We start from the raw sequence: 144,179 nt of genomic DNA on the forward strand, positions 1-144,179 counted from the left end.
CACCTGGGTGGCTCAGTCTGTTAAGTCTCCATCTTCTGCTCAAGTCATGATCCTGGGGTCCTGGAATCCAGCCCCACCTGGGGCTCCTTACTCAATGGGGAGCCTGCTTCTCTCTCTCCCTCTCCCTCTGCCCTTGTCTCCTGATTTTGTTCTCTCTTTCATTTTCTCTCTCAAATAAATAAATGGAATCTTTTTTTTAATAAGTAAAATCTTTTTTAAAACCCCAAAGTTCCTTTTGCGCCCACCCTCTATTACTTTACTGTGTTATTTTTCTTCGTGTTGCCACTTCACATTATACTAAGTATTTACCCCTTTATAAATAGGAGAAAATTAGTCCCAAGAGGATTTTGCTTTTCCACTGCCCAAAACAGCCTAGGAAAAAAGGGTAGGCACTCAGATGCTTTTGTTAAGCACTCTAAGCACTCCAAGCATTATTCTAGCATTACCTGTTGAATTACCCTAAGGTTAGATTTACTGTCCACGTGTCATCGATGTGGTAGTTGAGGCACAGCTTTGTTAGGTACCTGGCCCAAAGTCACACAGGTCATGAGCTGCTTAGCTAGTACGTAAGTGAACGAAGGAGTCTTCCTCTGGAATCCCTCAGCGCTCCTCAGCACTGGGTGCTCACGTTTGAGCTCCAAAAGCCATTGGCCGGGACGTCAGGATGACTAAGGGTGCCAGGGCGGGGGCGTTGTGGTGGGGAGTTGGCCTTTAGGTTAAGTACGGCCGGTCCACCTGGCTTTCCGGTTTCCGCAAACCAGCACTCAGCTGTCACTAGCCTCTGAGAGCGTAGACGCGGCGCGGGAGCGATGTACCTCTGCTGGGGCACCAACCGGCCAGGACCTCTGCGCCGGAGGCCGGCCGGCGGTGGCGGAGCCGAGCTGCGACAGGCGGCCTCTGGGGAGCGCCACTCCCTGCTGCTGCTGAGCAACGGCGAAGTGCACTCGTGCGGGGACAACAGTCACGGCCAGCTGGGGCGGAGGGCCGTGCAGCGCCAGGAGCAGCCAAGTGAGTGCGGGACAAAGGTGCGGGGCGGGGGGCCAGGTAGACGGGGGTGCTGGGAGCCCCGTGTACGCTGGGCCCCACGATACGGCCAAACGATGCTCTACGCTGCCTGCGCTCAACTTCGTTAGTTTCGTTTTCCAGAAGCGCAGTTTGTTTCGGTTTCCAGTTCGTCTTAAAAGCGTAACTGAGAGCGGAACCTAACGGGACAGCGTGGTCCCTCATACTGAGCCTTCCTAGACCAATCCCTGCCAGTGCGAGTCTCTTTGGACTAGAGGGACCTTCCAAACGTGGTTTCTGGGTGGCGCATCCCTAACTCTCTCAGAAATACCCCAGGGCATCTTTTTCTAAAATTAAAAAAAAAAAAAAGTATAATAGCATTTTTACCATTACTGATTATTATAGAAACACAGAGAAAGAAATTCCCTATAATTCCACTACCCAAAGACAACTATAATATTTTGATGTATTTGCTTTTTGGCTCTATTCTATATTTACTTTTTTTTTTTTTTTAAAGATTTTATTTATTTATTTATTTATTTGACAGACAGAGATCACAAGTAAGCAGAGAAGCAGGCAGAGAGAGAGGAGGAAGCAGGCTCCCTGCTGAGCAGAGAGCCTGATGTGGGGCTCGATCCCAGGGTTCTGGGATCATCAGCTGAGCCGAAGGCAGAGGCTTTAACCCACTGAGCCACCCAGGCGCCCCTCTATATTTACTTTATAAAAGCATGTCATTATGTAGTTTGTATACGCGGTATTTATACAGCTCTATAAATTGCGCTCTTACGAAACATGATATCACGAACATATTGCTTTTTTATTACGTATTTTTTGAAAACACATTTTAAGTTGTTGCAAAACATTCCAGGCTTTGACAATACAAGTTAATGCTTCTTCTTTGATGGACATTAGGTTTTCTCCTCATTAGGGACTTCTAGAAATAATACTGTGTTTGCCATTATTTGACAAAATTTATGACTACTTACTTAAAATAAATACCAAAAATTGTGTCTGGAAGGAAAAACTTCTCCTCTACCCTGTTAGTTCTTGTTCTGAAGGCCTGCAAACTAAGTAGACAAAGAGTAAGGAAAAAAATATACAGTTTTATTAATATTTTATGTGCACAGGAGTTCACAGAAAAAAAAGGAAAACTCAAAAGTGGTTAAATTCAAGGACTTATATTGCATTTTAGCAAAGAAAAGGGAGTTTGAACTTCAAAGGATAATTAGTTGTGGGGAAGTGACTGGAAATATATGGGGGAGACTAGTGCCAGCTCCTGATAGTAAGAGTTCCTCTTCTCTTTCTGGTATAGGAAAGGAAGGATACCTTTACAAGGGAAATTTATGCCCTACTTTTAGGTGTCTACAGGGAGGGCAGAGAACTCTTCCTGCATCTGTTGATTTTCAGTTGCCTTCAGCACAAAATAATCATTCTGTCAAAGTGGTATATTTGGGGGTGGCATATCCTGATCCCCTTTAGATGGAGATGAGAGACAACATGATACCTGATGCCTAATTGTTCCCCAGGAATGTGGTACCAGTCTCTACCTTCATGAGTGTATGAATCTTTGGGACATTTCTTATTATCCCATAGTTTGAAAATAAATCATTGAAAAGGAAAGGATCACAAAGGTTTAAAAAAAGAAAACTGAAGTATTAGCAAAAACTTCTCTAGTAGTGATATATTTAACTCAAAACTTCTAATAATTCAGAGATAAACACATTGGGAAAGCAGTTTAGATTAACTTGTAAGAATCATGCTGTAATGACCAGGTTTTCATTTGTGGGCACCTTTGACCCATTAAGGGCATATTACTGCATTCTTCTTTGTGAAAGCATCTGGATTCTGCCTCTCACAGTCATGGGGAGGGCTCCCTGCTCACTTCTTCCTGAGAAGGGATTCACTCTTCTTGCTGTTCAGGGCTGGGAAGTTGGAAGAGATGTCTATTCTTGGTCTCCCTTTGTTTTGCTACCATCATCATAGAGAAATCTTAGGCCAAGCATCATAGTCCCTACAAGTTCCCCTCCTCCATGAAACTCATCCTTTTGAATGGGAAACATATTCCCACACAGTGTAACACACATTGAGCTTTTTTCCTTCACACCTTAAGTGTGATTATCAGGTCTTGATTTAAAAGTCCATTGGGAAGGATGAGAAATCTGAGTGACCCTTCTTTTTGAAGAAAGTAAACTTGTTATCTTAAATGTCTTGTTAAATTAATAATCTTCTGAGGTGTTTTGTTTGTTTTGTTTCTGTTCCTGAAGAACCAATCCAGGCATTGAAAACTCTACGTGTTGATCTTGTGAGCTGCGGAAAGGAACACTCTCTTGCTGTCTGTTACAAAGGAAGGGTCTTTGCATGGGGGGCTGGTTCTGAAGGGCAGCTGGGAATTGGAGAATTTAAGGAAATAAATCTTATACCTAGGTAAGTATTTCCATTCACTCATTCATTCATCTGTTATTTTTCAGTTTCATGCGCGAGGCACTATGCAAGATGTCAGGGTACAAAGATGACTATGACAAACACAGTCCCTAGCCTCAATGATTATAGTATAGTGAGAGAATGAGGCAGAAAAAAACCTCTAACACCAATTATTGCTTAAATAAAGTCCTATGAAGGAGAAGGGCAGGGCATTTGAAATGAGAACCTGTGACCCTTTGATCTACATCTTATGTATTGGAAATAACTGTGGGGACCCTCCCAGTAAATAAATAAATAAATAAATAAGTAAGTAAAATATATAAAATATCAATAAAATAAAATAAATATTATTTTAAAGTAAAAGCATTACATAGAAGATACAGAAAGAAATCTTATCTGAACTTCCTTTCTGACTAAAGCAAGATCTCCTTGAAAAAAAAAGCTGCCATTAACAGCTTGGAGTGAGTTTCTTTTGAATTCAGTTGCTGTGAAGACAGATTGCCCAATCAAGATTAAAAAAACCTATGGAACCTTCCATACTCTCCTACTGAAGTCCTAAATCCCCTCTTTGTCTGTTGATATATTTAAAGTGATTCCACAAATTTTCCATTACTGGGAGCTCCTCTGTGTACATGTAAATACGCCTTGTTTTTTTCTCCTGTTAATCTGTCTATTGTCAGTTAATTTGCATTGCCCCCCCCCCCCCCCCCCCCGCCCCGTTCCCTATAGACTGGATCCAACCTGGAAGAGGAAGAGTTTTCCTCCCAACATAACCTTTTTGTTCTGTCTTAAGCCACTGGATCCTAATATTTTGTGTAGTAAGATGGAGGGAGAATCATTTCCTCACAAACACCTTTCTAGGACAAATGATATGACAAGCAGTCTGAATTGTGTGTTCATGAATTACATGTTTAAGAATTTTTAAAAGCGGGGCGCCTGGGTGGCTCAATGGGTTAAAACCTCTGCCTTTGGCTCAGGTCATGATCCCAGGGTTCTGGGATGAAGCCCCGCATCGCATCAGGCTCTCTGCTCAGCAGGGAGCCTGCTTCCTCCTCTCTCTCTGCCTGCCTCTCTGCCTGCTTGTGATCTCTGTCTGTCAAATAAATAAATAAAATCTTAAAAAAAAAGAATTTTTTTTTTTAATTTTTTATTTTAATAAACATATAATGTATTTTTATCCCCAGGGGTACAGGTCTGTGAATCATCTGGTTTACACATTTCACAGCACTCATCATAGCCCATACCCTCCCCAATGTCCATTTCCCCACCACCCTCTCCCGTCCCCCTTCCCCCCCGCAACCCTCAGTCTGTTTCTTGAGATTGAGTCTTTTATGGTTTGTCTCCCTCCCAATCCCATCTTTTCATTTTTTCTTTTCCTACCTCCCCCCAAACCCCCCCACCTTGCATCTCCCCTTCCTCATATCAAAGAGATCATATGATAGTTATATTTCTCCGATTGACTTATTTCGCTAAGCATGATACCCTCTAGTTCCATCCACGTCGTCGCAAATGGCAAGATTTCATGTCTTTTGATGGCTGCATAGTATTCCATTGTGTATATATACCACATCTTCTTTATCCATTCATCTGTTGATGGACATCTAGGCGCTTTCCACAGTTTGGCTATTGTGGACATTGCTGCTATAAACATTCGGGTGCACGTGCCCCTTCGGAGCACCACGTTTGTATCTTTAGGATATATACCCAGTAGTGCAATTGCTGGGTCGTAGGGTAGCTCTATTTTCAGTTTTTTGAGGAACCTCCACACTGTTTTCCAGAGTGGTTGCACCAGCTTGCATTCCCACCAACAGTGTAGGAGGGTTCCCCTCTCTCCGCATCCTCGCCAGCATCTGTCATTTCTTGACTTGTTAATTTTAGCCATTCTGACTGGTGTGAGGTGGTATCTCATTGTGGTTTTGATTTGTATTTCCCTGATGCCGAGTGATGTGGAGCATTTTTTCATGTGTCTGTTGGCCATCTGGATGTCTTCCTTGCAGAAATGTCTGTTCATGTCCTCTGCCCATTTCTTGACTGGATTATTTGTTCTTTGGGTATTGAGTTTGATAAGCTCTTTATAGATTTTGGATACGAGCCCTTTATCTGATATGTCGTTTGCAAATATCTTCTCCCATTCTGTCAGTTGTCTTTTGGTTTTGTTTACTGTTTCCTTTGCTGTGCAAAAGCTTTTAATCTTGATGAAATCCCAATAGTTCATTTTTGCCCTTGCTTCTGTTGCCTTTGGTGATGTTCCTAGGAAGAAGTTGCTGCGGTTGAGGTCAAAGAGGTTGCTGCCTGCATTGTCCTCAAGGATTTTGATAGATTCCTTTCGCACATTGAGGTCCTTCATCCACTTTGAGTCTATTTTCGTGTGTGGTGTAAGGAAATAGTCCAATTTCATTTTTCTGCATGTGGCTGTCCAATTTTCCCAGCACCATTTGTTGAAGAGGCTGTCTTTTTTCCATTGGATATTCTTTCCTGCTTTGTCGAAGATTAGTTGACCATAGAGTTGAGGGTCTATTTCTGGGCTCTCTATTCTGTTCCATTGATCTATATGTCTGTTTTTGTGCCAGTACCATACTGTCTTGATGATGACAGCTTTGTAATAGAGCTTGAAGTCTGGAATTGTGATGCCACCGACTTTGGCTTTCTTTTTCAATATTCCTTTGGCTATTCGAGGTCTTTTCCGGTTCCATATAAATTTTAGGATTATTTGTTCTATTTCTTTAAAAAAAATGGATGGGATTTTGATAGGGATTGCATTAAATGTGTAGATTGCTTTAGGTAGAATAGACATTTTCACAATATTTGTTCTTCCAATCCATGAGCATGGAATATTTTTCCATAAAAAAAGAATTTTTAAAAGCATGATTTTTAATACTTGGAAGTTACTTTTTGTAACCTCTCTGGTTTTTAATTGTATAAGAGAATGTGTGGCTTTGGGGGACAAGCATTGAACTTGGAATGAAAAGATGAAGGTTTGAGTCTAGTTCTACAATATGACATATATAATGTGATTCCCTAGACCAAACCAGAACTCTACAGTTCTGTTAGGTTCAACCATATGAAATTGCGGATAGTTATGTTTTTGATCCACAAAAAAGGCAGTTTAGTAGGATTCAACCTAATGATTTCTTTATCGCATAGGGCTTAAATCAGGTGATATAAATAACAGTGTTCTATAAATTCTAAAGCCCTGTGTCATATGTGCATGAAGAAACTTTTCTTTTAAGCCAATAAGTATAGAATGAAAGTTAGTACATTATATACTGCATTAAAAGTCTAATACATATTACTTCTGTATTGTAACTGTTTGGATTGTGCTTGTACCTTTTTTTTCAAGATTTTATTTATTTATTTGAGAGAGAGAGAGAGAGAGATACAGAGAGACAGAGAGCATAAGAAGGGGGAGGGTCAGAGAGAAAAGCAGACTCCCTGCCGAGCAGGGAACCCAATGCAGGACTCAATGTGGGACTCTATCCCATGACTCCAGGATCATGACCTGAGTGGAAGGCAGTCACTTAACCAGCTGAGCCACCCAGAAGTCCCTGCTCTGTACCTTTATATGTGCTGATGTCATGTTAAAAATAGTTTGAGGACTTTGGAATAAGGGTATTACAAAAAAAAAAAAAAAGAAAGAAAGAAACAAAAGAAAGTTATTTCTGGGGAAAATATGCCCAGATTACCAAAAATCCTGAAAATGATGGATGCGTAAATGCAGACTTGTCGGTGTGACAGCTGTTTCAGACAACTAACTCCTTAAAATTACTGAAGATTACATGCCAATCAGGAAAATATCCATTACTGTGGTGTTTCTGAATACTGCCGAACGGCCTTACATACCTGCAGTCGTCCAGAGACCCGTTTATCCTATTGTGAAAACATTAAAATAGCCCAGTTTAAAAAGAAAAGAAAGGAAGAGAAAGTTATTTCCCTAAACCAAATATCTTACCTGGGATTGTTTTAACATCTGTAGTTCATTTGGTGAGCCACTCTAAAGAAGGATTAATAAATTTTGTATCATTTTTATTACAGGAAGATAACAACTCTGACTGGTAAAAAAATTATACAAGTTTCCTGTGGACACTACCACTCCCTGGCATTATCAGAAGGTAAAAAAAAAAAGGCTTTTGGATCTTCTAAGTGTCATTACAAAGTAATTTTTTTTTAAGATTTTATTTATTTGAGAGAGGGAGACACAGTGAGAGAGGGAACACAAGCAGGGGGAGTGGGAGAGGGAGAAGCAGGCTTCCTGCCCAGAAGGGAGCCTGATGGGAGGCTGGATCCCAGGACTCTGGGATCATGACCTGAGCCAAAGGCAGACACTTAATGCTTAACGACTGAGCCACCCAGATGCCCCACAAAGTAATTTTTTTTTTTTTAATATGAATGATGCCTGTTGATTTTTAATGCACTGGGCTCATTTTAATGCATTTAGAAGTTTGGGTTTTTTTTTTTTAAGACTTTATTTATTTATTAGACAGAGATCACAAGTAGGCAGAGAATCAGGCAGAGACAGAGGGGGAAGCAGGCTCCCCGCTGAGCAGAGAGCCCGATTTGGGGCTTGATCCCAGGACCCTGAGACCATGACCTGAGCAAAAGACAGTGGCTTAACCCACTGAGCCACCCAGGTGCCCCTGGAAGTTTTTTAACTCTTTAGATTTCATAAGCTGTATTGTTCTTCATTTTTTCCCCTATTCTCTTTGTTCATATTATACTCTAAGTAGTGCCTAATTCATATAAATGCCATAAAGGGTCATCTTTGTTTACATGACCTGATCTGACTGTCACAGAATTTAGTAGTGGTTTTAGCCGGAACATTGCCCTTCATGCTGAACGGTTATATATACCAGCAAACTCAGGTAGACTAAGGTCTATTTGTCTTTTTTACTTAGATTGAAGAAAGAAAAGTCAACATATGACTTCACATGTTTTTCTACTAATATCCCCATCCTTTGTCCAGAGTCAGTAAAAATATTTCAATAGAGAGTATTGCAGAAGAAAAACTTTTCTTCTATCCTCTTTTTTTTTTTTTAAAGAAGATTATTTATTTATTTATTTGACAGACAGAGATCACAAGTAGGCAGAGAGGCAGGCAGAGAGAGAGGAGGAAGCAGGCTCCCCGCTGAGCAGAGAGCCTGACGCTGAGCTCAATTCCAGGACCCTGGGATCATGACCTGAGCCAAAGGCCGATGTTTAACCATCTGAACCACCAAGTGCCCCAGAATGCTTTTCAGTGGTAGAAATAACTTCAGAAGAGTTAAAAAAGAAAAATTAGATACAATAACATAAAAATCTGAGCTTTGTTAGCATTTTTCCAAGTAAACAATGAAGCATTAGAAGATCTTGATTTTTCAATTAGCAATAATCACACCTCGGATAAACCTCATTGGCTACGATACTGCCACTGCGCAAAGCTAGAAGATCTTGATTTTTTTACCTCATGTGAGTTATCCATCTCTGGTCAAATTCAACATAAAATGTTGATGGTCTTTTTCTTCCATAGAGTCATTCCACAAGTATTTTTTAAGTGCCTATGTCTCCAGCAAAGAGGATATAGCTGTGAACACACCTAAGACTCTGCTTTCATGGAGCTTATATTCTGGAGGGTGTGTAGGGGAAGTGAACCTTACACATATAGACAAATAATTATGTCATATAACAGCGATAAGGGTAGGAAGAAAAGTGAGGCCAGGTAAGGGGGTGGGAGAAGGTACTGGAGTGGAGGGAAGGAATCTTTCTCTTTTATAAATGATGTTAGGGAGATTATCACTTACACCATGAGCAGAGACCAAAAGAAGGGACGGAGGAAGACATGATGCTAGTGCCATGATCCAGAGGTATGATCTAGATGCAAAGGCAATGAGGTAGCAACAGACTCAGCAGTATGTTCAGGAACAGCAGGGTCTCTGGAAAGGTCTGCGCAAGGGAGAGATAAAGTCTGAGATGTGTCCTGGGGAACACTGGTGACCCGGGGCTTGTGAGCTGTGGTGAGAATTAGCCTTTTATTGAGTAAGATAGCAAATTCTTAAAGGGTTCTATCTGACTTTTTTTTTTTTTTTTAAAGGAGCACTCTGGCTGCATTGGAAAACAGACAAATATGGACATGGGGAGCCTAGTGAGGGGCTGTTGTAAACTTCCAGGAGAAATGTAACGGTGGCTTGGTGGCTAAGGTAGTTAACAGTGGAGAGGTGAGAAGTGGTCAGTTTCGACACATTTTAAAGGTAGAGACTTTAGGATTTGCTAGGGTGAAGGGTGTAAAAGCAAGAAGGGAGTCGAGGATGATTTCAAGATTTCTGGTCTGAGCAGCTGAAGGAACAGAGTTGTTCTGAACCGGAGGGAGAAGAGGAGTGGATGTTGCTGGAAGGGGCTTTTGAAGGTGTTTGTGACCATCCTCCTTGCTCTTAGTCAGAATACTCTAACCTCCTTTATCCCTGTTGTAGTTATTAAAGACTTGTAGAATGAGGGTGGCAGTTTCTACTTGAATTTGGCATTCCAGTGTTGGCCATTCTCAATTTCTCTGCTTTCTCTTTGTAGATGGCCAGCTGTTTTCCTGGGGAAGTAACAGCCACGGGCAGCTGGGCCTGGGGAAGGAGTGCCCTTCCCAAGGCAGCCCGCAGAGGGTGCGGTCCCTGGAGGGCATCCCCTTGGCTCAGGTGGCTGCAGGTGGGGCGCACAGCTTCGCCCTGTCTCTCTCGGGGGCTTCGTTTGGCTGGGGAAGCAACAGTGAAGGGCAGCTGGCCCTGTGCAAGAACCACGTCCCAGGTAACGAGATAGTCTTCCTGTGGTAAATCAGTCTTTCTTTCCAGTTGTAGGACCAGCTCCGCAAAGGGGACTCTCAAGGATGAGAGCAGTGATTCCCAAACTTTGTGATACATGAGAATCCCCTGGGGAGCCATCTTGATTTTTGATGGCCACTGTAATGTATTACCACAAACTTGTGGTTTCAAACAACACAAATGTATTATCTTACAGTTCTGGTGGTCAAAAGTTTGATTCAGGTCTCACAGGGCTAAAATCAAGGTGTCAGCAGGGCTCAGTTCCTTTCTGGAGGCTTCGGGGCAGCCGGGTAGGGGATGTGTATGGGTGTTGCACCATTTTCTCATCTTTTCCCCGTTCTAGAGTCCATCTCCATTCCTTGACTCATAGCCCCCATTTTTCAAAGCCAGCAATGGCTGTTGAAATCTTCCCCAGGTCACATTACTCTCACGGTGATTTTTCTGCATTCCCTCTTCGTCAGATAAAGGACCCTGGTGATTACACTGGGCCCACCCAGATAATCCAGGCTAACCTCCTTATTTTAAGGTCAACAGATTACAACTTTAATTCCATATTCATTAACTCCTCTTTGCCGTGTAACCTAACATAGCCACAACCTCTGGGAAAGGACACGGACGTCTTTGAAGACCCTTATTTTGTCTACCGTAGGAGCATTTTTTTTTTTTTCCCCCGTAAGAGCATTTAAAAAATCCCGGCACCCAAGTTAGACGCCATACCAAGTAAATCAGAAGGTCTGGGGATTGGTCATTATTAAAGATTCTGCCAGTTATGCCAATGTGCAGCCAAGCTTGCGAACCACTGGATTAGAAGATGCTGGCAGGACAAACAACCGACAGCCCTTAAACAAACTCACTGGGAAGTCTTCCCCACAAACCCTGTCCCTCTTTTCAGTTCTTTACATTCAGTTAATATATACTCAGCCAGGACTTAGTCTCATTTTGTTTGACTCTGTCAACATGAAGTAAGTCCTCTTCTTTTCTCAATTATTATTGCATATTTGCAGAACACCTACTAGGTGACAGAAACAAATATAACACAATGGCAATATTATTGGGAATAAAGGTCTTAAAACTTAGCTTTCTAGGAGAATAGGCTGAGGCCTTCCAGAAGATTACATCGTTTTCAGAAATAGATGCTAAAGGAGTGGTTTTCTTTCTTTTCCAAGGCAGGGCCTTCCCCCTGTTCTATAGTACTCCTGAGCACTCATTTAAAAGATTATGTTAATGAATTATAAGATGATAAAAATATTAATAGGTGTGACAGCTTATGAAATCCGAGTCTTAGCCTCTAGAGATTCTGCTTTCTTTCAGTGGTGCAAACCTCCAAGCCTCGTGCAGTTGGTGCGCTGAAGAATCTAGGTGTGGTTTATATCAGCTGTGGTTATGAGCACACTGCCGTGCTTACCCAGGTAATCTAAAAGGTTTTGCTATTTTTTTTTAATTCCTGAGAAATGTTACCCCAAGGTATGTGTCCTGTTATTGAAAGCAATCTGTGTATCAATATCTCAATGTAACCATTCAACGTACAAATATCTAAAAAGGTGAAATTAACCAAATGTAAACCATGACATTTTCAAGATCGTATAACAGAAGCTAATTTCAGCTTTAGGAAATATTTTTAGGTACCCACTAAATTAGATTAATGGGGTACCTGAATGGTTCAATTGGTAGAGCATGCGACTCTTGATCTTGGGGCTGTAAATTCGATCCCCACATTGGGTGTAGAAAATGCTTAAAAATAAAATCTTAAAAATTTTTTTAAATGATTAATATAGGAGCTAATCCTTTTAGCAGTTATTCATTCATAATATAGTTCTACAGATGGAATTATTGTAGAGGTGACAAACTAATTTTTACAGCTTTCAAGAACCCAGATTATAGACTAGAAGCTACCTTGTTCCATTTCTTGCTTGGCACAATTACCAGCCTGCTTTGTAAATGTTTGCCTCCTCTTCTTGTACTGACCAAATAGTATTCCAATGGGATGGATTCTCTCTATAGCCACAAGGAATAGACTTGAAAACTATTTGTGTGGTTGAAATGTTTATTTAAAAACTAAAAATAAATAAATAAATAAATAAATAAATAAATAAATAAAAACTAAATGAATAGGGGCATCTGGGTGGCTCAGTTGTTCAGCGACTGCCTTCAGCTCATGTCATGATCCCAGGGTCCTGGGATGGAGACCCTCATCAAGCTCCCTGCTCACCAGGGAGTCTGCTTCTCCCTCTGCTGCTCTCTCTGCTGTGTTCCCTCTCTCTCTGTCTGTCAAATAAATAAATAAATAAATTTAAATAAATAAATAAATAAAAATTAAAACTAAATCACTGGCCTCTACCTCTGAAACCTCTGGCCCCAAAGCTGGAGCAACTTATATTTACTATTAGAAATAATAATAAATATAAGACCCCTTCCCTTTATATAGAGCTTATATTTCACATAGTGCTCTCATACAATTCTTTGATAATACTTAATCTTCAAGTTTTTAGTTACTTTTTAAAATATGAAATTAGAGGTGCCTGGGTGGCTCAGTGGGTTAAAGCCTCTGCCTTCAGCTCAGGTCATGATCCCAGGGCCTTGGGATTGAGCCCCGAAACGGGCTCTCTGCTCAGTGGGGAGCCTGCTTCCTCCTCTCCCTCTGCCTGCCTCTCTGCCTACTTGTGATCTCTGTCTGTCAAATAAATAAATAATACCTTTAAAAAATAAATAAATAAAATCTGAAATTAGTCTGATTCCTTTTTTGTCAAACAGACTGGGAAAGTGTTCACATTTGGAGGCAATAGCTATGGACAGCTGGGACACAGCCCTACTGCTGAGAAGGAAGGGCCTCAGCTTGTGGAAGGAATTGATGGCCTAGTTTCACAGATAGATTGTGGAAGGTAATGGACTAGTTTTTTGTTTGTTTGTTTTTAGTGTGAGTAGAAAGTGTTACATTTTGTTACTTAGAAATGATTCCTCAGGGCACCCCTCTCGGGTCCCCTCCCTCTATGGTTCAGTAAGCTTTGCTAGTCATCCAAAAACAATGACTCCTCAGCCATGTTATCAAACCTTAAAACCCAAAATATGTGACTACTCTTTCTTTAGATCATTTTCCTTTCTGAAAATTTACTTCTTTCAAATACAGTTTGAGTTTTCTATTTTTGTCTAATTTATTCTAGGAATTTCATTTGCTTAATAAGAATTTATTGGAGGGGTGCCTGGGTGGCTCAGTGGGTTAAGCCTCTGCCTTCGGCTCAGGTCCTGATCCCAGGGTCCTGGGATTGAGCCCCACATCAGGCTCGCTGCTCGGCGGGGAGCCTGCTTCTCCCTCTTTATCTGCCTGCCTCTCTGCCTACTTTTGCCTACTTGTGATTTTTCTCTCTGTCAAATAAATAAATAATCTTTAAAAAAAAAAAAAGACTTTATTGGAAGTCTACTGTGTATAGACCACCTTACTAGGTGCTGGGGGTTGGGAGGAAAGTTAAAAGTAAAAATAGTGGTGGGGCGCCTGGGTGGCTCAGTTGTTAACCATCTGCCTTCGGCTCAGGTCATGATCCCGGTGTCCTGGGGTCTATTGAGCCTGGGATATATTGTCCTGGGATATATTGAGCCCCATATCAGTTTCCCTGACTCAGCAGGGACTTGTGCTCTCTCTCACTCTGACAAATAAGAAATAAAAAAACAGAAATGGTAGAAGCTATAGTAAAGACCCATCAATAATATTCTATCTTTAAGGTTAGTAATAAGTTAATATTCACCTACCATTTGTTTAGTCACATCATTTGATACCCTCTCACCTTGACATTATGATAAGGTTATCTGGGTACTCAGTATAAGATAAATCTGTTACTTTGTGTTAGGAGACATCGTCTTTCTCAAAAAGTGTGAGTCCCTTCATCTTCATTATATTCTGTCTCTTGCAGTTACCATACTCTTGCATATGTCTACACCACTAGAAAGGTAGTGTCTTTTGGTCGTGGACCATGTTGCAAAAGCAGCCCAACTCATCTGGAGGCTCCGACAGAAAACTTTACCTGCCTGATTTCTGCTGATGGTATGAGTGGTCCTACTAATTTGATTTTGTTTTAATTGATGCCACTGGAGGAGAAAAATTATTTACCTTCTTTTCACAGAAGTACCTAGATCTGTGGTTCTTTGTGTACTGTTATTTTTAATCCATACACTATGCATCTTTTCTTATGCAGTGATTCCTGGAGTATTTAGTAATTTTTTCCTAAAGATCAGGGTAATACAAAAAGATCCCAAGTCGATGGATCATCAGAAACACTTTTATATATTTAATCGAACCTCTTCTAGGTGTACCTCGCTGGCTCAGTGGGTAGAGCATGTGACTCTTGATCTCAGGGTTGTGAGTTTGAGCCCCATGCTGGGTGTAGAAATTGCTTAAAATAAAATCAAATACAAACAAACAAACAAAAAAGCCCCCATCTAAAGCACATCACCCTGATTTCATTATGCAAGTGCATGAAAAATTAAATTTTAAGAATATACAACATATAACCTGATCAAAATTAATCTTTTTATGGTGCTTGTAGTCCAAATTCATCTAGAAGAATATAAATTGCCAATAAATAAGTAAATTTAGATGAGTAATATATCAGATTTTGTTTTAAGGATTTTATTTATTTTAGAGAGAGCATGCACAAGAGCACAGGGCCGGGGGTGGGGGGGAAGCAGAGGGAGAGGGACAAGCAGACTCCATGCTAAGCATGACCTGAGAACATGACCTGAGCTAAAATCAAGAGTCAGATGCTTAACTGACTGAGCCACCCAGGCACCCCAATATATTGGGGTTTTTTTTAAGAGTGTTTTTTTAGAAATGAAATCTTGCCATTTGCAATGACATGAATGGAACTAGAGGGTATTATGCTAAGCAAAATAAGTCAACAGAGAGGGACAGTTATCATATGATTTCACTGATTTGAGGAACTTGAGAAACAAGACAGAGGATCGTAGGGGAAGGGAAGGAAAAATGAAACAAGATGAAACCAGAGAAGGAGACAAACCTTAAGAGACTCTTGGTCTCAGGAAACAAACTGAGGGTTGCTGGAGGGGCGGGGGTAGGAGGGATGGGATGGCTGGGTGATGGACATTGGGGAGGGTATGTGCCATGGTGAGTGCTGTGAATTGTGTAAGACTGATGATTCCCAGACCTGTACTCCTGAAACAAATAATACATTGTATGTTAATAAAAAAAATTTTTAAGGCTTTTTTTAGAGCAGTTTTAAGATTGTAACAAAGGATTTATTTTTTTACTTCTAAAAACAATAAACATGGATCTGTATTTTCTTTTAGACCTTGTGGATTTTGAAGTCAAACATATTTTTGCTGGAACACATGCCAATTTTGTGACAACTTGTCAGGTATTTATTATACTTTCTGTTTCTTTTTAAAATATATTTTAAAAAGATTTTTATTTATTTATTTGTCAGAGGCGGGGTGGAGGGGCGCATAAGCCAGGGGGCAGCAGGCAGAGAGAGGCAGGCTCCCTGTTGAGCAAGGAGCCCCCCATGCAGTACTTGATCCCAGGGCCCTGGGATCATGACTTGAGCCAAAAGCAGATGCTTAACCAACTGAGCCACCCAGGCATCCCTCAGTGTGTTAAGCCTCTGCCTTCGGCTCAGGTCATGGTCCTGGGGTCCTGGGATTGGGCCCCACATTGAGCTCCCTGCTCAGTGGGGAGCCTGCTTCCCCCTCTCCTTCTGCCTGCAGCTACCCCTGCTGGTGTGCTCTATATCTCTTTGTCAAATAAATAAATAAAATCTTTTAAAAAAAATTCAGTGATGTCTGAGAGAGGTGACGAAGCTGCAGAAGAGAAGTTGGAAGCTAGCAGAGGTTGGTTCATGAGGTTAAGGAAGGAAGCCATCTCCATAATATCAAAGAGCAAGGTGAGGCGGCAAGTGCTGATGGAGAAGCTGCAGCAAGTTATCCACAGGATCTAGCTAAGATGGGGACACCTGGGTGGCTCAGTCAGTTAAGCAACCAACTCTTGGTTTCAGCCCCAGTCATGATCTCAGGGTTGTGAGATTGAGCTCAGCTTTGAGTTTGCTTGAGATTCTCTCTCTCCCTTTGCCCCTTCCCCCACTCGCATGCCCTCCCTTCCTCTCTGTCTCTCTCATAAATAAAAATCTCAGATATAAATTTTTTAAAGATTTTATTTATTTTATTTGACAGGGAGAGATACAGCGAGAGGGAGAACACAAGCAGGGGGAGTGGGAGAGGGAGAAGCAGGCTTCCCGTTGAGCAGGGGGCCGGATGTGGGGCTCAATCCCAGGACTCTGGGATCATGACCTGAGCCAAAGGCAGACACTTTAACAACTGAGCCACCCAGGTGACCTACTAAATAAAATCTTAAAAACAACAAAAAAATGTAGCTAAGGTTATTAATGAAGGTGGCTACCCTAAACAAGAACTTTTTTTTTTTTAAAGATTTTATTCATTTATTTGACAGGCAGAGATCACAAACAGGCAGAGAGGCAGGCAGATAGAGAGAGAGGTGGAAGCAGGCTCCCTGCCAACCAAAGAGCCCGATGCAGGCAGGGCTCGATCCAGGACCCTGGGATCATGACCTGAGCCGAAGACAGGCTTTAACCCACTGAGCCACCCAGGAGCCCCCTAAACAAGAACTTTTTAATGTAGATGAAACAGCCTTCTATTGAAAGAAGATGCCATCTAGGACTTTCATAGCTAGCAAGGAGAAGTCAGTGCGTGGCTTCCGTGTTTCAATAGACAGTCTGACTATCTTGTTAGGGGCTAAAGCAGCTGACTTTAAGCTGAAGCCAGTGTCCACTTACCATCCTGAAAATCCTAGAGTCCTTAAGAATTATGCTATATCTGCTCTGCTTGTGCTCTGTAAATGTAAAAAGAAGCCTGGATGACAGTACCTGTTTATAACATGGTTTACAGAATATTTTAAGCCCCCTGCTGAGATCTGCTTAAAAAAAAGTTTCCATTCAAAATGTTATTGTTCGTTGACCATGCAGCTGGTCACCCAAGAGCTCTGATGGAGATGTATAACAAGATGAGTGTTGCTTTCATGCCTGTTAATGCAATGTCCATTCTGCAGCCCATTGATCTAGGAGTCATTTTGACTTGCAAGTTTTAGTATTTAAGAAATACATTTCCTAAGGCTATAGATGCCATAAATAATCATTCCTCTAATGGCTCTGGGCTAAGTCAGTTGAAAACCTTCTGGGAAGGATTCACCATTCTAGATGCCATTATTAAGAACATCTGTGACCCATGGGAAGAGGTTAAAGTGTCAACATGAACAGGAGTTTGGAAAAGTTGATTCCAGCCTCATAGACGATTTTGAGGAGTTCAAGACCTCCATGGAGGAAATAACTGCAGATGTGGCAGAAATTTTAAGAGAACTAGAATGAGAAGTGGAGCCTGAAGATGTGACTGGATTGCTGCAATCTCATGATAAAACTTGAATGGATGAGGGGTTGCTTCTTATGGGTGAACAAAGAAAGTACCTTCTTGAGATGGAATCTACCTGCGAAGGTACTATGAAGACTGTTGAAATGACAATAAAGGACCGAGAATATTGTATAAACTTCATTTACAGAGCAGCAGCAGAGTTGGAGAGCACTGACTCCAGTTTCGAAAGAAGTTCTGCTGTGGGTAAAGTACTTTCAAACAGCGTTGCATGATACAGAGAGATTGTGAAAGGAAGTGTCCATTGATGTGGCAAATTTAAATGTTGTCTTATTTTAAGAAATTGCCAGAGCCACCCCAGCCTTCAGCAACCCTAACCCTGACCAGCATCCTCAAGACAAGATTACAACTGTCATCAGCAGAAACACTCAGACTCTCAGACTCACTGAGAGCTTAGACTAGCAGTTTTTAGCAATAAAGTATTTTTAGAATCAAGGTACACACATTGTTTACAGATGATGCTATTGCACACGTGATAGACTATGGTATTGTGTAAACATGACTTTTATATGCACCAGGAAACCAAAAAATTCATTTGACTTACTTCATTGCAATACTCGCTTTATTGTGGTGGTTTGGAACCAGACCCTCAATATCTCCGAGGTCTGCCAGTACATAGTTAACTTCCTAATTTGTACTTTTCTTTCTTTCTTTCTTCCTCCCTTTTCCTCCTTCCCTCCCTCCTTTGCCCTCCCTCCCTCCCTTCCTTCCTTCTTTCCTTTCTTAGAGAGATAGAGTGCACATGAGTTGGGGAGGGGGGCAGAAGGAGAGGGAGAGAGAGAATCTCAACCAGACTCCGCACTGAGCATGGAAGCTGAGGAGGGGCCCCATCTCACGACTCTGAGGTCATGACCTGAGCCGGAATCAAGAGTCAGATGCTGAACTGACTGAGCCACCCAGGTGCCCCGAATTTATACTTTTTTCTATTTTCAGGAATGTTTTAAAGTTGACATCCATATAGACTCTTGCCATATTCTCTGGGACAGAAAGTGATCAGAGGCTAAGGTTTCTGTGCTGCTGGGGAGAGTGAGGAGATTGTACTTGGTTGCTCTGTCACAGCTGTGTAGTCGGCAGTTGCCTCCTGTGTCTCAGGCTCTGCTCTTGGTGCTGGGGATAAAAGTGAGTAGTACAGAAAAGGCTGGTCTCATTCTTGGCATTTGGATTCTACAGGACAGGTGATAAATATGTAAATGCAAAATAACAAGACTGTATTAAAGAGCGATAAGTTTTCTGAAGTAAACAAAGTGAGCCATGGGAGACTGATGGAGTGAACTTCTTTAGAAATGTCGGTCAGGGAGGCACCCGAGTAGTTCAGTTGGTTAAGCATCTGACTCTTGGTTTTGGCTCAGGTCATGATCTCATGGGTCATGGGATCAAACCCCATGTTGAGCTCCCCTCTCAGCATGGAATCCGCTTGAAGATTCTCTCCCTCTATCCCTCACCCCACTCACATGCACTCTCCTTCTCTAAGATAAATGAATATGTTTAAAAAAAAAGAAAAGAAATGTCAGTCAGGGAAGACATCTCAGAGGCTGGGAAGTGAGGTCTCAGAGACCTCAGCCATGCTTAGATCCAAAGAAAGAATGTTCCAGGGGCACCTAGGTGGCTCAGTTGTTTGAGCATCTGACTGTTGATTTTGGTTCAGGTCATGATCTCAGGGTTGTGAGATCGAGCCCCTCCACAGGGTCTACACTCAGTGGGGAGTCTGCTTCTCTCCTGTCTCTCCCTCTGCCCTTCCCCTGCTCATACTCTCTCTCTAAAATAAATAAGCAAATCTTAAAAAAAAAAAAAAGAGTGTTCAGGTAAGCACACATAGAGAGGCCCTGTGGCAAGGATAAGTTTAGCATGTGTGAGGGACTGAGAGAGGGCCAGAAGGGCAGAACATAGCCGGAAAAGGTGAAGAGTTATATGAGATGGAGGCAAGTAGGTGAGATGGGATCAGTGTGAGTAGTCCTTGGGGAAGGGATCTGGAGCCTTAGCTGCATGTCCTAATCTAGAGCTCAGGGAGGATGTCAGCACTGGAATATAGACATGGTAGTCATCCAAGTACAGACAGTTTTTAAAGCCAGGGTCTGGATGAAAGATCACTGAGAGAGAGAGAGTGTAAAATAAGCAGGGAAGGGGGACAGAATCCAGTCCTGAAAGGCTTCTCCATTTAGAGGCCCAGCAGTGAAGAGGTGCCAGAAGAGAAATTGAGAAGGGCCAGTTTCTGAGGTAGGGGAAAACCAGGAGAGGGAGGCTCATCAAGTTAAGAGAAGAATGTATTTCCAGAAGGAGGAAGTGGCTAATCCTGTCACATACTGCTGAGAGGTCAAGTAAAATTAGATGATTTTTGAGAATGATCCTGTTCAGGTGGAGGGAATGGTGGTACATGAGAAAGAATGAATATTTGCAGAAGCAATGTCCCACAATAGGAGAGGAAAGGAGAGGTGGGATCACATCTGTGTAGAATGTAGGGGCTTAAGCAGAAATATTTATTTTGTTCTAATAAGGAACAGTGGAAATGAGGGTGAGGCGATGGTGGAAATGTGCCTGATGGCTTCAGTTTTCACAGTGACAAAGAGGGTAAGGCTCTCATCTGGGAGTGAGTGAGACAGGAGGAGTGTTAACAGGTTTGGGAATAAAAGGAAGGTGTACGGTAGTTGTCTCAGAGAGTGAGAAGCAAATGTTGTGGGAAATTACTAAATAGTTTTGGGTGCCCATTTGTGATAGCAGGACTGCAAGTCAAATCAGTCAGCACCGTCGGGTGAATCTCTCCAGTGAATGGATTAGCTTCAGTTTTGCTTGTGTTCAAATTTGGAGTAATCCAGACTTGCTTTTAACCACAGATGGAATTTTGTTAGGTAAGTGCAATAGGACAGTGAGAGAGTAGGAAGTATTTGCAAGGGACTTATTATAGTGCTGACCATGGACTCTAAGCTGGGTAAGAATGAGGAGGTGATGAATAATGAACAAACAGTAGGGTCACTGGATTGGTGGTCCTAATGGCCTTGAAGAATGTTGGAGTGGGTTCCGCTCTAAAGTAAGGGTCTTAGTCTGCTCTGCCTGCTAACAAAACACTATAGACTAAGAGGCTTCTGAACAGCAGAAATGTACTTCTCATAGTGCTGGAGTCTGGGAAGTCCAGGATGGAGAGGCCAGCATAGTCAGTGTTTGGTAAGAACATGCTTCCTTACTTACAGACGGCTGTCTTCTTGCTGTGTCTTCACATGGCGGAAGGGGCAAGAGAGCTCTCTGGGGTCTCTTATCAGGGCACTAATCCCATTCATGAGACCTAGTCACCTCCCAAAGGCCCTCTTTATACCGTCGCACTGGGTTTAGAATTTCAACATATGAATTTGGGGGGAACACATTCAGTCCATAACATTCTCCCCCCCCAAAATATTCATGTCCTTCTTGCATGCAGAATACATTCATTCTGTTCCAACAGCCCCCAAAAGTCTTAATTCATTCCAGCACTGAAGAATGTTAGATTGGGAGTTTTAAGAGAATCAGAAAAGGTATCTCATGACCAAAGAAAAGAATGTTTCTTTTCTTTTTTTTTTTTAAGATTTTATTTATTTATTTGGTGGCGGGGAGGTGAGAAAGAGTATCAATGGGGGTGGGAGAGGGCAAAGCGGACTCCCCACTGAGCAGGGACCCCCCCACCCCCACTCCCAACCCGCCAATGATGGGCTCGATCCCAGGACCCTGAGATCATGACCTGAGCTGAAGGCCACCCAAGCACCCCTGAGAATGTTTCTAATAGAGATTTTAGAAGGTGAAACAGTTAATGATGATTATAAAGCATAGGGTATTACCTAGATCTAGGGCAGTGGTTTTCAACTAGGAATGATTTTGCTCGGGAAACATTTGGCAACTCCTGGAGACATTTTAGGTTGTAGTAACTGTAAAGAGGCAGGTGTGTCGGGGTGGCTGCCACCAGCATCTGTGGGCAGAGGCCAGGGCAGCTGCTAAACATCCTATAATGCATAAGAGCCCCACAACAAATAATTATCTGACCCAAAATGTCAATAACATCCATCTTGAAACCCTGGTCCAGGACATGGATAGTTGAGGTGGAACAGAGGAGAAGTATGGAGATGAGATCAAGACTTGAGTGATCTGGTGGGAAATAAATCATGTTTATTAGTTCTGTAGTTGCCAAGAATTTCAGGAAGGATGACAACAAGCATGGCAGTGCCAAGGGAGACAGCAAGGTACTAAAGTTTTCAGTGTTGAAGGGTAGTGACAAGGATATTGGGAGATGATTACTTCAGAGGAGCTGGGATTTTGAAGAGTAGAAGAAATGGTATATAAGTGCCAATAGGGAGCACCTCATTGTCCTAAGTTTCCAGCCATGTGGGGAGAATAAAAGCTTTCTTGTGATTGAGCTAGAGGGAACACGAGGGCTCAGATCAGGAAGCTGAAAGGAACTTCAGAAGTCACGGTTACACATCTTTTTCTGGAAGTTTTTATTTTAGCATTAAATAAAAACAGTGGAGAGTTTTATGACTCATGGAATGGCTGGCTAGCTCAGTTTGTAGAGTATGTGACTCTTGATCTCAGGGTCTTGAGTTCAAGCCCCATGCTGGGCGTAGATAGAAATTACTAAAAAAAAAAAAAAATTTTCCTGATTTATTACAAGTTCATTGGAGGCAGAGGTATAACATGGAGCAGAGCACTAATTCCTTTGGAAGACTATATTAAAACACAGGTTTTTCTTTCCATATAGTGATTTCAGATACCTCTTACCGAGCCATTTCCATTCAAGTATTGTATAGAACCATGGTTCTCAACGTGTGGGCCCTACACCAGAGCAGCAGCATCACATGGGAATTTGCTAGATGTAAATTCTTTTTTTTTTTTTTAAAGATTTATTAATTAATTTATTTGACACAGAGAGAAAGCACAAGCAGGGAGAGCAGCAGGCAGAGGGAAAGGAAGATACAGGCTCCTGCCAAGCAGGGAGCCCAACATGGGGCTCGATCCCAGGATCCTGAGACCATGACCTGAGCTGAAGGCAGCCACTTAACCGACTGAGCCACCCAGGTGACCCTAGATGCGAATTCTTGAGCTCCACCCCTAAATGAGAAAGTGTGGGGATGGGCTCAGCAGTCTATGCTTTAGCAAAATCACCAGGTAATTCTGTTGCATGCCGAAGTTTGAAAACCACTGATTTAAAAGTAAAAATCTATGGGTGATTAGAGGGGAGAAAGAAACCAGTATTTACTGAATACCAACTATAGGGGCACCTGGGTGGCTCAGTTGGTTAAGTGTCTGCCTTTGGCTGAGGTCATGATCCTGGAGTCCCTGCTCAGTGGGGTGTCTGCTTCTCCCTTTCCCTCTGCTCCACCCTCTTCCCCCACCTCTTCACCCCCCCCACCTCCACTCATGCCCACTCTCTCTCTCAAATAAATAAAATCTTTAAAAAAAAAGGAATACCAACTATAATCCAAAGGCTTTGTATACCTAATATCATTTAATCTTAACAGGGAGCCCGGAGAGGTAGGTATTATTATCTCATTTTTTTTTATTGTGGTTAATCTATATAAATATTTTTAACCACGATAAAATATATATAGTATACTTAATAAAATATATTGTATACTTAAGAGTAGTTAAAATAGAAAATTTTATGATATATACATACATACAATTTTGTGGCATTAATTGCATTCACAATATTGTGCAGTCATCACCACTATCCATCTCCAAAACTTTTTTTTTCCAAAAATTTTTTTTATCACTCCATACAGAAACTCTGTAACCATTAAATAATAAGTCTCTATTTATGACAACCCCTCTCCCTGCCCCAAGCCCTGGGTAATCTCTAATCTACTTTCTATGAAGTTGCCAATTTCATAAAAGTGGCATCATACACTATTTGTCCTTTTTTTTTTTTTTTAAGATTTTATTTATTTATTTGACAGAGATCACAAGTAGGCAGAGAGGCAGGCAGAGAGAGATAGAGGGGGAAGCAGGCTCCCCGCTGAGCAGAGAGCCCGATGCAGGGCTCAATCCCAGGACCCTGAGATCATGACCTGAGCTGAAGGCAGAGGCTTTAATCCACTGAGCCACCCAGGCGCCCCCTATTTGTCCTTTTGTATCTGGCTTATTTCACTTAGCATAATGTCTTCAAAGTTCATCCATGTTTCAGCATGTATCAGAATCTCTTTTTATGGTGTTACGGTCCGTGTTCAAAGGAGCGAGACTGATACAAATCGAAGGTCAAGCAAAGCTTTATTTTGCACCAGTATCGAGAATCAAACCGACCTGCCCGGGCGGCCTCTTACAGAGAGAGCAACCCCTCCCAGCCTCATAGACTAACTTTTATAGAGCAAAGACCATGTGGTTGGGCCTGGCCACACACAGGTGGCTAATGAGATTGCAACACACAGAGAAAGTTGCATAGTCATGCTATGTCACACACGGGTAGCCAGTTGAATTACAATTCACCCTATAGTAGCTATTTGAACTAGCCTATCAGCTTGGTCAGAATTGGCGCCCAAAAGGCAGGGTCCACATTCTTTGGTAGTTAGGGAGATAGTATGTGTGCTTTACTGATTGGGTGTCTCCACCTGGCCTGACTCGTCCTTGTATTCTGGGCTCTGTTATCAGGGACTGGTCGACCATATTTTATTGCATAAACAACAAAATGGCTGTTTAATCAGAGATGGAATCACTCTAGCTAAGTAGGCCCTTACAATGGCTGAATATTCCCCTGTGTTTATGCACCATATTTATCTGTTGATGCTGTCATTGGACACCAGCTGTTTCCACCTTTTTGGCTTTTGTGAATAATGCTGCAGTGAATATTGGTGTATAAGTATGGGGTCGAGTCCCTGTTTTCAGTTATTTTGTGTCATTCCATTTTTAAATGATAAAGCTAAGGCTCAGATCAAGCAAAGTGGCCAAGGCTAGGAACTGGAACAGGCCGGCCAATCTGAGAACTCAACCCTTCTGACTACACCTCCTCCCCGCACATACCCTGTCAGAGAGGGTGGGGGCCTACCTACGGCCTGCACCGCAAGCCTTGCCGTGCTATTTATTCCTCAGCGTGTGGGTGTTTTCCTGATCTTTTTCTTTTTCTTTTTTCCCATGAAGGATACCAGTTCTACAGATGTTTGCAGGAAAATCCTGCCAGAAATAAGCCAAATTAGCCAGTCCCTGACAGAAAAATGGATAGCATCAGCAGCAAGAAGCCGTGAACGCGAAGTGGCTAAGAGGTAGCTCTGTCTGATAACTTATAAATCACTGGTATTTGGTTTTGAAGCCATGGGGTCGTTTTATCCTAAACATAAGACAGGGTTTGGCTTTGCTGGGAAAGTATGTGCATTTTAACCATATTCTCTTCTACCACCTCGAAGTTTGCAGATGTCACTGATGATCTCACGTCATTTACTTAACTATATTGAGGACGTACTGTTCCCAGGCACCTTGATAGGCGTGGGAGAGGCAGGAGAGAATAAAAAACATGTTGTGTCTCACAAGGCCTTCATTGAAGTAGACTCTTGGGTATCTTCACAGTTTATACTCCGGGGCGCTATAAATTTCTATTTCCAGAAGGATGGATTTTATTTAAATCCGTGACTTGGTAAAATCAACTATGAAGGGTTTTGGTGACATTTATCAGCACAAAATATATCCAGAATTTGGAAGACTCGTCGGAAAGTAGTTATTTTCCTTGATGATTTCATGTCATTAGTTGTATAATTGGACAAAAGAGGAGTCATGCTTCATAGTACAGTACGACTTAACTCTTGTGTTACTTTTACAGAGAAATTGCGATGATATTTTCATCTTCTGCTTGTCTGACTGCAAGTTTTTTAAAGAAAAGGTAAATTTTTACATGAGATTTACCTTCATTTAAAACACTGGGGAAAGAAAAACACATTGAGAAATATTTAAAATGAAATGCTTTAAGTCAGTCATTTTAATTTGTGAATTGTGTTATCTTTGAACATAAAGTTCAACAAAGAAAACTCTAAAGGTTGTTACAGAATTCTCCCATTTTGTAAAGTAAACACCACTGCAAGTTGTAATTCCTAATTCACAATGTTCACCATCTCTGCCCTGTCCTCCTCTGTGACCTGACAAAAAGGAATGGTGTTCTTTTCAGGATCTTCATGTCCATGAGGGATCATTCCAATGTCGCTATAGTACTTAGAGGCCAAGGCAGCACTCTGCAGTTCTTTTTGTGGTGGGATCAATAGGGGAATCCAGCAACAGGGAAAATAGATTCCATTTATTTTTTTTATTTTTTTTTATTTATTTTTATTTGTTTTTAAAGATTTTATTTATTTATTTGACAGATCACAAGTAGGCAGAGAGGCAGGCAGAGAGAGAAGGGAGGAAGCAGGCTCCCCGCTGAGCAGAGAGCCCGATGCGGGGCTCAATCCCAGGACCCTGGGACCACGACCCGAGCTGAAGGCAGAGGCTTTAACCCACTGAGCCACCCAGGCGCCCCGATTCCATTTATTTTATCTTGAACTAGGTTCAGAGGAAAATCTAATTTCTCTATTTCGTGTCTGATCCAGTCCTATAAACAGCTCTCTTGTGAAGCGCTCAACATTTGGTCTGGTATTTCTTTCCTTCCCTTTATGCTTTATAACACTGTGCCTGGGAACTGTTAAGAGATAAACTGAGGCATATTAAACATTTCAAGATTTATTTAAGCAAATACTGATTCAAACTGGGCAGCACCAAACTGAAATGGTTAGGAGCACTCCACCAACAGGAGCTAAAGGAAAGACATATGTAGAGAAGGTGCAGAAGCAAAGCAAAGCAATTAATTGATCGGCTATAGCTCAAAGCATGGAGAGCTGTTTGTGACTGGTTGTCCTTAGGTTTCGATATCATAACTGAGGTGTTTATAGGCTCAGATTTGGGTTACTTACATAGGCCCCATAGTGATAGAGCCCCCTCAGTGTAATGTCCTCCATGTTTAATTTAACAGTATTTAAGGGTGAAGGTGGATAATAGCATGAAGGGGCCCTTAGGCTGCCCTCTGCCTTCTCTGGCATGTCCGCAGCAGATATCACTCAGTCCAGTCCTCCCCCACTAGGTCAGGTCTCATCCCTCCCTGTTGAATAGGCCCCAAGCTGCCTCACAGATTCTGAAGATAGTTATACACATCTTGTGCCTTCTCCTGGCCAGGGAGGACCAGTAGGTGGCACTCACTTAACCCGTGTTGCAGGCATTCTTTGGCTCTGTGTACCCGCCAGTTGTCCCATTGGTTTTTAAGCCAGCTGCACTCTCAGTCACTCCTTAAGGGGACTGGAAGAACTGTTGAGTCCAGCAACCTCACCTGAGGACCAGAGAAACCCAGGGAAGCTGAATGCCATGGCTTCCTACTGGCAGCCCATAGGCAGTGGCTTTCTAGAGTTCTAAAGAGCATCCCGATTCATCCCACACATCCCGGTCAAGGGAGAGAAGAGAAATCAGACACTGCTTGCCCCTGCCTTCTTCCTCTCCCATTTGCTTTCTTCTTCTTCTTGCCTTCCTTCCAGGAGACAAGTAAGGGACAGGAACTCTGCCATACAGTGTTTCCTCTTTCTTCCCTACTCTAGCCTCAGGCTAATCCTTACTGCATATAGAATGTTTTCCAAGTGATGAATATCATCTTTGTAAAGTGGAAAAGTATCCTCCCAGGAGTGATGACTTTCCAGGTTTGGTTTTAAGATGCCAAAGACTGCAAAGGACAATATATTTTAAAGAGAGAATTATAATACTTTGAGTACTTGGATAAATATTTTAGCCCTGGTATTACTATTGATCCATTAATTCAGCAAGTATAAGGTATTTCTTGATAGAACGTTATAAAAATAAGTTGTTCGATAGATGCAGTCTCTTCAGATATCCCCAACACAACCCAGGAAAGCACAACACCTAGACAAAACTTTGATAGTGTTGCTAAGGGGAAGGCCCGGCGGGCATTTATCAAGAATTGGCAGTTTGGTTTAGGGCAGGCCTTTCAGTTTGGGGGATGGAGGGGTGGGGCTGGGGCCTCGATTAGGACTGGGAAAAGATTAAATGATCCAGGATGGTTGGAAACAGCAAGGCATTGACTTTGAAGCAAGAGAGTCTAAGAATCTTAGGGCATAAATTAATGCTTTCCATTGAGGAGTTAATGGGTCTTTTCAGGAAGTTCCTATAATGCACAATCAAACCACTTGCCTGGGCTTAGGCTCTCTTGAAATAGTGAAGTCATGCTAATGAAACAGAAGAATCCTAAGTAATGGAGATGTAGATGGCAAGGTGTGGCGGGGTTGGGGGGGGGGTTGGAGGGGCTGGGTAGTTTCAGTTAATCTTGCAATTACTGCACCCCACGCTTGTAGCCACTTTAGAGATAATAATTTGTTACCTACTCTCTTTTAGGAGAATATAAATCTTATAAAACTTTTTTGTGCCAAGTAAATTATTTTGAAAGGAGGCAAACTGTAAGACAGAAGTTTGTATCTGCTAACTAATAAAACAATAAATATGTATGAAGTTTAGAAATACTATTTTCCATCTGTTCATGTGTGTTTTTTGTTTTTTGTTTTTAAATTTCTTCTATCCAAAGAGAATCTGTAGAAACGATTTCCATTGATGTGGACTTACAAAAGGCAAGAGATACCTTTGAGAAGTTAACCAAAACAGAATGGATTTCTCTCATGGTAATGGCCAATATTTACTTGAGAAATAGAACAATGGAATTTCTTTATGGGAACCAGTAGATTACAGTTTAGTTTTGTTGGGAGCTGAGTCAGAGGGATGGTGTGTGATCGGGGAGGGGTGGCTGTTCATGAGGTTACCATATTCCAGACACTGTATTAGATGCCGGCACCTTTTTTTTTTTAACTTATAAATCATATATTCGGCAAATGACTTGCATCCAAAATACACAAATCATTTTTGTAACTCAGTAAGAAGAGGAATGACCTAAATTTAAAAAAAGATCAAAAGATTTGAATGGATATTTATGGATAAGCATAGGGAAAGATGCTTAGTACAATTAATCGTTAGGGAAAGGTAAATTAAAACCACAATGAGATATCACTTCACATCCACAATGATGCTCATCATCATAAAGAAAGACAATAACAAGCATTGGTGAGGATACAGAGAACCCGAAAGCCTCATTCATGGCTGGCGGACGTGTATTTCTTTAGAAAACAATTTGGCAGTTTCTCAGAAAAGTTAAACATAGATTTACCGTATGACCAGCCTTCTACTTCTGGATGCTTTTCCAACCCAAATGAAAACACATGTCCACACAAAAGCTCCTATGTAAATGATCATAGCAGCATGTTCATGATTGTCAAAATGTGGAAACAACCCAAATATTTATCAACCAGGAAGTAGATAAATAAAATGTGGTGAATTCATACAATGGAATACTATTCAGCAATAAAAAAGAGAGGTGTTACAGCATAGGTGAGTCTCAAAACATTATGTAATTGAAAGCAGACAAACACAAAAATCACATATTGTTTGATTCCATTTACATGAAATGTTCAGAGACAGCGAATCCATAGAAATAGAAAATAGATTAATGGTTGCATGGAGTGCATAATAGGAAATGTGGTGGTTAAGTAATGGTCTCCCAAGATGTCCATATCTCAATACTCAAAGTCTGTGAGTATGTTACCTTACATGGCAAAAGGAATTTTGCATAGGTCATCAAGTTAACAATCTTGAGATGGGGAGATTATTCTGGATTATCTGGAGGGGCCCAGTGTAATCACAGGAGTATCTATAAAAGGAAGCAGGAATGTCAGAGTTAGAGAGATTTGAAGATGTGTGTTTCTGGGTTTGAGAATGCTGACAGTCTCTAGAAACTAGAGAAACGAAAGAGATGGGATTATCCCAATAAGAAACCACTAGCCAGGGAACAGATTCTCCCCTCGAGCTTCCAGAAGGGATGCAACCTTGGAAATGTCTTTTTTTTTTTTTTTTTTTTTTTCAAATTTGACAGACAGAGATCACAAGCAGGCAGAGAGGCAGGCAGAAAGAGAGAGAGGAGGAAGCAGGCTCCCCACCGAGCAGAGAGCCTGATTCAGGGCTTGATCCCAGGACCCTGGGATCATGACCTGAGCTGAAGGCAGAGGCTTTAACCCACTGAGCCACCCAGGCGTCCCAACCTTGGCAATGTCTTGATTTTAGTCCTGTAAGACCCCTTTTGGACTTCTTCTTCTTCTTCTTTTTTTTTTTTTTTTTTAAGATTTTAATTTATTTATTTGAGAGAGAGAGCATAAGCAGGCAGAGGGCAGAGGAAGAGGGAGAAACAGACTCACTGCTGATCAGGGAGCCCAACGTGGGCCTTAATCCCAGGACCCTGGGATCATGACTTGAGCTGAAGGCAGATTCTGAACTGACTTAGCCACCCAGGTGCTCCTTGTTTTGGACTTCTGACCTCTAGAACTATAAGATAACAAATCAGTGTTTCTTTAAACCACTAAATTTGTGGTTATAGTAACGGTTAGTATGGTTAGTTAGTATAGTTATAATATATAGTATAGTGATTGTTATAGTAATAATAGAAAATAGGGCTAGAGACTATAGGGAAAATCTATTTCTTTGACTTTTTTTAATGATTTTATTTCTTTTTTTTTTAAGATTTTATTTATTTATTTGACAGACAGAGATCACAAGTAGGCAGAGAGGCAGGCAGAGAGAGAGAGGAGGAAGCAGGCTCCCCACTGAGCAGAGAGCCTGATGCAGGCTTGATCCCAGGACTCTGGGATCATGACCTGAGCTGAAGGCAGAGGCTTTAACCCACTGAGCCACCCAGGCGCCCCTAAGATTTTATTTCTTTATTTGACAGAGAGAGAGAGAGCACAAGCAGGTAGAGTGGAAGAGAGAGAAGCAAGCTCCTCACTGAGCAGGGAGCCCAATGCGGGACTTGATCCCATGACCCCGAGATCATGATCTGAGCTAAAGGTAGTTGCTTAACCAACTGAGCCACCCAGGCACCCCTCTGACTTTTCTTGATTTAGAGGCTGCCTGCATTCTTTGGCTAATGGTCCCATATCACTGACTTCTGCTTCCGTGGTCACAACCCCTTCTCTGACTTCTACTCCCTCTTTTAGATATTGGCACTTTTTTAAGCACCTGTTTAAATATATAGTAAATACAGTGTTTTTATTTTCAATATGAAAAGAACAAAGTTTGAGAAGTAAATAATCATTAGCAGATATATGAAAATAGCACTAGTTTGGGAAGCAAGAGAAGCTTTACCTGTACTGGGGGAATGGAAAGCCGGTTCTCTTGAGATCAATGTCAAATCTAGTTGAGCCAAACTGGCTACTGATTCAGTCCTTATGCTGTTTGGGTCACATTTTCTTTACTTTTTTTATTGGGCTCATTATTTATGGAGTTCCTCTTCAAGATCTATTCTAGTTTAGTATTTTGTGATTCTGGGCTGTGTTGGAAAATTTTCCCTCTACCAACTTAGGTTCATGTGTTTGGGGGCCTGTGAACTGACAATAGACTGAGTAACAGAAGAAAGCGAGTTTTATTCCATGCTTCTGGGGGGCATTCAGATGAAGAAACTCCCCAAGAGCTAACAATGAGAGCTTATCTACCAATTAATAGGGTAAAGGAAATTAGAGAGAAGAAGCTTCTATGAGAAAACAAATGGAATTTTCAGGGAGACAAATGGGCTTTAAGGGAGCCGAATGGAAGATAGGACAGCTTGCGATAATGTTTGTTTATGCAATTTCTTATCCAAGTGCAAGTGGCTGGTCTTTCCCTGGCAGTGAAGCTTGCCCTCCAAGGACATCCATGGCTGCCTTACTCTGGGAAGGCCCTGCCTTTAGTCAGATAAGGGAAATCTGAAGGCTTCTTTCTGCATCAGCAATATCACACATGCTTTTGGGTTAAAGTCATCTTTATACTGGGTCCCTACATTTGGAAGGGAAAGGGGGAAAGTGCTCTTTAATATGGGGTAGATACAATATTTTTATTTTCAAGACAAAGAAGTAAGAATAGTAGATGTTATTGAATGTATTTAAAAAATAAATACATCTAGGTAATATGGGAGATAACTTGGGGTGCTCTTCCCAGTGTGAGTTCCAAGGAACACTGGTTTCACAGAATGCTCCCTGAAAGCAGGTTCTAAGTGAAACAACTTTGGAAACGCTGCATACCATTATGGAGTCATGACGTACATCAGGAAATTAAAGATTCTACGATGTCACACACCAAAAGACATCTAGCTGTTTTAGCCATTTTTCTCGAAGTTATCTGACCCTGTGACACTATTTTCCCATCTATGACTACTAGCACTCCATAGAAATCATGTTCTTCTGGACATCTGAGAAAACAACTTGTAAGAACACTAATGTAATAATAATATATAGTACTTTTATTATTGCATATATAATCTTATTTAATCCTTATGACATGTAGAGATAGACACTGTCCTTAAGAGTAACTAGCTCTATTAAAGAGACTAAGTGAGGCTAGCTGTTGTAACAAACAACATCTGAATCTCAGTGGCTTGACACAATGAAGACTTCTTTCCACATCATAGTCTATTGACAGTTGGAGACAGGAAGCGCATGCAAAGGGGAGAAAAAAGAAATATTTTCCCTTTACCCATCTTAGTTTCACTGGCGGGGGCCCAGCATATTGGACTGAGAAAAGACAGATTAATAGGAGAAAAATAAACAGAAGTGTATTAACGTGTGCATGCTGCATATACAGTCAGTGATGAGTAACTACAGGGGTGGTTAGAACTTGCCTATATATATATATAGCATCTTAGCAAAGAACAATAATTTTGTAGAGAGGAGACAACACAAAGGAAAAGGACTTTGAGCTTCTAAGGGTGCCAAATTGCAGGAAGGCAAATATCCGGGGATACTGATAGTAGGTAAGGTCTAGTTTGTAAGGTTGTTTGTGTAGACCCTTTCTCAGTGCCTGCTCATCTCCCCTAATTAAGGTTGTTACCCTTCTCCTGGTACAGGAAGTTAGGGGCAAGAGGACACCTTCACAAAGGGAATTTATATCCTGTTTTAAAGTAGATAGAGGGAAACCAGAGAGCTTGTTTTGTACCTGCTTTTTCTCACTTGCCTGCAGCTCAAAATAATCCTCCTGCCAGAGGGGCATATTTTTGAGTGGCATATTCTGCTACCCTTCCCACCTCTGCATAGGTTCATTGAGGAGTGATTTGGGCTCCTTTCTTGAGTCCTAGGCCCTGAGGCCATGAAATCCTCCAGATCTTTTGTATTTGGTTGGCAGATAAGAAAAGAGAGTATGGGAGGTCCCATGAGGGGCTTCAGGGGTCATACCTGGAAGTGATATACATCACCCTCACTCGTATCTTGTTAGCCAGAACTCAATCATTTGGCCCCACATAACTGCAGAGAGGCTGGAAATGCCATCTTCCTGTGAGCCCAGGAGGAAAACGAAACAGGATTGGTGAGGTGAACAATATGGCATTATCTCTGCCATGTTAGATTTAAGTCAGATAGATCTGGGTATGGATCCTTGATCTGTCAATCTCTAATTGGGTGACCTCCATGATTCACACAGTATGTACATGTACATGTGATTTCACTTTATTTCCCTCACACAACCCAATATAAAACAGAGAGGATGACTCTCACATAACACTTTTGGGGAATTTGGGGTGCAAGGAATGATGGAGTTTGAACAGTAGGTTTGAGGAAAACTGAATTATTTTTCCACTGGAAAATGGTGGAATAAAACACCTAGTCCCATAGCTTGTTTTCACTATAATCTGTATCTAATGGATGCTGGGCCCTTCCTGTTCCTTTCAACTACAGATAACTACATGTCTCAGGGATAATCTGCTCAGTGCTCTCCCATGTCGTTCTTCTCACCGAGAAGCATTATCAGTTTTCCTTCTGCTCCCAGAATGTCCTGTGATACATGATTCTAGGAACAGGAGGAGTCTGTTGGTTCCATTTGTAGAAGCTGTTTGTAAGATGAGTGACCGATCTTCACGAGTTCTGAGTAAGTTTGATTACTTCTGTCACTTTATCTGTACTCTCAGTAGAGAATCACTGAAGTAAAAGTTGGAGCAAATTTTGGATACAAGATTTAAAAATACACACATGTTTGGGTATATGGTATCTGAATGTTTGAAAAGATTAACCTAATATTACAATCATCACTGTTATACAAAGCATGTGTAACTCTTAGGTTTGGGTATCGCTTTGACATCAGAATTTAATAACTATAGAGGATCCAGTAAAGATATATCCATACTTTAACACTTTGTTCATGTTTTAAAACTTGAGACATTTTGACCTGCATGGGAGCAAAATTTGCCATCCCAAAATGTGTCTCTCTAGCATGTGGATTATTCTAGACTATTTTTAAGAAATAGAAGGCTCAGGAGGAACCACTGACCTTCCCCCTAACTGCCTAAAAGATGTAAAAGATAAAGCCTGCTCCAGGAAGGGAGCTATCACCATAGGTAACTATAGTATAATATGAATTAGGTGTGGTAGACAGGGAAGAACTAAGCAAAGTCTGTTAAAATTCCCCTCTGTATTCCTTTGTTTCCAAATGGCCCAGCAAACATTTGTTTACCAAACATTTACTCTTTTTCATCTTCCTGTGAATTGTCTTCCTTCCTTTTGAAGACTCAGACTCCTACCCTCTTCTCCTTAACTCTGCACAGCATATAAGCCTTAACTGTCTGACTGCCTCTGGGCCTCATATTCTTATAGAGCCCTTATACATACAAAATTAAATTTGATTTTCTGTTAATCTGTCTCATTAATTTAATTCTTAGACCAGCCAAAAGAAACTTGAAGGGAAGGGGAAAGTTTTTCCTTCCCAACAGATCAGTGATGAAAAACAAATGTTAAACTTTGTATTCTTATGTATTGCATTCAGTGCTATGGAATTTCCTTTTACAATTTTAAGCTAATGTTCAAGGTCCAAAGCTTTAAAGGTACAAAGGATATATATGATGAAATATAAGCCATCCAGTTCCCCTCCCAGAAAGCAGTTACAGAATATAGTTTTTTTGTGTAAACTTTGAAAGATATGTATTTTAAAAAATAGAGACATATATTCTTTCTTTTCTTTTTTTTATTTAATTTAATTTAATTTACTTATTTATTTGACAGAGAGAGATACAGCCAGAGAGGGAACACAAGCAGGGGGAGTGGGAAAGGGAGAAGCAGTCTCCCCGATGATCAGGGAGCTGGATGTGGGGCCCGATCCCAGGACCCTGGGATCATGACCTGAGCTGAAGGCAGACACTTAACCCACTGAGCCACCCAGGCACCGCTCTTTTTCTATTTTTTTAATGGTTGCACACCATTCACATTTTTTGGCAACTTACCTTTTCCCATCAACATTTTATTGTAAGGATATGTTTGTTCTGTTATAGGAATTGCCTGGTTCTATTTAATGGCTTATTAGTATTCTATTGGGAGGATATACTATAAATAGCTTTTTCTAAGCTTTTGCTATTATAATAGTGCTAACATGTTTTTCTTTATATGTATATACATTTACACAGATAGGGAAAATTCCAGAAGGAAAATTATTGGATCAAATTGTATGTGCATTTAAAATTTTGAGAGATTTTGCCAAATGACCCTGCACAGAACTTTAAGTGGTCAAAATTCATATTGTAGTCTTGTAAATCACATGTAAAAGTGCAACATGACAGCCTTGACAGAGGATATACAAATTTATACTACATCAACAAATACAACAGCATCAGCCCACGCATTTTTCTACAGGATTATCAAACTGGTATTTGCCTTTCTGAAGAATCTCTTATTTTGAATTTTGATTTCCTCTTTTTTTTTTCTTTAAAAGATTTTATTTATTTATTTATTTGACAGAAATAAAGAGAGAGACTGTGCACAAGCAGGAGGAGTGGGAGAGGGAGAAGCTGGCTCCCCATTGAGCAGGGAACCCAACACAATGAGGGGCTTAATCCCAGGACCCTGAGATCATGACCTGAGCCAAAAGCAGTCACTTAACCAACTAAGCCACCCAGGCACCCAGAATTTTGATTTTCCAATTATGAATGAGATAGTGCTGGTTTTCCTATATCTCAATTCCATTTTCTGGGAACTATCAGTTCTTCCCTCTTAACCCATTTTTCCATGTGTTGTTGTTAGTGTTTTTGTTTTTTATTTAGGAGCTCTTTTTTAAAAATTTTGTTATTTGACAGACAGAGATCACAAGTAGGCAGAGAGGCAGGCAGAGAAAGAGAGAGGGAGAAGCAGGCTCCCTGCTGAGCAGAGAGCCTGATGCAGGGCTCCATCCCAGGACCCTGGGATCATGACCTGAGCCGAAGGCAGAGGCTGAACCCACTGAGCCACCCAGGCGCCAATGATTAAGGCAATTAATACTTAATCAATAATATGAATTACATATCTTTTTTCTCTGGGTTATTATTATTATTTTTTTACTTTGTGGTACTTTTGAATTCATAATTATTCTACAACATTTTTATGAAGGGGTGCATTGGTGGCTCCATTAGTTGAGGATCCAACTCTTGGTTTCAGCTTGGGTGGTGATCTCAGGGTAGTAAGATCAGAACACCCCCCACCCCCACCCCTGCACTCAGTGCTCAGCAGGGAGTCGGCTTGGGATTCTTTCCCTCTTCCTCTGCCCATCCCCCTGCTCTCACTTGCTATCTATCTCTCTCTCTCTCAAGTGAATAAATCTTAAAAAGAAAACAAAGAGCAAAGAACAACAACAAAAATTTTGTTACTTTAAAACATTTTTATGAAGTCTAGTATGTGAACATTTTCTTTTATGGTTTCTGAGTTTAGATCATACTTCAGAAAGCCTACCTCACTGAAATTAAAAAAAAAAAAAAAAAAAAAAAAAATCCCCAGGCACCTGGGTGGCTCAATCAGTTGAACATCTGCCTTTGGCTCAGGTCACGATTCCAGGGTCCTAGATTGAGTCCTGCATGGAGCTCCCTGCTCTGTGGGGAGCCTCCTTCTCCACTTGCCCCTTCTTCCACTCATTCTCTCAATCTCTCTCTCTAACATAAATAAAATCTTTTAAAAAAGATTCCCATGCTCCTATTAGAATTTTTTTAGGTTTCATTTATTTAACTAATCTCTATACTCAAAATGGGTCTTGAATTCATGACCCTGAAATCATGAGTCACACACTCCTCCAACTGAGCCAGTCAGGTGTCCCCCTTTTCTTTTTTGAAGTAGGCGCCATGCCCAACATGGGGCTTGAACTCATGACCCTGAGATCAAGAGTAACATGTTCTACTTACTGAATGAGCCAGCCAGGCAGGCGGCCCTCTCCTCCTAGAATTCTTATTGTTTCATTTTTATGTTTAAATCTTTGATCCATATGGAGTTTATCTTGATTAAACTTTATTTTTTCTGTGTCAGTTTTCAATTGTCCCCACACATTTATTGAATTATGTGTTTCATTCCCACTAATGTGCAATGCCACTTTTATCATATGCTAAAATGTCATGCATATTTGAGTCTATTTATGGAATCTCTACTTTATAAATCTGCCTTTCATGCATCTGCATCATATTATTTTACTAGTATTAGCTATTTTAACATTTGGTAGGTTCGTTTTCTGAGAATTATCCTTTAAAGATACAAAAATCCAAGTTGGAACCAAGTAATATTACAATATTATTATTGAGTTAGTTTAAAAAATATACCCATATATACCAGGTATTCATAGAGTCTGAAAACATAGATACTATTTTTTTCAGATTGAAAGTGTTCTTTTTTTTTTTTTTAAGGATTTTATTTATTTATTTGACAGACAGAGATCACAAGTAGGCAGAGAGACAGGCAGAGAGAGGAGGAAGCAGGCTCCCTTGCTGAGCAGAAAGCCTGATTCGGGCTCAATCCCAGGACTCTGGGATCATGACCTGAGGCAAAGGCAGAGGCCTTAACTAACTGAGCCACCCAGGTGCCCCAAGATTGAAAGTGTCCTTGATAAAGGGTACCTTGGTGGTTCAGTCATGATCCTGGGGTCCTGGGATGGAGCCCTGCATTGGGCTCCCTGCTTAGCTGGGTGCCTGCTTCTGCAGCTCCCTCTGTTGTTTCCCCTGCTTCTGCTCTCCGGCGCTCTCTCACTCTCTGTCAAATAAATAAATAAAATCTTTAAAAAAAAAAGAAAAGAAAAGATAATGTCCTTGGTGACATGATATGCATGTATGTGTGTGTTTGTGTGTATTCTTATGTATGTTTTCAGACTTTTAGATACTCCATGGAATTTTCAGTTTGAAAATCATGCAACCAGTCAAGTAGTCAGGTATTAACAGGATCTACGAGCAAGGTTCTTCAGAATCCTAAATTCGAGCTTTTAATTCCAATGATACTAAATTCACATCTATGAGTAATAAATGTCCAGGATGATATCCTGATACAAGATACTTTATAGATTTTGCCATCAGAAATGGAAACTATTACCTATTTCATACATTAAAGAACCCAGTAGAAATGGGGATTTTTTTTTTGGAGACTGCATATTTATTGTGGCTGATTTTATACCCCTCAGAGCAGTGTTTGGCATCTTTGCAAGAATCTTCTCTCAACAAAATGGTCCAGATGCTTAAAACTGCCATTATCTCCCAGCTGTATCAGTGGACTGGAACCAGTCAAAATTACTGCAGTCTTAAAGCTCTTCTAGGAGTGATGAAAGAAGTACATAAGGTAAGGGTTCCTCTGAGGGAATGTATATACCATTTTACTCGAAATCCCTCTGGTCTTGGCCAACTGGAGTCCTCTTTTGTTTTGTTTCTAAATCAGAAAGAAAATGTTTTATTCTGTCCTTAGTAATTCAGAATTTTGCTTGTTTTGCTGACTGGCTGGACCCTAGCCATAGACTACATATTTTATATATATAACATATTTTATGTAATATATATTAGATGCACAAATACTCAAAAAATGAGAATGACTCAGCATTTTCAGTAGAGTACACAACATAATCTAGAAGTAATTTAAACTTAGGTTACTAATAAACCTAATGATTGTTGAGGGAGAAGGAGGAGCTAGAGCATTTTAAATAAAAGAGCAGAATTAAATTAGTATTGTTCAATTAAAAATAATTAGCTAATGGGGTGGCAATCCTTATATCAGATCAATTAGATTTTAAGCCAAAGGCTATAATAAGAGATGAGGAAGGACACTATATCATACTCAAAGGGTCTGTCCAAGAAGATCTAACAATTTTAAATATCTATGCCCCTAACATGGGAGCAGCCAACTATATAAACCAATTAATAACAAAATCAAAGAAATACATCGACAATAATACAATAATAGTAGGGGACTTTAACACTCCCCTCACTGAAATGGACAGATCATCCAAGCAAAAGATCAACAAGGAAATAAAGGCCTTAAATGACACACTGGACCAGATGAACATCACAGATATATTCAGAACATTCCATCCCAAAGCAACAGAATACACATTCTTCTCTAGTGCACATGAAACAGTCTCCAGAATAGATCCCATCCTGGGTCATAAATCAGGTCTCAACCAGTATCAAAAGATTGGGATCATTCCCTGCATATTTTCAGACCACAATGCTTTGAAGCTAGAACTCAATCACAAGAGGAAATTTGGAAAGAACCCAAATACACGGAGACTAAACACCATCCTTCTAAAGAATGAATGGGTCAACCAAGAAATTAAAGAAGAATTGAAAAAATTCATGGAAACAAATGATAATGAAAACACAACAGTTCAAAATCTGTGGGACACAGCAAAGGCAGTCCTGAGAGGAAAATATATAGCGATACAAGCCTTTCTCAATAAATAAGAAAGTTCTCAAATACACAACCTAACTCTACACCTAAAGGAGCTGGAGAAAGAACAACAAAGAAAGCCTAAACCCAGCAGGAGAAATCATAAAGATCAGAGCAGAAATCAATGAAATCGAAACCAAAAAGCAATAGAACAAATCAACGAAACTAGGAGCTGGTTCTTTGAAAGAATTAATAAGATTGACAAAACCCTGGCCAGATTTACCAAAAAGAAAAGAGAAAGGACCCAAATAAATAAAATCATGAATGAAAGAGGAGAGATCACAACCAACACCAAAGAAATGCAAACAATTATAAGAACATACTATGAGCAACTCTACGCCAACAAATTTGACAATCTGGAAGAAATGAATGCATTCCTAGAGACATATAAACTACCACAACTGAACCAGGAAGAAATAGAAAACCTGAACAGACCCATAACCAGTAAGGAGATTGAAACAGTCATCAAAAATCTCCAAACAAACAAAAGCCCAGTGCTAGACAGCTTCCCAAGGGAATTCTACCAAACATTTAAAGAAGAATTAATTCCTATTCTCCTGAAACTGTTCCAAAAAATAGAAATGGAAGAAAAACTTCCAAACTCATGTTATGAGGCCAGCATCACCTTGATCCCAAAACCAGACAAGGATCCCATCAAAAAAGAGAATTACAGACCAATATCCTTGATGAACACAGATGCAAAAAGTCTCACCAAAATACTGGCCAGTAGGATCCAAAGTACATTAAAAGGATTATTCACCATGACCAAGGGGGATTTATTCTAGGGCTGCAAGGTTGGTTCAATATCTGCAAATCAGTGTGATACAATACATTAATAAAAGAAAGAACAAGAACCATATGATACTCTCAATAGATGCTGAAAAAGCATTTGACAAAGTACAGCATCCCTTCCTGATCAAAACTCTTCAAAGTGTAGGGATAGAGGGCACATACCTCAATATTATCAAAGCCATCTATGAAAAACTCACCGCAAATATCATTCTCAATGGAGAAAAACTGAAAGCTTTTCCGCTAATGTCAGGAACATGGCAGGGATGTCCATTATCACCATTGCTATTCAACATAGTACTAGAAGTCCTAGCCTCAGCAATCAGATGACAAAAATAAATTAAAGGCACCCAAATTGGCAAAGAAGTAGTCAAACTATCACTCTTTGCAGATGATATGATACTATATGTGGAAAACCCAAAAGACTCCACTCCAAAACTGCTAGAACTTGTACAGGAATTCAGTAAAGTGTCAGGATATTAAAACCAATGCACAGAAATCAGTTGCATTTCTCTGCACCAACAACAAGACAGAAGAAAGAGAAATTAAGGAGTCAATCCCATTTACAATTGTACCCAAAACCATAAGATACCTAGGAATAAACCTAACCAAAGAGGCAAAGAATCTATACTCAGAAAACTATAAAGTACTCATGAAAGAAATTGAGGAAGACACAAAGAAATGGAAAAATGTTCCAAGCTCATGGATTGGAAGAACAAATATTGTGAAAATGACTATGCTACCTAAAGCAATCTACACATTTAATGCAATCCCTATCAAAATCCCACCCATTTTTTTCAAAGAAATGGAACAAATAAAATTTATATGGAACCAGAAAAGACCTCAAATAGCCAAAGGAATATTGAAAAAGAAAGCCAAAGTGGGTGACATCACAATTCCGAATTTCAAGCTCTATTACAAAGCTGTCATCATCAAGACAGTATGGTACTGGCACAAAAACAGACACATAGATCAATCGAACAGAATAGAGAGCCCAGAAATAGACCCTCAACTCTATGGTCAACTAATCTTCGACAAAGCAGGAAAGAATATCCAATGGAAAAAAAGACAGCCTCTTCAACAAACAGTGTTGGGAAAATTGGACAGCCACATGCAGAAAAATGAAATTGGATCATTTCCTTACACCACACATGAAAATAGACTCAAAATGGATGAAGGACCTCAATGTGAGAAAGAAATCCATCAAAATCCTTGAGGAGAACACAGGCAGCAACCTCTCCCACCTCAGCCACAGCAACTTCTTCCTAGGAACATCGCCAAAGGCAAGGGAAGCAAGGGCAAAAATGAACTAGTGGGACTTCATCAAGGATCAAAAGCTTTTGCACAGCAAAGGAAACAGTTAACAAAACCAAAAGACAACTGACAGAATGGGAGAAGATATTTGCAAATGACATATCAGGTCAAGGTCTAGTATCCAAAATCTATAAAGAACTTATCAAACTCAACACCCAAAGAACAAATAATCCAATCAAGAAATGGGCAGAGGACATGAACAGACATTTCTGCAAAGAAGACATCCAGATGGCCAACAGACACATGAAAAAGTGCTCCACATCACTCGGTATCAGGGAAATACAAATCAAAACCACAATGAAATACCACCTCACACCAGTCAGAATGGCTAAAATTAACAAGTCAGGAAATGACAGATGCTGGCGAGGATGTGGAGAAAGGGGAACCCTTCTACACTGTTGGTGGGAATGCAAGCTGGTGCAGCCACTCTGGAAAACAGCGTGAAGATTCCTCAAAAAGTTGAAAATAGCGCTACCCTATGACCCAGCAGTTGCACTACTGGGTATTTACCCAAAGATGCAAGTGTAGTGATTGGAAGGGGCACATGCACCCGAATGTTTATAGCAGCAATGTCCACAATAGCCAAACTATGTCCATCAACAGATGAATGGATAAAGAAGAGGTGGTATATATATACACAATGGAATACTATGCATCCATCAAAAGAAATGAAATCTTGCCATTTGTGACAACGTGGATTGAACTAGAGGGTATTATGCTTAGCGAAATAAGTCAATTGGAGAAAGACAACTATCATATGATCTCCCTGATATGAGGAAGTGGAGATGCAATGTGGGGGATTTGGGGAGTAGGAAAAGAATAAATGAAACAAGATGGGATTGGGAGGGAGACAAACCAAAAAAGTCTCTTAATCTCACAAAACAAACTGAGGGTTGCTGGGGGGAGTGGGGAGGGAGAGGGTGGTGGGGTTATGGACATTGGGGAGGGTATGTGCTATGGTGAGTGCTGTGAAGTGTATAAACCTGGCAATTTACAGACCTGTACCCCTGGGGCTAATAATACATTGTATGTTTATAAAAAATTAAAAAATAAAGAAAATAAAAAATAAAAAAATAATTAGCTAAGATGATTTTATAAATATAAATTGCCAAATACAATCAAAATCAATTTCTCCACACAATATCAATCCCAATAGGAGAAAATATTATGTACAAAATTAGTGCTGAAGTGTTAATGCACTGATTATTTCTAAAGTAGTATATTTCCTTTCACCTAGCTTTATTGAGATATAATTGACATATTACATTGTGTGAGTTTAAGGTGTGCAACATATTGCTTTGATACACTTATACTTATTTGGTATACTGATTCATTTTATAATTGGAAGTTTGTACCCTTTGACCAATATCCCCTGATTTCCCCCATCCACTTGTCCCTGACAGCCACCATTCTACTTTGTGTTTCTGAGTTTGGCTCATACATATGTATTTTTCTTTCTCTAATTTATTTCACTTAAAATAATGTCCTGCAAATCCACTCCACCCATGTTGTCATAAAGGCAGGATTTCCTTCTGTGTCGTGGCCAGATAATATTTAGGGTATATATACATTTTCTTTATCCATTCATCCATCCAGGATGAATGTTTCTATGTCTTGGCTTTTATAAAAAATGCTGCATTGAACCTGGGGGGTACATGTATCTCTTTGAGACACTGATTTCATATTCTTTGAAATGAATATATTTATTCAGATGAATATTTTTTAAATACACTCAGAAGTGGGATTGCTGGATCATATGATGGTTCTATTTTTAATTTCTTGAGGAACCTCCATACTGTTTTCCACAGGGGTTGCACCAATTAACAGCCCTACCTGCAGTGTTCAAGGGTTCCCTTTTCTCTGTATCCTTGCCAACACTTATCTCTTGTCTTTCTTGTCTTTCTGATGACAGCCATTCTCATTGTGTAGCTTTGGGTTGCGTTTCTCCGATGATTAGGGATGTTGAACATCTTTTCCTGTACCTGTCGGAGATCTGTAGGTCTTCTTTGGGAAAACAGCTATTCAGTCTCTCTGCTCATTTTTAAATCAGATGTTTTTGTTTTATTTGCTCAGTGGCATGTGTTCTGTATATATTTTAGGTATTAATTCCTTCTCAAGTATGTAATTTGCAAATATTTCCCCTCATTTCATAGGTTGCGTTTTCATTTTACTTTCTTAATTTATATTCTTAGATTCTATTTTCCTGCCTTGTATCTTTTGGATTAGTTTGATTTGATAGAGGCTTATTTAGTTCATTGATTTTCCAGAATTGCTTCTTCTGGGAAACTTTCTTGAACCCCTCAAGTCCTTCTCCAATCAGAAACTGTATCCTTGATGCCTGATTACTTATTTTTACCTATCACGCCCTGGGTCATGGGTTGGTAATCTACACCTATGGGCAGCCTCATGTTTTTGTTATTAAAGTTTTATTGGAACACATCCACACTCACTTGTTTACATATTCTCTAAGGCTGTTTTCTGCTTCAGAGTGTCAGGGTTGAATAGTTGCACCAGAGACTGTATAGTCCCAAGCACAAATATTTACTGTTTGGATTTAAGAAGGAGTTTGCTGACTACTATACTAGACAGTAACCTGTGTGTCAGCAAGGAGAATTTTTAGTTTATGTTTTGTTCCACACCTGGCAAATAGTATGTGCTAAAATAATACTCATTAATTAATGGAGAAAAGACTAATTTTGTCAAAAGTACTTGGATTTTCATAGTGCTTTTATTCCCAAGATCTCAAAATTGTTTCCAGTATATCTGTGCCCCAAGAACTGGTTTACTAATCTCCATTGTCAACATCTGTTATCTTTTACAGTATTTATGAAAATTGGATAAATTATAGATCAAAAATTGGAAGTTTTATAGAATTCTATTTTATCAATGCCAAATGCATTGGGTTTATAGAGCTCTATTCTAATTATCTATATAATAACCATATATATAATAGATTAAATAATTTATTAATAGAAAATAAAATTCACAAGTCATGTTTTCTCTAAGGTAAACACAGCTAACTGTCGACTACCAGAAAATACTTTCATCATAGATGAATTCCCCAGTGGGTTGATCTTTCATGAAACTACAAGAAGACTGTTCTTTAGGGATAACAACCTGGTAAGACTAAAATTTTTATTTCTGAAAATTTTCATACTTTATAGGAGGACACATTAGTAGCTGGGTATCTTGTTGATAAATCAAGATTTGAATATTTCTTCATGGCAATGCTGAATTGCTAAATTAGATGATCACTGAAAACCTAAACACCTTTAACTCACAAAACAGATGCATTTTCTTAGAAAGTTTTCTAGCTACTTTGAATTTTTAAAAATAGATTGCAAAAAGAATAGAGGGAAACAATTTAAAATGATGAGGTAGGGGCGCCTGGGTGGCTCAGTGGGTTGAGCCTCTTCCTTCCGCTCAGGTCATGATCTCAGGGTTCTGGGATGAAGGGTTCTGGAATCGAGCCCCGCATCAGGCTCTCTGCTCAGCAGGGAGCCTGCTTCCCTGCTCTCTCTCTGTCTGCCTCTGCCTACTTGTGATCTCTGTCTGTTAAATAAATAAACAAAATCTTAAAAAAAAAAAGATGAGGTAAAGGAATGAAATTTTTTCCCTTTGAATTATTAAAACTATTATCTCTTGTTATTTTTTAGATACCTGCAGAAAACCTCAGTCCCATTATTTTCAGTGATTTTCCATTTATTTTTAATGTGCTATCCAAGATTCAATTATTACAAGCTGAGTCCCATTTGAAAATGCTGGTATGTATGCTCTACTTTTTTTTTATTATGCAAAAATTACAAACATATACAAAATAGAGATAATGATGTAATGAGCCCCATCACAAAGTTCCAGTCATCATCAACATTTTGCCCATCAACAATTTCCCCATGGATCACCTTTGTTGGTTTTATGGTTGTTACTATTTCAGCTGAAGTATTTTAAAGCAAATCCCAGACCCAATTTCCTTTCACCTTTCTATACTTCAGTGCATTGTTTCCGGTTGTTTCACTCTTATTCATGCCGAGATTTGTCAGTGGGTTCTGGTGGTGACCACATGATTCTTCTATTGTAATGTTTCCCGTCAACGCTTTGTTTAATAATTCTCTCTGTTGTTTTGATTGAGGTTTGCAAAATAGCATTATTTCTAATCATATCATTCCTTCCAAAGTTATTAATTGAATTCTGTAAAGAACTTTTCCTCATCAACCTGGGCCATTTGGCTACATTCATATAGGAAAGTAGAATGATGCTTAATTAAGCCTTTTTCTTTAATTATTAAATGTTGCCAGATCACTGTACAGAGAGGTTGTACTAATTTATGTTACTACCAGTAACATACACACTATAATCAACGCAGAGTGTTATCAAGCTTTGTGCTCTTTCTCAACTGAACAGGTTAATCATGATTATTTTGGCTAATTTTAATTGGTTTTCTCATTATTATATAATGTCTGAGTCCTCACTTTAGATAATATCCATTGTTTTCCTTCTGTGAGCAAATACTGAAATGATCTGGTAACTGCTCTTTCTCTCTCCCTTTCCTCTCCTCCTCTATCTAGTTGTTTTTTTTTTTTTTTTAAAGATTTTATTTATTTATTTATTTGACAGATAACAAGTAGGCAGAGAGAGAGAGTGGGGGGAAGCAGTTTCCCTGCTGAGCAGAGAGCCCAATGTAGGGCTCGATCCCAGGACCCTGGGATCATGACCTGAGCCAAAGGCAGAGGCTTTAACCCACTGAGCCACCCAGGTGTCCCATCCTCTATCCAGTTTTAGTTACTACTGTGATCTTAGTGTTTGGATTTCATATCTGCTTAAGATCTTGGAGCTTGATATGTAGCTCTGTCTGATATTTTTTAATTCCCAAATAACGGCTATGAGTCAATCAGTGAGTTTATTCTGTTTAACCATTTACTCTCTTCCTTCTGCTTCTTTTCGAGTCGTGGAATTATTCCCACAGAACATTTACATGCTATTTCATCTCTCTTAACCACCATTAGCGTTCATTCTCAGTTAAGCATTTGAGTGCTTACCCCACTCCCAGACATTATGCTAAAGATTTTCCAAACATGTTTTGATTGCTGAGGTCTGTCTAGGTTATTCCTCAGAAAAGGTTCCTATTTATACTTTAAAAACTCACAGGAATCAGGGGTGCCTGGGTGGCTCAGTTGGTTAATCGACTACTTTCGGCTCAGGTCATGATCTTGGAGGCCTGGGATCGAGTCCCACATCAGGCTCCCTGCTCTGCGGGGAGTCTGCTTCTCCCACTGACCTCTCCTCTCATGCTCTCTCTCTCTCTCTCAAGTAAATAAATAAAATCTTAAAAAAAACCCAAACTCACGGGAATCAGAAGTCATACCCATTCCTTTTATTAATAATTTAAAGGATACAGGCCATCTACGTGAAACGTGGAAAAGTCTGGGACATATGCAGAAAAGGAGCCACTTCAATTATAAAACATTTCCTTGATACTCTTAATTATGCAGCTTATGTGACATTTCCCAATGATCCATGCCCCATAAATCCATAAATTCCAGCTTTATTTATGTTAAGCAACCTAGGTGGGCAAGGTACATCCTGCTAAAAGCATTCCATAGGTAAAGACTCTCCCTCTTTATTACTAAATATTATTACTATTATTAGTGTCTGTCATCGGCATGTTCACAAGATTTCTTTTGTATCCCAGCCACCTCTTTTTACATTTTCCTAACATCCCTGGTAATGGGAGAAATTATGTTTCCTTTAAACTGGTCCCTCCCTTGCGGTATTTTCTTCTACGGCAGTATTCAGTGTAGCAGGTCTACTGGTAGTGAGGGGTTAGTGAGGGCTGTGTGTATAGAGGAACCAGGCAGCTTGGATATGATGAAGGATCGGGAAAGGTCTGAGTACGAGAAAACTCTCAGTTGTAGTTGTCATGGGTGAAAGTAGAAAGGAGACTCCACAATCCTGACCTCCAAAGGAAAGAGGATGGGCATATTCAAAACTGTAAACTCCAAACTATATTATCAATTCACATGCATAAATGTGGAAAGAGGAAACCAATACATGGGGAATTGGGGTAGAGCAACTTGAAAATAAGATAAAATGCAGGTTTCCTGCCTAATTCTCGGTTAGGTGAAAGAAAGTTGGGGCTACAGCAGGCCACATATACCTCTCCCTGCTATAATGAGTGGAGGATGTTGCTGGCCACTCCCTGTCACTCAGAGCCACGGGTCGTGGTGCTCAGCATTCAGTATTGCTGAATTGTCCCAGAGCCGCAGACTCCTGGGCCACCAGAAGAGATGACCTATAATCGGGAAGGACCAGAAATGCCACCTGTTTCATCTCCCTACAAACCTGGAACTTTTTTATAATGAACATATTCAGGAAAAACCAGAAGAATCTAGTGGAATCATGTACAATTTCTCAAGATATAGTAGTGGAAGAGATCTGGGACAGGCTTTCCCAAGCCCAGAGTCACACAGACGCTTCTCTGTGATGCTTGTAAGAATGCTGCTATGGGTAACCACACCCAGCCTGGAAACCTGGAATAGGATAGCTATTATCCACCTGTCTTGTTGTCACTGTTTGCGGGACAGGTCCCAAAGACAGCTACAATGGTTTGTGAGTCCTAATACTCCTTTTTGTCCTTAGGATATAGCAGAAGCCCTAGAGAAGTGTTAAAGCTCAAAGCAAGGCTAGTAAGTCCAATACTAGATTTCTAATCCAAGGGGGTTCAGCAGAAATAAGATATTGACTAGAGTATAAAGAAATGTTGAAAATTCAGAAAAGCTAAAGTACTATGTAGAGCGACTGAGAGCAGGTAAAAAGTGAGGCCACTGGTGGCACATTTTTAGAGGGCTCCCCTATGAATCAGGTAGGTGGATCACAGTTATTTGAACAAGAGTGGATCTTCTCTGAGCAAGTCTTTCCTCTGATCTTTTTCCTACTTCAACATCATCCCCGAGCTCCTATGCTACCCTTATATTCTTGGGGATTATGGTGCTAAAACTCTGCTTCTTAAGACTGATGGTGGATGAATGATTCAGCGTATTGAATACCGCTCTTGCCTTTAAGGATCATGTTTACTTTGAATGAGATCGCTTGTATTACTTAGCTGTACCTCCATGGTGACTAATGCCCTGAATATAATTCCTAGATGCCATGGTTTCACAGATCCTGGGATCTCCTTATCTTCCATGGTATAGTGTAGATATGATGGCCTTTTTTCCAAAATAATTACAATCTGAGTATATAGCGAAGTATATAGCAATAGTAGGCATGAGCATATGCTATGCAGACTACATTTATTTGAAATAGTAAACACTTCGTAGTGTTCCTGTGAGATTCCTAAAATATTTCTTTCTTTCTTTCTTTCTTTCGTTCTTTTTTTTAGGACTTAAAACAGAGAGAATACCTGGATTGGGGGCAAGGAATTCTTCTGTTCAATGAATCCCCTACATTTAAACTTAGAGTCAGACGAGGTCACCTAGTTGAAGATGCTCTGCGTCAGTTAAGCCAAGTTGAAGACACCAACCTCTGTAAAGGATTAGTGGTAAAGTAAAAGTCTCTTTGGACATTTTTACTAACGTGAAGGGGAAACATTTGTATAATACAGCAAAGGAAGAGTCTGCTTTTGCACCTATAGTTATCAGCTGTAGGTTTCCAGAATTCTGGGGTGCCAGGCTGGCTCAGTTGGTAGAGTATGTGACTCTGGATCTTGAGGTTGAGAGACTGAGCCCCACACTGGGCAAAGAGATTCCTTAATTAAAAAAAAAAATAATTCCTTGCTTACCCTTTAGAGAAAAGCTATGGAATGTTTAATTGAATGTTGGGATTCTGTGTAAACTATTAATTACCTATAGCTACAAAACTGCTGCATAATGAACCATCCTAAAGCTTAATGACTTAAAAAGATAATATTATATTATAGAGATCTGAAATTCAGCTAAGGATCTCCTAATTTAGGTTGAATGCACTTGGGTTGATTTGTAGATTTTTGTCTGCACTTATTCACGTGTTTGGGAGTTAGGCAGGAACTGGCTGATCTAGGCTAGATTAAGCTTGGCTGGGGCAGTGTCGCTGTTTCCTGTGCTTTTCATCTTCCTGGGACCAGCATGCATGTTCTTCTCACTTCTGTGCCAAAGGTATAAGATAGCAAACCCAATCACACAACTAACATGGTTTAGTCAAAGCAAGTTACGTGGCTGAACCCAAGTCAAGGGCTGATGAAATATATTCAGCCTCTTTGGAGGAAGGAATTGCAAAGTCACACACCACAGACATGGATCAAGGAGGGTAAAACATATTGATGCAATCAATAAGCAGCAGGTAGAAGAGATACTTTTCCCACATTTTGGCTCTTGTTTTAGTCATAGAGTATCCACTATATTGGTTCTAATTCTAGTCATCTTTCCCTTTATCCTTTGTGGGTACCTGTAGGGTGTGTATTGTGTTTATCTCAGATCATCTGCCCTATTGAGGCCATAGAATAATAAGTAACTCTTTAGATAAAAGCTGGACTCTGTCCAGTGGGAATGATTTTCCTGGTATAAGCCATAAGAAGGAGACTTAGGTTCTCAGAGAAGAAACCAGAACCTAGAGGTTGGGCTCAGCCAAGAGAGGGATATTTCCCAACCTGGGACTGAATGGCAAACAAACTATTTTATAAGCCAGACTTTGTAGTTGTATATTTCATTATGTATCCACTTTCTTTTAAATCTTCATTATGAGGAAATCAATAGAGAATTACTCCATCCACAGGAGATATCAGAGAGGTAGAAGGTGAACTTCAAGGTAGGTCTAATCGAAATGTAGACTCTTGAACAAGGCAAGGTTGTCAAAGCCAGTTATGTGTGGGTCCTGACCACAGTGAAGGCAGACTTGCTGGTTTAAGTGAGGAGAAATTGGAAAAGTGGAAGTAAGCTTCATTTGTTATTGGGATATCCAGGTAGAACGTAAGGTGGGCACTTGGAGATGAGATGGTAGTGTGTGGCCAGGGAGTCGGGTGAGGGATGGCAGAGATATAATTTTAAGGCAAAGAAAGGAGAAAGAGAATGCCTAGTGGGGCTTAGTGATGCTTATATTTAAAAAAAAAAAAAAAAAAAAAAAAGCTGATTAAGTGTCCAGCTCTTCATTTTGGCTCAGGTTGTGATCTCAGGATTATGGGTATGAGCCGTGCTTCAGGCTCCACACTCAGCGGGGAGTCTGCTTCAGACTCTTTCTCCCTCTCCCTCGGCCCCTCCCTCCCTGTGAGAGTACACGCTCTCTCTCTGTCAAAAATAATAAATATTAAATAATCAGATAAATAAGAAAGAAAAATAAAATCTTTAAAAACAAACAAATAAGATACAAAGAAATTGGCCAGGAAAGGAAGCAGAAAAGTAGTTAGAGTGGTAACAGGAAAACTGGGACAATATTGGCCATAAAGGTCGATTTTAGAGAAGGACATTTCCTACAGCATAACTTTTAACAAAGCTAGAACAGTTTTGGCTTCTCAGACTTCATACTTGGGTAGGTTAAGCTGCCATACATGTTCAGTGTGAATAGTGTTAAGTTGAAAATATTATAAAAAAATGAATTTTTTCAAAAATATTTAAAAAAATAAATAAGGGGCTCCTGGCTGGCTCAGCCAGTTGGAGCATGCAACTCTTGATCTCAGGATTGTGAGTTTGAGCCCCATGTTGGGTGTACAGATTCCTTAAAACTAAAATCTTTGAAAAAGTAAAATGAAATTAAGAAGGAAATAATAGGGACGCCTGGGTGGCTCAGTTGGTTAAGCGGCTGCCTTCGGCTCAGGTCATGATCCCAGCGTCCTGGGATCGAGTCCCACATCGGGCTCCTTGCTCCGCAGGGAGCCTGCTTCTGACTCTGCCACTCTGTCTGCCTGTGCTCTCTCTCTCTCTGACAAATAAATAAATAAAATCTTTAAAAAAAAAAAAAAAAAAGAAGGAAATAATAGTAGAACTGAAGAAAGAAAAATAAAAGGATAGTTCATAAATGAGAGCTATGGGCCGTCTGGTCTGATGGTTCCTTCAAAGGTGCTAAAGCCAGGGTGACTGGGAGGGTAATTTGTCAGAAGTTCTAATGACGGAAGAGGCAGGAGAAAAAGCTATCGACTGGAGCCAAAGTTGTAAAATCTGAATGATGAGAAGAAGATAGACAGTAAGACGGAAGAACCAGGGACCTGAAGCACATCAAAATGTTGTTTGAGACTCTGGTCAAAATAATCGGTGGATGCTTAGTCTTGCTAGAACCCCTTTTTACTTGGTTCATGTGGCGGTGTAGAGGACGCACACACACACTAATCTGACTGTGACTAGGTTCACGGCATCTGCAGCTCAGCAGGAAATTGAGGGAGAACAGATTACGGTGAGGTGTGGGATTGAAGGGGTATGGGATTCCAGGAATTCTGATGATGGCAGGAAGTTTGAAACTTTTCCACGAAGATCAAGGCATCCTATTTTAAATCTGAGCCTGTGAATGTGTTCTCTTTCCTCAGATTGAATTTACTAAAGAAATATGTTCTCAGGGGTACGGGGTAATAGCCGAGTTCTTCTACTATATATTTGAAGAGATGACCAAGACAGAATATGGAATGTTCATATATCCTGAAGAAGGTTCTTACATGTGGTTTCCTGTCAGCGTAAGTCTTTTATTTTCTTACAGTTTTCCAGGACAGAAAAAGTATACCATATACTGCAACACGAAAACCATAATAATAATAATGTAAATTACTTAGGGGCTATTAGAAAAGCAGAATCTCAGGTCCCACCCCAGATCAGAGCATGTATTCTGTAAGATCCCCAGGTGCTTCTATGCATGTTAAATATATTTTTTAAAGATTTTATTTATTTATTTGACACAGAGAGAGAGAGATCACAAGTAGGCAGAGAGGCAGGCAGAGAGAGAGAGAGGGAAGCAGGCTCCCTGCTGAGCAGAGAGCCCAATGTGGGGCTCAATCCCAGGACCCTGGGATCATGACCTGAGCCAAAGACAGAGGCTTTAACCCACTGAGCCATCCAGGCGCCCCAGCATGTTAAATTTTGTTTTTTTGCATGTTAAATTTTTAAATAGCTTTTATGAAGTATATTTCAGATACAATAACCTACACATCAGGTGTTCAATTTGGTTAAGTTTTGATTACAAATATATCCATGAAACTATCACCACAATCAAAATAATGAACATATTCATCATTCCCCCAAATTTCCTCATACCCCTTTCTAATCCCACCCTCCACACACTTCCTGCCCCATGCCCACACAGCCACTGATCGGATTTTTGTCATTCTGGAGTACTTTGAATTTCCTAGAATTTTATAGAAATTCTAAGATTTCTATTTCAGGGCCAGCTTTGCTGTTAGCAATGAATGACATTAGTGAATGACATTGGGCTACTTATGTAATAGCCTCAATCTACATGCTCTATTTACTTCTTACAGCTATTGTAAGCATAAATGTTAAAAATGCATTTAGAGGGATGCATGGGTGGCGTAATTGGTTAAGCACCTGCCTTCGGCTTAGGTCACAATCCCAGGGTTCTGGGATCAAGTCCCAGGTTGTCCCCTGCTCAGCAGGGAGTCTGCTTCTCCATCTGCCCACCGCTCTCCCCCTGCTTGTGCTCTCTCTCTGATAAATAAATAAATAAGTAAATAAAATATTTTTTAAAAATGCATTTAGGATTTTCAGGCTAGTTTTCTCTTGGCTGTGCTCTAGTGATGGTCTGGCAAGGGGTGGCCAGTGTTTTCCCTCATCTGGGACTACAAAGTGCAAAGAGTAAAGCCGTTTCATCAGGACTCTTTCCTTGCCCACCTTCACTGTCAACAGCATCAGTCACCTTCCCTGACCCATATGCTTGTCCCTGTCAGCACACCTAGGCTGAGGGCAGTATCACTGAAGGGGACACACTTGTCTGACACACATGACATGCCTGATGCACAATGAAAGTGCAGATAAAGAGTACTCTTCCTTCTGCTGTGTCTTTTTTCTACATGAATTTGAAGGCAAAGATGATAACATTAAATAATGACAACCTTGGCTTATAAGGCCATCTGAGCGTATTTTTTTAATATTCCAGATACACTTTCAGAAACAAAAAGTAAATTCATTTATTTAATATTCTGAACTATTAGCTTATATTTTATCTTAAGGAAGAAATTTAAATTGTATTAAAGCCTGTGTAAGAAGCTCAAACTTTCTTTTCCTGAAACCCACTTTGTTCCTAATTTGTGACTTTTAGAAAAGGAAACCAAAACCAATTTTTACTAATCTCTTTATCCTTTTGGATTATTGATTATTTCTAATACCTTAGGGATTTTCTTTTTCTTCTCCTTTTCCAGCCTGTATTTGAAAAGAAGAGATATTTCCTTTTTGGGATCCTGTGTGGACTCTCCCTAAACAACTCAAATGTTGCCAACCTTCCTTTTCCACTGGCTCTGTTTAAGAAACTTCTGGACCAAAAGCCATCATTGCAAGATTTAAAAGAACTCAGTCCTCTTCTGGGAAAGTAAGTAATATTTTTCCAGAACTATGTTAAGTCTCAGTTATTCAGGAACAAATGATGTTAATCACACATACACACAGAGACAAGGTCTTCAGTTTCTATAAATGTATACTCTTTTGATGAATTTGAATCTTAGCCTGACTTATAATAAAGTATGCCTTCAAGAATAAGGAAAAGCCAAGTGCTCTTCTAATTATCAACCTACAACAGAGCCTAGTATCTTAAATTTATCTAGATGGAAACTGTACACAGTATTCTTTTTTTTTTTTTTGAAAGACTTTATTTATTCATTTAGAGAGAGACAGACAGCAGGGGTGGAGGGCCAGAGAGACAGAGAGGGAGAAAGAGAATCTCAAGCAGACTCCACACTCAGCCCAGAGCTCAATGAAGCTCAATCCTGAGGTCATTAAGAGCAGGATGCTTAACCAATGAGCCACCCAGGTGCCCCGGAAATAATATTTTTAATGAGAACCATGCATGCTACATTTATTTTCATAAATCATATTTAGTCATTTAATTAATTAATTAATTTTTAAAGATTTTATTTATTTATTTGACGGAGAGAGAGAGCACAAGCAGGGGGAGAAGCAGGCAGAGGGAGAGGGAGAAGCAGGCCCCCCTGCAGATCAGGGAGTCAGATCTGGGGCTTGAATCCCAGGATCATGCCCTGAGTTGAAGGTAGATGCTTAACCCACTGAGTCCCGCAGGCACTGTCATTTAATTTATTTAAATTCATCAGCATGTCATCAACTCTATTTTTTAAGTACTGAAAAATACTTGTTCTAAGTTAGTATATGTGCTGCCGAAGCGAGCACTATTTGTTCTAAGTTAAAAGGTAAACTATATCCTGTGAGGAAAATCCTAGCAACATAGATGATAGACAAAGATTAGTATTGCCGATATATAAATATAAATATATATGTGTGTGTGTCATCACAGATAAATATGGCTGAGGGTATGTGTGTGTATACACACACATGCACACACACACACACACATATGGCTAATCAAAAAATGAAAATATGCTCAATCTTCCTAGTACTTAAGGAAATATGAATGAAAATGAGATGTCCTTTTTGTGCTTACAGACTGACAAATGTTAAAAAGTTTTTCATAAAATACACAATTGGCAACAGATCGAAAAGGATTCTCTTCTGATGTACTATTTGTGTAAGAGTAAACTGCCTGGATTTACACTATATGCCCTGACACTCTAGAGAACAGGGCTTCTCAACCTTGGCAACACTGAGATTAGGGGCTAGATAATTCTTTGTTGTGGAAGGCTGATCTGGGCATTGTAGGGTATTTAACAGCTAAGGGGGCTGCTACCCACTAGATGCCAGTAGTGACCTTCCCTCTAATTGTAACAACCAAAGATATCTCCAGATTTTGCCAAATGTCCTCTAGGGGTCAAAATCTCCCCTGATAGGGAATCACTGGTCTATAGGAAGGGGCTACTTTCTGTAATTTCCATCAAGACACAGCAGTGTCTATGTATTAGCAGTGGCTCAACAAAACTGTAAAAACAAGGTTAACTCTAAGAAGAGGGAGTGGGAAGGTAAGGACATTTACGTGGCATTTTATACGTTTCTTTATTGTTCAAGAGTTTTTCTACTGAACATTTGTTATTTTTGAAATTTGAGAAGATCGAGAATATAATTTTTATTTTTTAATTAAATATTACTTTTTAAATGAAAATTTTCATTAGGAATTTGCAAGTTCTAGATAATGAAGCTGATGACATTGGAGAAGAACTTGACATATATTTTTCTGTGAGTACCAATGTAGTTTAGCTTTCATCTGTTTTTTACAATAATTTTTATTATATTACCTTAAATATGGGATTTCTTTTTAAAAAAATTTTCCACCCTGCCCCCTTGGGATTCCTTTTTTGAGCATATTTCACTTCTGTATTATATGACTTTCCTCCCACCTGCTCCTCCTTTGATACCTTATGTTTATATAGTCTCAAAGAAAGTGAAAATACAGCAATTATGCAATCAGTGTGAACAACGTAAACCACTAAATGCTTAAGACTACATACAGCATATACTAGGGTATGCTTTTTAATTTTTATATGTATTTAAAAGGCTGAACTACGTAATAATTTAGTTCCCAGTTATTATTAGTTATAGGGAAGAATGTCCTGGCAATAATGGTATTGTGGTTGTGTTGGGAAGGAAGAATTTATTCTTTCAAAGTCCTTCTAGTTGGACTAAGAATCAAATTGACATGACAAAGATTAAAGGAGAATATCAGATTTAATTTTGTATGTGCAAGGAATCCATCCAGACATGGAAATTCCAAAGACAGGCAAAATGACGTATTTATGTCATTCTGAACTAAGGAGAAGGGGGTAGGGGCCTAGGACTTCAGAGGGAAGAAATGCAACTTACAGGAAGATGAAAAAGAGCAAATGTTTGGTAAACAAATGTTTGTTGGGCGGCTCAGAAACAATGGGACATAGAGGACTTTTTTTTTTTTTTTAAGATTTTATTTATTTATTTGACAGAGAGACAGCAAGAGAGGGAACACAAGCAGGGGGAGTGGGAGAGGGAGAAGCAGGCTTCCTGCCAAGCAGGGAGCCCCATGCGGGGTTCAGTTCCAGGACCCTGGGATCATGACCTGAGCCGAAGGCAGATGCTTAACAACTGAGCCACCCAGGTGCCCCAACATAGAGGACTTTGATCAAATGAGCCTTGCTAGGTTCCTCTCTGTCCACCAGGCCTAGTTCAGAGTCTATGTAGTTGTCTGTGGTGGTAGCTCTCTTCCTGGAGCAGGTCCTCTATCTAAATTATTTTTAGACAGTTGTTGGGGGAGGTAAAGAGCTTTTCCTCAATCTGTTGGAGGTTTTAAAATTTTTGTTACTTTTTTCTGATTCTGCTGGGTTTTAATTGCTTTTAACTCAGAAATAATCTTTATGCTAAAGTGGCCCCTCAATAGGGTGACCTGCCCGTGGCCCCTGCAGTTGAATTATTCAGACTTTCTTTCATATTTGGTACTGAATATATTTTGGTTACAGATATACTGGGACAAAAAGGATGTTGATTTAATTCCAAATGGGATCTCCGTACCTGTGGACCAAAGCAATAAGTAAGTTTTGAGACTTAGAACATCTGCTATGAATACACATAACATGTTTGTTACCACTATAATTTACACATGTATTTTAGATTTTCAGATGATCATTTTAGCTCCTCATCTCTGAGAAAGATTAAAAAGTTTACAGGTTAAGAGAATGGGGAGGGGCGCCTGGGTGGCTCAGTGGGTTAAAGCCTCTGCCTTCGGCTCAGGTCATGATCCCAGGGTCCTGGGATTGAGCCCCACATCAGGTTCTCTGCTCAGCGGGGAGCCTGCTTCCCTTCCTCTCTCTCTGCCTGCCTCTCTGCCTACTTGTGCTCTCTGTCAAATAAATAAATAAAATCTTAAAAAAAAAAGAGAGAGAATGGGGAAAAGGAGTCAGGATTAAATATTTCCTTTGCAGAACTTTTCACTAGTTACCACTTAACAATTATTTTTGAGCCCTTCCTCTGTACCAGATCCTATTCTGGGTGCCAGAGAGACAGCTGTGAAACAGACAAAACCTGGAGCTTCAATTCCAGTGGGGCAGAAAGACCATATATAACTAAATTATTATGTAATATGATGTCAATAAGGATGAGCACTGTGACAAAAGTTAATTAAGAGATTTACAGTAGTGTCATGCTGGAACCAGCTGGCATCTGCTTGTGAGAGCTGATTGTTCAATTTTCAAAAATTTTGAGAGTTTATTATTGAGGTATTAATAGCATGAAATCAGCCATCGTAGGAATATTTATACCACAAAACTGGCAAATGCTGCAAATGAGGGTTCCCTTCCATTTTCTTCTCTTTAGAGAACTGGTTGTTAACCATTTACCAGCACACTACTGGTTCCAGGGGATGGCAGAAGGTGGTCAGATACTACACTCTGCTAGGGCAGTCCCTGAAACTGGGTGGGAGACTTCCATGTTTCTGGTGGCTGTCAGGTGGCTGTCAGGTGGACATACCTTCTTCCTGCCGTCAGGAAGTTCATCAGGGCGGGGGGGAGACAGACTTTTGCAGAAATGATTTCCACACAGTGACACATGATGTGAGAGAGAAGGTAGAGGGGAACAGTGGATCAACCCTGAGAACTAGTCCTGTTGCTATGGACCTCTCTGATGGTTGACAGAAGTCAGCATGTAAGGAGGGAGCAGTGCATGCTATGGCCCCAACTCTAAGAAAGACGGGGAGCTCCCCCCCTGCAACTATCAAAGGTCAAAGATTCAGATGCCAAGTGGGAAGAGGCTGCTGTGTCAGGCAGTAGTCAGATCCAAAAGTTTGGAATTTACCCTAAGGGCAATGGAAAGAAAGCCTTCGAAAGATTTTAAGCCAGAGAATTACATGTACAGATGACTGTTTTAAAAGTATATCTCTCTCGGAGGGAAAGAGCAGCAAAACAAAGTCTTTGTCCTTCTGCTACACACTTCAAGGTGTCTTCCTTCAGCTGGCCACAGGTTTTTACTTCCCTCTGAATAATTTACTTTTCTTTCTTAATAGAAATTGTTAAAAAAAATTGTTAAAAGGGCAAAATAGAGAATATTTTAGGCAGTGGTGAAACATGTTATTGGCTTTTTTTTTCTTCCCTCAAGGAAAGAATATGTTTCTGCATGCATTGATTACATTTTTGACACCTCTGTAAACGCAGTTTATGAGGAATTTCAGAGAGGATTTTATAAAGTCTGTGACAAGGAAATACTTGTTAAACTTTTCCAGCCCAAAGAACTGATGACAGCAATGGTTGGAAATACTGACTATGACTGGAAGCAGTTTGAAGAGGTTAGTGATAACCGAAGTCCCCCCACTTCTTCCAAACAACTTCTATATATTCCCCCTAAAATCCATTTTTCTCCCTCTTTTTCTCAAGAATTCACAATATAATCAAGGATACCACAAATCACATCCAACTATACTGATGTTTTGGAAAGCTTTCCACAAATTAACTCTGGAGGAGAAGAGAAAATTCCTCTGTAAGTATTACTAATAGATGGATTTATAATTATGTATCTTTTTAAAAGATAAATATTTGCCATGAAGTCATTATTAAATGTTTTATTTAATTGAATAATTTATTTAAGTAATATCTACACCCAACATAAGGCTTAAAACTTACCACCCCAAGATCAAGACTAGCATGCTCTTCCAACTGAGCCATTCAGGCACCCCACCATGAAGTCATTCTTTTTTTTTTTTAATCATCTTTTTTTTTTAAGATTTTATTTATTTATTTGAGAGAGCTCACAAGTAGGCAGAGAGGCAGGCAGAGAGAGGGGGGAGGAAGCAGGCTCCCTGCTGAGCAGAGAGCCCAATGTGGGGCTCCATCCCAGGACCCTGGGATCATGACCTGAGCCGAAGGCAGAGGCTTAACCAACTGAGCCACTCAGGTGCCCCCATGAAGTCATTCTTAATAGTGGGTCACACGTGTTTACAGCAAAGCCAGGCTTCCTAAATCAATGTTCTTTCTCTTATATAAGCCTGGTTTCCCATTGAAAAAAAAAAAATATTGCTAGTTGCCTTCTAATCAAGCCTTCACTCTCACATTCTTATCTTTGTTTATCAAAATCCTATGGAATTAGGACTATGTATATTTTTCTAATACTATTTTAGAAATAATACTAGTAGCAATTCCACTGATGATAATACCAATGCCTTTATTGTGTGCTTAACTCTGTGTCAAGCATTGTACTGACCACTTCCTATCTGTTACCTCCCTTTATCCTAATAGCCATGTTTTGAGGTACGGTACTTATTTTTTTCCTCATTTCAGATCTGAGGAAAAGAGGCTTGATGCGTTTAGTAGTTTGCCTATATTCAGACAGCTGGTGAGTGTGAGAAACAGACTCTGAACCCACTAGGCTGATCCAAAGCCAAGGCTCTGAACCAATAAACTGTGGCTTGTGATACGAGAACTTCTCTTGGTGGGAACCCTAAGGTTTCCCTTGGACAGATTTAATGACTTATTCTCTCATCTCCCTTCCCATTTTTCAGTCATTCTGTAGATATTAATCTTTTTGCTATTTTCGTTGTTCTTGAGGACATCGGAGGACAATTCCAACTTCACAAACCTATTCTCCACAATCCCTGTCTAATCTCTCTTAATGAGAGGGAAACTTGCTTCAGCCCATTGATTCCACTGTCTGTGCATTCAGTGAGTTTACTTACATCTTCATAGTTCTAACATTTTCTTGGGCTTTCCCCTTCTGCCTTTCCTGGAGAACTAACTAGCCAGATGTGACCCCTGTAGTCTCCCTGCTCCCCCAGCTGGGTACCGCCTGTCAGTCTCAGGGCCTGTTCACCTCAGCCTTCCTAGCTGAGCTAAATTAAACTTCCATGTATCTTGCTCTTCTCTTTTCATGTATGTGATTTTCCCTAATTAGACTATGAACTCACTGAGGACAAAGACCAGATGTCATAATTTTTCTATGCTCTACATGGCCCTATGTGGCTCTCTCTACACAAGGGTACTCAGTGGTATCTATTGAATGAAGTGATTCATTTCTTCCTTTTCATTTTACGTTTTGCTCTTGCTATGAAATATCTTAACCAAAATTTATTCCTTTCTAGTTTTTCTTAGGGGAAATGACAGACTGCCTGTAAGAGGCAAACAGGAAATGGGAATCATATTTCGCTGTCCTGAAACTTTCCGTGAAACAGATTACCCAAGAGCGCTGACCTGTCACAGTATTCTGGACCTTCCTAAATATTCTACAATGGAAAAAGTGGAGGAAGCCCTTCAAGTAGCCATCAACAGCAACAGGGGATTTGCCTCTGTCCAAGTCACAGAGCAACAGTGATCCTGCGAGTTTCAGTGAGGCCTCAGAGCCTTAAGCCCTCATCCTTCGACTCTTCTGTTCTTCCTTAGGTCTAAGTAGCACAAAGTGTTGACAAGTTTTAGGCAGAATTAGTTGACAAATGTTGGGATAAACAATAAAATGATGAATCAAGAGGGATTAAAAAAAAGTGATTTTTAAAAATGAATCAACATGGGGTGCCTGGGTGGCTCAGTGGGTTAAAGCCTCTGCCTTGGGCTCAGGTCAGGATCCCAGGGTCCTGGGATCGAGCCCCGCATCGGGCTCTCTGCTCAGCAGGGAGCCTGCTTCCTCCTCTGTCTCTGCCTGCCTCTCTGCCTACTTGTGATCTCTGTCCAATAAATAAATAAATAAATCTTTAAAAAAAAAAAAAAAAAAGAATCAACATTTCTTGATCCCTGAATTTGTTATCAGAATGTTTGTTTTTTACCAAATTATTCCTGAACAGTAATTATCATTTAAAAATAAACTGAATATTAAAAGCTAATAGATTTTTTTTTTAAGATTTTATTTATTTATCTGACAGACAGAGATCACAAGTAGGCAGAGTCAGGCAGAGAGGTGGGGTGGAGGGAAGCAGGCTCCCTGCTCAGCAAAGAGTTGGATGCGGGGCTCAATCCCAGAACCCTGAGATCATGACCTGAGCCAAAGGCAGAAACTTAACCCACTGAGTCACCCAGGTGCCCCGCTAACAGATATTTTAAAAAATATTGTATATCTAATAAACACATTGTCTGTAAATATGAAAGATATGTTTAAGCTTGAAAAAGTAATAATTCAACATGTTTTTGAGGCATGTAAATGTATATTTTATATTCTAGTGTGTCTCCAGAATTTTTATTTTAGCCAACTGCTGAGTAATTTATTTGAAAAATCTAAATGTTAAAAGGATTCATTAATTCATTGAAGAATTACTTATGCTCGATACTGTGTTCCAAGAATATTCTAAATGCATATATCATTATTTTGGCTAAACTCTAAGCCCAACCAGGAACTCCTATCTATTGGTAGTTGGAGAGAATGAAGGACATGAAATATGTCTTAGCAATATGGCTATGGAATGAATTAAAGGAGAAAGAGAAATATGGCTGTAAATGGCCAATGAATTTTGTACACCAGTTCTATCTTATATTACATTTTAAACTGTAATCTATTCTTTAAATGCCTGTTGTAATGGCAAACCATACAGAGATGATGTCTTATATCAATGGCACTTTTGGAAAGGAAACACCTTGGGGTGTAGTCCATGTCGGGGTGATGATGTGGAAAGAGGGGAGGATCGCCAGAGGACAGATAGAACAGAGAGAATTTACTAAGGACACTAGAATGTGGGGTGGTCCTTAGAAACACAAGCCCCAGTGAATCTTCAGATTTATTTTGGACATGTCTGGTTTCTCTAATAAATGGAATGGGGGCCCAGATGTATTCTTTTTGAATTTTAAGGGAAACGGTAACCTCTAAGTCTCAGGGATCCGTAGGTACTTAACTTTTAGGTTATATTTTTCAGGACTTTCAACTCCAACATAAATTTTTCTAATGCAAATGGATGAACTATACTAAACATTTAGGGAAGACAGTGCAGCAATTCTTTTCTTCTTTTTAAAGATTTTATATATTTACTTGAGAGAGACAATGAGAGAGTGAGAGAATGAGTGGGGAGAGTGGCTGAGGGAGAGGGAGAAGCAGAGTCCTTGCGGAGCAGGGAGCCTATGCAGTCTAGATTCCAGGATGCTGGGATCATCACCTGAGCAGAAGACAGACGCTACCAGATTGAACCACCCAGGTGCCCCTACTGTAGTAGTTCTTTACATACTCTTTCAGAAAACAAAGGAAGAGGAGTGCCTGGCTGGCTCAGTCAGAAGAGCATGCAACTCTTGATCTGGGAGTTAAGAGTTTGAGCCTCAAGTTGGGAATAGAGATGACTTAAAAATAAGATCTTTTTAGAAAGAAAAAAGAAAACAGAGGAAGAGGAAACACTGCCCAATTAAGTACAATGTTGGCATTACTCTCATGTCAAAACCAGACAAAGACATTACAGGAAAAGAAAACTACAAATATCTCTCATGAACAGAAACACAAAAAAACTTTCTAAGATTTTAACATATCAAACATATCCAACAAAATATAAAAAGGATAAAACTTTGCGGCCACGTGGAGTTAGTTTAGTCCAGAAAAGCACTTAAAAATCTATTAGATCTCACTGTAATAAGACAAAGAAAACCGATATAATTACCTCAATAAAGGCAGAAAAAATTTTTGACCAATTGCAATAGCCACTTATGTATGATATTCTTAGCAAATTAGAACCAGAAGGAAACTTTCTCAACCTGATAGAACCTGCAAAGAGCTAACCTTACATTCAATGGTAAGAGACTAAATGCCTTCCAAAACTATTAACAAGGTAAGGGTGCCTCTCATCACTTCTTGTACAACATTGTACTAGAGGTATTATTCCATGTAAGAGGGCAAAGAAAAAAAGAAAAGCATAATGATTGGAAAGGAAAAAGTACTACTATCTTATTTATAGACGACATCATTATCTGCAGAAGATCCTAACAGATCTAATACCAAACCGAACCAAAACAAAACCTATTAAAACTGTTAAGTAAATATAGAAAAGTGTCAGGATTCAAGGTCAATATATAAAAATTAAGTACTTACATATATAAACAACAATCATAAATTGAAATTTTAAAGAACTATTTATAATATAAAAAGATAAATACTTAAGGATAAATTTAACAAAACATGTTACACTATACAGTAAAAACCAAAAAATATTGCTGAAAGACATTAAAGCAGCTTTAAATTAATGGGGAAGGGCACCTAGTGCTGCAGTGGGTTAAGCCTCAGACTCTTGTTTTGGCTCTGGTCGTGACCTCCAGAGCCGGCCTGAGACTCTCAATGCCAGCCAACGCCACATGTGTGGGCACACAGTTCTCTCTCTCTCAAATAAATAAACCAATCTTAAAAAAAAGAAATTGATGGGGAGAGATATGCTCATGGACCCAAGAGTCAGTATTATCAGTGTGTCATTTCTTCCCAAACTGATTTAATATAGTGCAATCTCAAAGTCCCTGCAGTCCATTTTGTAGATATCGATGAACTTATCCTGAAATATATATGGAAATGGGAAGGACCTAAAATGGCCAAAACAAACAAATAAATATAACACCCGAAACAACACTGAAGAAAGGACAATGGTGGGCGTTTGAATGAAGTGATTTTGAGACTTAATTATAATCTACAGTAATCAAGGCAGTGTGGTCTTAGAGTATAAACAGAAATATGGATCAAGGGGACACAGTAAATTTAGTCCAGAAATAAACTCAATTGTACATAGCCAACAGAGTTTTGACAAAGATGCTAAGGCAATTCAATGGGGAAAGGCTAGGTAGAATAACGGGAAATCTGGACAAAAATGAACCTCTTTCCTTTCCTCATGCCATAAAGAATAATTCATTTGAAGTGTAACAAAGACCTAAAACTGTAAAACTTGTAGACGATAACATATAAGAAAATCTCTGTAACCTCGGGTTAAGCAAAGATTTCCTAAGACAAAAGAAAAAAAAAGAAAGGCATTAACTATGTAAAAGAAAAAAATGGATAAATTACATTAAAATTAAAACTTTCAGCTCTTCAAAAGACACTTCATAACATTTTCAAACATGCCACAGATTGGTAGAAAATATTTCAAAACATATCTATGAAGGGCGATATATAACACAAGGTATTGTAATATATAAAAAGAACTTTGAGATAATAAGCAAATTAATAAATGGCAAAAAGATGTGAATAGACGCTTCACCAAGGAAAAGACAGAGGTTAGCCCTAATAAGCATATGAAAAGATGCTTCAACATCATTAAGGATTAGGGAAATGGAAATGAAAACCACAGTAAGATACACAGAGGGGCATCTGGGTGGCTCAGTCATTCTGTGTCCACCTTTGGCTCAGGTCATGATCCCAGGGTCCGCTGAGCCCCATATCGGGTTCCCTGCTCAGTGGGGTGCCTGCTTCTCCTTCTCCCACTCCCCCTGCTTGTGTTCCTTCTCTCGCTGTATCTATGTCTTTCAAATAAATATAAAATCCTCAAAAAACCCCCCAAAGATACGCGTATAGACAACTGCAACTGCTATAATTGAAAAGACTGAAAATACCAAATGTCGAGGATATAGAGGGACTGGCACTCCCATAAATTGCCGGAGGGAATGCAAAACGGCAAAGCACTTTGGAAAGGTTTGGTAGTTTCTTGTATCATATTCATGCATGTATTTACCATACGATACAGCAGTTCCATTTTTAGGTATTTACTCCCAAGAAAAGAAAACATATATCCGCCCCAAGACGTGCTCACAGTCATAGCACCTCTATTCACTGGAAAGAACTGAAATGTCCGTGGATCGGTGAATGGATAAACTGCTACCCCTCTGTCGTAATACCAACCAACAATCACTACTGACTGACCAACTACTCATGAAACACGGGATTAACCTCAAAAGCATTAAGCTAAGCCGAGAAAAAAACCAAAGACCGCACAGGGTTGACTCCCTGCGTAAGGGATTCTCGAAAAGGCAAACCGTGCTGACAGAAAGCGCCTCCGCGGTTGCCAGGCACCGCGGTGTGGGCGGAGGGACCGACCGCGCGGCTCTCGATTTCAGTTTCCTCGCGGCCGACTGGCGGAGCCCCAGACCGAACGCTGAACGAAGCCGCTTTCCTTCCCACTGTCGTTCCTGGAAATTCGGCAGGTCCGCGGTGTCAGTGCTCCTCCTAGCGGAACTGCAGTGTTTCTTCCAAGGCCACCGGGTCCAGACGCTCAGGGGGCCCCTGCGAGCCCGGGGACGCCCCCTCAGCCCTGCCCACCCATCCCGTCCTCCGCCAGCACCCTGTGTCCTCTGGCAGCCTTCCAAGCCCTTCGTGACCCGTCCGAGTTTCCCTTTCCCTTTCCTTCTCTATTCCACCCCCGAACCAGAGCTACGGTTTCATTTCCTCCCGGCGCTGCGGGCTCCGCCCCCAAACAGCACGTTGCGAGCCCGGCGTCTGAGCGGGGGCGGAGCAGGCGAGGCTGGGGTTCCTCGACGCCACAGTGCTGTCCGCTAGCTCCGGCTGCGCACCGTGACGCCGCGGACGGTTTTCTCGGGGGCTCCGTCTCCTCCGACACCCGGAGAGCAGACGCGCGGCCGTAGAGCCCGGGAAAGCCGTGATGGAGCAGAGGCCGCGAAGGAGAGCTCGCGGCGGCGTGCGCCCGGTTCCCGAGCCGGACCCGCCGTCGCGACCCGCAGCGCCGCGGCGCTCCGCCGAGCCGCCGGGCACTCAGCTCTGGCTCTTCCCCAGCGCCGCCGGCCTCCGCAGAGCGCTGTCCCAGAGGACCGAGGCGACGCGACAGATGTGCTGCACGCGCGGGCGCCTCGTGGTGTTGGAGCGCGGCGGGGCCGGCGTCGAGGTTCACCAGCTGCCGGCGGGGAGCGACAGCGCCAAGAAGCCGAGTGAGTGGGCGGGCCAGTGCCCCCTGGGCCCTTCCGCCTCGTGCTGGGGGTGTGAGGGTGGGCGGCCGGGGGCCCCAAATGCAGCGTCGGCGGAGCTGCCCGAGGGTGCGTGTGGCGGGCCTTCTCTAAACGGGAAGGGAAGCTCCGAAGGGGACCCGACGCTGCCGCGGTCACCGGTGGCCGCAGAAACGCTCCGGGCCGGGTAGCTTTTGAATTTCGCGCGTGCGAGTGCCTGAGCGCTCCTTTATCCGCGTTCCCGTTTGGAGCCGAGTTTGCAGGACTGTGGCGGGAGCTGGGTCGCGCACTCTGCGAGTCGCCCGGGCGGACGGAGAGCACGTGCAGGCTGCATCTTCTTCCTTTAGCATTGGTTTCTGTCGAAGTTTACTTTTCGCTCACTCCTTGGGAGAACACAGCGGCTCCGATTTTGTGCGCGTTTGGAGAATATAGTTTTCTTGTTCTCAACGACAATATCATGTATACGTAAACGATTTAAAGAACGCCTACAGTTGCCCTTGGCCGAGGTGGTAGTAATCTCCGTCGATGAGGTCAGGAACTGTGGTTCCCATTTTAATGGTGGAGGAAAGCGAAGGACCACATTCTTAATCTTCGAAATTTCGCCCGTCTGTTGAGCGAAGAAAGTCGAGCATCTTTTCCTTTTTTCTATTGATCGTTTGCATTCCTTTTTTGGTGAACTGCTTGTTCATATCTTAAACTGGCTTTTTAAAAATTGAGTTGTTAATCTTTTTCTTATTTGAAGCGTTATTTGAATATTGAGTAAGAATAGCATAGACGTGATGTTTTAGTTGATGTTATTTTATGGTCTTCCTTCATCGATCTTTTCTGGTAAGACTTACGGATTTTGTGTTACACAGCTATCCACACTCAGGTTTTGTTTTTTTTTTTTTTTTAATGTACCCATCTTTGTAGCAATTTTAAGCTTTTACTTTTTTTTTTTTTTTTAAAGATTTTGTTTATTTATTTGACCGACAGAGATCACAAGCAGGCAGAGAGGCAGGCAGAGAGAGAGGGAAGCAGGCTCCCTGCTGAGTAGAGAACCTGACGGGGCTCAATCACAGGACCCGGAGATCATGACCTGAGCCAAGGCAGAAGCTTAACCCACTGAGACACCCAGGCACCCCAGCTTTTACTTATTTTTTGAAGTAGGCTCGGTGGAGCCCAACGGGGGGCTTGAACTCATGACCCTGAGATCAAAACCTGAGTTGAAATCAAGGGTCTGTGTGGGGTTTAACCAACAGAACCACCCAGGCTCTCCTTAACGCTTTTATTTTTCAAGTTAAAATTTGGGATTCACTTGAAAATCATTTTGATTTTAGGACGTAGGGGAATCCAGATTTATTTGTTTCTCCAGATGGTTAGTCTGATGTCCCTTTACCTTTTCTGAGTAACCTTTTCCTCCCTGGCCCTTGAGTAACTTTTTTCCCAACTGATTGGAAATGCTGATCTCTGAAAAATACTAGTCTGTTTAACCATTTCTTCTTTATTACCTATACTGTGTTGGTTCTCATAGCATTTCTAATAAGAAGGTTTGTGCTTTGAGATTTTTACATGAATAAATCCAGTTTGGTTAGAACTGAAAAGTAAAATCCCCACATCCAGTTTTTGTGAACAAATTAAATAAGAGTAAATGGTAACTGTGGACACTTTTTAGGTCTCTTAAATTTTAGGAAGGGCTAAATATGCAGTCATGACAATAAAAATTCTTTTAACAGCATGTCTCCTTAAAAGTTAGTGGGTGACTCAGTGGTTAAGCATCTGCCTTCAGCTCACGTCTTGATCCCGGGGGTCCTGGGATGGAGCCCAGCATCAAGTTCCCTGCTCAGGGCGAAGCCTGCTTCTTCCTCTCGCACTCACCCTGCTGGTGATCCCTCTCTCGCTGTGTCTTTCTCTGTCAAATAAATAAATAAAATCTTTAAAAAAAAATTAGTCCTCAACCACAATTCTTCCTTTTTAAATTATAGAACTTGGGGGTGCTTGGGTGGCTCCGATGGTTGAGTGTCTGCCTTTGGCTCAGGTCATCATCTGCAGGTCCTGGGATCCATCTAGCCCCCCATGAGGCTCCGGGCTGGCTCAGTAGGTAGCCTGCTTCTCTCCCTCTCCCTTTGCCTCCCCACTGGTTGTGTGCTCTCTTTCTCTCTCTCAAATGAATAAATAAAAAATATTAAAAAGAAAAACAAAATATAGAACTTGGCTCCTATATGGAGCAATTAGGAGAATTTTATTATTATTATTATTTGTTTTGTATTTGGAAAGAGTATATCTCAAAATACACAGTATATTTTCTCCTAAAACTAGTTAATGCCATCCAGATACTGTTATATTTTCTTATAGACTTTTTAATTTCTGTTACTTCAAATTTAATTTCTCTGTCTCAGACTATTAAACAGGAATCTAAAAGCAAATATTTTAATTGGTTATTTAAAAACTATATTGAATTTTTAAAAAATTTTTTTAGATGAGAGAGGGACAGGAGAAGAGGGAAAGAAAGAAATGTAAGCAGGCTCCACGCTCCTCCATCTCACAACCCTGAGATCATGTATGACCTGAGCTGAAATCAAGAAAGATGCTTAACTGAGCCACCCTGGTGCCCCAAAACTATATTCAATTTAAAACAAAGAATAAATCAGTGCCTTCCCAAATTGAAAAAAAAAATCCATGGTCAAAACAGTAGTCATTCCTAATTTGTCTGGTTTTGTTCTTGAATTTTTCTTTAAGGAGAGGTTCATGTTAAACTAAAGATTGTCTAGTTGAAATTTTTCTTCAAGTGTTTTAAGTGTATTTTAATGAAATAAATAATAATAGTGGGTAATAACCTGAATGATGATAGTTCCTGATTGGGTTTGCTCTGCAGAATGCATTAAGTTAGGAAAAAAAATGAAGATACATTCTGTGGACCAAGGAGCAGAGCATATGCTGATTCTGTCCTCAGATGGAAAACCATTTGAATACAACTATAGCATAGAACATGCAAGGTAAGGGAACTTTTTTCTTTTATTAAAAATTATTTAAAACTTATTCAAACAGCAACCAATTTTTGTAGGAAAATGTTACTTTATATTAAACTTGTCTCCTGCTTTTACATAGTGGCTCTTAAGTAAACAATTCTGAAATGATCAGTGAATTCCATCAGTGAGATACAACCAAGTTATGTCCATAGACATCGTGTGTTGTTTTGACATTTAAAAGAAATGATTGTTGGTCTGCCTCACCCCAAATTGGACTTCCACATTCACTGGTTCATTTACCCCTCATAATAATCCTGTGAGTTAGATGATCAGAAATAAAAGTTTTCAACGCAGGAGAAAAATAACATTATTGTGGAATGATTTGTGAGACTTTCCTAGTAGATCTTGTGACTTAGAACTTATTTTCATTTTGTATTATTCCTGTATCATACAATTATTGTTTGCAAGAGAGACTTGGGATCATTCTAATTATAATTATATAGTGTACGTTATTTATCTTTTAAACCACCAACTAAAACACATGTAGTATTTTTTATAATATTAGGTGTACTGAATGTGAAGTAGTAAATTTAAATTTTTCTTGAGCTTCAGTCCCAATGAAATACAATTAATAATTGTAACATTGATGTTGTGACTTCCATTATAGTGATTGACATAAAATATATTTTCTTTCATCAGGTTTCAGTGCATTTTACAAGAAAAAAGTATAATTCAGATCACATGTGGAGATTATCATTCTCTTGCACTTTCAAAAGGTACTTTCTGGACTATTATTTTTTAGAGGGAGTAAATGTGCGTATATGTAGAATGAGTAGAGTATATATGCTTCACTTTGTAATAGACAAGAATAATGGTTTTGAATTTGATATAGTTCAGGGCACTTCTTCGTTTTTTGTTGTTTTTTTTTAAAGTAAGCTCTAGGCCCGACATGGGGCTTGAACTCACAACCCTGAGATAGATTGATGAAGAGTCACATGTTCTACCAACTGAGCCAGCCAGGCACCCCAAGGCACTTGTTAGAAAGTAAGAATTTTTGGATGTGTAAAATCTTCAGGTTTCCATATTTACTGTACCTACATTGTACTCTTCAAATGACAAAACAAACAATTTAGTAAAGAATTTGATACCCTCTGTTATTCAAGGACAATAGTTGATGGATTGGGAGTACAGTGTATCACAAACAATGGAGCACTTTCCTGGGAGGATTTCGAGCAAGACCGAGAGTTTGTATAGAGCCTTAGAAGTCACAGTGCAATAATAGGGCATGATTGGTTGGGGTTGCATATGTAACCTAATTTGGAAAGATCAGGGAATGAGGAAATAAGTATACACCCTGGAGTTGGCTTGGTGTTTGGGGATTGGCTTACTGGTTGGATACATGGTGTTTCTGGCCAAGCAGAACATTTAGAGGAACGTGTAAGTCAGTTTGCAGACATGGCACCCTGGGTAGGAATGGCTCTATCTTGACCCTGGAGATTTATTTCAACAGTTCCATGTTTTTATTTTTCAAATACGAAACAATGAAAATATTTTGAATAATCAAAATCATTCTGGAAACAGCACCAGGCTTGGGCTACCCTTTTCTAGAACCTTCTTACTTTTTCCAAGTGCTCCTTCATCTCCCATGACAGGAACTTAGAATCTCTTGGGTCTGCTCTTGTGGCCAGTTTGCAGGCCTCTGATGTGCTCCCACATTACCATTTGAATTCAGGGATTCTCCCAGCCTTTAATATTTCTTACTTCTTATCAGACACCATAATGGTGGGAAGTTGAAACAGTGAATATAGATTACTTCCTAAAGGAACTTGACCATGGAGGAATGATTATGACAGGATGGTGATAGATAGGAATTCAGGGTCAAGGAAAAAAAAAATTTTAAATACATAGGACAGATAAAAACAGACTAAAGGGAAATTGGGATAAAAGGGAAGTAAATAATTCAGAATTTGACCTGTGTTGAGGGCCCTGTTGAAGTTTGAGAATATGAACTTGCATTGGAAAAAATTGGCCTGATTGTTTGACTTCATCCGTTCGTGAACACATTTCGTTTTGAGTATCTACCCCGTTCAGGTTATAAAGATAAAATAGAAGCCTAGGGTCTAATGATATTGGGGCAAAAGAGATATTCAGAGTTTATTACTGGTAAATCATAATCTAGGAAGAATGAAAATTGGGGAAGCAAGAAAGAGAATTGATCATTTCATCATTATATTCTTTTTTTTTTTTTTAAACATTTACTTATTTGACAGCAAGAGATCACAAGTAGCCAGAGAGGCAGGCAGAGAGAGGAGGAAGCAGGCTCCCTGCTGAGCAGAGAGCCCAATGCGGGGCTCGATCCCAGGACCCTGGAACCATGACCTGAGCTGAAGGCAGAGGCTTAACCCACTGAGCCACCCAGGCACCCCTCATCATTATATTCTTACTTCCTGATAGGCACATGGTGTTACCTTTGAAGGAGAGTTCTGCCCCCCGACCAGATTCTACATGGTATCTTACAAAGAGGTGCTCAGTAAGCATTAATTCTCTGATATATTTTTTCAGATCAGATATTGTCAATTCCATTAGATAAACACTTCAGAACTTTTTTGCACGCTCCATGTATTCAGTTAACAGGAAGATGCAGACTTTTTCAAGATACTGTGCTGTAATTTCAAATTACACATTATTTAGAATCTTCAGGCACATGAACAGAGTGGGTGGGCAGAAGAAAAACATTAATTTTAGGTTCTGTTTTCCTAGATGTAGAATGTTTTGGTTTTCATGGACCCATTCCTTGAATTTGGTTGTTGTATGTTCAGGTAGCTTCATTCTACTGGTCTTTGTCGGTTTGGGCTGCTATAACAAAAATACCATAGATTGGCTGAATTAAACAGCAGAAAATTCTTTCTCCCAATTCTGGAGGCTAGAAGTCCAATTCAGGGTGTCAGCAGGTTCGGTGTCTGTGTGGAGGGCCCATCTTCTTACATGGTGGGGAGGGCAAGAGAACTCTTTGGAATCTCTCATATGGGCACTAATCTCATTCTCGAGGGCTCCACCCTGATGATCTCAGCTAATCCTAGTCACCTTCCAAAGGTCCACCTCCTAATATCCTCACATTGAGGGTTAGTTTTTCCACATGTGTATTTTTTGAAAGGGACATGACCATTAAAAAAGCCCATCATGTAGTGATGTGGGGCAGAGGGGGATGTTCAGGGGCTATTACTGGTACATCACAATCTTGGAAGATAATATTTGGGGAAGCAAGGACACAAACTCTACCCTTTGAAGCAGAAGGTAAGGAAGTGTAACTGTTACTGCTAAAGAGGAGATTGCTTCGGGTTTTTCTCTCAGACCTGGGAAGTTGAATGTAAGAGACTGATAGTATAGTATGAATAACATACATAATGCCCAAAGATACTGATAGTATAGTATGGATAACATACATAATGCCCGAAGTTAATGTCTCCTGTAGTTCAAACTTAATAAAGCAGCATTTTGTTTGTTTATGTCAAGGTGGTGAGCTCTTTGCATGGGGACAGAATTTACATGGCCAGCTTGGAATTGGAAGACTATTTGCCTCAGTCCCCACACCACAGGTTGTGGAGCACCTTTCAGGAGTCCCCTTGGTTCAGATTTCTGCAGGAAAAGCCCACAGCATGGCCTTATCCATGTCTGGAAACATTTACTCATGGGGAAGAAATGATTTGGGGCAACTAGGCCTGGGCCACACTGACGGTATGGAACTGTATTTTCAAGTTCACATTATCAAATATATTTCTTTTTTTTTTAAACTTTATTTTTTAGATTTTTTTATTTATTTGACAGAGATCACAAGTAGGCAGAGAGGCAGGCAGAGAGAGAGAGGAGGAAGCACGCTCCCTGCTGAGCAGAGAGCCCGATGCGGGCCTTGATCCCAGGACCCCGAGACCATGACCCGAGCCAAAGGCAGAGGCTTTAACCCACTGAGCGACCCAGGCGCCCCTCAAATGTATTTCTTAGATAAGAGATGAATTTAACACAAGCCACCCTGTCAAAAATGGTTCAGATCTTCACTGTCATTGGTGCTTTTCTTCCTGGTTGTGGTTATCTCTGTCTTTTTTTTTTTTTTTTTTTTTGTTATCTCTGTCTTCAGGGCAGAAGCAATCTAGGAGACATGCATAGTGGAAGTTGTTGCTGTGATTGAGATGTCTGTCAGGGTTGTGTGGGCTAAGCGAAAGAGCACTGCACTGATCGGAATACCTGGTCTCTGCTTCCCACTTTGCAGTTAACTAATGGCAGGGCCTGGCTGAGTCACTTAACTTTTTTCTAGGCCTTATTTTCTTTTTCTATAAAGTGATGCATTTGGATGAAATGACCTCCGAAGTGCCTTTGCACATAAATGTCTGTTACTATTCCATTTTAAGACAAAAGAATACTGATGATCTCTTTAGCAACTCACAGATTCTAATCTTAGTCTATAGGGTATTAATATATCTGCATACACAGATAAGGGAAAGAAACCTGTTATTCCTGTTGTTGAACTACTTCCACAAAGCAGATGGCAAACTTTCTTATGATCCTGAATACGTCTTGGAGTTTTCAGGTGTGGCAGACTGCTGCTTTATCAGTTGTGGTAATGTACCTGTTTCCCCCTGGGTTAGTGGTCATACACTGCATCTTTCCCTGATATGGCCCTCAGGAGAAACCATAGTCAGTGATGGAAAAATACTCAAAGGAGGGAAAGGAATAAAGAGCAGTTAAACTGTTTTTGCTGAACCTCTAAGTGCTTTTGACAGGGAAATTGTGAAAAGAAAGAAGAGGTAGTATAGGGCAGGAACCCTGTAGTAGAGAATTTAAAAGAAAAAAAAAGAATCTTTATGTTCATTAAAGGGGTGATTTTAGATGGGAATTGGAAATACCAGATATGCTGCAATTGAAGTTAATCAAGTTAGGCTGACAGGAGGAGTGGGTTCTGGAAAGTGGCTTGACACTTTCACATACGTGTTCTCCTGTGTGTGGCCCTTTGACCACTGCCTCACCCCCAGTTTTAGGCCAGAATAAGTGTACCAACACTGTGGGATTTCTTGTCAAAAGGTGTTAGGAACTGTGACTACCAGCTGAGAGTGCAGGTGTGTTCCTAGTAGCATGGAACTCCAGGGTGCAAATCAGCGTTCTCATTTGATCACTTCAGATTCTTTTTCTTGCATAGGTGAAGATTTTCCTTCCCTCATTGAAGCACTGGACAATCAGAAAGTTGAATTTCTTGCTTGTGGTGGCTCTCACACTGCCCTGCTCACAGAGGTGCGTGTATCCTTGTCTCTCCAATGGTAATTCTGGAAGAACTTTAGAGTGGGAAAAGCACAAAACACCTGGATTTGGGAACTTAGTATTTCCCTGGGAAGAAGGGTCACTTCTCACATGTAGGATTGTCCTCCTGATAATTTGGGGCTTTGCTTTGGTGGTCTTTTTTTTTTTTTTTTTTTTTAAGGATTTCCTTAATTATTTTAGAGAGTGTGCACATGAGCAGGGTGGGGAGGGGCAGAGAAAGAGGGAGAAAAGCAGACTCCTCTTGAGTGTAGAGCCCAATGTAGGGCTTGATACCATGACCCTGAGCTGAAATCAAGAGTCAGATGCTGGGGCACGTGGGTGGCTCAGTGAATTAAATCCTCTGCCTTCGGCTCAGGTCATGATCCCAGGGTCCTGGGATCGAGCCCCGAATCGGGCTCTCTGCTCAGCGGGGAGCCTGCTGCTCTGCCTACTTGTGATCTCTGTCAAATAAGTAAATAAAAACCTTAAAAAAAAAAAAAAGTCAGATGCGTAACTGACTGAGCTACCCAGGCTCCCCTGAGTGAGGCATCAATGAGGCATCAGTGAATAGCCCTTTTGTTAATTATGCAGTGATATCAGTGAATTCAGTAATATTTTATTATTAAGTAATATTACTTACTGTTGTATTTTTCTAGAATCTGATACGTTTTTTTTCTTTAGGATGGGCAGGTATTTACTTTTGGTGCTGGGAAATATGGGCAACTCGGTCACAATTCCACACAGAATGAGTTAAGACCCCGTTTGGTGACTGAGCTCACTGGAACTAGAGTGACCCAGCTAGCATGTGGAAGGTAAGTTGTCAAGTGTCTGTGAAGATTGATGAAATCATTATGATAAATTTAGATAGGTAGTTTAATAAAACTTCATCAGTTTTTTGTTATTGAGATAAACGTATCAAATATTTTCACATGAAGATGCTTAATTTATGTTAGATAATAATCTTTATTTTAGCATATATATTTGTTTTCATTTTTTTTTAATATCTAAATAATCTCTAAACCCAATGTGGGGCTAGAACTCATGACTCTGAGATCAAGAGTTGCATACTTCTCAGACTGAGCCAGCCAGGCATGCCCTGCATTAATTTTTATTAATGAGAAAATTATTCACTTTCTGTTGCCCCTTTAGTGAAATATCTTTGTAACTGCTCAGACAGACTTTCACCTTTAAGAAAAATATGTCATTTACTTGGGAAAAAATAAACATGAATCACAAAGGTTTATTCATTGATATCTTTCTCACAACCCCTTAGAGGCCAACCTACTAAGTTACTGTAATTCTTTCAGAGTGATCACAGTAGAGGATAAGACAAAGTCATTGGTGGTTTGAGTAGAATATTCTAATAAGTTTGATTTTTCCAGCTTTTGTTGTTGTTGTTAATAAAAGTAGAAAAATTTGCTCAAACTCCTTGGCTCATTTAGTTATTCCTTGAACATCATTCACTTCTAACCAGTGGGATTTTGGGTTTGTGGTAAGGTTAAGAAGTCTTTTCAGTCAGATACTCTTCTTTTGGGCAAGTCTTTCCTTATTAAACACAAGCAAATTCAGGCTCTATCTGAATATTGGGTTCATGTGTTTGTTTACCAAAATCCTTTGTGTAAAGAAAACTTGTGTATGTACCTTTCAGTCCATAGACCTATTCTTTTATGATCCTGGAGTAAAATTACATAAATGGATATTATTAAAGTAGACCAGATTATTGGGATGGTATGATTCTGTGCATTCAGGGGGACATTTTCACCACTTTGGATTTTTCAAAACACTCATTTCTTTAAGTAGCATGTGTTAGAAGAGGAGTCTCATGTTAGAGATATCTTAATACACACCAGGGGGGCAGTTCCCCTACTAACACAAGAGAATTCACTGGAAAGATGCTCAGAACTTACTGAAAGTTATTAAAGCCGTATTCACATTTATTATAAGAAATGGATACAAATTAGAACCAGTCAAAGGAAGGGATGTCTGGAACAGAGTCCAGGAGGAGTCTTCCACTCTCCAGTCCCCATAGAATCATGGACAGAATGTTATTACCTTCTCCCAGCCCGATACATGATGATGTGTATAGTATTGTCATCCAGGGAAGCCCAACCCAAGTCCAGAGTTGTTACTATGGCTTCATTGCCTAGTCATGGTTGATTGAATCATTGCCTGCAGCGGTGAACTCAAATTCTGGCCTCTCCCTCCCTGTAGGTTGGGCTTCAGTGAAGCCAGAGAGGCCCTTCCCAAGCCACCTGGGTAGGCTGTTAGGTGTGATCTCAGGATCTTCCCATGAATAACAAAGACGCTCCTATCACTTGGGAAATTCTAAGGGTTTAGAGGTTACCTCCCAGGAACTGAGGACAAAGGCCAAATTCTTTGCTTAACACATTCTAGAGTGGGAGAGGCCTAGGAGCATATCAGTAAGGGAGTCATTATGGTAAAGGTCTTTGGGAAATGGAGCTCAGAAAGGTTCACCTAATTCCATCTTCTAGGATGGGGAGAGGGGGCACTCAAAGATGGCTTCCAAGAGGTGGTGACTCTCAAGTCAAGGTTTGAAAAAGGAGTAGCAAGCAAGGGCAGCTGCTTGTTCCTGTCCAGGGAATGCCTTTTCCCAAGGCCCGCATTGTGGCCTTGAGTGGACATAGGGATTCCAAAATCATCTGAGCCACACATTAATGCTATTTTAGTTTCCATGTTGCTAATTTCATCCATTGGAAGTTGGTTAACTAGTTTCACTCACTGGGTGACCTAATTTCAGCAGTTTACGTGTTGCTGTGTACTCTCTTCATTGTAGATAATTGAGAATTGACCATCTGTGCTTTTATTTAATAGGCGGCACACACTTGCCTATGTTTCTGATTTGGGGAAAGTCTTTTCTTTTGGTTCTGGAAAAGAAGGACAACTGGGAAACGGTGGAACACATAATCAGCTGATACCACTTCCCATGAAATTGCCATCAAATGAAGAACTCAAATTTGGTAAATTTTGTAGGAACACAGGATTTGGCTTAAATACCACTCTCAAGAAACTGACTTTTCTGTGTGTAATGTGACAAGGAAAAAAAATGTATGACTATGAAGGAAGTTTCTCTAAACATTGGTTTCATTTTTTTACTTGTAAAGAGCTTAAAATATTCAGTATAATTAATGAAGTAAAAATAACCATTAGTTTTCTCTTATTCCTTCAGATTAATAAGATTAATGTGGACCTAAAATGATAGAACATAAAATAGATTATATGGATTCAGAGGCATATTTATAGGAGACCTATTAATTCCATGGTGATTGGTTTTCTAACCTGGTAACTGACTCAATCACGTAAAGCCCCAAGAATCATGAATGAGCAGCTGTCATATGTCAGGCACTGTAACTGTGCTTACCCCTTATGTGTGTTATCTCACCTGTCCTTTAACAGTTCTGGGAGATGTGTGCTCTCAGGCTCATCTTACTGGAGGATACAGAGCCTTGGAGGTTAGTTAGCCAGTTCTTACAGCCAGTTAGTGCTTTGGGTGGATTTGAACCATGGCCTGAGCCACACAGAGCTCAAAACACTCTGCTATAGAAACTGCATCAGAGTACTTTGGTTACTTAATTCTGAAACCTTAGTGGTGACCCAAGGTACCAGAATTCTCTTAAGTTCTTTTGGGAAAATAAACAGTAGGATGTCTTCTTTGAGCAGTTCATATGCTTGATTTCTTTTCCCTTAAGATTTTATTTATTTATTTGACAGACAGAGATCACAAATAGGCAGAGAGGGAGGGGAAAGCAGGCTCCCTGCTGAGCAGAGAGCCTGATGCAGGGCTCCATTCCAGGACCCTGGGATCATGACCTGAGCTGAAGGCAGAGGCTTTAACCCACTGAGCCACTGCCCCTCATGTGTTTGATTTCTTATAGCCACTTAGACTTTTGAAGTACTTAATTTATATTCTTTACAGCCAGTAGTTACTGGTTAAGTCTTGATTTGTAGAATATGGCTTTTGGTAATGAGGGCTGAATTTAAGCAGGGATCAGCTAACTAATCAAATACTGCTTCGACTATTTTATATATAAGCATTTACATTAATTATATATGTCAAACTGATGTCATCTGTCAGCCTTGCAGATCATCTGTTTTTGCCAACTAGCCTTCCTCTGAAGGAAATGTATATTCCTGCTTCATGAGTGGGAAATGTGCTGAGGCCTTGTGTCACAAAGAGAAAAGGACCAAGTTTTTTTGTTTATTTTTTTAAATTTTATTTATTTTATTATTTGACAGACAGAGATCACAATTAGGCAGTGAGGCAGGCAGAGAGAGAGGAAGGGAAGCAGGCTCTCCGCTCAGCAGAGAGCCCAATGCAGGGCTTGCTTCCAGGACTCTGGGATCATGACCTGAGCCAAAGGCAGAGGCTTTAACCAACTGAGCCACCCAGGCGCCCCAAAAAGGACCAAGTTTAAGAGGAATCTGAAATGATTTAAATTGAGCGTGCATGTTTGTGCCAGCCACTTTCTGCACTCTTACTTTCTGTGTCTCCCTTTCAGAAAGCCGAACTTCAGAAAAGGAGTTAATAATGATTGCTGGAGGGAATCAGAGCATTTTGCTCTGGATGGGAAAAAAGGTAAAAATAGATCTCTAGATGTTTTATATAACTTGGTATATTAAGCGAACTGAAGGGTTTCAGTATCCAGGTATGGTGAATTCCAAAATCATCTAGTTTCTAAGCTGACCTTTAGGGAATAGCTAAACATTATGGATCCTTTATTGTCAAAACTACGTAAGTATTGACTCACAGGAATCAGGAGATTTGTCCCTGGTAAATGTCAAATCAGATTTCCTTGGATCTTTCCTTGGCCCTGCCAGCGGCTTGGTTGGTATTCTAGCAGGCCATCACGTTGACGTTCTAACATTTTGCTGGCCAGGAGTAAAAAAGACCCAGGGTTCATAGCCTGTGAATCCTGAGTTGATAACCCCCTCACAGTGCTTTGCTGAGGCCTCCCACTCCTCCCACTCCTCGAGGATCTTCCCCTTGAGGCTGTGTGGTGCTCATTTTAATCTGATTATACCTGTTGGAAGTGCTGAGTGTTGGAGCACTCAGAGAAATTTACCTTGGATTTAAGCCCCTTGGGCAAGAAGTTGACAACCAGGCAAATAAATGATCCATTACTTCTTGGTAAAATCTTACTTAAGGATTTCTCACAGCTATATCCTCCATGTTTAAAAATCAGTATTACTTTGTATCCTTGGAATGTGCCTAAAAGTTGGATACCTATTTTTGTGGTGTCTAAATTGCTGTGTTTTACTTGTTTGTTTACAGAATTCCTATGTTAATCTGAGGAGGAAAATTCCTACGTTGAACAAAGGGACCATAAGGAGGTGGATTGCTGATGTGGGGACTAAACAGTGGCAAAATACAAAAAGGTACTGCCCCTGTGTTTCTCTGCTCATAGAGTTCTGTAAAGTATCCCCCATGACTGGTTCTGGACAGTTCAGAGATAATGAAGTTTTGTGGTCCACGATGTCCATCAGCCAGAGGAAGAACGAATAGATTTTGTGCGTGCATGAGTGTGTGTGTGTAGAGACAAGGATTTATTTTTAAGAAGTTGGCTTATACGCAGTTGGAACTCTGTGTGTGTGTGTGTAGAGACAGGGATTTATTTTTAAGGAGTCGGCTTATACGCAGTTGTTGGAACTGACAAGTGCAAAATAGGCAGTGCAGGCCAGCCAGCTGGAGACCCAGGGAGGAGTTAGCAGCTTGGGTCTGGAGACAGAATTCTCCATGCCTGGGAACCTTTTTCTCTTCAGGCCTTCGATGTAGGATGAGGCACACCCATGTTATGGAGGGTTATCTGCTTTACTCAGCGTCTGTTGATTTGAATGTGAATCTCCTCTAGAAAGTATCTTCACGGCAACATTGGATTGGTGTTTAGCCAGATATTTGGGTACTATAGCCTAACCAAGTTGAAACATTAAAATTAAAAACCACAGCTAATGTGTAAGCTCTGTGAGGGCAGCTTTTTTGACTGGAGGACTCTCTGGGTCTCTCGTATGTTTCCCTATATTGTGACTGTTTTTAGTAGGAGATACCCCTAAGCCATTTCCCAGCCCTCTTTGCCTTAGAACCACTTGTCTGTAGACGTCTTCACAGCTGGACAGTGTGGGCAGTCTTGCTCAAAGCCATACAACTCCTGCCATTTCTCAGGATTACATTTACTTCTACAAGCGTTTCCTTTTAGAGATATTTTTAGGTATGGTTTCCTAATTTTGTAAAATAATTATATGAAATAGCTGCAGTGTAGTCTGTATAGATGATCAAGAACTGTGCTGGTGACTGCACTCACCTTGCTGAGTGCTGAGTGATGTGTGGAATTGTTGAAACACTGTTGTACTCCTGAAACTGAGGTGACATTCTGTCAGCTGTACTTCAATAATTAAAAAAAAAAACCACTTGTGCTATTACTTCCAAGATGGAACTAAGCCTACCCTCCTCACCCCCATCCTCCCATTTAATTTCTGGTAATTTTTTTCTGTTCCATTTAAGTGCAGCAGAAATAAATAGGGTTTGGAGAGGTAGGTGGGATGGGGATGTCTTACTTATTCAAGGAATTAACCCTAGGTCAGTCCTTTTCCTCTTTCCCTGTGGCTTCTCTGACTACATACCTTTATATTACTCACATTTGTCTCGAAGTTTTGAGATTGGGAAAATGAATAGACTTTTAGATGCCCAAGGCAAAATGCAAACAAATCAGAGACGGAGAAGTGTGAAGGATGGTTAGGAGATGTGTTATTTATCACGTCTTACGCTATAAGGAGACATACAGTATGATGTGTTTTAACCACCATCTTATTCCTCATATAGGGAAATCAGAGAGATATTTTCATCTCCTGCTTGTCTGACCGGAAGTTTTTTAAGGGAAAGGTAATATATTTAATATATTTATAAAGTTTAAGATCCTGTTAAAAATACTGCATACGGCATGGTGACTGTAGTGAATAATGGATTGTATATTCGAAAGTTGCTAAGATAGTAGATCTTGAACATACTCATTATAAAAAAAAAAGTTGGGGGGCATCTGGGTGTCTCAGTTGTTTAAGAATCTGCCTTTGGCTCAGGTCATGATCTTGGGGTCCTAGGATCAAGCCCCTCATCAGGCCCTCTGCTTAGTGGGGAATCTGCTTCTCTGTCCCCATGCTCTTGTGCTCTTCCTCTCTCTCTCTCTCCCTCTCTCAAATAAATAAATAAAATCTTTATGAAAAAGGGAAAAAATTGTAACTATATGTGATGATGGATGTTAACTAGACTTATGTGGTAATTATTTTGCAATATATACATGTATCAGTTCATTATGTTATACACACCTGAAACTAATATAACGTGATGTCAGTTGTCTTTCAATAAAAAATGAAAGATTATAAAATGGCATGAGGTTAAAATAATTCACTCTATGTTTATCTCTTTAAAAATTCTAAAAGAATTTTTATTTCTATTTATGAGAGAGAGAGACAGCATGCACACAAACGTGTGGGGGGGGCGTGTGGGAGGAGGCAAGAGGGAGAGGGAGGGAGAATCTGAAGCAGGCTCCCCACTGACCATGGAGCGAGACATGGGGCTTGATCTCACAACCCTGAAATCATGACCTGAGCAGAAATCAAGAGTTGGATGCCTAACTGACTGAGCCACCCAGGCACCCCTAAAAATTAACTGTTTTTAATACATGCACACTGTAGAAAATGTAAAAAATAAAGACCTGTGATCGAAAAAAATGAAAATACCGTAATCCACTACTTAAGAGGACTAGCTTTTGTGCATATATCTTTTTTTGTGCAAATTTATTTTTTTATTAAAAATGTGATTATGTTCTTTTATATATTACTTTATACTTAATGTATTTGTCCATTTTTTATTTTATTCAGTTCATATCATTCAGTAGTTTTCTTTGATGTCATTGTAATGGCTGCATAGTATTCCGTGGGAAGGACATACCTTTATTTATTTATTTATTTAACCATTAATTTATTTAACTATTTCCCATTAGAAGGTGTTAAGATTTCTTTGAAATTTTAAATGAAAGAACGACTTAGCACCTCTTTTCCTAAATATTTATATGACGTTTATCTTAAAAATATTTTCTATTTTGAGACAGGAAATACTTGTATTATTTTACAAAGAATGTGTCTATTTCTAAGACATTGAACATAAACATATAAAGAATAAATGTAATTCACAAGTTAAGTTTTTTTTTTTTTTTAAGATTTTATTTATTTATTTGAGAGAGAGAGAGAGAGAGAAGGCATGAGCAGGGGGAGAGGGAGAAGCAGGCTCCCTGCATAGCAGGGAGCCCAGTGCCCGATCCCGGGATCTTAGGATCATGACCTGAGCCAAAGGCAGACACTTAACCAACTGAGCCACCCAGGCATCCCTCATTAGTAATTTTCTGTTGCAACATTAAGAATTTACTGCTTCTGAACCCCCCCCCTTTTTAAAAAGATGTATTTATTTATTTATTTATTTGAGAGCGGGGGAGAGAGAGAATACTAGTTGGGGGGCAAGGGAGCCAGAGAGAGCATCTTATGCAGCTCCATGCTGAGTGTGGAGCCCAAGGTGGGGCTCAATCATGTATGACCTGAGACGAAACTGAGTCAGATGCTCAACCGACTATGCCACCCAGGTGTCCCTGAAGCCCCTTTTTTTGATCCTGACTTTCAGTTCAGGTAAGTGGGAGACATGGTCATTTTTTTCAGAAATGGGGGGGGAACCTCTATTTTTTTGTGTGTGTAGTGTGGCTTTTAAAAAAAAAATATTTAATGTGGTGACTCAGTGGGTTAAGCCTCTGCCTTTGGCTCATGTCATGATCTCGGGATCCTGGGTTAGAGCCCCATATCGGGCTCTCTGCTCAGCAGGGAGCCTGCTTCCCCCTCTCTCTCTGCCTGCCTTTCTGCCTACTTGTGATCTCTGTCTGTCAAATAAATAAATAAATAAAAATCTTTAAAATAAATAAATAAATATTTAAGATTAGATAGTATCAGAATTAAACTTGGATAGTATATATATTGTTAATGTGGGCTTTATTTTTTTTAATTTTTTAGAAAAAATCATAAGTGGTCAATGACATTCTCAATTGAATTTGTGTTTAGCCTAATTATTTTCTTTATTGTAAAGTTGAGGGAAAAAGTAATTTTGTTGAAATGAAATAAGATTTAGAAGAAACGCTTCATCTGGATAAATAGTCTGATGAAATCTATAATTTTGAAGTGGCCTATTCCATTTACTTACCCATGTACTTTAAAATTTTTTCTTCCTTCTATAGAAAATCTGCAGAAATGATGCTTATTCACTTGGACTTAAATAAAGCAAGAAGTGCCTTTAAAGAGTTAACCCAGAAGGACTGGATTGCTAACACGGTGGTATTCTTTAGATTCTTATTTGGAAAAAGAAAATACATTAAAACATTTTTTTTTTTGGACAATTCAAAATTTGAGAAGAAATACTTTGTTTCAGGAGAGTCTCAGACCCTATAGCATATCCAGATCTGGTGAAAGTCAGACAGCGTTCAGGAGTTGGTCCCTTTGGGGCAGATTTGTTGCTCTGGTAATCCCATGGATGACAAATAGTCTCAGTGGTTCATCTGTACCGACAAATAGCATACACACACACACACACACACACACACACAATCTGTACATAGATGCACACACTCTCTGGAGGGAATTTTGTCAACTCAGGCTATAAGGAAGATGATTGAAGGATTTGTTGAGGTTGGTACACTAGAACACAAAGACGTGTTATCGATAATTATTTTAAACATGGGTATAGACATGAGAACACTTTTTGTTATGAACATCCCCCTTACCCGGGACTATCTGGATTCTTTTTCTCTGTGTTTTGTTCTCTTGCACTTCCTTTCTGTAGGTTCTAGAATGTTCTTTGGGGGATTGTTGCTCTTTGTTTCAGTACTGTTATTACTGTCCTTAGGTTTCCCACTTTGCCAAATGCTCCAAACATGTTTCCTTCATTAGTTTAGCCTTTCTTGATGTAGTCTCTATTTATTTCTCTGTTCTCTTAATATTGGTTGATCTAGGGGTAGTACTTTCTATGTTCTCTCAATCTGTTTCTTTCCTGGTGTCACTCTGGTTCCTTTTCTCTCTCCCTGGGCCCCTCTTCCGTCTCTTCTCCCCTCCCTTTCCCCTTCCCTTTTCTTTGCTCCTCCCCTCTGCTTCTTTCCCCTCCATTCCACTGTGCTTTCTTTTCCTCTCCTCACCTCTCTCCTCCCCTTCTTTCTTCCTCCCTGTCCCCCATTTCCCCTCTTTCCATTCCTTTCTCCTCCTTCTCCCCCTCTCCTCATTTGCTCTTGGCCTCTGTTTCTGTACCTCTCATTATCTCTCAGTCTCCCTTTCATCTCTCCTTCCTTCCTTTCCTGCCTCACCTGTTCTGCTCTATCCTCTAAAACCAGCATTCTCTATGCGAGCTTCAGGGTCTCTTTACACACACTCCTTTCTCTTGAGGGAAGATGAAAGTTTAATTCTGTTAACCTTGGCAGGACCGTGGCCCTGTTAGGGGTTGAGGTAAAATGGATCCCTAATTGTGTACCTTTGTCAGGACTCTGCAGCATTTAGTAGGAAGATACCACTTCTGCATCTGTGGAGGGAAGAATTTGGGCCAGTTCCTCACTAAAGCTAATTGTACCTTGGTTGTGCCAGAACAATATTGTATGATACGCAGTCAACATAATCATAGAGCAGTCTTCCCATTATTTAGACCAGATAGTTGGCTAAGAAAACCTGTAATGTTTCTTTCTATTTTGAGATTCCTGTGACACAGATTCACAGACTTTTGCAGTTCATTCCTTCATTCAGTAGACACTTGGATGCTTGCTCTGTGTAGGGCACTGTGGTGCAGACTCCTGGTGAAAATGAAAGACATGCTCCCGCTCTTTAAAACGCTTAGTTAGGGACAAACACGAACATGCAGGTATTAGTGGGAAGATTGGGTGTGTTTTACGCTCCGCTGCTTTCCCTGATGCCACACTTAGAATCTAGTTAGTGTATAATTAATATTTCTGGATGAATTCAGTCATCACTAGGGCAATGAATGGTCATCTCTACTTAGAGCAATCAAATCAAGGTCCCCAGAGGAAGTACGAGTTTACCCTGTGCCTGCCTCAGGAGGGGCATTCCTGGCATTCAGAAAGTACACTGGGCACAAGTGTGTGGAACAAGATGGCTGAAGTGAGAGGATCACAGTAGTTCTGCAGGTCTAAGGGGAAGGCTGGGAGGTTGGGTGATGTGGCAGCTGATGAGCGCTGAGGTAGAAGGGGTGTGTGTTACCGGGAGGTGTTAGAGTAATCAGATATGTTCACTCCAAAGACTGAACCATGTAGTAGAGCCTGCCATAGTGTTTTGATACAGAAATAGATAATAACAAGAATTTGTCCATTTAGAGACATCATTTAGCTCATATCATAATTTAATGATTAAGAGATTGGGCTTTGGTGTCAGAAAGATCCAGATGAGATTCCCACTTAGCTCTGTGACTTTGAGCAGATACAGAGTTCCTGTCTATAAAATGGGGTTAAAATACCATCTATGTTCTCAAAGAACTATAACCGGATTAGCATATGTAAAGCACTTAGCATAATACTTGACAAATGAGTACTCCATAAATAAGTATAGCTTCTCAGTGGATTTTGAAACAAATTATTTCTTTTATCTGGGCACATCTAACATAAACATTCAGAATTGCATTTGAATTTTTCTTGGAATGCTTGTGTTCTGATTTGGGGAAATGGTAAATGGAGATTGGAAGGACTAAAATTTTGAGTTTGTAGTGGAGAGTTGGTGATGAGGCAGGTGGTCCTGTGAGGAAACCATACTGTTTTTGTTGCTGGGGTTATTGCTTTTTGTTTGTGTGGGGTTATTAATTTCATGTTGCTTTTGGGGGTTCTTATGCATTCTTTTTCTTTAAAGATAATGAGGTGGGATAGTGGAATGAGGGGGTAGACTGTAATATTTATTATTGGGAGGGCTGCCTATTTTGATTTCCTTGTTCATCCAGTACAACTTTAAGATGATTTCTTCTCCACCTCCTTCATGCTTCTCAGTAATTAAATGGGATAACGCTTGTCACGTATCTATACCTCGAGTAGTTGGGAAGCTATGTGAGATTGGATGTAAACATTGGTTTTAGGACTGAATGATTATTCCAATTCCTTGGTGGAATGAAACTCCAGGTTCTAGATTTTATTTTATTACAAATTGCATCTAGTTCTTGCTGTGTTTTGAGTGTCTTTTCCCTGATCTTTTTGACCACAGATAACCACATGTCTCAGAGATAATCTGCTCAAAAATCTTCCATTTCATTCTCCGCACCAAGAAGCTTTAGAGATTTTCTTCCTTCTCCCTGAGTGTCCCATGATGCATGATTATAACAACTGGGAGAGCCTGGTGGTTCCGTTTGCAGAGGCTATTTGTGCCATGAGTGACCAATCTTTAGGGGTTCTAGGTAAGACTGATGATTTACATTTGAAAATACGTTAACCATCCTCTCAGTGGAAATGCACACCTGGTAAAGTTATAGCAAAACTTAGATAATTGTTAACTATATTACTGTTTTTTAGTTCATACTCTTAGCATATTGTAAAGATGCTGTAGTAAATATTGTAGTCATCCAAAGTAGGTCGTTTTGCTACCTTTTTAGAGTTCTTATAATGGTACATGTGTGGTTTGGTCATGAAGTCCTTTGTCCCCAACTTTTCATTATGAAAAATTCCATAAAAGTTGGAGGAATAGTACATGAATATCCATATATCCTCTACCTTAGAGTCAGCGACAGTTAACCTCTTGCCATGTGTGCTTCCTTCTTTATGAGCAGCTTACATTTTATGTTTGCTGAAATACTTGAAAGTAAGTTGGACACATCATGACATTTCACCCATAATATTTCAGCATGCATCTCTTAAGAGCCTGTGTTAAACCAATCACTATCACACCTAATAAAATTAGTCATAATTCCATAATGTCTAGGCCATACTCAAATTTCTGTACTTGTCATAAAAGTATTTTACAGCCTTTTTTTTTTTTTAAGAGTCTAGGTCAGTTGTCCTGTAGGGCGCCCTACATGTAAATTTGTCTGATTATTTCCAGCCTTCTCTATTTCAAATGCATTGGAAGTTAGGTCTAGGAGCTTGATTATATTTTAATGAGGTTTTTATTTTGACAAATAGCATATTCAGCCCAAGGAAGTCCATTCTTTCTTATGTTTTTTATTAAATCTAGGTAAGTGAGTGATGAAAAACTAGTGGAAAGCATTTTTTGGTTTTTCACAATGCTGAGAGGTGCGTGTGTGTGTGCTTTCTTTTTAGTAAGCTGTAGGACCATGCTGATCAGAGAGCCCGACGCGGGGCTCGATCCCAGGACCCTGAGATCATGACCTGAGCCGAAGGCAGAGGCTTTAACCCACTGAGCCACCCAGGCACCCCCTTAAGTCTGGTTTTTAAAACAGCATACTATTTGATGTGGGCAAAATTTAAAAAAAAAAAAAAAGTGACTTGTCAGGTTTTTTCCCCCACAAATTAATTAGATCAGGCTCATGTGTTATATCAAGGGATTTTTCTCAAGGACATTAAATTTGTGAACTTTCTTGATTGCCTTTGTAGTTAACTAAAAACTTTATCACAAATATGTTTTTGTAACTGATAGAATTGACAGTGTTCCCTCTGTTTACCTTTAAAAAGCCAAGAGAAATGACATGCCAACAATTGTTTGTGTTTGTATTCCTCAGAGGAGTACTGGGCATCCCTGCAGGAACCTGCATTTGTCAGGCTAGTCCAGATGTTTAAAAGAGCCGTCACTGCTCAGTTGCACTACTGGACTGAAAGCTCGGAGAACAACTACCACGTTAAGGCTCTCCTAGAAATACTGAAAAAGCTGCATAGGGTAAGGGTCTTTCAGATACTTACAGATACGATTTTTATTTTGCAGTAAAAAAGGTCCCTTGGTTTCAACTGGCCCAAATACTAAGCAAACTCGGGAAACATGTTTATATTGCTATTTTTAAATTTTTGTTTTCTGTGAGTTAAGTCATGTGTATCAAAGAGTGTATGTACTTATCTGTGTGCAGTTTGAAGAGAAGTAATTCATACACATTTTATTATTTTCCTTTTCCATGTTGCACTGGCTAAGCCTTCTTCTATAATGTTGAATAGAAGGGTTGGTGATGGTAGGTTCTTTACCTTGTTTGTGATTCTGTTTATTTATTTATTTATTTTAAATGTTTATTTATTTATTTGACAGAGTAAGAGAGCAGGAGCAGGGCGAGCAGCAGATGGAGAGGGAGAGGCAAGTTCCCCACGGAGCAGGGAGTCTGAACATGGGGCTTGATTCCAGGACTCTGGGATCATGACCTGAGCCAAAGGCAGACTCTTAACTGACTGAGCCACTCAGGTGCCCCTATTTATTTATTTTTAAAGATTTGATTTTATCATGAAGTAATCTCTACACCCAGTGTGGGGCTTGAACTCACAACCCCAAGATCAAGAATCACATGCTGCCCAGACTGAGCCAGCCAGGTGCCCCTTGTTTATGATTTTACTTTTTAAAAATCTTTATTTTTATTTAAATTCAGTTAACATACAGTATATTACTAGTTTCAGAGGTTGATGTTAGTGATTCATCAGTCTTACATAACACTCAAGTGTTCATTCCATCATATGCCCTCCTTAATGTCCATCACCCAGTTACCCCATTCCCCACCCCTCCCCCCTTCAGCAGCCCTCAGTTGTTTGTGATTGTATTTTTTTTATTTTTTAAGATTTTATTTTTTTATTTGACAGAGATCACAAGTAGGCAGAGAGGCAGGCAGAGAGAGAGGGGGAAGCAGGCTCCCTGCTGATCAGAGAGCCCAGTGCAGAGCTTGATCCCAGGACCCTGGGATCATGACCTGAGCTGACGGCCGAGGCTTTAACCCACTGAGCCACCCAGGTGCCCCTGTTTGTGATTTTAAAGGAAGAATTTGAATATCACTATTAAATAGGATGTTTACTGTAGAGTTTTTGAAAATAACCCTTATAGGTAAAGGTTGTTCCTAAATGTTAAACATTTTAAATCCACACAAATACTGACTCCCTCTTTTCCTGCTGAAATTTGAGTTATTTACATGTTTGACTTTCTCAGTCTTATCTTTCATGTCTCTTATCCATCTCTCTGTGTGAGTGCATCCCATTCTGAATGACTTCTTTAGCCATATTTTTCTGTCCATGAAATCTCTTTTTAGTGATTTTTGTCTGCTAATAAAACTGCCCTTTGGGTTTTCATTCCATGTATTATGTTTTCCACTTCCAGAAGTTCTGTTTCTTTGAAAATTTTTTTTGTTGGTCAATATTATGGTATCTTAGTCTTTTATTTTCAAGCTTTCCTTCTGCTTATTTAAATCCATATGCATTATACCTCTGGTATCTGAAGTCATTACAGGTCAGCTTTGCCCTCTTCCTTCTGCTGAATCTTCCTCATGTGTGCTTTCATTTTTGTGTTTAGTGACTTTGTGTGTGTGTAACACACACACACACACACATACATATTTTCCTTGGAACATTATCTTCTGGAATTCTTTGAGGGCTGTGTTTCTCCAGGAAGATTTTCTTGTACCAGGTTCTTGGGGACGCCACATCCGTTAGGTACTACGTTAAATTAAATTCTTGGCTTGAAGCTCTTCAGATCTCCATGTGTGGTCTGAATGTGGTGTGTGAATTTTCAGGAAAGTGCTTCTGTGATTGCAAATTCTGTAGGTGACTTTTTTTTCTGCAGCTTGGCACCATTTTAATTATCTGTGGTTTGCTTCCTGGAGTTGGTGTTAAGGTACGGTGGTGGACTGTTCATTTCTAGTTTACCCTCACTCTGATAGTTTAGCCCTTTTGGATGTCTGATTTATGAGATGGTTTTCTATCATTGGCCCCATAATTTGAACAGAATCTGGGTTTTGTCTCCTTTCCCCAAAGCCTCAAGCATTGCAAACTGAAGTTAAGTTCCCCAGGTTTGGTAAATACTCTGAAGGCAAATGCCACTTTCACCTCATTTTTGACCTGGTTATTTCATATCTACTTACAATATTGGTGTTGCATTAAAAATATCTGTTTACACTTCATCCTGTATTTCTGATTGTTTTCAGCAAATCAAGATACCTAATCTGCCAAACTGCTTTAAAAAAAGAGAATTCTGCCATACTGCTGAAATCAGTGGCCATCTCTGGCTACTTTTAAAGGTTTTGTACAAAAGAGAAAGACTAATAAAAAAAATAATTTGAGTTTTGAAAAATTGAGAAATTTACCAAAAAGTACAGGAAAGTATATTCTAATGAGCTTTTTCCACTTGCAAAAAAGGAATCCTGAGAAATACTGAAGCAGTTACAAAAATCCTCAAGAAATCCTGCTTTATCCTTTGACTCTTAACAGTGACATTAGATTATTTGTCAGGCTCCCTCCCCAACCTCAAGAGGGAGACCACAGGAAGCCACAAGGATAAAACACCCACTTTTTCCACAACTGGGGCTGTGCAAGGCTGAGATCAGCAGGTTCCAGGGGACCATATCATGGAGTTAAAACAGCTTCATGATGCTCTGGGTGGTGGTGCTGGAGGTTTGGATCATCTAGGGTCTAGGTCAGGGTTAATACAATATTCCAGGTGAATGGAAGCCAAGAGGGGCTTTTAGAGGATGTCTTGAGAGTGAGTCATTTAGGCGGGGACTGTGCCCATCAATGTCAAGTACCTACTGTCACTCAGGTCCAAAGCATGTAGTGTCATTATCAGTGTCTTCACTGACTGATGATTAGTGCTCTTGTAGGGTGTCCATGTGATACCCCTGGTCATCGGACGATGAAGACTGGAAGACACCCCCCCAGTTTAGGAGGGGGGATGTTCCACACATGCCCTATCAGAGGGAGATGTCTGTAAATGGTGTATTGTTAAGCTCTGAAGAACAGGACATGAGATATTGGGCCCCAGAGTACTTTGGATTTAGGCTGTGATTTTAGGTTGTGTTTTTCCTTGGACCTAAAATTCTTTAAAGCTTTTCTATGAATTAAAAGTAAGTACGAGTTTATCATCATATCATCAATTTCTGCTATTAAATTGTAGGTATTCTTTATGTTCCTGAAAATTTGGGCCTTGGCCAGTGGAGGAATTGGATAGAACTTTATTCTGGTCATTGAAAAAGAGTGTTTAATTTGCTGTTTATGCTGATAATCTAATCAATAGCCATAAAGCAGAATTGTCTTTATATATATAAAATTTTCTCATGGGCCTTATTTTATTAAAGGTAAACCAGGCTGTGTGTCAACTACCTGAAAATATTTTCAAAGTAAACGAGCTTACGCACTGGCTTGATTTTTATGGGGATGCATATAGAAGGTCTGCTTGGAAAATTAACTCCGTAAGTATAGTGTGCTTATTATCTATTTAGTAAAGATTCTATTTTTTAAAACTTATCTGTACACCCAGTGTGAGGGGTCAGACTCACAACCCATGAGATAAAGAGTTGCTTGCTCTACCAACTAAACCAGCCAGTCACCCCATTAGGGTATGTTCAGAGGCGGAATTGAGTTAATGTAGGTATTTGTGCTGTAACTCTATGCATGGGTTTCCAATCCTTGTAACCTGCAAAATTGCTCAGAAGAAATAACAGGGCTTACAGGGAAAGCAAGATAGTCCCCTCAAAACCAATGCAGTTTTGTAGCCAGAGCCCTCATAGAAAAGTGGTTACTACCTTAGATCACTTGGATCAACCGGGTAAGCAGCTCTTGGAGAGCGCCATGAGAATATGAAAGTGCACCAAACAAAAGGGTAGAAATGTCCTCACACTCTAATGAGAGGATTGATGGTACTGAGATGGCGCAGATGGGAGTGGGGCTTTCTTAGGTGGGCTTACAAGGCAGCATGACTCACCAGGAGCCAGCAAGCAGAATGGGGCTGCAACTTTGGTGGTGGTGGCTCTGGGTGTGTCCTTTTTTTATTTTCTGAAATTGAAGCTGAAGGGCTGTTGCTGCCAGTTCAGCAGCTGACCTGAGTTTTTTTCCTTCTCTCTGAATGTTGGAATTCTGCCCCTAGCACATTGACCCTTAAGTGGCAGAAGTCAAGTACGAGCTCAGCACCTATCCACATTATATCATTCACCTATCTTCCTGAGTGCATCTGAACTAAGTTACATTTTGAAAGCGCACATTGCTGCAGAACAAACTCTTTGGGAAAGTGTCTAGAGTTTACAATTGATTGCTAAGTTAAATGAGCACTGAAAAATACTAGCTCAATTTTTATTTATTTATTTTTAGGTACTAGGTTTACATATCTCTCATTGATACACACAAAACATTTTCTTAGAATTTTAGGTATCTAAGTACTACGGACGGGCAATTTGGATTGCTTCTGCTAGAAGAACTGAGACCTTAAACTAAGTATCAGGGATTTTAGGCTGTGAGTTAAGGTGTAAGATTTCTCTGTTCTTTCATTTGTCAGAATTCTTGCCATTTCCATTTTTAGAGCACTTCAGTAGACACTCAGTATCCTGTCATATTCAGTCATTTTCCATTTATCTTCAATATTCTGTCGAAAATCAAACTACTGTATGCAGATTCACTTTTAAAAATACAGGTATGTATGCCTATTTCTTTGTCTTCATTAACAAATCAGATGATAAATGCCTTCTTAAGTACACAATATTTTGGGGGTTGATAACATTGAAAACAATGGTTATAACATTCATGGAGCTTAGACTACCAAAGGTGGCAAGAAAGACTGTCGTAATTTGGATTGGCCTGGCTTTGAGGCACATTAGGGCCTCAGCAGTGGAAGAGAGAGCAGAATGGACAGCTCCCCTAGCTTGTGGGGCTTTTGCCTTGAGGTTGGGCCCTGTATACAGGTCTTCTGTACAGCACCAAAAGAGGCAAGGTAGACTTGGGCTTGGTTGGGATTAGCAAACCCATATTTAAGGAGCCCAGTCTAATTAAAAAACAGAGCAGTGGGAATAGAGGGGACAGAGGACTCTTGAAATGTGGACACACACAGATGGCTGGTAGTCTAATGGTGCCATGATCAGGGTTTGTCAGAAGTGTCCTCTTTTCAGTGAACTGTCATCAGGTGAGTTAGTTCTGTTTGTCAACATATCCAAAAAATGATTTTGAACTTAAAACTGAACTATCAAAAATGCCTCCAGAAATGAAAGCGCCCAAGAGTGTCTGCTTTTGTTATTGCTTTTATATATGCATCTGGATATGTATATGTGTGAATCATATTCAAATATAGGTCATAACATTGGATACTTACACATAATGCAGTTAACCACTATAAAACAAAATGGGAAATTGATTTATAAATATGACCATTGATGAAATATTTAACAAAGGAAGAATGAAAGGAAAAAAGATACAAGAACTTTATTTTCCTTCAACTCTTACAACTCCTCTCCTAATTTTTAGCAGGCCTCCAGTGATAATTTTATGGACCTAGTATTTGATTGTTCATTGTGCTGAGAGCCTTAGACTTGAATTGCCGTTTGGTCAGATAGACTGTGTGTGTGCACGCGTGTGCATCTGTCTTTCTGTCTCATATATAACTTTTTAGATTATCTGTGCCCTAAAATCTCTCATTGGGTTTTTCTCCTAGCGTAGGATATCTTTAGAGGGGTCTTATTCCTGAAGTTTCCTGCAGCATGCTTTCTTTCTGAACTTCTTTGCCAAATGAGGAGGTTATGTTCAGCACACTGCTTTAGTGTTTGCTAATCATTCTCTTAACCTAATGATGGCAGTTAGCTTTGGTAGCTGAAGTATTAATAATTGTTGCCAGATAAAGTGGACCAGTGGAGGCCACACCCGGTCACTTTCCTGCTTACACTGGTTGGCTCCACAAAATTTTTCATCCTCCAGGTGTTTCTTCGGCTCACAGAGGGTGAATGCTGAATGTATGGCTTCTCTCCAGTGGCTTATGTAAATAAGGCTCTGTTCATGAATGTTCGTGACAAGCACTCACAATAAATTGAACCAAATTCCCACTTAGAGCAAATGGTGAAATGAGTGAAACATTTCTGTTTTCCTAGGAGAAGAAATTTAGAGCATATATCCAGTTGGCTGGAATTGTGGAACAAGGAGGGTCTGAATTAGCTTTGCTGCCCACTTTGAATCTAACAGTCAGAAGGAGTCACCTGATTGAAGATGTTTTGAGTCACCTGAATCAGTTTGAGAATGAAGATCTGAGGAGAGAGTTAATGGTAAAGTGTAATTCTCAATATTTTTGCTGCTGAGAGAAGGAAAACATAAAAGGATGGACAGTAGGTCTTGCAGAGAAGAAAGAATCTCTCTTTGCCGTGGAGTATTTCCCCGATTCCCCATGTAGCTGTGAATTGCTGGGAATAGCTGCAGGCACTTGGTTGCCCTCGGGCTGAGGAGCAGCGGTTGAAAGGATTGTCCTCCCCCAGCCTGGGCAGCTAAAAATTCCAGAACTACCCGTAAGAGGTCCAGTCCCTCCTGAGGCCTGACCCAGCCTAGCTAGTCACCCCCTGGGGAGGGTTCCAGTGAGATGAGGTTGACACAGAGATTGGAGGATTTGTTTCTGCTCTCATACATGTACCCAAATTGCTTTGTGGAAAAGAGAACTTCCTCTGTATTAACTGTAGTTTTTTGAGGGTATTATTGTAGAAAGCCCCATGTTCTGAACGTAAATAATCTCTGGTTTAGTTATTCTATAACTTGTCTTACTAGTAGATATTGGACACAGGACAGTAATAATATCTAGTGAGTCTGGTGAACATTTTCCTTGTGCCAAGAACACTGTGAATGCTTCACAGATATTTATGTAACCCTTTCAGTGACACTGCATGGAAAGTTCTGTTTTTCCTTTGTTTTGCTGATGTGGAAAATGAGGTACAGAACGATTAGGTGACTTACCCAAGGGCAATCCAGCTGAGAAGTATCAGAGCCAGGATTTGGGCCCAACTGTTAGGCCTCAGACTTTCCACTTAATCCCGACAAAGATTTGCCTGATGATATTTATTAGAATGTCTTGATAGACCTTAGTTTATCACTTGTCCTACTCAGATTAAAGAATGACTTGACTCAAGTTCAAGACACTATTTTAAAAGTATGTGTTCTGGGGTTTGCGGTTAGAGGTAGCATTGCCACATATTTTTTGCATATAGGTAGTTTTTAAAAATCTAACAAACTCATTATGTGAATCTTAACCTGTGATGGCAAGCCAGCCCACTGAGTTATTTTAGTTCCACTTTTATAGTTCATTCATCCCTTTTGAACATTTAGGTAACATTTGATGAGCAGCCACCATTTTCCAGACTGTGAGAGGCGTTTTGCATATGTTTCTCTGTTTAATCTTTCTGATAATCTCGTGAGAAAACTGAGGCTCTGTGAGATGAAGAACCTTGCCCATAGGAAGGGACAGAGTAAGGATTTGACAACTTAGATTTTATTTATTTGTTTTTTTAGAGAGACGGGACAAAGGGAAAGGGAAAGGGAAAGGGAGAGACTCCCAAGCAGACTCCACACTGAGGAGGGAGCCCAACACAGGGCTTGATCCCAGGACCCTGAGATCATGATCTGAGCTGAAACCAAGAGTTGGACACTTAACTGACTGAGCTACCCAGGTGCCCCAATACCTTGTCTTCTAAAGATTTTGAATAATTTACTGAGGTTTGAAACTTGCATCTCTAGAAAATAGAAAAGGCATCCATCCATTTAAAGCAGTCAAAGGAGCTTTTGGGGAAGTGCCATGGAACATCCTGAAGGAAACGTTGAGCAGGCCTTTGAACAGGAGTGTGTGTCAGCAGAGAGAAGGTAGAGTGGAGGGGAAGGATAAATGGCTGCAGGTGGTAGGTGAAGTTTAAAGAGAAATTGAGCATCCAGGGAAAGCGGAAAAGTGGAACTAGCACAGAACTGCAAGAATTTCTGGTATTAAAGCAGCAGGAAAAAGAAGAGAGAAATAAAAAACCTAATTAATGCTTCATAAGAGAAAGTAAGGGAGAAAACTGTGTGAAGAAAGAAGAGGGGATCGGAAGTGTAAAATGAGCTCATGAAATCGGAGAGGAGACTTGAGAACGGTCCTCGGAATTCAGTGGTTCACAGGTTCTTGGTCCTCTTGAAGAGAGCACTTAAGTAGGGAAATACTTTTGGAAGTTGGTGTACCTGATTCTTCAGAATTTGGTGACCTAGAGTAGAAGCCAGTATTACCTGTATGAGACAGTGGTGTTAAGATTTTCTTCTTTTAAGAGTACAACACATTTGTACACTAAAGTGAGGGATTCTGAGAAGGAAGGGCAGGAATGAGTGAGTATTTGAAGGAGCAAAGATCGGTTATGGTAGAATCATCCTAAGTAGGGATTGGTGTCCCTGGGTGCCTTCTCAAGGAGTAAACAACAAAGCCAGTACGTAACTTGTGTGTGCTCTGGTTTTTCAGCCTTTGAAAATCCAACTATTATTTATTTCTTTATATTTATTTTCATTTAACTTAACATTCCTTATTATATAATAATGATGCCAATTGAGGTCAGCTTGGTAGCTGAAGACATCAGGCTCTGAGACTTGACAGATACAGGATTAAATCTAGGCTGCACTCCTTAGCTGTGTGTGACCTTGGGAAGTTAATATTTAAGTTTTTTTTTTTTTTAAGATTTTATTCATTTGACAGGCAGAGATCACACGTAGGCAGAGAGGCAGACAGAGAGGAAGGGAAGCAGGCTCCCTGCTGAGCAGAGAGCCCGACGCAGGGCTTGATTCCAGGACCCTGGGATCATGACCTGAGCCGAAGGCAGAGGCTTTAACCCACTGAGCCACCCAGGTGCCCCAGTATTTAAATTCTTGAAGCTCATTGCCTCATAGAATTATTGTGAAGATTAAATGAGTAAGATACTTAGTGCTTACCAAATACTTGGGTCCATAAATAATGTTCACTCTTATGATTATTAAATGAGTCAGTGCATAGCAGTACAGAGCCCTGGAAGTGATACATTATTTGCTGTGTTTCTTCAGGTTTCATTTAGTGGAGAAATTGGACATGACTCTGGAGGAGTCAAGGTAGAGTTTTTCCACTGTCTGTTTGAGGAGATGACCCGGCCAGAATATGGGATGTTCATGTATCCCGAGGAGGCTTCCTACATGTGGTTTCCTGTCAGGGTAAGTCCTCTCCTTTTTGCTTACAGTTATCAACACAGAAAAGGCATGTCATACACCATTGGAAATTAGGTTGTCTAGACAGTTTCATTTTAGGAGAGGAGTTATTGATACATATAATTACAGAAATAGCCTTCAGTTTTAATAAGGTGATTATTTTCTTTAAAATGGAGTCCCTTTTCCCTGTGTTCTCAGTTCTGCCCACACAGGAAAATTTAAGCAGTGTATGTTTTTGACCAGTTATAGAATGTTTGGATAAAGAGGAACCCTTCCTTGCCCAGGTGCCCATTTTTTTGTTCAGTTCTATTTTTCTGTGAATTTGAAAATTTCTTTTCAAATTTTCATTTGAAAGCATGAAAAGAAAGTGAAAACTTTAGTTTATGAGGGTTTGCTGAGCCTAATGTTCTATTAGCGTTCCTGTGGCAGAGATTTAACTTGATTTACTGACTGCACATAAACCCTAAATATTCTTATCACAAACTTTACTTTTTTTTTTTTAAAGATTTTGTTTATTGAGAGTGTGTGAGCCAACGGGGGGAGGGGCAGAAGGAGACAGAGAATCTCAGGTAGACTTCCCACTGAGAGTGGAACCTCACGAGAGGCTCCATCTCACTACCCTGACTGAGATCATGACCTGAGCAGAATCGAGAGTCAGAGGCTTAACTGACTGAGCCACCCAGAGGCCCTGCAACCTTTTTGATTTTAATTTGCGATTTGACTTTGTGAAAGGGAGAAAAGGTTTAGCTAATATGAATATTCCATTTTACTTGTAAAAATTAAAAGACATTAAATTTGTTTTCTCTTTTCAGCCTAAATTTGAGAAGAAGAGATATTTCTTCTTTGGGGTTCTTTGTGGACTTTCCCTATTCAATTTCAATGTTGCCAACATCCCTTTCCCACTGGCCCTGTTTAAGAAACTTTTGAACCAAACACCATCATTGGAAGACTTAAAAGAACTGAGTCCTGTTTTGGGAAAGTAAGTAACATAGTTCTTTTTCTAGAACTCTACATAATACTTATTTAGATATAGGTAGACCTTGTTTCATAACCTTGTGCTTCATAGATAGTAGTGTTTTTTACAGGGGTGCCTGGGTGGCTCAGTGGGTTAAGCCTCTGCCTTCGGTTCAGGTCATGATCTCAGGGTCCTGGGATCGAGTCCCGCATCGGGCTGTCTGTTCAGTGGGGAACCTGCTTCCCCCTCCCCCTCTGCCTGCCTCTCTGCCTACTTGTGATCTCTCTCTCCCTGTCAAATTAAAAAAAAATAGTTTTTTTTAATAGATCAAAGGTTTGTGGCAACCCTGTGTTAAGCAAGCCATTTTTCCAATAGCATTTGCTCACTTAGGGTCTCTCTGTCACATTTATTACATAAATTACACTTGTGCTAATTGTCACAGTATTCCAAATGTTCCCATTACTATTCTGTTTGGTATGGTGATCTGTGATCAGTGATTACAACTTGCTGAGAGCTTAGAGGATGGTGAGCATTTAAGTATTTTTATTTTTATTTTATTATTATTTTTTATTATGGTAGTCACCATACAGTACATCTTTAGTTTTTGATATAGTATTCCAAGATTCATTGTTTATGTATAACACCCAGTGCTCCATGCAGTATATGCCCTCCTTAATATCTACCACCAGGCTTACGACCCCCCGCCTCAAAACCCTCAGTCTGTTTCTCGGAGTCCATAGTTTCTCATGGTTCATATCCCCCTCCAATTTCCCCCTCTTCATTTTTCCTTTCCTTTTAATGTCCTCTGTGCTATTCCTTATGTTCCACAAGTAAGTGAAACTATTTGATGATTGAACATTAAAGTATTTTTAAATTAATGTATGCACATTTTTAAGACATAATGCTGTTACACACTTACTATAGTATGGTGTGAACATAACTTTTAAATGCACTGGGAAACCAAGTAATTATTTTGACTTGTTTCTGCTTGGATAATTGCTTTATTGCAGTATCTGGAATCAGACCTGCAGTAACTCCAAGGTATGCCTGTAAATAAACACACCTCCCCACCCAAAAGCATTTTCATGTTCAACAGCAACATTCTAGGTACCTTAGGTCAAGTATTATTTTGGGAAGAACTGTTAGATAATAATTTAACTTTTCAAATTAAGAGGAGTTGATTTCCCCTATGATTGGTCCTTAGTGCTTATATTAATCTTTGAACCTTGTGTAGAAACAGTCATGGGCAGAGCACAAGTTATACCCTGGTGTGAATTTGCAAGTGACGTTTGTTTTAAATCTTGTTTCTTATCCTCACCTTTAAAGTGAAAACTTACTTCTAAGTTAAAAAGCCAAGCCACCACCTCACAAAAAATACTGGTAATAGAAAGGGATGATATTCCTGCTGTATAAGTGGTCCTCAACATCCATAAGAAAAACGGACAAATATAAAGGAAGTTAAACCACAAAGGAGTAACAGAATGGCTTCACCTCCCCAGTGCTCATGGAATGCAGATGAAAATCAGAGGCCAATCTGCTGCCCATTTACAGTGGTTGGAAATACTGATGCTATATGGTGTTTTCCAGGGTTTGGGGAAAGGTTTGCTCTAATTTCAGGGGTTGGTAGTGGACGTATGAGTTGGTGATTCCTTTTCAGAGAACAGTGTGATAGTACTTACCTGAATCAAAAATGTATTTGCCACTTTAGCCTAGCAGTTTTGTCTCCAGACATTTAATTTCAGAAATAATACAATCGTGTAAGGCTGTTTCCATATTAATGTATATTGCATTACATCGTTCATAATCTGTGGAATACCTACATGTTCTTTAATAAGGGAATTATTTATTTTTGGTATATTTATGCAATGAAATCCTATGTAGATTTTTAAAAGAATGAGAATGGTAGTATTATTTATTTATTTTTTTTAAACTGAGCAGGTCAGTGGGGGAGAGGGAGCATCTCAAGCAAGCTCCTGCAGGGCTCAGTCTCTGACCCTGAGATCATGACCTAAGCTAAAATCAAGAGTCAGATGCTTAACAGACTGAGCCATCTAGGCGCCCTGATCCTATTATTATTATCCCCACTTCACAGCTGAGGAAACAAACACAGACAGTTTGGGTAACTTGTCTGAGACCCCATAGTGACAGAACCATGAATTGAACACAGTCTGGCTCCAGCGTCCAAGTATTAATCATTATTACTAATTATACTAATAAGATAAGGAAAAACATCAAAAGCACAAGATTTGGCAAGGAGGAGATATGTTGTTTTTTACTGAAACAATGAAAATGACCTAAATAATGCTTATGCCTAAGAAGACTTAATACACATCAACTTAATAAATGTAAAGATCATTAAATCTGTATCAGTGTTCCTCATGCTTTTAGGTCTTCAGAATCTTTAGAAGGCTGTATTAATTGAGGACAGTACAGTAGCAATAGCCCCTTTTGTCTTGGCGGAAGTTCTCTGTCCCCCAGAACTGCACGTGCCCTGCAGCCCTCTCCCCTAGTACGGTGTGGGTGCAGGTTTTCAATGGAAGAAAAGTGAGAGTTCAGACACTGATCCAGGCGCCTGTGGAAGTTGCTGGAAGTAGTATACTGGATTAATGGGAACAGGACTGTCGTTTCATGCATATGGGAAAAAATGATTGTTGATGCCTTATGGCGTATGCAGAAATCAGGTTCATGTGGATGAAGGACTTAAATAGTAAAGCAAAAATGTTGGAAGTATGGACAAATATCTTCCTTGCTTTTGCAGTCTTTTTTTTTTTTTTTAAAGATTTTATTTATTTATTTGACAGAGATCATAAGTAGGCAGAGAGGCAGAGAGAGAGAGAGAGGAAGGGAAGCAGGTTCCCCGCTGAGCAGAGAGCCTGATGCGGGGCTCGATCCTAAGACCCTGAGATCATGACCTGAGCCGAAGGCAGAGGCTTTAACCCACTGAGCAGTCTTAAGCAAGACATCAAAATTACCAATATTGAAGGAAAGATGATAAGTTTAACTGCAGTAAGATTAAAGAATTTATCTGTTCTTCATGAGCTACCTTAACAAAAGGGGGACAATGCTTCTCAAACTGTTACTTGTGACATATTTTGGGGGTGGTAGAAAAATGGGATAGGGGAGGTATCCATACAGGTAGGTGTAAGATACTAGCAATGTTTGAAGAGGCAGGTTCCTAAGTATTCTTTGTAAAAACACCCCTAAATTAGCACATAAGCCATACATGGACAGATAATGACAAGAGTATCATGTGCCAGTTCCCATCACTCCCTCTCCTCACTTCCCCCCTGCCAAAACCTACAGTGAATAATATATGGTCTGTTTTTCACAATTCTGTAATAAAAAATCCAGGGGGAGGGGATAGTCAGCTTGGATTCCACCTTCCAGAGGCCTTCCCCGGTGACACATCCCTTTAGCAAGAGTTAACCAAGGCTGTATGTGGACACTTACAGAGTTTCTGCACACAGCTCACTGTGCTGTGGGGAGGCTTCCATCTGCATAGCTTACCTACGAGTCTCAGTGTATTGACAGTAATGTCTCAGCTTTACATCCCTTATTGCTGCCTCATTGGGTGCTTGATAGATGTTATGGAATGACTACATGAGAGAATGAGCAAATGAAATGAGACATAGGACTTTATTATTATTTAAGATTTTATTTATTTATTTGACAGAGATCACAACTAGGCAGTGAGGCAGGCAGAGAGAGAGGAGGAAGCAGGCTCCCCACTGAGCAGAGAGCCTGATGCGGGGCTCGATCCCAGGACCCAGATCATGACCTGAGCCGAAGGCAGAGGCTTTAACCCACTGAGCCACCCAGGCACCCCAGGACTTTAAAAATATAAATGAAGTACCATAGGACAACAGAGGGTGGAGATATAAAAACACTGGCTGCTCTCCATGTTGATGTAACCTGTATTCTCACAAATGTCTTGAAACAGTTAAGGTAGTTGATTGTCATATCTGTCTTAAGCTTGATGATATTGGGACAGTAGATACAGAGAAGGTGCTTTGCCCTTCTCATTCCTCGAAATTCCTAAGTGATACCAGACATTTAAAAGGAGATTATTGTTCTGTAGGTACAGTTCAAAAGCTTAAATAAAGGTAACGCTGATTTGAATGAGTTTCAGTAGCAGATACGTTATCAGTCCTTTTCTGTAGAAACCTATAATCACTGAGTAAAGGAAGGTAGGAAAAAGGGAAGAGAGCTTGCAGAATTGCAAATACTCATGAACTTCACACATGTCGATGAGGGCTGGCTATCAGTACACAGAGAAATGGGCATTGTTAACTAGTGACCGGACCTCCCACCTTCAGAATAGTCCTGCATTTGACATTTATTTAGATGATGTGTCCAGTGATCATAGTTACTGACTTTTAAAAAATAAAATTATTTATTCTTTAGGAGTTTGCAAACGCTTCTGGATGATGAAGGTGATGACTTTGGAGAAGTATTTTGTATCTATTTTAATGTGAGTAATGATAATAACCAGATTACAGATCAGTTTTAATCATATTAATCCTTTACATGTTTAGATTCTAGACATATCACTCTTTAATAAAAGGACAAACTTCTGAATTAATGCAAAAGTTTTTTTTTTTCTTCACTTTTTATGAGCTGGGCCTATCAGTTAGATTTTTCTATGTGACGACACCTAAACATGGTGGCTTAAACACAATTCATTGAGTTTTTGGCCTGAATTGACTTGCCTGGGCTGAATGATTTACACCTGCCTTGCTCATATACCCAGTTGTTGGCTGGGTTATGGAATGTGGGCTGTAACAGCTTTTTTGTTCTAGGGGGTCTCTTGTGTTCCAGTAGGCTTGTCTTTATAGAACTGTCACGGGATTACAAAGAGTGGGAAGAGATGGCAAGCCTCAACATACAAGCTTCTTTTTAAGCTTTTACTTACAGCAGATCCTATTGACCAGAGTAGCTCACATGGCCACAGCCATATGCAAGGCTGAAGAACTGAAGTCGTCCTCTTGATGGGGAGTGGGGGCGGCGCAGGTGCTGGGGGGAGCGCACAGCTATTGGAAAGTCATACTGCACGGGGGCTTGAATACCAGGCTCGGAAGAAGTTGTGACCGTTTTTGCAAATCTACCATACTATGTCTAACTATATAAAGTGACTACTGAAATGTGGCATTTGTCCAATTTTTTCAGTATGATAATTCAAGTTTTGTAAAAATTAATTTTTCATTCTGCATGATAAGATAGTAACTTTTTACATGCACATTCCTTGTTTGTATGACAGAAATGCGTACTTTCATAAGATCTTGAGAAAAAAGGTATGCTTTAAGGTATTTTTGTTGATAATTGCTTCACATTGTTTTGGAGACACTATCTGAGTTTATTTGTGGTTACAGGTGCATTGGGACAAAAATGATACAGACTTAATTCCTAATGGAAGTTGTGTCATTGTTGACCAGACCAACAAGTACGTACAGAGAAGTGAAATATTTGTTTTGTTTATACACTGTTTATTTCACTAGGCTCTAAAAATGTATTAGAGTTCTTACCAATTAATCATTTTTTAATAAGACAGCAAGGTGGTGTATATTGTCTGTATGTGTGTGTCTCCTGGAGTTTATATTCTGGTGGGAAGAAAACAGCTTTCGCAGAGAGGCCTTCCCTTATCATCCTGTCTAGGTTTATACCACTAACTTCTGTCTCTATCTCCTTGCCTGTTGCACTTTTTCTTTTCATATCACCCATTACATACCTTTAGGAATGCTGCTTGCCTGTATTTCCCCCACTGCAGTGAGCTGCGTGATGGCAAGGACTAGTCATGTTCATCATGGTGCATCTATTACCTAGAAGAGTCAACTGGTCTGTGGCAGGCACTTGGTATTTATAATGTTACTCCATGGTACTGTGGTGTCTTGAGTTCTCAGCCCCTTACAGGATTCTGTTTTAAAGCCACAGTGTGGGATGAGAGAACATTCCACCGATAGTTGGTCAGAGTGGCAGAGAGATACCACCAGATGTGCATTCTGGTGTAAGCCAGCTATTTTTGTTCCATCTTTTTATCTTTATTTTTAAAAAAGAACTTCGAAGTCTGACATACAGAGAAGTATACAAATAAGTATACAGATCAAGAAATAGAACATTTCCAGCTCTGTAGTATATTTTATGAATATTCTAATTGACCTGTATTATCACTGATAGACATACTGAGGTTCTCTGCCTCTTCACAACTACTTTTAGCCTAGTCTCTTTCCCTGAATCAGCAAATGGCCCAGAGGGAAAAACTGCAAGTAAAATGCTGGGCTCACTTTGCAGGGCTTCCCCTCTCTCTTAGTAGTTCAGAGGCCTCTTGCATCTTAGGTTTGGAAGCCTAGAGCTAGATGTGTTTTTGTATATTCTCTGGCTTTTTCTAGTTCTTCTCGTTGGGAGTATTTGGGGTATGCTATCCCATCATAGCTAGATGTAGAAATCCCTTCTGTATTTGTGCTTAACCACAAATACTAATATTAACTACTGTCATACATTCAGTATGGAAGACCATAAAATAAAACGGGAAATTTCTCCCATCTCCCAAGCCTGTTTCCCAGAGCACTATCATCAGGTCAGGTTTTACACTTCCACACTTTCTCTATTCTAATCTGTGTCCTTTCTTTTAACTGTGTGACAAGAAACTTCTTTTCTTTACTAAAATGTCCTAAGAATCCGCCCTGAGAGTTGTATGACGATTAAGTTAGATAATATATGAAAAATAGCCAAGTGCGTATGGGAAGCACTGAATTGTTAGGTGTTTTAGTTCTCGTTTTATTTTTGCCTTTCTGCCCACCTTCCCTGCCCCCTGCCAGTTTCCTTCAGGGTACTGCAGAAAGCTGAAATAATTTTTTGTTTCATTAAAGGAGAGACTATGTTTCTAAGTACGTCAATTACATCTTCAACATCTCTGTGAAGGCACTTTATGAAGAATTCCAAAGAGGATTTTACAGTGTGTGTGACAAGGATATTATTGAGTTTTTCCATCCGGAAGAACTAAAGGATGTGATTATTGGAAATACAGATTATGACTGGGAAACCTTTGAGAAGGTATATCGTAAAGGCCTAGAAGTTTGAATTTGAATTTCTTGTTTATTATTTCCTGAATATGGTTTTTTTGTGTGTATTTTTTTTCCTAGAATGCACATTATGAAGAGGGATATGATAATTCACATCCCACCATAGTGATGTTTTGGAAGGCTTTACACAAATTGACTTTGGAGGAAAAGAAAAAGTTCCTTGGTAGGTATTCTATCAGGAGTGATCTAGAATCTTAGGTCTTTCTTATGGGATACCTAAACCTTGTTTGTTGTAGACACCATTCACCACAAATCCTTGTGTAAGAGCCACTCCATGTCCAGTTGGATGTTCTCTCTGCCAGGCTGCGTGAACATAAAAAAATGTTAATATAGGTCATCTTTCTTGTGATTTCAGCTCTGCCTCTTGCTTTCAGATGTCCCCTTAGTTCTCCATCCAATTTGGATATTTAGTCTGCTTTCTGTATTTATGACTCCCATTATTCAGGCTTTATGGGATTAGCCATATTTTACAACGTCATTGCCTCCAGCCCTTTGTACCGCCCCTACCACATTTTGATCTCTGTTTCATGCTTACTTGTTTACCTGCAACTTTGCTTAATGACTTTCTCATATTTTTCCAAAATTTCCATACTTATTTTGAGAAACACTTACCTACTTGTTCTTCTTTTTGTGGATAACATGTATGTTGGAAGATAATCAGGCTTCTCCAGAAGCCCAGCCTGACTTTCCAATCTTTGCTTTACAGGAAATCATTATTTCAGCCAAACAGTTCCATCATCTCTACATTCTTGAGCTCACCTTATGCCCTCCCACCTCTAGGCTTTCTCTGAAGCTCCTTGTCCTGCCTCGAACCCTCACCCACCTCCTTGTTGCCGCTCTAAACCTTCCCCTTCTTAAAGATCCAGCTTAATTCTGAGCTCTCCAAAGTCTCCCTGGTCATCCCAGCCTGATTGTTTCTCCCTGCTCTGAACCACACTCAGCATTTTCACTCAGGAAGCACTTAATTCCATGGCACCTCACCCTTTTGTTTTTCCCTTGCTATTTCTCTTTTACTGCACAAGAATATAATATTTCCAACTAGACTGTAAGCTGCTTGAGGGACAGTGTGTCAGTGCCCGATGCAGGCTGAAGTGGGACTCTGCACGTGGTCCCTCCGTAAATGTTTTGAATAAGCACATTTTTTCCCCCTCTATAAAAGTCTTGGTCTCTGGGAAGCAGATCACTCAGTTTTATTCTTCTTCTCAGTGTTTCTTACAGGAACTGACAGAATTCAAGTAAAAGGTTTAAAGAACATGAAAATTACATTTTGCTGTCCTGAAAATGTGAATGAAAAAGATCCCATAAGAGCACAGACGTGTATTAGTGTCCTCTACCTTCCCAAATATTCTACAATGGAAAGGGTGGAAGAAGCACTTCAAGTAGCCATCAACAACAGCAGAGGATTTGGCTGACCCGGCCTCACGTTCTTTACCCCTTTATGGAAATATTTTCAAAAATAAAATTAAGAGCTCAAGAATTAATGTGAAAGTCCCACTATTCATTGTGTTCACCTGCTCTTTCAGAACTGTGTTTTTGCATATGAGATATTTTGATAATGTTCTAGACTAGGCTGTTAGAACAAGGTGACCCCAAAACATAGTGCATAAAAGACAGAATTTTGTTTTTCTCTCATAAGCATCTTGGCTGAGGTGGTGCTTCTCCTACTCCCACTGCTCAAATAAAAGTCAAATGACTTTCTCATTGAAAATGTCCACGGAAACTGCCCGTTTCTGTCTTAAATCTTCTATATGGCATTTGAAACTGTTAACTTCTTTCTCCTCAGAACTGTTGTGAACTGGTAGATTGTGGCTTTCTTTTTCTTGGCTTCTTTCCCATTTCCTTTGCTTGTATTTCTTACACTCCCCTGACCTCCAGTGCTAGTGTAGTCCTCTGTTCTCACTCTGCACACACTCCCATCAGCTCCATGGTTTCTACTCCGCATGTGATGGTGCCCAGATCTCTCTCTGACCTACAGGAACTGGTCGATTCCAGCCCCAGACATTTTTTGGTCTAGTAGTCTGTATCTCCCTGTGTGATCCTTGGCTCATTAATTTCAGCATGTCTAAGAAAATGATTGTGTTTCCTATAGTCCACGGCTCAGTGGTATCACCAGGATTTCTAGGCAGAAGCCTGCAGTCCTCATCCCTCCTCTTTATCCACACATAAAATAAATCAGGTCCTAACAATTCCTGTTCTTGTATCCTGGACCACCCCACAGAACTCTCTGAGGCTGGAAACTGCCCCCCCCCCCCGCCAAAATCTGCACTGTTCAATAAGGTAGCCTTTTGCTATAGTAAGGTTTAGCGTTTGAAGAATTTTGAAGAGAGAAAACGTCAGTGGTGGGTAAAAGAGTCTGCAGCTGTGCTGCCCAATATGTGGCTATTCAGTTAAATAAGGGGGCCTGGGTGGCTCAGTGCATTAAGCATCTGACTTCATCTCAGGTCATGATTTCAGGGTCCTGGGATGGAGCCCTGAGTTGAGCACTCCACGCAGCTGGGAGTCGGCTTCTCCCTCTGGCCCTCCCCACTTGGTGTTCTCTGTCTCTCAAAATCTTAAAAATAAATAGAATTAAATAAAATTTAAAATTCAGTTCTCAGTCACACTACCCAGATTTCAAGGGCTCGATGTCTCCATGTGATGGGTGGCTAATGTGTAAGTACAAAATCGCACACTTGCCACTGATAGGTCCCAAACCTACGAACCCCTGTAGTTTTGCATGAGTTTGTTTTCTTGGAAGAAGAGCCGCAGTGTGATAACGCTGCACAAATCAAGATGATTTGAAAATCAGGCAGTAAAGTCATAGTTCATTGTTACCAGACACCTCAGATCCTTTCAGGCATGCCCCCTGTGCAGCTCTAGCCTGCTTTCCCACCAGTGCCCTGTATACACAGTGTACTTCACTCTAGGCATCTGTAACTATCTGTAACTAACTGAACAGGCCACAGTCTCTCCTGTGTTGTTATTGCTTAAGATTTTTATTTATTTATTTGGCAGAGAAATTGAGATCACAAATAGGCAGAGAGGCAGGCAGAGAGAGAGGGGAAGCAGGCTCCCCGCTGAGCAGAGCGCCCTATGTGGGCCTAGATCCCAGGACCCTGGGATCATGACCTGAGCTGAAGGCAGAGGCTTAACCCACTGAGCCACCCAGGCACCACTCTCCTGTGTTCTTACTCATGCATTTTCTTATTCCTGGAACCTTCTCATCCCACCCCAGCCTCCCTACTCTTCCTTACCTCCTCTCTTTTCAATTCTGCATCCCAATTCTGGGTTCTTCCTCATGTTTCTCAGAATTCACTTAATCTATGGCCACCTAGTAGGTGCCACACCAATAAATACTTGTGGAATATGGCTTCCTAGCTCAGCATTTCACAAGTGCAATCTTTTCTGAGTACAATCCTCATTCTGGTTCCTTCCAAGGGCTTAGTTGCCAGTGGTTCTTCATATGAGTTAGCCAAAAGTGCCACCTAGTGGCAGATGCGGAAGATAGCAATCACGTCCAAATGGAGCCTTTTACTAAGGGACAAAGCTTGGAAGAGACAGGCCTTTCTCCCCACAATCTCCCCACAGCTGTACTCAGTAGCGAGACTCTTACTGTGGCTCTTGAGGGTGCTAGGTAATTTCATATTTTCTACTTCCCTTAAAACAACCACCAAGTCTGGAAGTAGGTATCATTTTCATCTTATAGATCCAGAGTCAAGTTCAGAGAACTTCTTAGCACACTCTGCAGGATTGGAAGAAAAGAGGGAGGGAGGTCATGGCAAGTCTTTTTTTGTTCTCTCAGAATGGGGAATTCTCACTTTGAAAGCTGAGGGAAGGATCTTATTCACAAGATGGTTAGTAAAGGTGATCCTTGTCAGTGATGCTGAGGACACTAAGGAAAATAATCTCATTAAGAGGCTTTAAGGAGGGACGCCTGGGTGGCTCAGTTGGTTAAGCAGCTGCCTTCGGCTCAGGTCGTGATCCCAGCGTCCTGGGATCGAGTCCCACATCGGGCTCCTTGCTCCGCAGGGAGCCTGCTTCTCCCTCTGCCTCTGCCTACCACTCTGTCTGCCTGTGCTCGCTCGCTCGCTCTCTAACAAATAAATAAATTTAAAAAAAAAAAAAATTTAAGAGGCTTTAAGGAGGCAAGAGTTCCCATCATTGTTAGTGAAAGTATAAGATAGTATTTCTTGTGGTGGGCTTACAGCAGGAGGTGGTGGGGTCAATGCCATGGTGTCCGTATGTGGCATGAACCATGTTATGGGAAGCTAGTGAAGGAGAGTCCCTGTCATTAGACATTTAGATACTACTTTTTTATAAAAATTTGGTAACAGCTTTACTGGTATATTACTCACATAGGATAGAATTCAGCTAAGTGAAGTGTACAACTGAGTGGATTTAGTATATTTGCAGAAGTGTGCAACCATTGCCACAATCAATTTTAGAACCCCCAAACATTGTACCCATTAGCTGTAACTCCATGATGTCCCCAGCCATATGTATTCTCTGATCAACTTTCTGTTTATACAGATTTGTCTATTATGGACATTTCATATAAATGAGATCAAATAATATACTACTTTTAAAAACTGATTTCTTTCATTTAGCATGTTTTCAAAGTTCATCCATGTTGTAGAATTTATCAGTACTTTATTCTGTATTGCTGAATAATGTTTCATTATGTTTATACCACATTTTACATATCCATTCATCAACTGAGGGATAGTTGTGTTATTTTACATGTTTTGGCTTTATGAATGACGCTGCTATGAATATTTGTGTGAAACATTTGTATGAAATGATGCTGTATGGTAAAATATGTGTTTAACATTTTGAGGGACTGCCAACTGTTTTCCAAAGAAGCTGAATCATTTTTATATTCTCAGCAGCAGCATATGAGGGCTTGAGAAATATTTAAAATCTGCAGATTTTTTTTTTTTTTGCTACTGTGTTTTTTAATTGAAATATAATTGACTTAACAGATCTGTTCTTAAGAGTGCTGGTGAAGGCCACTAGTGGGTGGCTCAGTCAGTTAAGCGTCTGGTTCTTGATTTCGGTTCAGGTCATGATCTCAGGATAATGGGATTGAGCCCCATGTCAGCCTCCTGAGCTCAGTGGGGAGTCTGCCTGAGGATTTCTCTCCCTCTCCCCCTCCCCGTGCTTGCACATGTGCATCTCTCACTCTCAAATCTTTTTTTTTTTTTTTTTAAGATTTCATTTATTTACTTGAGAGAGAGAGAGAGAGAGAGGGGGCACATGCAGGGGGAATGGCAGGCAGAAGGAGAAGCAGCCTCCCCTCCAAGCAAGGAGCCTGATGTGGGACTTGATCCGAGGACCCTGGAATCATGACCTGAGCCAAAGGCAGATGCTTAACCAACTGAGCCATCCAGGCGTCCCTCTCTCTCGAATAAGTCTTTAAAAAAAAAAAAAAAAAAAGAGTGCTAGTGAAATACAGAAACAATAAATTTAGGTAGCTCTATTCCTTTTTGTGCTATTATTGCCTTGTGTATTATGTCTACATGTTACAATCTCAACAATACTTGGTTATAATTAATATTTTATATAATTTAATGCCTCTTCAAGGAACACAGAAGGAGAACACGGATGTATCTGTAGTATTAGTTCTATTAACCTTGTTTACCTTTTCTGGTTCTTTTCATTAGTTCCTATGAATTCAGGTTACCATCTGGTGTCATTTCTTCACTCCAGTTCAGCTTTGCTCCCATCTACTTCCTTTGTGCTGCTAATGGCAAATATGGTAGAGACCCCAAAATACAATTTATACATATTGTTTTCTACAAATTGCTCTACAGATCAGTTAAGGAGAGAGGAAATGTGCATTTACACTGTCTTTTATAGTTAGCTACATAATTACCTTTACTCTGCTGGTGGCCTGCCCCTCCTGGGAAGATGCCATAAAGCTCTACTAGACTAGGAGTTGAGGGAGGAGAGCTCCGGGTCTTGGCGGCACCCTCCTGGAGTAAAACGCTTTGAGCTGAGAGGAGAAAGAAAGATGTGGGTGATGGTTCAGATGGCACAAACTTCAATGTGCAGCATTTACTGAGTTTTAAATTTTCTTGTATGTTTCCTCATTTGGCTGTATGCCCTTGGGACAATTTCCAGAGACTCTGAATGGTTGTTTTGTTCACCAGTTAGGGTTGTTTGACAAAGGGCTTTCATGTGTCAAATTTAGCTTGTCCTCACAATTTTAGGAAATAAGCAGGAGGATTTCTAAACCTACAGATGAAGCTGAGACACAAGTAACTTGCCTAAAGTTCTAAACCTTGTTAGAACCATGCTTTCAGGCTCTCAGGAAGTATCTGCCTGCTCCGTGCTAAGCATTAAATTTAAAATGTTGAACAATTTACTGTCTAGACAGGAGACAGAAAGCAGGCAATTACAGTACAAGTTCAAGTGCTAAAATAGAGATAAAATATATGGTGCTTTAGGAAACAAGAAGAAAGGCATCAGACTTGAGCAGGAATTTGAATCCAACCATTTTGATTCCTAATTTTGCTTTTCTTATAAATAGAAAGGATGAGTCTTCTTAAAATAAGGAGGTACTGTGCAGTGTGGTTAGGAAGGCAGACTGAAGCCACGGCTGCTGACAGTTTAAGCCTTGGTTTGGTTCTTGCTGTTGCCCTGGGTAAATCATTTCAATCTCTCTGTACTTCAGCTTCTGCATCTATAAAATGCTGCCAGTATTGCCCACCTGACCTCTTAGGTTATAGAAGATTATATGTAATATGCTTAGCACTGGAGCTAGTGTACCATTTGCACTCTACAAGTGATTGTCAAATAAATTCTTCTTTTTTTTTAAGATTTTATTTATTTATTTGACAGAGATCACAAGTAGGCAGAGAGGCAGGCAGAGAGAGAGGGGGAAGCAGGCTCCCTGCTGAGCAGAGAGCTGATGTGGGGCTCGATCCCAGGACCCTGGGACCTCGACCCGAGCCGAAGGCAGAGGCCCAACCCGCTGAGCCACCCAGGCGCCCCATGATTGTCAAATAAATTCTATTAGTGAAAGGATGGCATTAATGCTGAACTCCCCCAGAGTATCCTTATCAGTTTCCTCAAAAATGATAAAATGCTTAGCTTGCAAAAGTTGAAATTGACTTTTTATAGTGCTTGTTTTATCAGCAAAATCATTTCATTTACACTGACCACAGTGAGATTTAGGGTAAATTAAAAAGAACAAGGTGCATCTCGCTGGCTCAGTTGGTGGAACGTGTGACTCATGATCTTAGGGTTGTGAGTTCGAGACCCACACTAGATGTACAGATTACTTAAAAAACTAAAAGCTTTAGGGGCCGCTTGGGTGGGTCAGTTGGTTGAGTGTTGAGTGTCTGACTTTTGGTTTTGGCTCAGGTCACCATCTCAGGGTGAGATGGAGCCCCATCTCTGCATTGGACTCCATACTCAGCAGCTAATTTGCTTGATATTCTCTCTGTCCCTCCCCCTGATCACCCCCTCTCTCTAAAAGAAATAAATCTTAAAACAAAAAAGCAGTAACTCCCTTTCAGGAAATGATAGGAACTTCTATAATTGTCCAGATTATTTGTATATTGCCATGCAGTGATTTTTTTAAGTATAGTTGGCACACAATGTTACATTGGTTTCAGATGTACACAGTGATTGGACAACTCTCTACACTGTGCTAAGCTCACCACAAATCTAGCTACCATCTGTCACTTTAAATGCTATTATTATACCATTGACTATATTCCCTATGTACTTTTATTTCAATGACTTTATTCTGTAACTGGAAGCCTGTACTTCCCACTTCCCTTCAACTTTTTGCCCATTCCCCCTACCCTTCCCTTCTGGGCAACCATCAGTTTGTTTTCTGTATTTGCATCTATTTCTTTTTGGTTTTTAGATTCCACATGTAAGTGAAATCATATGGTATTTGTCTTTGTCTGATGTATTTCACTTAACATTAATACCCTCAAGGTCAACCCATGTTGTCACAAATGTCAAGATCTCGTTCTTTTTTTTTTTTTTTTTTAACATAGGAGTAATATACCATTGCATATATGATGCTAGACAGGCTGAGGCCCCAAGAAGGCCTCAGGCCCCTCTCCAAGAGGGTTTTTGGTTTTGTACAAGGAAGAATTCAAGAGCAAGCCATTTAGAGAAAGGGAAAAAGATTAAGTATACAAGAAAGGAGCTACTTCATAGACAAAGTAGCAGTCTTTCCCAGGAGAGGAAGAGGGCTCTCCCTTGCCTCTAACGGTTTTTATAAATTATTTTAGGATTTTACTTGAGAAAGGGAGAGAGCAGGGGGAGGGGCAGAGGGAAAGGGAGAGGGAGACAAAGCATCCTCAAGCAGACTCCCCACTGAGCAAGAAGCCCAAGGCAGGGCTCAGTGCCCAGCTCCTGAGATCATGACCTGAGTTGAAATCAAGAGCAGGCTGCTCAACTGACTGAGCCACCCAGGCCCCCCTATATATTTTCCTTAAATTAGCTAACCATATAGGGAGGGGCTTACACTTTTAACTTTGGGTTTCTCATTCACATTAGGCAATTAGTTTTTCCATTGTTTTAGGATTGTGAGATTACCCACAGGGAACAATTTTAAGACTGTCCAGCCTGTCACTTTTCCTGCTGAGTTTTAGGGCAAGGGTCAACCTAAAACCAAAATGGCTTTACCTTTGATCAACTTGTCTTCTAAGCCCTCTTCCCTCCCGCCTTATATGCCACATTTTCTCCATCCATTGATCCATTGAACTTAGATTGCTTCCGTATCTTGGTATTTTAAATAATGCTGCAATAAACATAGCGGTGCATGTATTTTTTAAGATTAGTATTTGTTTTCTTTGGGTAAATAGCCGGTACTGGAATTACTGGATAATTTAGTATTTCTGATTTTTTGAGGAACCTCTATACTGTCCCACAGTGGCTGCACCTATCTACATTCCCATCAACAGTGCACAAGGGTTCCTTTTTCTACACATCCTTGCCAACACTATTTCTCATTTATTTTAGCCATTCTTTATAACATGGTATCTCGTTATGGTTTGATTTTCATTCCCTTGATGATTAGTGACGCTGAGTATCTTTTCATGTGTCTTGTTGGCTACCTGTAGGTCTTCTTTGGAAAAATGTCTGTTCAGGTCCTGTTTTTTTGGTGTTGAGTATCAGAGTGATTTTAAAAACATGATTTGTACTACAGAATACACTGAAACAATGTACTGCCCAACAGGTCTCCTAAGGCAGGAAAAAGTTCAACTGAAATGTGATTTAAAACATAGCTCTTAGTTCAATAGGACACAAAAGCTCTTTTCAAGTCTTCCAACCCTACGTCTATCCTCAAATATACATATTTTTCTGGGAAAGTATTCTATGTGGGGTATTAAGTGCCTGTTTAAACACTGCCTACATTTTAAACTTTAGAATATTTTTACATTTCCCCTCTTTTGAAACCACACATTTGTGACCAAACAAAAACAACGCTTTTTTTTTTTTTAAGGGAATAGTGTCATCTCATTTTATTATTACTAATGTAAGGATTTGATGCTAAAGAAACGAAGGCAATTTTACAAACTCAGAATGTTTGCAAGTACACGAAATTTCCATTTTATTGTAGTCTTCTAGCACACAAGCTCAAATACATTTCTCTACAACTGTTCCAACACAACTCCTTTGGAATTATTTCAGTCATCCTTAACATGTGACTCTGCCAAATACTTTGAATCTAAAATAAACATATAAAATTTTAATTATTAATTTTTAGATGAATGGGGTAAGAAAGTCATCAGGTGATGGTTAGGACTGTTAATTTCCAAAAAACTGTGTTGAAGTGTTTCTTCTGATACAGTAGTTATACATTAGAATTTTAAAAAAAAAGAGCAGAACAAAAATATAAAAGAAACTCCTGCAGTTTAAGCCTCCCATAGTCCTAAACCTCCGAGAGAAGCAAGGCAAAGCACCTTTCCTGCAATTTAAGTGGGTTTCCAGTATTTCCATGTAGCTAAGCTTTCAGAGATAGACACTCACGACGTATCATTAACATATGTATCATCTTGGCTCTGGTTGTATTAATTATGCCTGAAGAGTTTAATACCCATCCAAGTCCAAAGGTGGAAGAACACATAAACAGGTATGGTAATGGGCAGGAGCAGACTGTAAAAGCACAGGCTGGTTGTGCTAGTGCAGCCCTGTGGGAAGTTTTCTTCCACGGAGGCTGAGTAGAACAGTCCTGCTAGAGAGACCAACGGTATAAGGACAGTCAACGTAGGAAGAGACAGAAACATTCTTCTCCCCCACTTACTACCTGCCACTCTGACTTTTAAAAGGTAAGTGGTATTAAGAAAGTTTAGTTGTGTTGCTTTTTTAAAAATTATGATCTAGTGCTGCTCCATTTCTTCTTGCTTCTTACTTTGATGTGTCATCCTAGCTGCCTGCGGTATCATATTAGGGATCCCATCAATAATTGGATAGGCTATTCCCAACTCTTCATTAATCAATTCATTCGTCGATGCTTCATATCTGAGGGGAGAAAAGGAAAACAAAATGAACTGTGAAAACAAAATGCTTGGAAGAGCCTGGTGTTCAATAAACACCACCATTTTTCTAATTCTTGACAGACTGTTAATTACAAAAAGCAGAATTAAACTTCTAATTCTAAAAGCAGTATTACCCAATTGAAACATTTCTCTTAGAAAATGAATCTCTAGGGTGGCTCAGTGGGTTAAAGCATATGCCTTCGGCTCCGGTCATGATCCCAGGGTACTGGGATCGAGCCCCACATCAGGCTCTCTGCTCCGCAGGGAGCCTGCTTCCCCCTCTCTCTGCCTGCCTTTCTGCCTACTTGTGATCTCTGTCAAATAAATTAAAAAATCTTAAAAAAAAAAAAATCTCTAATTGTTCCCATTTTACTCAGTTTCTCTCATATTTTCTTTTCCACTTTATTCTCAAGCTATACTTTAGTATGTATTTTTAAAATCCAGTCAGAAAAAAACCTTCCCTTTTCATCCAAATATTCCTTTCTTAATCTGGGCAACCTCAAAACCATCCCAGTTAATTCACTACTGAAACAGCCACTAGAGAAAAACTCAACCTCTCCGCTTTAGAATACATTTAATAGAGCAACACTGAGCCATTAGAAGGAAACCACTGAAAAATCAAGATATACAAAATAAAAATTTGAGGAAGATGAGATGTTTTAGAAATGAGGAAACTTTAGAGAACAACAGGCCTGCAGTGAGCTAGTTACACAATTAACTAAGAGGCAGATCAAATGATCATTTCAAGGTGTAAGAAAACTGAGTGAGTGTATTCATTACAGAGTATAATCTAAGAGAAATGCAAAAATACTGAAAATAAAAAATGACTAGCAATCCACCACCCAAAAATAACCACTGATAGATACCATGTTGTCAGCCTTCAGTTTTAGTAGCCTGGAACTGTAGAGCTTTTTTTAAAATTTAAATTCAATTAATTAACATTATTACGTATTATCAGTTTCAGAGGTAGAGTTCAGTGATTCATCACTTGCATATAGCACCCAGGGCTCATTACATCATGTGCCCTTCTTAATGCCCATCACCCAGTTACCCCATACCACCCTCAGGTCCCGAAGCAACTCTTTGTTTCCTATGATTAAGAGTCTCTTATGTTTGTCTCCCTCTCTGATTTTCTCTTGTTTCATTTTCCCCTCCCAGAGCTGTTTTTCCCGGCTCTTGGTTCAAGGAAGCCTTTACAAAACCCAGCTAGTCCAAAACTAAGAGCCAAAAGGGGCAGCACACACAACGTAAACGTTTAAGATCGTCAGGCATCAGCTGTACATTTTCATACGCCTTAGACCAACAGGTCATAAACCCGGCGGTACGACCGAACCGCCGCGGGGCCTTCTAAAAAAAAACTCCTTGCTCTAGTCCCGCCCCCAGATCGGCGGACTGGGTCGCCCGGGGGTGGTGCCCGGGAATCGGCATTTAAAAAAAAAGTTCCCTGGCGATTCCACGGCGCGGCCAGTGGTGAACCTGTAAACGCTCCGACCCATGGCGGGTGGGCGGCTTGAAGTGGGAGGCCTGGGGCTCGGCTCCCCTCCGGTCTCCTCCCGCCCTTCCCGCCGCAATTGGAGGTGCGTGGTAGCTGGTCCGCCCGGAGCCAGAAAATGGCAGCGGAAAACACCCGGCCTGACCGAAGGGCTGCCCAGGGGCCCTGAGCTGCCGCGCGGCCCACCCGCCCCGGCCCCCGGAGGACGCGAACGCAAACCCGCAGCCGGCGAATCTCACCTGAGCGGCTTCTTGGAGAGCGGGCACACCAGGAACTCAAGCAGCGCCGGGTCGAAGGCGCGCGGCGGGTCCCCGGTCCTCTCGCTCTTCTCCGCGGACCGCCGTGACCCCGACGCGTGAAGGCACCTACGGGCGACCGCGAACGGCGGCACGCGTGGACCCCGCAGCGCTGAGGCGAGCCAGCCGCACGCTCCGCTCAGCATGGTCCTGCAGGCCACCGCCGCCACACTGCACCGCACGGCGCCCTCTGCCAGCCCGGGCCCCTTCAGTCGGAGCCCGCGCCGCCAGCCCCACCGCCGGCCAGCCCCCGCCCCCGGTGCTGCGCAAACGCAGTCCCCGGGCCGGCAGGAGCTAGCGCTTTGGTTCCGGGGGTGCTCCTGACCCGACTGCTTTTCCCGCGGCACCACTCGATAGTTATGGGCGTGGCCTGCATCCGGAGGACCCTAGCGACTTTGCCACCGCATTTACGAATTACAAACAAAACCGATGCTTAAATTGGGGGTATTTTGAGCTTATACCAGGGCTTCTCGCAGGGGTGCCAGGAAGCCAGTGGCCGGACCTCAAAGTCACAATGTTAACCTTGCACCTACGTGGTTATCTCCAAAAGGAGGTTTCAACCACATTGTCACTCTGGGTATGTTAAACGCATTGATTTGTCTTATGTAAATCTTTACCATAGCTCCTGTAACCTCGTTTGTCTCCCCGCCCCTTTTCTTATTAAATTAAAACTTTAGAACCTGGAAAGAATACCACAGGCCTCTTAAGCTCCACGATGTCCAGATTCTTACCCTGTGGGACTTACTGTGACTTTAACCGCATAATAAAGCTCAACCAGTTCATAAATGACCTTGCAGACAGCAAGTTCTCTAAGTAACTGTGTAATCGGGCAGATGTCCATTAGTTGAATGGGAAATCCATTTAAAGGATTTTTCGCCCCAAGTTTGCCTCTGGCGCTCTAAGGAAGTGATCACGGGTTTGATCTTTGTTACAGTGTGGTAGATTTGGGCTCTGGTGCATGTTTTACTAGCCATGCGACTCCAGCGAGTGACTTAACGACTGTTTCTTTACCTGTGTAATAAGATAATGGCATTTACCTCATGAAATCTCCTCCTTGTGGGGATTAAAACGGGATCATGCATGCAAAAAACATTTAGAAAAATGCTTGGGGCAAATTAATGCTCAGTTAATGTTCTCTATTGTTATTTTTATTTCCTCTGTTCTTTCCAGTACAGTATGCTAGCAGATTCTTTGTTAGTCATCAATTTTTTTTCCCTTTGTTTTGCTGAATATGGACTTGAACCTTTTTTATTTCATTGGACTTTATCGTTTTTACACTTTGGGCTCTTGGGAGATAGGGGTGGGAGTGAGGGACACAGAGATACAGATACAAGATGATATTTGCAGATATTTCATCCACTCAGTAATCTGCAAATAAATTGAGAAATTTTTATAGTTTACTCTATGTTTAAAAGTCCACTACCTTATTTGATGCTCTTTGTTCACTAATGTTCAGAAGACTTCAGCATCAGGCAGTTTTCAGGGATGTAGCCTCAAGATGAACTATTGTAAAGTTCCTATGTTTACTTTCACATTATTTCCTATGAAGGCAGAGGAAGGAATTAATTTTTCAGTTGTAGTTAGTTGATACTTTGGGCCCTACAGAAGGAGTGGATTATAAGAGATAAATTCTAACTGTGTTTCAGCGAGCTATGGGGGAGCAGAGTTTCACTTCTGCCAGCACTGAGTGGACCCAGGCCAGGCTGGGCAGGCCTACTGTCTTAGCCTTTGGTGGGGGGTAGAGGCAGACACCTATGCTTGAGACCAGTTTCATTAGCCTTAATTTGGCTAGCCTGGCTGACAGATCCCTATCACCTGGGTTTTCTAAACAGTTATAAATAAATTAGTTCCAGTTTGCCTCCACCTAGAAGGTTCAAAGCAGGTCAGTTTACTTTCACTTATGTTAGTATTTGGGGGAAACGGAGAGTAACAGCAAAGCATTGAAAATGTCTTCAAATTTATAAAACCAAAAATCAATAACCAATAGTTAGGAACATCTGAGTGTATGACATATTAGTCCAAATCATGTAAATATTAAGTTACAAAATGTCCTTAAGTAGCCCTTAGTAATGAAGGAATATAACTCATTTCTGAATGCGGTATGCTAAGCTGAATGTAGATGACAGAAATGAACTGTAACATCATTAGTCCTTTTTTGGCATGACCATGATCTATCCCATCGCAGAGCCCTGTGCACATTATAATCATGTGATAGGCTCAGGTACTGTACAGCTGTGTGATGTTAGAGAAGGTACTTGAACTCTCTGCCCCAATCTTGTCATCTGTAAGATATCACAATAATAGTACCTACCTTATGAAAGTTGTTGAAAGGATTAAATAAAATAATACAAGGGAAGCAGTTAGCACAGGGGTCTGGCATAGATTACATGTTGAAAAATGCTAGCAGCTGCAAAATGACTTATTGTGGTGAAGTTGGTGAAAATTCTGGTTAGAAAATAGGGGCACCTGGGTGGCTCCGTGGGTTAAAGCCTCTGCCTTCTGCTCAGGTCATGATCCCAGGGTTCTGGGATGCAGCCCTGCATCAGGCTCTCTGCTCAGTGGGGAGCCTACTTCCCCCACCCCTCCCTACCTCTCTGCCTACTTGTGATCTCTGTCTGTCAAATAAATAAATAAAATCCATTTAAAAAATTAAAAAAAAAAAAGAAAGTGAATGCACAGTGTACCACTGGGCCTTAATTTTAACCGACATGGAATTTTTATGGTGTGCATAATACTAAGACAATGTGCATAATACTAACACAATGCTCTTTAGCTATCATATACATTTGAGTTAGAGATCCTGGGGCAGATTAGAGGCTAGAATATATATTTTAATGAAGTCCCATAAATACTAAATTTGGGGCCTTGAAATTTGGGTATCTCTGATTCAGAGAAAGAAGTTAAAATTAATTTTCCACTATGGGGCACCTGGGTGGCTCAGTTGGTTGAGCCTCTGCCTTCAGCTCAGGACATGATCCCAGGGTCCTGGGATCGAGCCCCACATCGGGCTCTCTGCTCAGCAGGGAGCCTGCTTCCTCCTCTCTCTCTCTGCCTGCCTCTTTGCCTACTTGTGATCTGTCTGTCAAATAAATAAATAAAATCTTTAAAAAAAATTAATTTTCCACTAGATGGCATTATTCAGTATTTGAACTAATACTCCTGCTTGTACTTTTCTTTCTGCAATTACAAAGATTTATTTTGCCAGTGGTTGCCTTTATTTGATGACATCTATTTTAGGAACAAAAATCACAAAAATTTTATTAACACATTACAATTATAATGAGTTCATTGAAATAAAGGGTCTAATAGGTAAATGAAAAAAAAATGAAATTCATAAAAAAGAAAATGCAGTTGGTTAACAAACACACAAAATAACAATAGTAAAGTAATGCAAGTTTCAAACATCAAAGAAATTTCCATTTTTCACTTATAAAAATAGCAAATATTTTAAAAATGTAATAAAAAAAGATTTTACTTATTTATTTGAGAGAAAAAGCACAAGCAGGGGGTAGAGGCAGTGTTGGGGGTGGGGAGAAGCAGACTTCTTGCTGGATCCCAGGACTCTAAGATATGACCCAAACGGAAGGCAGACACTCGACCAACTCAGCCACTCAGGTGCCCCAAAATAATTTATCAAAGGTCCACTATGTGGCAGGTACTGTCTGAATTAGCTGGGGTTCTCCGTTTCTCCATATATATACATACATATATGTGTGTGTATATATGTATATACACACACACACATGAATATATGGGTTGAGTCTCAACCCATTCATATATATATGTATATATACCTATATATGAATATAATGAGGAATCAGCTCATATGGTTATGGAGGCTGAGAAGTCCCACTATTTACCATCCCATTGGTGTTCTGTGGGATGGGACAAATGTGTAATGACATATATCCACCATTATGGTATCATACAGAATAGTCTCACTGCCCAGGAAATCCCCTGTGCTTTACTTGCTCATCCCTTCCTCTTACCTAACCCTTGGAAACCACAGAAATTTTTACTGTTGCCCTAGTTTTGCCTTTTCCTGAATGTCATATAGTTGGAATCATACAGTATGTAACCTTTTCGGATTGGCTTAACTTAGCTATATACATTTAAGGTTTCTCTGTGTCTTTTCATGATTTGATAGCTCATTTCTTTTTACTGTTGAATAATATTTTATTTTCTGGATATACCGTAATTTATTTATCCATTTACCTATTGAGTGACATCTTGGTTGCTTCCAAGTTTTGGCAACTATGGAAAAAGATGCTACAAACATTCATACGCAGGTTTTTATGTGGACATACATTTTTAGCTCATTTGGGTAAATACCAAGGAATGTGATTGCAGATCATATGGTAAGAGTGTATTTAGTTTTGTAAGAAACTGTCAAACTGTCTTCCAAAGTGATTGTACCATTTTGTGTTTCCAACAGCGATGAATAATTCCTGTTGTTCTACATCCTTGCCAACATTTGGTGTTGTCCGCCTCTTGGATTTTCACCATTCTAGTAGGCGCTGTCATTATCTCCTTATTTTAACTTGCAAGTCCCTAATGGTGTATGAAGTTGAACATTTTTTCATATGTTTATTTCCTATCTGTATATTATCTTTGGTGAGGTGTCAATTCAGATCTTTTGCACATTTTAACATTTGGATTGCTCATTTTCTTACTATTGAGCTTTAAGACTTCGTTGAACATTTTGAATAACTGTCCTTTATCAGATATGTCTTTTGAAATAGTTTTCCCAGTTCGTGGCTTATCTTTTCATTCTCTTTATATGTCTTTATTATACCAGAGTAAATTGAAGTTCAGGATGCTGAGACAGAATAAGTCAGAAATATTTTTTCACTGAGGCTCTTTTATTTTTACTCAAGATAATCTTAAGTAACCAACATCTATTTCCTCCACATTCTTTAAGCTTCTGATTGCAGGGTTTCTCTCCTTTGCTGTTGAACTCTTTTAAAAATGGGAGCACAGATTTTTGACCCCATGTAACCCTAATATACAAGAGGCAAACAGAAAAGAGGTGCATTCACAGTCAAGCACTGTGGTCCTAATTGAGCCACTATTTCTCTCTCTGGAGTGACTGCAAAGACAATTGACAGTGATAACATTCATTTACAGCTTGACCTTTCTCATTTGATGCATTGAAAGTCAAGTCTCCTCCAATCTCATACAGCAATATAACAAAGTAGAAAGATGTGAGTATTTCTCATGTCATACTGTAAGATATAAAAATGGTAGAACGTTCCATTCTCTGTTTCATCCTGTTGTTATAATTAACACAAACCATCTTGTGGGAATGGAGTGACCTACTTCGATGTATCTTGCTTTGTGTGTGATAGTTTAACAAGTTAGATATTCATAGACACAGACAAATGGCCAAGAACTCCCAACCCCACTTCCATTGGATTATGCAAAGGTTCTTGGCACAATGGCTTATAAGGCCCTCAAAAAACTAACCTCTGCCTCTCCAGCATCTTATCACTATGCCACTTTCCATCTTGTATTCAGCCGTTCTGAATTATTTGCTGTCCCACTAATACTCTAGGCTGTTTTATAGCTCCGTGTCCTTTGCTCATGCCATGACACCTGCCCCAAATATCCTTTTCTCCATGTGTGCATCTAAAGCACTTACTCACTGTTAAGACCAAGTTTCAACAATCCCTCTTATGAAGATTTTTGTAACTCCCTCCTTTTTATTGTACCCTGGGTATTAGCCAATTCATCCACCATGTACAATGGTATAACACACACACACACACACACACACACACACACACACACACACCAAGACACCTATACTAATCTGTAAGATCCTTTAGGTCACATACCATGTTTGTTTTATTTATTTATCCCTGCATCTAGCACAGTGACTGGCACGTAGTAGGTTTTTTTAAAAAAAGATTTTATTTATTTACTTGAGAGAGAAAAAGAGAGAGGGAGAGAGCACAAGCAGAGGGAAAGGGAGGAGCAGGTTACCGGCTGAGCCTGGACCCCAATGCAGGGCTCGATCCCAGAACCCCAGGATCACGACCTGAGCTGAAGGCAGATGCTTAACCAACTGAGCCACCTAGGCACCCCCAGAGTAGGTTTTGTTTTTTTTTTTTTAAGATTTTATTTATTTATTTGACAGAGAAATCACAAGCAGGCAGAGGCAGGCAGAGAAAAAGGGGGAAGCAGGCTCCCCGCAGAGCAGAGAGCCCGATGGAAGGCTCGATCCCAGTACCCCGAGATCATGACCTGAGCCAAAGGCAGAGGCTTTACCCACTGAGCCACCCAGGCACCTCCCAGAGTAGGTTTTTTTAAAAAAGCCTATAAAATGAATATAATAGGTCAGCTTAGTTTTCAAATGTTTAGTTGTTCCTCTTGTCAACAGAAAAAAATTATTATGCAGTTATATAACATGCCAGGAACATACCAGTGAAAAGATTAGCTCAATATACTTTTCTTTTTCAATTTAGAGAAATTTTAACATAAACTCTTTTCCAGCCTGGTTATAATTTTGAACAACATAAGTTACAGTGGAGGGGTGCCTGGATGGCTCAGTTGGGTTAGCATTTTGGCTCAGATCATGATCCTCAATCCCAGGATGGAGCCAGCATTGGACTCCCTGCTCAGTGGGGAGTCTGCTTCTCCCTCTGTCTCTCCCCTGCTCATTCATTTTCTCTCTCACTCTCTCTCAAATAAATAAATAAAATCTTGGAAAAAAAATAGAGTAGAGGTACTGGAAGGAGTACTATATTAGATCTGTCTTCTAAATTTTTTTTTGTTTGAGGTTATCTATGTTTACAATTTACGTAAAAGTTACAAAGAATTCTTATATACTCTCATTGCGATTTCCTAAATTAACAACTCTCCAGCTTGCTTTTAAAAAGGTGTTTGAGATTAACTTGCAGACATGAGGCTTAACCACTTCAAAACAAAACAGAAAGCATTTTCTTACATTACCGTGGTACAGTGATCAAAATCAGGAAGTTAATATTGATACAATGTTCTTATAAAATCTACAGATTAAAATTTCACCAGTTGTCCCATTAGTGTACTTTTATAGCAAAAGAAAAAAAATATTTCTGGTCTAGGATACAATCCACTATCAAACATTGTTTTAGTTTCTGTATCTTATTTTTCTCTTATAACATGAAATAGTTAAAAAAAAAAAGGAAAAGAAATAATTGTTGCTGGGGGCTTTGTTTGTTTGTTTGTTTGTTTGTTTGTTTTTGGTCTTTCATGATCTTGACATCTTGAAGCATATAGGCCAGTTACTTCTCAGCAAGTCCATGTCTTGACTTGGATTGTGTGATATTTCTTCACAATTAGGTTCAGATTATGCATTTTTGCCAGGAATACCAAAGATTGATGCTGTGTCCTTTTCAGTTCTTCATACTAAGAAGCATTACTCCTGATGCTAATTCTGCACATTTTATCAAGGTGGTTCCTACAAATTGTCTCTGCTGTAAATTACTGTTTTTCTCTATGTAATTAAATATTATATGGGAATTACATAAATATCTTATGGAGATGAGGTTATATTTACAGCTAAACAAAACAGAGCAAGTTTCCTAAGCGATCTAATGAGAAATTGTTTAGCTCTGTGTTTGACCTTCCTGGAGATTACATACAAAAATTAGAAGACTGGCAGCACCTGGGTGGCTCGGTTTGTTGAGTGATAGACTCTGGATTTCAGCTCAGGTGGTGATCTTGGAATTGAGCCCTGCCTCGGGCTCTGCCTTCTGTGTAGAGCCTGCTGAAGGCTCTCTCTCTCCCTCTCCCTCTGCCCCCTCCCCTGTTTTCTCTCCCTCTGCCCCTTCCCCTGCTCTCGCACTCTCTCTCCCTCTCAAAAGTAAAAATAAGTAAAATCTTTTAAAAATATTAGAAGACTGTTTAAAATGGAAGTCTTTTGATATTTTAGAGGGGTTAGCCTCAAAATTATTTCCAAAAACAGGGTGTGTCTCTGTATTCTGTCGAACTGAATTTTAAAACCTTAGGTAAATGAAAGTTTTGCATTCAGCAGCTCCTGGGGGATTACACTTGAAGAGGAATAGCGGTAGAACTCTTGTTTCTATGATGTCTATGCATTTGGCTCCTCCAAAACCCTCTGACAGGAAGATAATGTCCTATGTTATTAGTCATACTTTATAATAAAAAAACCAGGCTTATGTTGGTGTTGATGAATCCTGAGTTCTGGTCTGTTTGTTCACCCACATATTCTTAAAAAGAGAACGATGGGGGCGCCTGGGTGGCTCAGTGGGTTAAAGCCTCTGCCTTCGGCTCAGGTCGTGGTCCCAGGGTCCTGGCATCAAGCCCCGCATCAGGCTCTCTGCTCGGCAGGGAGCTGCTTCCCCCTCTCTCTCTGCCTGCCTCTCTGCCTACTTGTGATCTCTCTTTCTGTCAAATAAATAAATAAAATCTTAAAAAAAGAGAGAGAGAGAGAGAGAGAACTATGCTGAAATTGTGGTTTGATGCATGTTTACTTGTTTTCTGGAGTTATATATCTAGCACAATAAATAGGATATTTCAAACTGTTCTTTCAAATGCATCTATGCCATTGTAAAGGAATCATGGAGTTCTTTTAGATCCCTAATTGTTAATTTTTTTTTTGCTTTATTGATGTATGATTTTTGCAAATAAAATTGCATATATTTAAGGTATTTAATGTGATGTTTTGATATACATATACATTGTGAAATAATTACTACTATCAAGCTAATTAAAGTATCCATCACCTCACATTTTTTGTGTGTATAGCGAGAATACTTAAGATGTACTCTTACCAAATTTCAAGTATACAATACAATATTATTAACCATAGTCACCATGCTTATACTAGATCTACAAAACTTACTCATCTTGCATAACTGAAACTTTGTACACTTTGATCAACATCTCTCCATTTCTCCCACCCCACCCACCATCCTAGCCCTGGCAACCACCATTCTGCTCTCTGTTTCCATGAATTAGATGGTTTTAGATTCCACGTGACATCATGCAGTATTTGGTTTTCTGTGTACAGCTTATTTCATTTAGTGTAATGTCTTCCACGTTCATTCATGTCACAAATGATGGGATTTCCTTAATTTTTTTAAAGAACTATAATATTTCATTTTATATACATATATAGGATACATATACACATATGTATCTTATGTATGTATATATCTCACATTCTCTTTATTTATTCACCTCTTGAGGGACACTTAGATTGATTCCATATCTTGGCTATTCTGAATTGTGCTGCAGTGAACATGGGAGTGCCAATATCTCTTTGAGATCCTGATTTCATTTCCTTTGGATACGTACCTAGAAGTGGGATTGCTGGATCCTATGGTAGTTCTAGTTCTATTTTCTTGAGGGACTTCCAATACTGTTTTCGAAAATGGATGTACCAGTTCACATTCCCACTGAAGGTATATGCGGGTTCCCTTTGTTGCATATCCTCACCAATGCTTATTATCTTTTAGCCATACTACCCATCTCAACATATGTGAGGTGCTATCTCTCGGTTTTGATTTGCATTTCCTTGGTAATTAGTGATGTTGAGGATTTTTTCATATACCTGTTGGCCATTCGTATGCCTTCTTTTTTTATTTTTATTTTTATTTTTTGAAAAAAAAATTTTTAAAGAATTTATTTATTTATTTGACAGACAGAGATCACAAGTAGGCAGAGAGGCAGGCAGAGAGAGAGGAGGAAGCAGGCTCCCTGCCGAGCAGAAAGCCCGATGCGGGACTCGATCCCAGGACCCTGAGATCATGACCCGAGCCGAAGGCAGAGGCTTAACCCACTGAGCCACCCAGGTGCCCTGTATGCTTTCTTTTGAGTACTGTCTATTCAAGTACTTTGCCCATTAAAAAATTGGGTTATTTGCTTTCTTGCTTTGAGTTGTTTGAGTCCCTTCTATATTTTGGATATTAACCCTTTATCAGATGTATAGTTTGCAAGTGTTTTCTCTCATTTCGTAGGGGGTTTTTTTGCTTGCTGATTGTTTTCTTTGCTGTGAGAAACTTTTTAGTTTGATGCAATCTCTCTATGTACTTTTGTTTTTGTTGCCAATGCGTTTGGGGTCATATTCAAAAAATCATTTCCCAGACCAAGTCAAGAAATATTTTCCCTCATTTCTTTTAGTTGTCTTAGAGTTTCAGGTAAGCATTGAAGTCTTTAATCCATCTTGAGTCAATTTTTGTATTATGTTGTGAGATAGGCTCCAATTTCATTCTTCCACATGCGGATACCCAGTTTTCTTAATACTATTTATGGAAGAGACTACCTTTCCCCTTCGAGTGTTCTTGAGATCTTTATGGAAGAGCAATTGACTGTAAATGTGTAGATTTATTCTGGGCCCCCTGTTCTGTTTTATTATCCTTTATGTCTGTCTTTATACTGGCACCATACTGTATTGATTACTATAGCTTTGTAATATAGTTTGAAATCAGGATGTGAGAACCTCAGGTTTGTTCCTGTTGCTCAGAAATACCCAGGCTACTTGAGGACTTTTGTCACCTATGAATTTTAGGATTTTTTTTTTAATTTGTGAAAAATAGCCCTGGAATTTGAATAGGAATTACATTGTGTCTGCAGATCTCTTTGGATATTAGTGGACATTTTAACAATATTAATTCTTCTAGTCTATGAACATGGGATATCTTTCCATTTGTTTCTGTCTTCTTTGGTTTCTTTCACCAGTGTTTCATAGTTTTCAGTGTACTGATCTTTCATCTTTTTGGTTAAATTTATTCCCAAGTATTTAATTTTTTTGCATGCTATTGTAAATGGGATTGTTTTCTTAATTTCTTTTTTGAATAGTTTGTTATTAGTGCATAAAAATGCAATTGGTTTTTGTATATTGATTTTGTGCCCTGCAGCTTTTCTACATTTGTTTATTTATCTGTGCTAATAGTTTTTTGGTGGAGACTTTAGGGTTTCTTTAGGGTCTTTTTTTTTTCTTTTTACTATTTTATTTATTTATTTGACAGACAGAAATCACAGGTAGGCAGAGAGGCAGGCAGATAGAGAGAGGGGGAAGCTGGCTCCCCGCTGAGCAGAGAGCCGGATGCGGGGCTTGATCCCAGGACCCTGAGACCATGACCTGAACTGAAGGCAGAGGCTTAACCCACTGAGCCACCCAGGTTCCCCTAGGGGTTTTTTTGTAGATAAGGTCATGTCTTTGACAAACAGAGACCATTTCACTTCTTTCTTTCAGATTTGAATGCCTTTGATTTCTTTTTCTTGCCTAACTTCTCTGGCTAGGACTTCTAGAACCATGTTAAACGGAAGTGGTGAGAGTGGACATCCTTGTCTTTCTCATCTTAGAGGAAAAAATTTCAGCTTTTTGCCATTGAGTATGATGTTAGCTGTGGGTTTTTCATATATGGCCTTTGTTATGCTGAGGTATGTTCCCTCTAAACCCACTTTGTTTAGGTTTTTATCGAATGGTTGTTGTACTTTGTCAAATGCTTTTCTTGCATCTATTGAAACGATCATATGATTTTTATCCTTCATTCTGTTAATATCATGTCTCACATTTATTGATTTGCATATGTTGAATCATCCTTGTATCCAAAGGATAAATCCCACTTGATCACGGTGTATGATTCTCTTAATGTGCTCCTGAATTCAGTTTGGTAGTGTCTTGTTGAAGATTTTTGCATCTATATTCATCAGGGATATCTGCCTGTAATTTTCTTTTTTGTAGTGTTCTTGTTTGGCTTTGATCTCAGGGTAATGGTGGCCTTATTACATGACTTTTAAAGTGTCCCCTTCAATTTTTCGGAAGAGTTCGAGGAGGGTTGGCATTAAATTTCTCTAAATACCTGTAGAAGTCACCAGTGAGGCCATTAGGTTCTGTACTTTTTATTAGAGGGGAGTTGATTACTGATTAAATCTCCTTACTTATTATTATATTCGTATTTTCAAAAATTTCTTTATGATTCAATATTGGTAGGTTGCATTTCTAGGAGTTAAGCTTTTCCTTGTAAGTTATCTAATTTGTTGGCATATAATTGTTCATGGTAGTCTCTTATGATCGTTTGTATTTCTTTTTTTTTTTAAATTTTATTTATTTATTTGTCAGAGAGAGAAGGAGAGTGAGAGAGAGCACAAGCAGGGGAAGAAGGGGGGACTGCAGAGGCAGAGGGAGAAGCAGTCTCCACTGAGCATGGAGCCCAATGCGGGACTCGATCCCAAGATGCTGGGATCATGACCTGAGCTGAAGGCAGAGGCTTAACCGACTGAGCCACCCAGACGTCCTGATTGTATTTCTGTGGTATTAATTGTAATGGCTCTTCTTTCATTTATAGTTTTATTTATATGAGTTTTCTCTATTTTTTCATTAATCTAGGTAAAGGTTTCTCAATTTTGTTTATCTTTTCAAAAAAACCAACCCTAGTTTCATTGATTTTTTAAAAAATTTTTATTATTCATTAATTTGAGAGAGCGTGTGAGTGAGCGAGCATGAGGAGGAGCAGAGAGTAAGGGACAAGCAGACTCTGGGCTGATGCGGGGCTCAGTCCCCATGACCCTGAGATCACGACCTGAGTCAAAGCCAAAAGCCAGCAGCCAACGGACTGAGCCACCCAGATGCCCCTCATTGATCTTGTCTATTGTATCTCTGTTTCATTATTTCAGCTTTGATCTTTATTATTGTCTTCCTTCTGCTAAGTTTGTACTTTTTCTATTCCTTGAGGTGTAAAGTTAGTTGTTTATTTGAGATTTTTATTTTTTATTATATTTTATTTTTTATTATTTTTATTTTTTTTAAGTAGGTTCCTTGCTGAGCATGGGGCCCAATGTGGGGCTTGAACTTAAGACCCTGAGATTGAGACTTGAGCTGAGATTAAGAGTCAGACACTTAACCAACTGAGCCACCCAGAAGCCCCTCTATTTTTTTAGATGTAGGCCTTTAGCACTATAAATGTCCCCTTTAGACCTGCTTTTGCTGCGTACTGTAAATTTTGGTATGCTTTGTGCTTGTTTTTGTTTGTCTCAAGTACTTTTGATTACCCTTTTGATTTCTTCTTTGACCTATTGGTTATTCAGGAGTGTAATTTCTACATATTTATGAATTTCTAATTTTCCTTTAGTTACAGCTTCTGGTTTCATACCATTGTATTCAGAAAAGATACTTCGTATGGAATCTTTTGATACTTAAGTTTGTTAAGATTTGTATCATAACCTAATATTTGGTCTGTTTTGGATAGTGATCTATGTGTGTTTGAAAAGAATGTGCATACTGCTACTGTTGGATGGAATGTTCTGCATATGGCTCTTGGGTCCTTTGGTTCTATGGTGTTGCTCAAGTTTGCTGTTTCCTTATTAATCATGTCTTGATGATTTATCCACTGATGAAAATGGGATTGAAGTCCCCTACTGTTACTATTTCTTCCTTCAATTCTGTTAACATTTGCTTTCTAAATATTGGTGTTCCAATGTTAGATGCATCTTCTTGATGAATTGACCCCTTTATTATTATATGATGATCTTTGTCTCTTGTGACAGTTTTTGACGATTTTGTTTGATAGCCATCTTTCTCCATGTTTTCACATGGTCTTTCCTGTGTGCGTATCTATTTCCTAGTCTCTGCTTCTTATAATAACATTAGTCCTGTTGGATTAGGGCCCACCTATATGATCTCATTCTACATTATTTACCTCTTTAAAGCCTCCATCTCAAAATATATAGTCACTTTCTGAGGTACTAGGGGCTGGGATCTCAACATATTAATTTGGAGGGACACAATTCAACCCCTAACACTGCTCTTCCTCTCTTCCGGTTCCACTGGCTTGGTAAAAAATGCTTCAACTCTACAGGATTTAAAAGAAGGTGATCAAACATCTTAAAGTCTCTTAATAGACTTTGTAATACATATTTAAATGTGTTTAATTTTTAAAAGGAAGCCATTTACAGAATTCTCAATTATGAGGGAATTATATATGAGAAACATTCATTTTTAAAGTAATGATGGCTCCAAGGAAAATATCTGTTTTCTCTCTTTAAAGATTTATTTCTTTATTTGACAGAGAGAGAAATCACAAGTAGGCAGAGAGGCAGGCAGAGAGAGAGGGGGAAGCAGGCTCCCCTCTGAGCAGAGAGCCCGATACGCTGCTCAATCCTAGGACCCTGAGACCATACCTGAGCTGAAGGCAGAGGCTTAATGCACTGAGCCACCCGGGTGTCCCTGTTTTCTCTTTGTATATACTTGAAGGTAACTTAACCATAAAGAACTTTTATAGTCTTAAGCTTAAAAACTTAAAAAAATTTTTTTCAGGAAAAATTATAAACTAAAGCATAATATAGAGTTTTCCTCATATAACTATGCAGTAATTCAAGTACTTTCTTTTTTTTTAAAATTTTTTTTTAAAAGAGTTTTTTTTTTATTTATTTGACAGAGAGAGATCACAAGTAGGCAGAGAGGCAGGCACAGAGAGAGAGAGAGGAGGAGGAAGCAGGCTCCCTGCTGAGCAGAGAGCCCGATGTAGGGCTCCATCTCAGGACCCTGAGATCATGACCTGAGCCGAAGGCAGAGGCTTAACCCACTGAGCCACCCAGGTGCCTCTCAAGTACTTTCCATATCTCATTTCTCCTTAATAGTGGTATAAATGTGAATAATGACCAAATATTTTAGAAGGGACTTCCTTGCCCTTTGGGAAACAATCAGTTAAGATATGCTTAATTATAGTAGACTGAAGACAACTCTCAAATATCAGTGGCTTGGAATAATGAGTTTATTTTGTGTTCATGCTGTTAGGTTACAACACATGGGAGTCGCAGTATTTTAATCACTTCTGAACTAGGGATACTGCAAGTTTGTGTAGATAAACCTAACCCACAACAGTTATAGGTTGACTGGGGTCTCTTCTCCCTGTTGTCCTTATTGCTTCTCTTTTTACCAGCGAAGATGTTACTGGTTACTTTGAGACAAGGAAAGGAACCTAAGAAAGTACACACATTCCACTTACACTCAAATATTATTGGCCAAAAAAGTCACAAGTCTATGTCTAACTTCATTTGGGTGGGGGAGTACTATCTAAATGTTAGGAAGAAAGAGAACTGGAAATACTTGTGACTACCAGATCTGGTAATATTTATGTCACTGTCAGTCAGTAATAATGATTCTTTTATATAATTTTCTAGTCCTCCCATGCATCATAGAACCTGGTTTGAAAAATCACAAGACTTCATTATTCAGATCATTGTTGTTGGCTTTTGTGTGTTGTAAAAATGGAAACACCCTTGACATTGTTAATCCCAAATGAATTTGATGTTATTTACATAGACTTTGTCACAGAGTTTCACAAATAGTTTTTGGACCTTGCTGTTGTTGAAATAGTAATTCTGCAATAATTGTCATGTTCCTCCATGATATGTAATGTAATTCCTATGCTAGGGTTATTTTTTCAAACTTTTGCTGGGTCTAGAATTGGAATTACACAACAGATGTTGAAGAAACCATGTTTCAATAGTTTCTTTACTTTTTTTGTCTCTCTTATTCCAAACTTGTCATATAATATGATGTAATATAAATAATATAAAATATAATAGTTCAGATGATACCTATGTGTAATAATGAAATAGATGACATCTATATTAAACTGGCTGGTCCTATTTGTCAGAAAGAAGTTGTTGGTCTAGTGAAATTCTAGTTCTAATTTTGTATTCTTTGTTAGAACAGTGGTGTAAGAATTGTGTTATAATTTTTTGTTAAAAATTATAACAAGTGTCTAGTTACTGTATCGTATGAACCAATATCAAATGAATGTATACTTGTAACTTTCAGTAATAGCTTTCTTTCTTTATTTTTATTTATTTATTTTTTAAAGGTTTATTTATTTATTTGACAGACAGAAATCACAAGTAGGCAGAGAGGCAGGCAGAGAGAGAGGAGGAAGCAGGCTCCCCGCTGAGCGGAGAGCCTGATTCGGGGCTCAATCTCAGGACCCTGAGATCATGACCTGAGCCGAAGGCAGAGGCTTTAACCCACTGAGCCACCCAGGCGCCCCTATCTTTCTTTATTTTTATTTAAATTTTAGTTAACATACAGTGCAGTATTTGTTTCTGGAGTGGAATTCAGTGATTCATCACTTTCATATAACACCCAGTACTCATCACAAAAGTGCCCTCTTTAATACCCATCAGACATCTAGTCCAATACCCACCCACTTCCCTCCATCAACCTTCTGTTTGTTCTCTATCTTTAAGGGTGTTTTATGGTTTGTTTCAGTCTCTCTTTTTTTCCCCTCTTCCAGTATGTTCATCTGTTTTCTTTCTTAAATTCTATGTGTGAGTGAGATCATTTGGTATTTGACTTTCTCTGACTGACTTAGCTCATGCGGCATAATACACTCTAGCTCCTTCCACATTGTTGCACATGACAAGATTTCATTTTTTAAAAAAGATTTTATTTTCTTATCTGAGAGAGAGACAGAGAGAGCATGAGTGGTGCGAGGGACAGAGGAAAAGGGAGAGGGACTAGCCAGACTTCCTGCTGAGCAGAGAGTTCCACATGGGACTCAATCCTAGGACCCTGAGATCATGACCTGAGCCACAGTCAGATGCTTAACTGACTGAGCCAGCCAGGTGCCCCAAGATTTCATTCTTTTTCATGGCTGAGTAATATTCCATCATAGATATGTGTGTATATATATACATATATCTGTATATGTGTATATATATGTATACATATATATATACAGATATATATATGTGTGTATACATATATATACAGATATATATGTGTGTATATACAGATATACATATGTGTGTGTGTGTGTGTGTATAGATATATATATATATATATATATATCACTCTTCTTTATCCATTCATCAGTCAGTGGACATTTGGATTCTGTCTATAGTTTGGCTATTGTTGATCATGCTGCTATAAAAATCAGGGTGCATATACCCCTTCAAATCTGCATTTTTGTATTCTTTGTGTAAATACCTAGTTGTGTAATTGCTGGATAATAGGGTAGTTCTTTTTTTTAACTTTTTGAGGAGCTTCTGTACTGTTCTCCAGAGTGGTTGTACCAATTTGCATTCCCACCAACTATGCAAGAGGGTTCCCCTTTCTCCACATCATTGCCAACACTTGTTTCTTATGTTATTAATTTTAGCCATTCTGACAGGTGTGAGAGTAACAGCTTTATTTTTTTTTTAAGATTATTTATTTATTTATATGACAAACGGAGATCGCAAGTAGGCAGAGAAGCAGGCAGAGAGAGAGGAGGAAGCAGGCTCCCTGCTGAGCAGAGAGCCTGATGCAGGGCTCAATCCCAGGACTCTGGGATCATGACCTGAGCTGAAGGCAGAGTCTTTAACCCACTGAGCCACCCAGGTGCCCGGAGTAACAGCTTTATTGAGATAAATTCATATATATACAGTTTACATATTTAAAGTGTACAATTCAGTGGTTTTTAGTATATTCACAGAGCTGCACACCCATCACCAAGATCAATTTTGAAACATTTTCATCATTTTGAGAAGAAACCTGTACCTATTAGGAGTTACTCTTCATTTCCCCACTCCCATCCCACCCCTGGCCCTAGGCAACCACTAATACACTTTCTATCTCCACAGATTTGCCTATTCTGGATATTTCCTATAAATGGAATCGTACAACAGATAGTTTTTGTGACTGGTTTCTTCAATTTAGCATAATGTTTTCTAGGTCCATCCATGTTGTAGCATGTAAATCAGTACTTCATTCCTTTTTATTGCCAAATAATATCCAATTCTATGGACATACCACATTTATTTATCCATTCATTGGTTGATAGACATTTGGGTTGTTTCCAAGTTTTGGCTATGAATAATGCTGTTATGAACATGTGTTAAAATTTTTGTATACCTTTACATGTGTTCTTATTTTATTTGTGTATGTACCTAGGAGTAGAATTGTTAGGTCATATGATAACTCTGTATTTGACTTTTAGAGGAACTTGCAGATTGTTTCAAAACAGCTGCACCATATTACAGTCCTTTTTAAAGTTTTTTTAAAACAAAGTTTACATAATATCTATACACAACATGGGGCTTAAATTCACAACCTGGAGATTAAGAGTTGCACACTCTACAGACTGAGCCATCTAGGTGTCCCCACTATTTTAGATTCTTAGCAGCAATGTTTGAGAGTTTCAATTTTCCACATCCTTGCTAGAACTTGTTATAGGTCTTTCTGATTATAGTCATTTTAGTGGGTGTGGTGTAGTATTTCCATGTGGTTTTGACTTACATTTCCCTAATAGCTAATGATAGTGAGCATCTTTTTGTTTGTTTGTTTGTTTGTTTGTTTATGGCCATTTATGTGTATGTTTATTGACCATTTGCGTATCTTCTTTGGAGAAATGTCTGCTCAGCTCCTTTAGACATTTTTCAATTGTGTTCTTTGTCTTTTTATTATTGAGTTGTAAGAGTTTTATATTCTGGATACAAATCTCCTGTGAAATACATGATTTGCAAATATTTTCTCTCAATCTTTTCATTGTCTTTTCACTTTTTGGTGGTGTCCTTTGAAGCACAAAGTTTTTCTATTTTTCTTTGTTTGTGGCTTTTCTGTTTTGCTCTGATAAACTATTGCCTAATCCAAATTCACAGAGATTTATACCTATGTTTTCTTCTATGACTTCCATAATTTTAGATCTTACCTTTAGGTCTTAGAACAATTTTGCTAAAATTTTTATATGGTGTGAGGTAGAGTCTACTTTTAATCATTTGGAAGCAAATACATAGTTATCCCAGCACCATTTGTTGAAAAGACTATTCTATACCCTTAATGTATCGTCTTTGGACCTTGGTTGAAAATCAACTGACTATAAATGTGAGGGTTTATTTCTGGACTCTCAATTCTATTGCATTGATGGATATGCTAGTACCCCGTCTTGATTACTTGTACCTTTGTAGTAAGTTTTAAAATTGGGGAGTATGAGTCCTCCAATTGTGTTAATTTTCAAGACATTATTTGGCTACTCTGGATCCTTTGAAATTCTATATGAATTTTAGGATTAACTTGTCAATTTCTCCAAAGAAGCCAGTTGGATTTTTTGCTAAGGAGTATTGTTATCTTTATAATATAAAGTCTTCTGATCCATGGACATAGGATGTCATTCCATTTTTTTTAGGCCTTTAAAAAATTTTTTAAATGACTTGTAGCTCTCAGAGTATGAGTTTCACACTTTTTGTTACATTTATTCCTAAGTATTTTATTCCTTTTGATGATATTACGAGTGAAACTTTTCCTTAATTTTCAGTTTGTTAGGGAAACATAAAGCTACTATAGACATTTAGACATAATATAACATAATTTAGACATTTAGACATAATTGATTCTTATTTGTTTATTTTTAAAGATTTTGTGTATTCATTTGACAGGGAGAGAGAGAGTACAAGCCGGGGGAGCAGCAGGCAGAGGGAGAGGGAGGAGCAAGCTTCCCATGGAGCAGGGAGCCAGATGTGGTGCTGGTCCTAGGACCCTGAGATCATGACCTGAGCTGAAGGTAGACGCTTAACTGACTGGATCACCAAGGTACCCCTATAATTGATTTTTATATGAGTCTTATGTTGTACAACCTTGCAGAACTTATTTATAATTTTAGTAGTTTTTCACTAGATTCCTTAGGATTTTCTGTATATAAGATTATAACATCTGCAAATAGAGGTACTTATACTACTTCATTTCTTTTTTTTTTTTTTTTTAATACTACTTCATTTCTAATCTGGATGCCTTTTACTTTATTTTATTGCCTAATTTCCCTTTCCAGAACCTCTACCACAATGTTGAATAGAAGTGGCAGGAGCAGATATCCTTTGTTCCTGATCTTAGGAGGGAAAATTCAGACTTTCACCATTAAGTATTATGTTCGCTATGGGTGTTTTGTAGGTGCTATAAACAATCTTTTTTTTTTAAATTTTGATTTATTTGTTTGAGAGAGAGAGAGAGAGAGAGAGGTAGTTGGTGAGAGAGACCACAAGCACAGAGGAGAGGGAGAAGGAGGTTCCCAGCGAGCAGGGAGCCCGACGTGGGGCTCAATTTCAGGACCTGAGATCATGACCAGAGCCGAAGGCAGACACTTAATGGACTGAGCCACCCAGGCACCCTGAGCCACCCAGGCACCCTGTAAAGAATTCATAATTGTTACATTCTTCTCTTACACAGTTGCATTACCTAAATATATTAGTAGAACAGAACTTGGTAAAATTGAGAGAAACATTAAGCAAAGAATAGGGTTACTTCTTGTTGTCTACTATGTAACTATTGAACATCTTCATCTTTGTTCTTGCCCTGTCTGTAATCTCCACTCAGGAAAGTGACCCACCATTGAACCCCACTGTCTGAGCAGCCATATTTGATACTGTGCTACTGTGCTATGTTCCTTCCTTCCCCACCTTCCAATCCCCTTTATTGGACTGGAATAACCATCTAACCTAAGAACAACTAATCCTTAGGTGAGATCATTATCTTCACCCTCTGAAGCCAGATTCAGAAACATTATTTTCATCAAGCGAACACTCTTTCTCATGACTGAACTTAAGAAACAAAGGGAAGCATTTGTCGATTACTGGTGCAAATTCTAGCTGAAAATTTATGTGGGAGCAGAATCAGGTTGGCAGGCCATAATAGATCATGTATAAGCTAAAATTATTTTTAAAAAATAGAAATTATAAATAAGCAGAAATAGGGACGCCTGGGTGGCTCAGTTGGTTAAGCGGCTGCCTTCGGCTCAGGTCGTGATCCCAGCGTCCTGGGATCGAGTCCCACATGGGGCTCCTTGCTCCGCAGGGAGCCTGCTTCTCCCTCTGCCACTCTGTCTGCCTGTGCTCACTCTCTCTCTCTCTCTGACAAATAAATAAATAAAATCTTTAAAAAAAAAATAAGCAGAAATAGTTACTAAAGCAGGACGGAAAGAAGTAGGTACATAGGCTAGAACTAAGTAACACAAATAGCTGAATAGTAGAGGGAAGATTCTTGAACTCTCCCATCTCAGGTTTCTAGAATGGGCTTAAATTTAAAACCGGTCTTCTTTAGCCCTCGTTCTTGGAATCCCATGAAATCCTAGTCTTCTTATTCCTTCCCATGAGCTAACTTTAAAGTCTTTATTGCGAGTAAATAAACGAAATAACTGAAAGACTCAGTTCATTACATTTGACAATTTTTTTTTTCTCAAGTGAACTGAACTCTAAAGAGAAAGACATGGGAAAAGAGAATGGAAGTTATTTTGGGGATAGTAAAGTATGAAATCCATGAAAATAATGAAGAAGGAAAATAGAAGAACCTTAGAGTCCTTGCCCATAAGCAACCCATGTTGCCTAATGTTTTAGCTGTTAGTTGTTAGAAATGTGATTAGTACTGACTAAATAATTCCTATTCAGGAGAAATATTTGCTAAGGTGGTAATAATGAGATTATTAAAATGACAATATTGTGCTTGATAAATTATTCAAGGATAAGGCATTTGGGAAGAAACCTTGTTAATGGCAAACATCTCTTAAGGGTTTAAAATGTTATGGTGACAATGTGAATTACAGACTATATAAATGGTAAGAGGCTGTGTCTTGGCAGCTAGCACATGGTTTTAGATGAAGAATAAAGTAATTGTGAAGATGAGGTAAATAAAATGATTGAGATTAATTACAGATGGTCTTTAAACAATAATGACTATTTAGTCTTGGTGAACAATGGAGGTGTAGGCTATAATTTTTCCAGCTAAATTGGATTAATCCTTCTCAGCTGCCAAATAAAGTTAAAGGACTTTGCTAATTAAAGATAGGAAGAGTTAATGATGGGAAGAATTTATCTGTCATTGAGATTGGGGCAACTTTTTATATGTTAGAGGAGTGTATGAGAAGTTAATGAGATACCTTGGCATGTAGTTGGGAAAAAGATAAGGCCTAGCTTCAAGGGTATCATCAGAATTATGGTAATTGAGGTATGGGGCTTACATTCCATTTATTGGCCCAGTAATCATGCCTTGTTAATTATAGCAAATATACTAAAATGTACTGCTTTTGGATGGTGGTTTTTGGCTAGGGTGTTAGTTTCTAGGCTTCTTCAAGCTAATAGTTATGGAAAGCCAAACACAGGATCTAGAATTGAACTAAATAAAACAATTACCACAAGGTGAATTTTAGTACTGTAATAATATGCTATAAACCAATATTTTCAGAGTATGGATTCAACAATTTAATTATAAATTAAATGATTATATTATTATTATTATTTAATTAAATAATTATAAATAATATGCTATAAACCAATATTTTCAGAGTATGGATTCAACAATTTAATTAATTGAGTTTACTGAATTGTAGTGGAATATAAAAACATGGAAGTTTTGCATTTTCCTGCAGGTGTGAGTCCTTCGAAATAACTCTTGTCATTCATATTTATGATTGCATATTATATTAATGAGTGTTCTCTGGAGAAACTGAACCAATAAGTTATAAATATAGAGATATAGATATATAAAAAATTTATTATGTGAATTGGTTCATGCAAATATACTTCGAGAAGTCCCACAGTCTGCCATCTGCAAGCTGGAGAACCAGAAAGCTGGTAGGATAATTCAGTCCTAGTCTAAAGGCTGAGAACCAGAAGCATTGATGTCTTAGTTCATGCAAAGAGAACAAATTCTCCCTTTCCCTGCCTTTGTGTTCTATTCAGGTCCTCAAAGGGAATGAGGTGATTTTTACCCATGTTAGTGATGGGTAAAAAACCAAGATGGTGACTCTTCACTCAGTCTACCAATTCAAATGCAAGTGTCCTCCAGAAACATCCTTACAGGCACACCAGAATGTTTACCAGCCAACTGGGCATCTGTTAGCCCAATCAAGTTCACATGCAAAATTGACCACACATATGCAAGTTATTATGAGGCAGTTTGAGACATGTCAAAACACATGTTTTTTTAACATGGAGGGTTTGTTTTCAAGTGGACATTGAGCATGCCACAAGTAGGGACTTGATTAAACTCATGAAATTATGGTGTTATGTTTTTATATGCTAATTACTCATCATTGTAATAGAGTTTGACATAAAATGCTCTTGAAAAAAAAGAATGAAGGGCGCCTGGGTGGCTCAGTTGGTTAAGCAACTGCCTTTGGCTCAGGTCATGATCCTGGAGTCCCGGGATCGAGTCCCACATGCAGGCTCCCTGGGAGCCTCTTCTCCTGCTGACTTCTCTCTTCTCATGCTCTCTCTCTCTCATTCTCTCTCTCTCTCAAATAAATAAATAAAATCTTTAAAAAAAGAAAAAAAGAATGATATTTAGTATATTTATTAAGAATAAAATCGTCATATTTTACTAGCAAGACATTTCAAGTGGGCAGGAAGAATTTTTCATATAGCCCAAAATAAATTTAAATTTACTTATCGTTCTGGTGTGATTATGGTTGCTTAAGTCAGGATGCAGATAAATCCCATCATCATCAGAGACTAATATATTCCTTAGTTAAGTTTGATATGATGAGAAAAAGAAGAGAGAAAAAGTATAGTAAATGTTACCCTACAGGAAATTAGTGGCTTGTTAAGATCTGGTGAGAAGCTTCTTAGTTTGTAAGCTTATCTAGGTGGGAGAACAGAGTAGCCTGACAAGTTAGATATAGTGCCTATGAGCAGAAGTTTCCCAATTTATATTTATAATTGGATCAAATTTGGGGAGATGGGTCAGAACAGGAGTTCAGAGTCAGACTCAAGTAGGGGTTAGGAGCTTTGAAACTGATTCTATTGGAAGCTCTAAAAGTATGGAAAAGAATTGTGGTTGTTCATTTTTGGTTGATGCTAGCTTTCCACAACTCCTTGGCATGATGCATAGTATCCTTCTCTTTTTTTAAAAAAGATTTTATTTATTTTTTTATTTGATCAGGGGGAAGCCAGGGAGAGGAGAAGCAGAAGAGGGACAAGCAGACTCTGCACTGAGCCCAGAGCCTGGCACAGATTCTGTGACTCTGTGACACAGACAAGCAGACTCTGACTGAGCCACCCAGGTACCCCGATACATAATATCTTTCTAGCTTTTCAAACATCTTGCCATTCTCCAATATTTTTTTTTTCAAGATTTTATTTATTTGAGTGAGAGAAAGAGAGAGAGCGAGCGAGCATGAGCAGGGGGAGGGGCAGAGGGAGAAACAGACTCCCGGATGGATGCAGTGCCCCTAGCGGGGCTTGATCCCAGGACCCTGAGATCACGACCTGAGCCAAAATCAAAAGTTGGACACTTAACTGACTGAGCCACCCAGGCACCCCTCTAATATTATTTATTGAAAAATGAAGCAATCCAGGTAGCAGTAATTCTATTACAGGAGATGCCCTAGAATTCCTAAACCACAAGTGTAATTATGAAAAGCGATAATTTTGAATTTAGCACTCTAACTGTCCAAAAGTTTGTGCAAACATTTGCAATTATGGATTAAAACACGAATAAAATGATAGTAAACCCTCGGAGCTCTAAACCACACTTTTTTTCAACATCGATTGCAAATACACTTGTTTTGGAAGATGAGTTGGTTGAGACAAACACTTTCTTTTTTTTTTTTTAACTTTTTTTTAAAGATCTTATTTATTTATTTGAGAGACGGAGATCACAAGTAGGCAGAGAAGCAGCCAGAGAGAGAGGAGGAAGCAGGCTCCCCACTGAGCAGAGAGCCCGATGCGTGGCTCCATCCCAGGACCCCAAGACCATGACCCGAGCCGAAGGCAGAGGCTTTAGCCTACTGAGCCACCCAGGCACCCCTGAGACAAACACTTTCAAAGGAAATAAGCAATTTGGCTACATGCAATCAACATTTCTGAGTGCCTGTTAGGTGAGAATAATCGCTGCGGTAAGAGCTGTGGAGCAGGCATCCTCCACTACCACCTTCTCGCAAACCTCTGCCTCAGATCAGTCACAAATCCTGTAAGTTCTCCTTCTTTATCCTGGCCTTGACTTAGACCCTCACTGGCACTCAGTTCCAACCTCATGACTGATCTTGCTTGCTCATCCTTCTATAAACCATCCTCCATCCTGTCGCCATAGCTATCTTTGTAAAACACCAATTAGGTCATGTTGAATGCCTGCCTAAATTTCTTCAATGGTGCCCTGCAGCCTTCAGAATTAATTTTCCACTCCTCTGTATGGCACAAGCCCTTTTTATTCCCATTTGGATTTCTCGAGCCTTGTTTCTCACCACATGTTCTCATGTACCTTCTGTTCACACACAGCAAGCTATTTGCAGTTTTGCAGAATGACCTTACATCACTCCTTTCCCTCTATGTAGCTCTTCCAGGTTCATTTCTTGCCCCTCCCCTTCTTACCCTTCTGCTTCTTTCTCTTTCTTTCCCCAGTCTGAGTTAATCACATCTTCCCTGGGCAACCAGATCCACCCACTCATACTGCTATCATAACGCTTTCTGTATTGACCTGTAATTGGTTAAACTGCTTGCATCTGTCACTGGACAAGGAGTTACTTAAATACAAGGGCTGTTTATTTCCTTTCTATTTACTTAGTGTTGGTGCAGTGCCTGGCTCATAGCGTGGACTCATTAAGTGCTCAAATGTGCAGTCAAACCTGCTTCCATAACACCTCTCATCTAAGTCCTCCCTTCAGTCTCCACTGCCATCATCTTAACTTAGTCCCTGCTGCTCACTTGGAATCCCAACACAACCTCTGTCACCACTGTGTTTAGTCCTTCCCAGTGATGATTCACTCTTCATACTGTCACTACTTTATATATTTTTAAAATACATAGACTGATGATTTCACCGAACGACTTAAAATCATCTCTGCCTCTTCATTATATTAAGAATGAAGCCTAAAAAAGCCAAACTCATAGAAACAGACCCTGGTGGTTACCAGGGCCTGTGGATGGGGGTTGGGGGGGGGCAGTGTTGGAGAGGGAAATGTTGGTCAAAGAGGACAAACTTCCAGCTGGACGACGAACAGGTTCTGAGGATGTTATGTACAGCAATGTGATTATCGATAACGATGCTGTATTATACATTTGAAAACTTATTATTAAGAGTAAATCTTGGGGTGCCTGGGTAGCTCAGTGGGTTAAGTCTCTGCCTTTGGCTCAGGTCACGATCTCAGGGTCCTGGGATTGATCCCCGCATCGGGCTCCCTGCTCCATGGGGAGCCTGCTTCCCCCTCTCTCTCTGCCTGTCTCTGCCTGCTTGTGATCTGTCTCCCTCTGCCAAAAAAATAAATAAAATCTTTAAAAAAAAAAGAA

At 39.9% G+C, this 144,179-nt stretch overlaps 4 protein-coding genes across 4 annotated transcripts; 2 read left to right on the plus strand and 2 right to left on the minus strand.

Moving 5' to 3' along the window:
• The first annotated feature begins 695 nt into the window (after positions 1–695).
• Positions 696–61,179, plus strand: HERC6 (HECT and RLD domain containing E3 ubiquitin protein ligase family member 6). Its single transcript, XM_080830772.1, has 23 exons — positions 696–1,008; positions 3,267–3,426; positions 7,456–7,532; positions 9,958–10,185; positions 11,511–11,608; positions 12,951–13,078; positions 14,102–14,232; positions 15,495–15,562; positions 24,726–24,847; positions 25,399–25,458; positions 28,186–28,279; positions 33,398–33,587; positions 38,106–38,260; positions 44,471–44,584; positions 45,121–45,228; positions 48,843–49,001; positions 51,948–52,091; positions 53,787–53,953; positions 55,659–55,722; positions 56,973–57,043; positions 58,603–58,789; positions 58,878–58,980; positions 60,575–61,179. The coding sequence occupies exons 1-23, from the start codon at positions 810–812 to the stop codon at positions 60,802–60,804; spliced, it is 3,057 nt and encodes a 1,018-aa protein (XP_080686898.1). The 5' UTR covers positions 696–809; the 3' UTR covers positions 60,805–61,179.
• Positions 61,180–66,022: 4,843 nt separating this feature from the next.
• On the plus strand, positions 66,023–107,187 carry HERC5 (HECT and RLD domain containing E3 ubiquitin protein ligase 5; the record flags this gene model as incomplete). Its single annotated transcript, XM_080796801.1, has 23 exons — positions 66,023–66,305; positions 69,175–69,295; positions 69,968–70,044; positions 72,782–73,003; positions 74,457–74,548; positions 75,236–75,366; positions 77,387–77,532; positions 79,072–79,148; positions 79,845–79,948; positions 81,387–81,446; positions 83,836–83,929; positions 86,837–87,026; positions 88,305–88,459; positions 91,833–91,946; positions 93,050–93,160; positions 94,602–94,772; positions 97,540–97,683; positions 98,490–98,656; positions 103,037–103,103; positions 104,002–104,072; positions 105,496–105,679; positions 105,769–105,871; positions 106,915–107,187. The coding sequence occupies 23 exons, from the start codon at positions 66,023–66,025 to the stop codon at positions 107,118–107,120; spliced, it is 3,090 nt and encodes a 1,029-aa protein (XP_080652927.1). The 3' UTR covers positions 107,121–107,187.
• Positions 107,188–115,242: 8,055 nt separating this feature from the next.
• On the minus strand, positions 115,243–118,765 carry PYURF (PIGY upstream open reading frame). The gene is made up of 2 exons (XM_080796802.1): positions 117,927–118,765; positions 115,243–116,178 (listed from the first exon to the last, which is right to left on the minus strand). Exons 1-2 carry the CDS (start codon positions 118,127–118,129, stop codon positions 116,037–116,039), a joined length of 345 nt encoding a protein of 114 aa, XP_080652928.1. The 5' UTR covers positions 118,130–118,765; the 3' UTR covers positions 115,243–116,036.
• Positions 115,728–115,943, minus strand: PIGY (phosphatidylinositol glycan anchor biosynthesis class Y; the record flags this gene model as incomplete). Its single annotated transcript, XM_080796803.1, has 1 exon — positions 115,728–115,943. One exon carries the CDS (start codon positions 115,941–115,943, stop codon positions 115,728–115,730), a length of 216 nt encoding a protein of 71 aa, XP_080652929.1.
• Positions 118,766–144,179: the final 25,414 nt, after the last annotated feature.

This window comes from Martes martes (genome assembly GCF_963455335.1).
Source record: "Martes martes genome assembly, chromosome: 2".
In the NCBI taxonomy this organism is placed as follows: Eukaryota; Metazoa; Chordata; class Mammalia; order Carnivora; family Mustelidae; genus Martes; species Martes martes.

Coding starts and splice junctions, on each gene's coding strand:
- HERC6 (XM_080830772.1), top strand. CDS start 810: ATGTACCTCTGCTGGGGCACCAACCGGCCAGGACCTCTGCGCCGGAGG. Junction 24,848..25,398: donor GAACGCGAAGTGGCTAAGAG/GTAGCTCTGTCT, acceptor TTACTTTTACAG/AGAAATTGCGATGATATTTT. Junction 58,981..60,574: donor GGAGAAGAGAAAATTCCTCT/GTAAGTATTACT, acceptor ATTCCTTTCTAG/TTTTTCTTAGGGGAAATGAC.
- PYURF (XM_080796802.1), bottom strand. CDS start 118,129: ATGCTGAGCGGAGCGTGCGGCTGGCTCGCCTCAGCGCTGCGGGGTCCA. Junction 116,179..117,926: donor CTCTCCAAGAAGCCGCTCAG/GTGAGATTCGCC, acceptor TTCTCCCCTCAG/ATATGAAGCATCGACGAATG.